The sequence below is a fragment of the Erithacus rubecula genome, assembly GCF_903797595.1.
Source record: "Erithacus rubecula genome assembly, chromosome: 1".
In the NCBI taxonomy this organism is placed as follows: domain Eukaryota; kingdom Metazoa; phylum Chordata; class Aves; order Passeriformes; family Muscicapidae; genus Erithacus; species Erithacus rubecula.
In genome coordinates, this window is record NC_136658.1 from 107,385,595 (window position 1) to 107,529,331 (window position 143,737).

Genomic DNA, 143,737 nt, shown 5'->3' on the forward strand with positions numbered 1-143,737 from the left:
ATAGGCTGGGCTCCCATTGTGTTTCCTGGCTGCTCTTTGCATTCAAAACTGGGGTATCAGGTCACAGAATATTCTGAGTTGGGAGGGACTCATGAGGATCAACAAGTCCAAATCATAAGTGAATGGCCAATATGGGGATCAAAGCCACGTGAAGCTCATCAGACCTAACCCAGGTGGGAGTGCAGAGCTGGGGTCAGTGACTTGCCATTGCCCCCACCCCAATTACAGCCCTCATGTGTGACTCCCCTGACACAGGACTTCATACCTTTAGTGTCTGAAACATGTAAACTGTATGTGGAGTTTCCCACATTTCTTTTTCCCAAATGTAAATATATTTTCTTAATAGATACTCTATTGGAATCTGGAAGGTGATTCTTACTGAGATTTGTGTCTGTGGTTGAGCTGGTGGGGGAAAGGGAGAAAATTTTGCTGTAAGAGAGTAAAAAAGGCAATCTACTTTTTCACCAACTCCTGACCAAATCTAGAAAGTTTTCTTTAATCCAAAAGGTGCTCATGATTTCTCAGTAGTTTCCTTGTTAGCAAATGGCTCGCTTCCTGGATGAGTTTTGTTGTACTGAATTTATTTGTTTAAAGAATACAGACCATGAAAGAAACATAGGAAGCTGAGGACACTTTACCATTAAAGAAATGCCACCTAACTGAAAGGGAAGAAGTTTTCAGTCAGGCTAAAGTTTACTATGCTTTAATTAATGTAATCAAATGTAACTCAAGCAGCAGAAATAGCAGGGACAAAAGGACAAACTAGCCTGGCCCATGGGGGAAGGACTCAGCTCCTTTGTTGCTGCTGTTGAAGTCCTTGGGAGCTATCTCAAGCCAAAAACCTTGAAGGTTTTTTTGCAGGCTGACTACTAACAAAATGTAAAGAGGAACCTGGATCATTCCTGATAATGTCAAGCTAAAACCAACAAGTGGTTTAATCAGCAAAAATAAAAAAGTTATCCTTTCAGGACTACATAATAAATCATAAAAATATTATTCCTTTAATAAAGTCTCAACACTTTCTTAATTTATCTGTCACCACTTGTTTTTCTTTTCATGGCTAGGCCTCACAGAGTCATCTGGAAAGATTAGACATGATTTGTACACAAAGAAATAAGAAATTATTGGCCATGGGGACCACTAAACAGTCCCTAGACAGTCCTTCCCTCCTAACATCTCTCCTCCACAAATCCATATTCTGGCAGGTGAAAACACCTCCGCTGAGGAGCCAAAACCACTCTGAGCTTCTAGAAAGGCAGGAGAAAGAGAAATCTTCAGTCCCAGAGGGGATCCTAGGAGGAGGATGATGCTCCATGCTCCAGGAAAAGAAGGGAGCTGTGTCTTCTCTCCAGTCCCACCTTCAGGGTAGCAGGAGGGCTTTCTTCCTTTATTCTATATCAATAACCAGCTTGACCTTGAGTAGAGAAGCAGGAGAAAAAAAACCATGGAAATATGCAGGTCTTCCAGCCCCACATCCTATCTTAATCTGTATTTGTCCATGTGAGGAAGTGGGGGCAGGGAAGGGTCTTGGGAAGAAAGGTGTTTTCCAGGCTGTTGTAGAAACATGTGATCATTTAAACTGCAAATATCAGGTGCTCACAAATGCACTCAGTGAATGGTAATTACATTTCTTTGGTTGAAACTTGGAGGGAGGCTAAAAAATTTGCATCCAGGAGAGACTTTATAAAGCATAGATGGTGTGTGTACAACATGCTGGAAATTTAGGCTCTTTACTTTTTATGAGATTTGCAATACTTGCTGGTTTTGGCCACTGAAATGAGAGGAGCCTGCTCTGCTATTGTCAGTACTTCTGCTTCCTCTTTGTTCCAAACTGGAAAGGTGTGTGGAGGAGAAAAAAGAGAGATTAAAGGTGAAAGAACACAGGGCAGGATGAGAGAGGATCATTAAAGTTTTGGGTGTAGTTTCAGGTTGTTTTTTATTTTATCTGAACCAGTTGTCCCACCCCTAATTACAACAGTATTAACACATTCCTGGGTGTGGTCACTAGAAATTCTTAAGTGGGCAAAAATTTTCAGCTCAGTAATATGCTTAAGGTGTGTATCAGCAGACCACTTGAAATGGTCTGGTGTGGTCCTGCTGGTTTCTTCACCAGCTTCTGACCCCGAGTTTGTTGTAGCTTTGGCACAGAAATGGTCACCTCATTGCTTTTTACTGAACCCAAGCTTTAGTCAGCACCTCAGCCACAGCTCAGATGCTCAGATAAAGCTCTGCAGCTCCAACACAATCCTACAGAAGGAGCAAAGGGATCAGAGCAGCTCCCACTGCATTTTCACTGAGGGTCTGCAGGGTTTGTTTTATTTCAACTTGCACTGCTGGTGGTGTTTTCCATCTTCTCCTCCTTGGTGGGTTTTTCTCCAGCCAGGTAAAAATGGCATTTCACAGAGCAGGTGGGGCAGTGAGATTCTCTGGCTCACCAGGGGCTTTTATCTTGTGTCTTGGGACCTGTTGTAAATCACAGTGCATGTGAGACAGCAGTCACAGTACAGTGATGCACAAAGCCTATTCTGGGCAATTTGGGAGCTTGTTAGGCACCAGCAGACAAACCTGACTCCAAAACACAGAGATTCTGACTCCATGAAGAGCAGGAACGTTTGGGAAACTTTCCCACCTGCTGCATTTCAAAATTCCTGTTGTTACCAACTGTATGGATATTTAAAACTTACTGTAAAAATAAAGACATTTAGTGGAACTGGACTGAAAGTCAAGAACAACTGATGCATCGTCCAACAGCACAAGCTACATTGTTGGTTCTTACTAGCTCAAAAAATTCTGATTCTGCATTTGTTCTGCTGAGTATCCCAAACTTAGATTGGATATTATAAAATTTTTGCCATGAAAAGGGTTCTCAAGCATTGGAAAGGGTTGCCCAAGGTGGTGGTGGAGTCACCATCTCTTAAGTTATTTAAAAGATATGTAGGTGTGGAACTTGGTCTAGTGGTGGCCTTGGCAGTGCTGGGTTAAGGGTTGTATTCAATGATCTTAAAGGTCTTTTTCAATCTAAATAATTCTATCATTTTATGATTCTGCATCTCAGTGCTGTGTGGGAAGCCTCTGGGGGAACTCCAGCTTCGTCAGAGGTGTAGCTGTGTCAACACAAAGTGACTATTAGGGCCAACCCTCAGCACTGAACCAGGCATTTGCACCCTCAAAGTGAAGCCTGCATGTTCAGGTCTGAGCTGAGCTCATGCAGTTTGAGTAAAAACCCAAACAGCTTTGCAGCTGAAAGCCTGGACGCTGAGCAGGGTGGAGAGCAGGCTTGAACTGGGGCTTAATTCCATGTTCAGAGGGGCAGGGATGAAATCCCACCCTCGTGACAGAGGGGATGGGAGCCCTCATCTTCCATTAAGTGGAGGTTTTAAGTTGTCATGCAAAGTGAAATGTCAGCAGGAGAAACTGAGCTGTGCCCTACTTGCTCTCTTTGCTCCTGGCTGTCATCTCATATGTTCAGGACAGTCATCTAAAGGACACAAGGTGCAGGGTCAAACTCCTTTGCATGGAGAAAGGGAAAATATCAGATCTCCTGCACCCCAGATAAATGATGTGACTGCTGGGCTTTCATAAGGAACACATCAGCTCCTCAAGCATCCCAGGAAACAAGTTCTTCACTTCCTTCTTGCCATGAAATAAAAATATTTTACCTGGGGCAGATGCAATATTGATGTCCAGCATCCTGGGATTCTTCTGGTTTACTGTGTTGCAGGAAAATTGAATACACAATGGGGTCTGAAGACTTTCCTCTACATTTTTTTTTTGATCATCATACTAAGGGAAAACTGTTTATTCACACTTTTGAAAGGTAAATAGGATGTCTTATGCTCTAGATGTTGAATAAATAATTCTGTAGAAATTCTAAAAAGAATAAGTGAAAGAATGTCATAGAATAAGTGAAACTTTTTGCTTTTTGATTACAAGCTCTTTTTATTAGTTAAATTCTGCAAGCTTGCAACTTATTTTTCAAAGTTATGCTTTCAATACTTGGTGCCAAACACCTGATAATTTAGGCCTGTGATTGAGACTGATGTCATTAAGCAGAGGTACTGGGCTCAAGGTTGCCCTGTGTGTTACACAGGCCTATAAAAAAAAGAATTCTGACAGGTGGGAGGGTTTCAGGCTGCCTAGAGGTGATACAATTTGCTGCTTTCAAAATGCTTTATAGTGATCCTTTTAGTCAAGAAAAGAATTTGCATGAGTTGCTCCTATGAAAGAGAAGGCACAGCAAAATAATAAAGAAACATGGACAGCTCATTGTGGTAAGCTCCTTGCTATTAAAATAAATAAAAAGGTTTGAGGTTTGTGGGACTCACACCTCACAGGATTATTTTGGCAAAAAGCTCACCAAGAACAGCACATTAGAAAACCAAGAGCTCTTTTTTGTTGTGGCAACAAGAACAACAGCAACACATGAATTCAAGCCCCAGATAAACTAGAAAGGTTATTTTTCTTTTAAAAGCCATCTTTGCCATAGATCAGAGAATCATTAAGGCTGGAAAGGACCTCTGAGATGTCAGTCAGCCCAGAGCACTGAGTGCCATGCACAGGGATGGGGATTCCAAACCTCCCTGGGCAGCCCCTTTCCAGGCTGGAAATTGCCAGGGTTGAATGATACAATGCTTGCCTGGCCAGTGAGAACTCTGTTCACCAGAAGTGTTCAAGCAAGGTGTACAAATAATATTATCAAATGGATGAAGGTCAGGATAGAGTAGATTATAGGGGGGAGGTCCTGGCTAAAACAGGTTCTGGGAAGTTTTGAGTCCAGACACTTGAAATCCTCTTAGTGGAACCAACCATCACCTGGCTTGGTAAGTTCAACAGGATCCTCCTGCTTTTGTGTCCTCCCAAGTGCACCCAAAATCTGCTTCCCAAAGCCCTGAGCTGGAATCCAGCCCCACATCCAGGCCTGCCCTCCAAAGGAGCCAGCACCATGAAGGGAGGGAAATGGCAGAACAGTTGCTGTCTAAAGCACAACACCACATTTCCCTTCGAGCAGCACAGAGGTTTCAGCTGCTCTGCTCTTCTTCCTGCCCTCTTGCTGCTGGCCTGCATTTCAATCTAGGGAAAGAAGTCCCTAGGGATGAGGACAGGAGAAGGGAGCATGCTCAAATGCTCTAGAAAATCAAAAGCTCTCTCTCCTCTCTGTCATCACCTATTTTCTACATCTTTTCCATGGGTTTTGTCCTGCCCTCACCCATTTCTGGGAGAGGATGCAGTGAAAGGAGTTCCCAAAGCTCTGGGGTTCTGCTATTCCTGTGAATCCTGCTCTCCCCCAGCGACATGTAAGTCAGAAAGCTCAGCCAGCCATTGCTTTCCTCCTCAAAGGTTATCCAGCAGCAGGGAGGGATTTCCTTAAATGACTGCTAGAAGTCTCAATTAGCAACTTCTGAAGCATGAAGAGCTTTTTTCCGTTCCTTTCTCAATGAGGGAGTTGTGTTACTGTCACCAAGGTCAGAGTCTCCATCCTTTCCCAGCAGGACCTGTGACTCTGCCCAGCCTCTTCCCAAGCCAAGGAGACAAAGGTCTGTCAACAGCACATTTTTTCAAGGAAAGCAAAAGGTGACCCTGAATTTTCTTGTTGTGTATGATTTCTTTTTAATCAAACCAATGTGATTCAGCCTCTTCCAGGGACTGGCCTTTCCCAGACATTTGGGGACACTGCAGGTGGGGTTTGCACCAGTTGCTCTGGGCTCCCATTATCACCAGGGAGGAGAAGCAGGATCTTCTGTGGTGTGAGTCATCTGATCTCTCTCAGACCTCTACATGAGGATGAGACAATCTGTGTCCCAGAAATACTCACTTCTCTTTCCAGAAGCAGCCAATTCAGCTGTAAGTGTCCACTTTAGGTGTTTGCTTCCTGTTTGTTCTCAAACACAGATGCTTTCAAAGAAAATAGGAATTTCCTTCTCTCTCTCTTTCCTTTCCCTTATTTAAAAATCATTTCTAATCTTCTGTTGCTTGGAAAATCTCTGGGTCACCTGTTGGATTCCAGCCCACAAAATTTCTGGGATTAACTCTCTGCCTTTTTCCCCTTCTTGGTTTGGATACCCCAAATCCAGGTGATTGGTTGCCATTGGTTGCATGGCATTCTTTGAAGAAACAGGTAATTGAGCCTTGCTACAATAGCTATGTTTCAGTTGGGAACAAGAAAATCTTGTTTGCCTTGAAGGATTTCTCCTCTTTGACACATTGAATATGCAATTGCATTCTGTTACAAATTGGGGCACTGTACAAAAATAAATTGTGACTGTTTGGCAGTCAGACTGCTCCTTCTCATCCCCATCTCTGTGGCAGACAGCTGGATCCTTGCTGGGAGCCCGGTGAGCTTTAGGACAGGGTTTCCACCTTGTGTTTATACATTATTTTGGCCATGATTTAGTGCTGACCCTAATCCAAAGGGGCTTCTCATGAGATAAACTTTAATCAGGGGCTACTCATGAGCTGGAGACTGGGCATGTTTTGGGAAGTGTTGAATGAAGAGCACCATGCAATTCCTCTTTTCCTCACTGTTCATTGCTGTCAGTGTTTCTACTCCCCATGGGTGCTGGGAAAGACACGTCCTTGCTCTCAGTCAGGAATGATATCACCTGCCCTTAGCAATGTTATTCCCTTTCCTGCTGAGCTTAGGCAATACTCTAACATGCCTAAACAGTCCATCCACAACAAGGAATGGCATCATCTTTCTTTCAAAACAAACCTGTGGTGGGTGGAATTAGCTATGCCAAATGTTGCTGGGCTGATTGATAAAGATCAGCCAAGAAACTTCTTCAGCTCTTCTGTCATTCACCTCTGGTCACCCCTGTTTTAGAGAGGGTAGGAGCTGGTTGTACTCTGCCTTCACTACTGAGGCAAAGGAGAACTGCTGGTGTTTTTATGTTTTTTTAGTCAAATGTTCATTTAAATGGATAACGAACCAGGGAAAAAAAAGGGGGCATTCCTACATTACCTGATGTGATTGTACCTAATCTGTCTATTCAGTCTACCTTTGTGTCTGCCTTTTATGCAAATCTATCTGCTCCTGTGAACAACAAAAACCACAGAATACCTACCTGTAGCCTGTCCTGTGCACATTCAGACATGGTATTTCCTTCCTAAGCTGAAAAAATGAGTAAAGGGAAGAGCATTCACTTTGTGTGAGTTTGCTGCCTGGTCTTGTATGTGTGACCAGCTTTTCAGAAATATGTGAAAAATTTCAAAGACACTGTCAGCTCATCATATCACTGCCTGGGTGGTATGTAACATCATGAATGAGTACACACCTGAGTTATGGGGTGTGGTTCCCCCTCTTTTTGTGGAAAACCCAGTCAAATTGTGAAGCTTCTCCTGTAAAGAGAAGGCCAGAAGGCTGAAGAGAGGAAACTGGACAAGAAGATGGTAAGTGGGATCTGTAAAGAGAGCAGAGTGCAGCAGGGGACTGCAGGGGAGATTAGAAACAGAAGAAAGAAGACAGGGATTAGGAGGATAGCTCATGGAGTGAGGCTGGTCTGACTCTGAGAAAGGATGGAGGAGGGGATGCCTGGGAAGGGAATGGAGATGGGATCACTGGGACAGAGCTGAGATTTTCCCTGAGGTTTTGAGAGAAAAGCCTGAGGGTGGATGAGGACCAAGCCTGCAGAGCACAGAGGTTACCCAAGGAAGCAGTGATTTGTACTGGTGCTGCAGGACCTTCAGTGGCACAAGGGTGGAAGTGATTACAGAAAGGCTGGCTTGTCTCATTCAAAACCCAGGAGCTGGAAGAGGACAGGATTCAACCATGGGGCAAAGGCTGGTGCCTGGCAGAGCAATTGAGAGCAGTGTTGTGCCTGGTGAATTGAGTGGGCATCACTGATCTTGTGAGACCTTAGATGGCAGAGAGAGTCCATGCAGGCAGCTCCAAGGCTGATGGATCTGCCTCAGGAAAGGATGGCTGGAATGGTGAAGATTTTGGCTCATCACAGGAGGCAACAGCCAAGAGCTAAGAGGGAGAGAAAGATGGAGCTGAAACAAAGATGTTTGCTGACCTCTCATTCTTCTTCCTAGCTCCAGGATGTCAAACCAGCAGAGAGTGTGAAGAAAAGCATGTAATGCCCTGAGAAAATAGCACTCCTGGACACAGCCAGCACAATCTCCTGGAAAATGCTGTCTAATTTCTTTTTTTTTAGTTGTGTATAGCTCAGTATCCAGGACATATGAAATAATGTAAGTGTATGTTTCAGTGTATCTAACACGTATGTCAAAGTACATATAAGTGCATTAATGCACTTCCTGAAAGAAGGAGTCTGAATGCCAAACATCTTTTGTCCAGGATCCTGTTTTATAACACAACTCTTTTGCAACCTATTCTGCCAAGCTCTTGTTAAGATGCTAAAAAGTGGCTGAAACCCAGAAGTAATCAGCTGCTCCTTTGGTTTGGCTACCAGTGGAAGAACTGGGTTTTACTTAGCAGACATGCTGTGGGGTTTGATTTATTCTGCTGAATTTGGTAGTTTCTGTCCTTAAGGTACTGAGCACTGGGAAGGCTCAGGCTCTGAGGGTTTCACACTCCCAGTCTGAGTGCCAAAAATGGAATATTCATTAATTTTCTCTCTTGCTGTTTTCCCACCTTTAAATGGACTTTTGTGAAGCTGGACAAACCCCCACTGCACATGCTTTGATACATTAATGATGGGGGGTTTGGGAAAAGCTGTGAAATAATCATTTTCTGACACACAAAGCCCAGTGTCAGTGGTACAGAGCAGGTCAGAGACCAAACTGCAGTGCACTGCCCACCTTGTGAGCTGAGTGAGTAAGACACTGTGGGGCAGGCAATTAGAGAGTGTTTCCCAACACAGACACACGAGGCTGATGAAGAAAGGCTGCACAGGTGGCCTTAATCACAGCATTTCCTAACTTTGGACTCCACACCTCCACAAACATTGTTTTTAGGGTTGTATTTTGTGCTGTAAGGAGCTAATTCTGAAGAACATAGGTCAGCTGTATGAGCAAGATTTCTCTGGTGTGAGGGCAGGCTTTGTACAAAAGACCACTCTGCAGATGTGCAGGCAGGGCTGGTTCAGGAGCTGATAACTTCCATAAAACACCTCACATCAGGGAGGTGAGCTAGGGAAAAAACTTGCTTTTAAAGAAGATGGAATCCCCTTCCTGTGGTCTTTTCAACTGTCAGAGTCCTGAGGGTCTGTCATTGTTTATGACAGCAGCTCAGCCCCACACAGCCACCTCATTTACTCCCCACAGTGGGGTGGGGGAAAGAATTGGAAGGGTAAAAGTGAAAAAACTGGATTGAGATAAAGTCATTATAACAGGTAAAGCAGAAGCTGTGCATTTCAAAAGAAGAAAAATGTGAAATTCATTCCCCACTTTCCACAGCAGGCAGGAGTTCAGCCACCCCCAGGACAGCAGGGTTTCATCACAGGTAACAAGCACTTGGGATGACAAATGAACCACTCCAAACGTCTCTTTCCTCCTTCTCCCCCCAGTTCTGTATGCTGAGCATGGCCCCATGAGGTGTGAACATCTCTGGGGTCCTGGCTGTGTCCCCTCTCCTCCCCTCGTGCACCCCCAGCCCCCCAAAGGGCAGAGAAGGCCCTGGCTCTGTGTGAGAGCTGCTCAGCAGCAGCTAAAACAGCCCTGTGCTATCAGCACTGCTTCCAGCACCAACCCAAAACAGCCCCACACCAGCCACTGCAGAGAAAATCAACTCTGCCCCAGCCCCAGCCAGCACAGAGCTCTGAATGATCCTTGACAGCCCTGACCAGTCTCACCAGGATCTTCCTCCACACCCTGGCCATGGGTTCTGGAGCCTCATTTCAGCCCCATTTGGGGCTTCTAGTCCCCTCCTGGCCTCAGTTTTAGGTGTGGCTCTCTCCAGCTCCTTGTCTCCTTCAGCTCTTGTGTGGATCCTGCCTCGTCCCCTCACTCTGCTGGGGGCTGTCCATGGACCTCCATGGTCTGTCTGCCATGTGTGGACCCTGCAGGATGGCACCTGTCACCAAGGGCATGGACAGTGTTGGGGTCACCTGTGCACCTGGTCCCTTCTCTGTATCCTGATGTCCTCCCCTGAAATGGGAAGTGGCACAAAACTCCTCCACTTTTTTGTTTTCATAGTGTCTTCAGCCTCAAGCTTGTCCTGGTACCCTCTGAGGGAATATTTTAATGAAGATTGGGATAGCTGGGATACCAGGAAAAGACCAAGGAACCCTTCCCTGGAGGTGTCCAAAGCCAGGCTGGACAGGGCTCTGATCAACCTGTTAATGGGAGGTGTCCCTACCCATGGCACAGGGTTGGAACAAGATGATCTTTAAGGTCCCTTCCAACCTAAAATATCCTATGATTCTCTGCTAGCTGGATTATGATCCAGCCCCTTGATTTGCCAAATCTCCTGGAGACTTTTCTGGTAGGGGGTGAAAATCTTCTCAAGGTTGCCCATCAGAGCCTGAGAGAGCTGCATGCACAGTTCCTGCCTGTTTGCCAGTGCTCACTGGGATGACACCAAGGTAACCCGGGGTGAGGGTTTCAGGTGACACTCAGAACAGCAGAGAAACATCCCCCACAAAACCTGGTGTGTGGGAGCACAGTGGTTTTGGAGAGGAAGCAGGAGGTTTGGGCTGAGAATCCAGCCTGCCCAAAATACAGAGATATTTTGATCCTGCTGAGTCAGAACAGATTCAGGTTCTTGGAGGTTTAGAAATGTAGATTAACCCGTTTCCCTCTCTACTAGAGGAATCTCTTCTCCTTTTCCATGTTAATCTGCAGGAGCAGAGTATCAGAAATTCCCCCTGGGATAGTCTCAAGTTGCTGTGATCTGAAAAAGAGCATTGGAACTCTTATAAGAGACCACCACACACCCTTGTGATGGGCAGCAGAAAGAGGGTTTGGATTGTTCTTAGAAAAAGATGGAACTCGGTGGAAATGGGCTCAGAAATTTGCAATTAAATTAAACCTTGGCAGAATAATTCCAAATGTGCTGCCACCTGACTGTGTCTTGCAGTGTCTCCCTGCTCTTGTCCCTTCTGCCTGCCCTGCATCTGCCCTGGCATGATCCTTCCATCAGTGCTCCTCCTCTAATCGAAACCTCCATCATGGCCATGGACCAGATGGCACCAATCCTTCTGGCACAGCCCCAGCACAGCCCCAGAACACGCCAGGTTGGATTAGCTGCCTGTATCTATTTAACTTTCACATTTTTGTGATAGTGCATCATGCAGATAATTGTTTTGTCCTTTTTTTCTGTCCAGTCCAGAGCAATAATATATGTCCAGTTTTTACATTTCTTTTTGGCTCATGTCTTTGGTCCTGTCAGTCCCTTTACCCTGTCACACACTGGACTGTGAGCCTTTGAGGGGAAAAAAATGAGTCTTTGTAAACCTCCTGGCAAGGTGACTCCCCTTGTCCTGACTGAGGACACCATAAAACAAACAAGGGGAAAATGAGCTCGACTTTCAAAAGTCCTTGGAGCCTGTTTTTACAGCAATTCATTAGTTTATGCCAGTGTAAGGTGACACTGTCAGTCAGCTCTGCTTGGTGCTAGTGGCAAATTACGTGATGGTTCCTTGCTCTTGTGATGAATCCTGAGTCTTGTGATGTTTGTTGCTTTCTAAATGCCTGGGTGTTTGCAGTCACATGACAATCTGAGGTGTCAATTTTTATGCTGTTTCTACGTGTCACAGTCCTAGGGAGATGGTTGAACCCCTCCCCAGTGAACCTGAAAACAAAGATTTCAGAAGACAAATAGACCTCACGGGAGGCTGAGGTTTCTTTGTTTGCCTATTTTTCAAAGCAAAATACTTAAGTCATTTTTCAATCCAGTGTCACAATTTGGGGAACTTTCAAGCATGGAGATTGGGAATATTTTATTTAGATTGCAGCTCTGTTTTCCTGTGTGCCCTCTTCATGCTTGCTTTCTATCCTGACATTTAGACCACAAGCATTTTTTCCTCAGGCACAGTGTGTACAGAAGTTGGATGGGAAACTGGCAAGCAATCAGAGCACTCCTCATCTTTTCTTATCCAAAGTTTTCTAGGGAAAGAAATGCTCCACACCAAGCTTTTGGACAGCTTTGGAAATACTGTCCTGAGGTTCTGATAAGGTTGCCCTCCTCCCAAGCAGCCTTGGATATCCTCACACTCCACTCCCTGCTCCAATTTCTAGCTCTCCCAAACATGGAAACTGGCAAATAATGGAAAAAAAAGGAGGCAGGGCTGCCCTTTCAGAAGGCATTTTATAATGTCACTGTGTTTCCCTGCTCAGGGCCGTGGGTGCTGGTGGTGTTTACAGGAAATGCCACGAGTGACTCGCGAAGCGAAAGCGCTCTGTGCTGTCGGGTCGGGGCTTGTCTGGCTGGAGAGTGGAGCTCTGAGGAACAGGGGATGGGCCAGCTGCCTCCCCCCCAGCCTGCCATTCCAGAGGCCAGGATAGGGAGCAGGGCCTGGGGACAAGGTTGTGCAATGCTCCTTCTAATATTGGCATAGAAAAGCAAGGGCAGCTTGCAGATTTATGGAGTGACCCTTCCATAAATTTGCCACCTTCCTGGAGGAAGCCATTCCTAGAGCATTCTTCTCATTATCCTCCTGTATATTCCCTGCAGGATGCAGCAGAGCACCAAAGCCTTTTCCATCTCCCCATGTCAGCCCAACAGGCTGCAACTTTTCTCTCCTGCAGGACTCCAAGTGCCTCCATCTATCCCACCAAATTCCCTCCCTCAGAGTAAATCCTCGAGTTTCTGCTGTCCACACCAGGCTCTGTGCTGCTGGAACTGCTTCTAGTTTAAAACAAGCAAGCAACAGCCTTCCCACCACTCTGCACCAGGGTCTGTAGCCTAAAGGAACCTGAACATTCCTGCAAAAATATGAGGAAGGTCCATTTGGTTCTCATTGAGCTCCACTGCAAAACTCTGAGGGTCTTTCATACACTGAGGCTCCTTCCTAGTGGCTGATATTTGTCCATGTGTGTGTTGCACAGGTCTGTGTGTGCCACACTTGGCTGCAGACCTGCCTGGCTTCCTGCAGCAGGGGTGCATTCATCCTACAAGCTCCTTTTGTACCCCCTGCCTGCTCCTCCCTGCTCCCAGGACATCACCAGCTGTCCTCAACAAAGCCCCTTTTACTCCCTGCTTCTCCCATCCCTCTTGGTTTCTGCTCATCTGGCAGCTTCATATGCACATCTCCTTCCCCTCTCTCTTCCTGCATTCTCTTCCCTCCCAATGTCAACATACTTTATCTACCCATCCATTTTTATACAGAGGGTGTTTACACCTTTGTCCTGTTTTCTCTGCCTTCTACCCCCTTTAGTTCTGCTTGGGGATTAAATAGGAAAGCTCAAATGCCTCAGCAGAAAAGGGAGATGTAGAGGTGAGAAAATTCCCCAAAATTATTAAAAGGGTGTCTTTTAATCTGCATGGCCTGGTACAGGAGAGTCCTTCCGTGAGCCCAAATCCTTCACACCACTGCTGCAAGGGCAGCATCCCTTCTCCCAGTCCAGAATCAGAGCTGGGTTTGGTTTTTCTGTGGATTGACACCTGGGCTGAGATGATCCCTTCAGGCACTGCCTGGAAAGAGCCACAAAATTGGAAAGACTCAAGTTCAGGAGTCATTTACAGAGCACAGGCAGCTCTCAGTGTGTGGCTGCTGAGCTCTCCAGGTAGTCCTGTTCATGCTCCCAGAAACTGTGCAGTGCTGATTTTCCAACTCCTGAGCATCTCAGCAGCTCTGCCTGCTCTGTTCCTCTGATTTTCCAATTTTTGACCACCTCAGAAGCTCTCCCTGTTCTGTTCCACCTGCCCTCGATTTTGTTGAAATGCTCCACTTGTTACTCAGAGTGTAAATCTGGGTTACCCAACACAGTTTTTTCCCTGTAAGTGCTGGTACAAAAATAGAGGGGAGCTGGGAAAGGTGTGTGGGAATGATGAGAGAGGTATAGGGCAGTATCTGTACAACTCCCTGTCTCATAGAGTAATTTCAGCTCAGTTAAGAGCTCTAACACTCTCTGTGAGCAGGGTGGGTGACACTGAACACAGCTGTGCCTCCAACACCACCTGAGGAGCCAGAGCTCTGTTTCCATCTCGTGTCCCAGCAGAAATGCAGGGTATCAGCTGAGCATGGTCCCCAGCCTGCATCATCTATCCATTGACAAACAGCAGTTTGAAAAAAATAAATAAATCCCACCCCAGGAGACCTCAAGGGAATCACTCTGGATTTCAGGAATGCTGTGGTGTTGTAGCTGCTTTCAGCCTCCACTCACTCTTCACATTGTCTTGTGCCTGCTGTGGTTCCCATGCCTGCTGTGCCTTTTTCCAGAACACCACAGGTTTGGCAAATTTGGGAAACTGGAGAAGGTGAGTACTGGAGCAGCAGGTGTGAGAAGGCAGCAGGAACCCCAATGTGTGCCTTATAGCAGGGTTGTTTATCTAGGGAACTCCTCCTCAGTGCAGGGTAATCTTGTTAAGCACTCAGAGCTTTTCCTTCCCTTTCCCTGCTGGAACCACCTGCACTGCCATGGACAGGGAGCAGCAGGACCTGCCTCTGTGGGCAACCATTTCCTGAGTGCTCCATTTGCAGTTTGTAGGCTCAGCTTCCCCCTGTGACCACCCCTGTGCTCCTTTTTCATAGATCTTTGTCTCTCTTTGGTCCACTCTCATTTTTGTCAGAGCTTGAAGAAGACATTCAGGGAGAGGGTGATGAGTAAGTCCAAGGATAAGAACTCTCTCCACATGGGATACAAAATGCACTGCAACTCTCATGTCTGATTTCTCTTCTTGAACTCCAGACCTACCCAGCTCATCCTCCCTCATCTGCTTGGCTGTCTCTGGCCAAATGAATTATTTTGCATTTGATTTTCCAGGCTGAGCTCTGTCCCTCTGAGCTGGCACAATGAACACTGACCTGTATCTCTTCCCACCAGCTCCTCGTCTGCACTCCCCTCTGAGTACTGAGACACCAAGAACAGGAACAGAACTCAGTGCCAGGGTCTGTAAGGAATGACCCTGCTGTGCAGCTGGCACAGCTGAGCTCAGAAACACATCAGGAAGGGGGTGCACCCCAGCCCGGGGGCAAGGTGACACTGGCTGTTCCTGGCATTTCTCCCTGATCTTTGCAGAAAGGAGAAGATAAAAATTAGCACACTTTGCACCTGTCCCAGCAGAATAGTTGATTTAATGCTCCCTCTTTTTCCCAGGGTGCAGCAGCCTGGGGAGATGGAGAAAAAATGGGGCATTTGTAGGGATGTGGAGGGACACGTAGGGAGATGGGGGGTGGTGGGTCTGGGGCAGGTGGGGAGCAGCATCCCATGAGCAAGAAATCCCTGGTGAAGAACACCAGATTTACCTGGGAAAAGAATCACAAAATGATTTGTGTTGGAAGTCACCTTAAAGATCAGCCAGTTCCAACCTCCCTGGCATGGGCAGGGAAACCTTTCACTGGAATGAGTACAGGAAAGGTGGCAGGGAGACAGCAGCAGCCCAGGTGCCTGCAGGGGTGTGCTGGGCTGGAAATGGCTCTGCCTGGCTTCCAGGGACAGGGCTGAGAGCCTTCTCAGCTGGGGCTGTTGGTTGGGCTGTCTCTGTGCAGTTAAAGCAATATCCTGGAAGTAAACTCAGCTTTCTCAAAAGAATGTGAGCAAATCTCTGTTTCATTTTCTTCTGTTATTTTAACTATAATCTTCCTCTGACTTGGTGTAATATCTGTGGCATGTATGACCAGTCAAATGCCTCAGGCCTCTTCCTGCTTTGCTGTAACACATGTACACAAAAACCGGTATGAGTTTTGTCTCCTTAAGTGTCTCACTTTGGCTTCATTAAAATAATTATACTAGGTTGTGCTTGTACTTTCATGAAAGATTGAGGTTTTTGGGTTTTTTTTTTCCCTGCCAAGAAACATATTTGTACCAAACTGGCAGTTTGATTAAATTCTCAAATATAATTTTTCAGTCCTTCTTGGCCATAAGTGTAACTATCTCAGATGTCTGGGTGCTTCCAGTTTCACTTTGTTGAGAGTTTCCTTATAGCTGGAAATATGTCCTGCATTTTTTCAATTGTTTTGATCACACTCTCTCCCAATGAGCACCTGCTCTTAATGAGCCCAAATACTTGAAATGCCTTTCATCTCATCCTAATTACTTCTTTACCTGGTTCCATTAGAAACTGTTTTCATCCAGATTCTCTTATTATCTCTTTATCTAGTTCTTGTGCTCCTTCTCTAGCCATGGAAGTGTAAGTCATCTATAAGATCATGGAATGGTTTGTCTTGGAAGGGACCTTCAGAAATCATTTCATTCAACTCCCTTTCACTCCTCAGCCTGGAGAAGGGGAGGCTGAGGGGAGACCTCAGTGCAGTCACAGTGAGGGGCAGAGGAGGGACAGGCACTGATCTCTGCTCTGTGGTGACAGTGACAGAAGTGAGGGAATGGCCTGAAGTTGTGTCAGGGCAGGTTTAGGTTGGATATTAGAAAAAGGATCCTCCCACAGAGGGTTGTTGGGCACTGAACAGGCTCCCCAGGGCAAGGGTCACAGCACCAGCCTGGGAGAGGTCAAGGACCATTTGGACAATGCCATATTTTTGGGTTGGAAGCCCAGCTCATCCAGAGATCTTCTCGAACATTCAAGGAGCAAAAGACATGAAGGTCATTCCAGCAGAATCCTGATGCAGAAAATCCTGCAGGCTCCCTCCACACCAGGAACTGCAGAGGAGGTGACAGACAGGCTCCTCTCCCTTTGGCAAAGGATGCTCAGTCTGCAGGGATTTCATGGTCTCTGAAAGAAAGAGCTTGATATTTCCCCATGACCTGCTGAAAGCAAAGCCACAGCAGCTATAAGGACAGTGCAGAGTGAAATGCAGTAACATTGGTGTGAGTAAAACATTCTCCTCTACTGCAGGAGGATCCTCGCTCAAGAGCAAAAAAACAAAGAGGCAAATGAATCAGCAACACAAAGTGGATTTTAGAAGAACTAAAACTTAATGGAAGGAGACAAAGTGCAGGGATATGAACCAAAGTTTGCAAGAATGATGTTCATTGAAATCCAGCAATCGCAGGACAAAGTCTGAGATACCTGCTGGAAAGGAGATATGATGAAATCAAATGTGATGGAAAAACTCCCGGAAATGTGAAAATTATGTGATCATCCTGAAAAGGTCTCAGATGACAAGAAGTGCAGGGAAATGGACCAAAACTGGTTAAAATAAGTCCTAAACACCTCTTGAAACCAAGGAGAAAAAGAAAAATTAGAGCCGGATGAGAAGTTGTTTAGAAAATGCAATGGTGAGAGAAATCAAGGGAAAATTCCGAAATTGAGTGAAAATCCTAAAAGTGAACAAGATGAAAAGAAGTGCAGGGAAATGGATCAAAACTTGCTAAAATAATTCCTAAAACCATCCTGAAATCACAATTGGAAGGAAAAATAGGAGCCTGATGACAGGTTGCATAGTAAGTGCAAAGGCTGAAAAATCATGGGAAAATTCAGCAACCGAAAGAAAACCCTAAAAGTGAACGGGTTGACAAGAAGTGCAGGGATATGGAACAAAACTTACCAGAATGATGCTCATTGAAATCAAGGGATTTCATTCCCTTTCGTGAAAGGAAGGATTTCCTTTCACGAAAGGGAATGCAATCCTGGTATACCAGGACAAAGTCTGAGAAACCCTCTGGAAAGAAGATGTGATGAAATCAAACACGATGCAAAAAATCCAGGAAATTTGGAAATGGGGTGACCGTGCTGCAAAATCCTCAGATGACAAGAAGTGCAGGGAAATGGACCAAAACTTGCTAAAATAACTCCTGAACACCTCCTGAAATCAAGGGCGAAATGAAAAATTAGTGGCTATTGGGTGGTTGCCAGAAAAATGCAATGGGGAGAGGAATCAAGAGAAAATTCCAAAATCAATTGAAAACCCTAGAAATGAATGGGATGACAAGAAGCGCAGGGAAATGGACCAAAACTTGCTAAAATAAGTCCTAAACACCTCCTGAAATCAAGGAGAAAAAGAAAAATTAGAACCTGATGAGAATTTGCTTAAAAAATGCAATGGCAAGAGAAATCAAGGGAAAATTCCGAAATCGAGTGAAAATCCTAAAAGTGAACAAGATGACAAGAAGTGCAGGGGAATAGACCAAAACTGGCCAAAATAAGACCTAAACACCTCCTGAAATCAAGGAAGAAATTAAAAATTAGGGTCTGATGAGAAGTTGTTTAGAAAATACAATGTTGAGTTAAATCAACGGAAAATTCCGGAACAAAGTGAAAATCCTAAAAGTGGACAAGATGACAAGAAGTGCAGGGAAATGGACCAAAACTTGCTAAAACTGCTCGTAAAAACATCTTAAAATCACAATTGGAAGGAAAAATTGGTGACTGTTGAGAGGTTGCACAGAAAGTGCAAAAGCTGAAAAATCATTGGAAAACTCCGAAACCGAAAGAAAACCCCAAAAAGTGAACAAGATGACAAGAAGTGCAGGGATATGGACCAAAGCTTGCCAGAATGATGCTCATTGAAATCACAGGATTTTATTCTCTTCCCTGAAAGGATAGATTTTCTTTCAGGAAAGGGAATGAATTCCTGCAATAGCAGGACAAAGTCTGAGAAACCCACTGGAATGGAGATATGATGAAACCAAAAGTGATGGAAACAATCCAGGAAATTTGGAAATGGGGTGACCATGCTGCAAAGGCCTCAGATGACAAGAAGTGCAGGGAAATGGTCCAAAACTTGCTAAAATAACTCCTAAACATTTCTTGAAATCAAGGGCCAAATGAAAAATTAGTTGCTGGTAGGAGGTTGCCATAAAATTTCAGTAGGGAGAGAAATCAAGGGAAAATTCCAAAACCTACTGAAAATCCTAAAAGTGATTGGGAGGACATGTAGTTCCAGGAAATTGACGAAAACCTGCCCAAATTGCTTTGAAGAATATCCTGAAATCAAGGATGAAAGGAAAGAAAAGAGGCTGTTGGGAGGTTACCAAAAAATTAAATGGGTGAAAAAATCATGGGAAAATACCAAAATGTTGTGTATACAATAAAATTGAATGGGATGGCAAGAAGTGCAGGGATATGGACCAAAGCTTGCCAGAATTATGCTCATTGAAACTGCAGAATTTCTGTCCCTTTCCTGAAAGGAAGGATTTCCTTTCAGAAAAGGCAATGAAATCCTAAAATTGCATGAGAAATTTTTTTCTTTCTTCCTGGCAGAAGACTCTGTCAGAGATCAAAATTTAACTTATCTCCTTTTGGTCTTTCCAGCAACAGAGAGATTTTGAAACCTCCCAGCTCTTCCATCATCTAAATCTTGAGGAATTTTCTTTCCTCCTTTGGTTTCACTGCCAGCCTCGTGGAGAGGAGCTGTTCAAAAAGGACATTAGGTGCATCCTCTAATGCCTGGACCAATTAAAACCACTCTTTAATGTCACCAGGAGCACCTCCACACACACAACAGGAAAATTCAAGGAGGAAAAGAGAAACAAGCACAGAATCTCCTGAGGGACCTGGCTAGGGACTGTACTGACGTACTTCAAGGTCATGAGCTTGACTTCAGATAAGGTTAGAAACTGATAAAAATTTCTACTGGTGGCTGCTCAGTGGCCTTTATGAAGTTAATGGATAGTCTTTTGTAGCCATTTGACTTAAAGAGATAACTGCTATATGCTTAGTAAAAAATATCCACAAATAAAGCCTTTTCAGTTGTTGATGAGCTGATGCATGTGGAAGTGAATAAGAAAACTCTCTGAAGTATATTGTAATACTTTATTAAATTATGATTTATTAGATTATGGTATTAAGACCTCTTCAATGCTGAAATCTCCTTGTTGTTGGAGTTGAATTGCAGAGCTTTAGGACAGAGTTGTTGGCAAAGGATCTTATGTCTGTTTGCAACTTATCAAAATGTTTGATTTTGCCAGTAAGGCATGGCTTTCATTACAGATAATTTTTAATGGGCTGTGAGATAGCAGAAGTGTCCAAATTCTGGCCATCTTCCATACAATACAACATCCTCACAACTTCCTAAGAACATCCTGTCTAGAAAGATGCAGCAGCTCTATGCTGTGTACCTTGAGAAGAGGAGAAGCCAGTGCTCCTGGTGCAGGACTGTCACAACTTGGATGAGTCCTATGGTGCAGAGCTCTGTTTCTGCTAAGTTCACCATATAAAAGGTGAAAGTAACATTAACATTAATTTTTGGCTTTCACTCACATTTTTAATTCTTTTAAAATACCTCCCAAACTTTTGTACTGCAGTAAATCTTTCATTTCTTTGGTTTCAGTCAGCTTTGGATAACAGAAGCTATTGGATAACATGCTGTTATTACCAGACCTGTCAAGCCTTCCATTTTTGTAAAGCAGGGTGAAAGAAGAGGCTAGAACTGCTGCCCTTTGTTTTGTTTGTGGTCCTATATATTCACCAACAAGGTGCTTAAAATCCATTTGTCCATGCCAGGGTCACAACTTGTCCTCAGCACGAGGCTCAAGTGCCACTTCCCTGCTCTCCAAGGTGTCCTTGTCAGCCCTCAGACAAGGATGTGAGAGCAGCACACCAAGAAGGGCTGGAGCACTCAGCACTGCAGCTGAAGAAGGAAATTACTGTCACCACCCCAAAGCAAACAGCCAAAATATGAAAGTCAGGGAACTCAGTCAAATTAGTTTGACACAAAGAGTGGTGCCAATCAGACACAATTCTTTGGGAGTTTTTGCCTTGGTGGTTTTAATATTTTTTTTCTTGTCTTTCATATCTTTTTGCTTGAAAACAGAAACTGTTTTGAAGGTCAGAGCTCTGAGAGGCAGAGGTAGTAGAGAAATCTCAAATAATTTCATAGTCATGCTCTGTTGCCCCCTCCTGCTGCTAAGAACTCCTGATGTAAAACATCCCCAAAGTAGCCACAAATCAAGCATCCAGTGGAGGTCCTGTGTTTCCCTCAGAGGTTTCATTTTCCAAGATTCCTGTCTGCATGCACTCACAATTGCATATTGGTTTCTGCATCCAGAAACTCTGACTTCCTCCTGTCTGCTCCTCCTGAGAGGAATGCTATGGTTTGATGTGGGGATGAGTGACACTTGTAACAGATGAGCTGCCAAAACATGGCAAAATCCTGGGAGTCTGCAGCACCAACAGTCACTTTGGTGTTTGCATGTCCCTGCTGGGGATGGCAGATATTTTGCATTTTGCCATCACCTTTCCTACATATACAACCCAAATGTGTTCAGGAGGGGCAAACTTCCAGTGATGTGATTTTCCAGTGTTGTGTTGTTGTGACAGGGAGAAGCTGGATTCAGTTCTCAGGCATCATAATACAACATTTATCTTGTCACAGGGCCATTTTCAGTCTTTGCTGCCTGCCTGCCTGGAGTGACCCCTTTCCTAAATGATTGCTTTTCCCCTGTACTGACAGGATAAATTCCTGCAATCCACATCATACCTGTCCCTGTGTTCATCTACTACTTACACTGAAAGTACTACACCATCATGCATAATTCATTCCCCTAAATTAAAATGTAAATTTATTCTCAGCATTTTAGGGTGATTAAAACACCATTGTAGGAATAGGTTGAAATTCTGCATTTGGAGGTCATTTTGCTAAAATAAACACAGGATGCTTTGTTTGCAGTCAGATTGATCACTAAGTGGGACAGAACTGAACTTCCAGGGGAGGGATGTCAGTCTGTGTGTGTCTCATATTCAAGAGGTGAATCCACTTTGCTATAAAGTGAACTGGCTTTCTCTAAAGAGGTTACCTGCCTGCATTTCAGGCTTGGCATAGACAAGAAGGAGTATTTGTAACTGTGTTTCTCCACACACAAAAATCCAGACTATTTTACTGGCCTCAAACTGATTCCCCAGGAGCCTTCAGAAGGATGTTTAGTGGACTGCTGTGCTTACTGTAAACAATTGATTTACCAGGGAGTCTTGCAGGTTGGGCTTCATTCCTTACAGACCTCGAAGCCTCAGATGCCATTTGTTGTCCATTAAATAAATGATTTAGTACATGGAAAAAAAAAAAATAAAGCATATTCCACAAGGATGGGGTAATGACAGAGTGCCCAGTTGGGGGCTTAGCTGTAATTCTTAGTGTTTTCCCCCCTCCTCCCTCGAAGCAATAAAATCCTTAAATTAAAAAAGAATGCAGAGAAGGTGGTCTTGGGGTTGTGGGCGAGGCAGACAGAGCCCTTCATTAAAGGAAACAGTCATGGGGAGAGAGAGAGAGACAATCCCCAGCTCCACCATACAAAGAGTCATAGGGATTAGGAGTGTTTCACCAGCAGGCTTTTGAATTTTTTCCCTGTAACAAAAACATGACCTCTCCCCTGCCTACGCCCTGTCTGTCTCTGTGTGTCTGTCTCTCCCGTGGACAGGCAGACAGAAGGGCATTTCAGCTCGTGGGGAGAGCTTGGGACTGAGCACAAATCTCTTGGATACGAGAGGAAAATGCTTTGCTTTGCCATTCCCCGAAGTCACATCATTCTGATGCTACACATGACTCTCTTGGAAAATCTGGGATTCATTACCCACCTTCTGCCCCGACCTTCTGGCTTTGGAAATACACAGGGAATTTCAAGATCAGCTCAGTTGGCTCTGGGGCAGCCAAATTGTGTGTGTGGCTCCTGGTGTCCCCAGACCTGGCCCAGCTTCACCATTCCCACCAGCCAAGCAGGGAAAGGACAGCCAGGGCAGGGATGCTGCTCCCTGCACCTCCCTGCTTGGCAGCACAGCAGCAGTTTTGGGGGACCCAGCTTGCAGCCATCCCCAGATCACAGTGGACTGGATGAAGCAGAGTCTGACATTTATTTTCTAGGCCATGTTTGGACAGATTCTCAGTTAAAAATAAGTTCCCTATCATTGCCCTGCCCCACAGGACAGGGGATTGACCAGAGGATCTCTGCAGTAGATGTCCAGAGCTCTGGAGAGGCACTGCCTCCTCCCTTGTCCTCTGCTGGTCTGGGGGCAGCCAGGAGGGGATGCAGGCAGGTTTTTGGCAGGCAGGGACACAAGGGACAGCGAGAGGAACAGCGTCAGCAGCGGGGCCCTTGCTCAGTGTCAGGGGCTGGTTCGAGTCTGTCGCCAGAGCTGCCTGACGTCAGCCCTGTCGCTGTAGGAAGTATCAAGTTAAACTGATAATTATCTACAGCACGTGTACGAATTACGAACCTTTTGATGTTCAGGCTCATGTGTTTCGAGTTAGCCAGCACATCTTAATCAGATTTTCTTTTCCTTTTAAACGAAGATTTGAAGCTTTCTTATCTCCCGTTCCCTTCTCCTCCTTTGAACTTTTGCTTTGCTGAGATTTTCACGGACGCAGCCTTTCCTCAGCCAGGTCTCAGCAGCTCCCATGCACAAAGCCAGCTCAGCAAGGTAACATGGCAAGTGTTGTTGGGTTTGCAGCAAGAGCTTTGATACAGCCTGAAAACAAGGAGCTCTTTGTCACTGCAATTCTTTCTGCAATATTAAAACCTGTCTTATCAATGACACTGTGTAGTGGAAGAGAGAGAGAGAAAGAGGAGAAAAACAGACTCTCAACAGAGACTCTGGTGAGTTCAATAAAAGTCTGCCTTTCTTGAGCATGAACAGTTTACTCACTGGTGCATCAAGCCTGCAGAAAGCAAACCCTAAAACTCATCAACTGCTTGCAAAATTCAGTGTCTTTGTCCTAACCACAGACACTTCACCAACACCCAACCCGCCACAAAGCATAATAGCTCATTCTCTCTATGGCCCTCCAAATTTTTCACAGATATTAGTCAACGTTTTTGTTTTATTATTACAGCTTTACTTTATTACTCTCCATTTTTTAATAAGGATAAATCACTCCTGCTGCTTTAGCCCAGTGACTTTTTTTAAAATTATTTATAACACAATCTGATTTCATAGCTGTGTTTATGGCTGAATTGAGAGAGAAGAAGGGTGTAAGAAGCTCATTTCAAAATCATGTCTGAAGTGTTTCTTTGTCACTTTTAATGGCCTGTATTCCCCTTGGGGGGGGGGGGGGGGGGGGGCATTCAGGTGTTGGCCAGTGTTAGCTGACCATGCTGTAGCTGGGTCTGGGACACAGAACTTTCCCACTGCACCACTCTGCAACCCCCCTGGGCTCATCCATCTGCCATTCCTATTGTGCCTGTAGACATTTGTTGCTCCTGCAGGAGACTGGATGGGATCCCCAAGCCACTGAGCTCAGGTCTCTGCTACAGTCATGACCATCTACCACCCCTTCCACAAACTCAGTGAGCTCCAAAGTTAGGGGTTTGCTTCCTGCCTCTGCCAGGAGGGACATGCCTGCCAGGAGGGTGGTGCCTGTGATGCCAACCCCAGGGATGTGGTGACACCTTCCCCCTGCTCCAAGCCCCAGTCCAGACCCCACTCTCTGGGATGAGGAGTGGCTACAGGCTGGATCCTGTCTGGTGCCTGCCCTGAGCTCCCTGTGGCCACCACGAGCCATCCACATGGCCTGGGAGAGGGCTGGGCAGAGCCCTGACATCAGGAATGGTGGCTGAGCACATGCAGTGGCTTGGCAGGATTATCTCACAGCCAGGCCAAAGTGATTTCCTTGGTGGATTACTCCCAAAGCCACAGTGAGAGGATGCCTTTTCAGGAGCCCCAGACAAAGCACTCATGGGGCTGTTTCTGCCCCTGTTTGCCCAGGAACAGCCAAGGAGCTGCCTCAAAGCCACATGCTCCTGGTGAGCCTTGGTGCCCACCTGCCCATTGCCAGGGGGAAGAGTTTTGCAGCTGAGCTTTCAGAGGATGGCTGTGTTTCACAGGGCTCCTGAACAGCGTTGTCAAGGGAGCTGACAACTTTTGGGTCAGTCCCAGAACAGCTTGCCAGGGAAGCCTATCAAGCCCCAGTAATCGGGTTTGATTTAAATCTTTCTCCTTCTCATCACCCTTTCTGGATTAAGTCATCTCCACCGAATGAGAGGCTGTTCTGGGAGAGGCACAGGCAGGCTCTTGCACAGGTGCTGGGGAGAGGAGAGGAAGGGAAAGATAAGCAAACCACCATCACTTTTGGGTTTTATCATCTCCATCCCAATTTTGCTGCTCCAGTGGAGTCACGAGATAACAATAATCTAGAAGCCAGCAGCTTTTGAGATCACTTACTCTCCTCTGGTCAGCTGTTTGCTGAATGCTTAGAGTTATTTCCTTGGGCACTCAGGATTTGTGCTGGCTGCAGTGGGCTTTGTGACACAGGAGAAAGAGGGCCTGTGAACCCTGACATATTGGGATTTTATGTACTCTTATGTACTCTTGCTTTCTCCCTCTGTTTCTCACACTGAAAAATGCAGCTCTTTACCTGGGGCTACAGGCTCTCACAGGCTTCCCTTGTGAGTGAGCAGCACCCTGCTTTGGAGCACAAAGCTCTCAGTGTGCTGCAAGGGCAGGACACGGGGGGAGCTGGCAGGGTTACCTGCTCCTGCTCTGCCCTTTCAGTGTGTCCCAGTGCTGTGACAGAGGGGAAAACGTCAGTGCTGTGCTGCCTTGCTGACAGCCAAGGTGGAGCAGGAGGGTGGCTGGGAAAGGTTATCCAGGCAAAGTGCTGTCCAAAATCAGCTGGAAAAGTCAACTAACACCACCTTGCAGTTGGTACCACTCAGAGAAGAGGGGGTTTGTGGCATCAAGGTGAAAGAAAGGGGAAGAAACTCCTGGAGGGGAAAAAAAAAAAAACCCAAGCAAAGAGGAGGCTTTGTGATGTGTAGAAGGGGAGGGTTTTTTCTCCCCAGCCCAGTGAGTGTGAGGTCGCTGTGCATGTGATCCTGCAGAGTAAGAAGGATCACCAAAGGGGTGACGCAGGAAAAGGAGGATTACTCTGCATGTGATGGCAGAAGGAGGATGGAGGAGTGTTCTTGCAAAGGGTGTATGGATGGGGATTACTCAGGGATTTTCTTGGGGATCTAGGTGTAACGAAGGAACTCCACCCTCCACCTTGCACTTGGGGTAAGTGAAGGGTCACCAGAAGCTGTCACAACTCCTAATGGCTTTCTGTCACCCTTTGGAGCTTTTGTTGCTTACCCAGTGAACCCAGCTGCAGGTAGGTGTCACTGGCTTTTGAAGAGCCAATGCCATTTCCAAATCTCTAGTCCAGAGGAAGAAAATGAGCCATCTTTGTGTAATACAAGTGTCTGTCTCCACTGGAACTGCTCAAACAGTTTGGACACTTCCTCCTGTGTAGTCAAAATACACTTTCTCACCCACACAGGACTTCATAAACAGAAGGGTGGGCAGTACACAGAGGCTGACACACCTCAGTGCAAGGGGTTCTAAAACTGCTGATTTAATGGGGAGATGATTCCCTTCATTTCAGTGGGAGCCCTTCACAGACCCAGAAGTGATGCCCTGTTGTGCCCATGCACTTTCAGGCCACTGTTTTCACTTTGTAACAAGTTGAAAAAAAAAAATCACAAATTCACATATTCACAGAAAAAATGGAATATGTTTTTTGGGACCATAGCCAGCAGGATCCCAGCTCTCATGGCAGGAGAGGATGGTGTGGCAAGTTCGCTATAAATGTGACTTAATAGCAGTAACAACTCTCCATCTGTGAGAGGAAGGCTAAAGTCTGGCTGCAAGTGAGCCTTTGGAAGTAGCAGCCTCTGTGAACAGTCCAGCAAAAATGGTTGAGTTTTGGCTCAGTTGTGAAGTTTTGACAGTGAATAATTGCTGTTATTTACATCACACCCACGCACAAACCATAAATGTTTGGCTCCCTGACCTCAACCATGACCACAGAGATCTGCAGTGGATTCTCTTCACGTCTTCCCTGTCACAACACTCCCTTCCCTGGCCTGGGCAAGGGGGAGAGGTGCTACAAGTGAGGCAGGGACAGGGATAGACTCAGCTCAAGGGGGGAAGTGAAGCTGGAGAGAAGCCAGACTGCAGAAAACACATGGGAAAACCAAGACTGGAGGAGTGGAAGAGGACAGAGAGGAGAACCAAAGGATAATTGCAGACAGGGAGTTCTGAGCTGTTTGCCAGAGCAGAGGTGAGATCAGCCTTTGTGCTGTAGGTGTAGACTGTCTGCTCTCTCCACATCCTTGCACAGAGGACACAGCACAATGCTCAGTGACAGAGCAAGAGACAGAAAATCAGCAAACACCAAAGGGGAGGGTCAAAGACCAGGAGGGGAAGAATGGGCAGAGAAGGCTAGGAGAAAAATTGGATGGCAAATGAAATAAAAACACTTTAACAGGAAAAATAGAAGTTATATTGTTTGTAAGGGTATAGCTTGTTTTCTCCAGGGCCTTCTCTTGTCCCCATTGCACACCTTTCACCTTCTGCACAGTCTTTCTCCTTCTCTGCACTCAACCCTTCCCCTCTCCTGGCCCCAGCCCTGTGCTCTGCTTGCCATTTCCTCATCCTCATCCAGTGTCCCCTCTGTCCTTGTCCACCCTGTGCCCCCCTCCTGCAGTCAGCACTTCCACCCACTCCAGCCCATCCCCCTGCCAGGAGCTACCCCTGGCTCCTTTCCCAAGGGCCAGCCCATGTCCCTGCTCTTCTGTTCCTTCTTATCCATCCCCCCTTCATCTCCTGCAGACTCCAAATCCTTTGTGCCATTGGGCTTCCAAGCTGAGGCACCTGTGAATGAGGGGATGTTTTCCCTGTTGCACAGAGAGGCAGAAACCCAGGTTTGCTGGTGCTCCCTGTTCTGTCTAGGGGTTCAGCATCCTTGTTCCCTCAGGTGTGCCTGTCCCTGCAGTGACAGTGGCTGAGGGAGATGCCATCATCCTGCTGCCAGCTCCACCACCTGCTGCAGCAGCACATGGCTCCCCCTTCAAGGCACTCATGCCAAGCCTCAGCCAAGCTCAAACCCATCTAGGTCTCTTCCCAAGCTCTCCATGCTGTGTCTGTGCTTGGCCCAGTGGGCAGGAGCTGGTTGCTCCCCCTTGCCTCTGTGAGAAGCCATAGAGCAAGGATGCAGGGCTCAACCCTACCTGGAGGCCACTCCAACCCAGCCATTCCTGCAGCCAAAGGTGGAAACAGCCACCTCCCAGTTAGCATGGAGCCCAGGGACCCTGCATCAGTTCTGGCAGAGCACTCACTCCACTTTTCCCTCAGGGCTCTGGTGGAAGGGTCACAGCACCCCGAGAATCCTCCCTGCAGTAGCACAGGGCACCCCAGGACGGGCTGGGAGCTCCACCACGTCAGGAGGAGAGGTGCTGGCAGGACAGATGACAGCAGGATTATCCCTCTGGCTGCCAGCAAGGGTGAAACTGGACAGCTGGGAAGCAATGAACCCTGACTGTGCTGCTGCTGCAGCAGCAAGAATGCTTATTTTTAAACTGAGCAGAAAGGAAAAGGACTGTCACCACATCTCCTGCAGATCAGCTGCCACCCAGGTCCAAGCTGTGTTTTGGGACCTTGGAAATGTCATTTTAATGTTTCCCAGTACTTATGCACCTGAGACTGAGCAGATCAGAATTTATTTTCCTTTTGCTCCTCTTTCACAGAGCAATTGCCCTGCACTGCTGCCTGTGTGAGAGTGAAGGTCAGGCACCACTTCCCCTGGAGCTGTCACACATAGCTGGGGTGGCACGATGGGAGCAAGGAAAGGAGCTTCAAAAGGCAGCCAGGAGGGAGATGTGTTTTTATTTCATTGCTCATGAAGAAAAACAAGAGCAGGTCCACGGATGGAACGTGGGGAGCAGGGAGCCCAGCAGGACTGAGCACCAGGGCTTGACACAGGGCTTGGCATGAGCTCCCTGTTGCTGTTGCTCTGCTGTGTAGCTGCTTTAGCTCCAGCCTGGGTATTATGTATTAGTGCTTCAGTTATAGCACAAACAAGCAGGCTGATCCAGCTAAGGTAAAGCAACTTTCGTTTGCAGCCCTGGATCAAACACCTGCCTCAGCCAATTTGCAAGAGCACCTGCCTGCCTGTGGCTTTCCTTCACTTCTGCCTGTGAATTAGGAGCAAAGGGAAGCCTCTTTAGCTGCTGGTACCACCAACACCAAAGAGAGAAGGAGAGGGATGCCTGAACTCCCACTGACCTCTTTTGTTTACCCTTAAAAAGAAACTCCTGCCCTTCAGGCTGTAAGTGGACTCTTATGTCAAGGAACCAAAACCCACAAGCCCTGCTCAAACAAATCTCAGGTGGCTGCTCCAATAAGACCTCTGTGTGAGGATGAGCTCCAACATTTGGCAAACAGTGATAGATAAACAGGTAAATCTGTTAGCAGTGAGGAGGGGAGGTAATTTGTTGTGGGGATTTGGGATTGCAGCCGCAGTGGCTAGAACAGACACTCTGAGGCATCCCTGCTTAATTAGAGACACAGCTGGGTTTTGTCAAGGCAGGTAGCTTCTCTGATCTCTGCTAATGGACTAAATTGCATTTGTGTAGACTGGATTTTGGTCTCCCTGGCTGCTGGGAATAAGAAGTAGATTGGGCCCTGCCATAAGCAGCTTTCTCTACCAGTAACTCATCCAAGGACTAGAGCTGTTGTATCCTGACAGCATCCCCTGGCTGCTGGGTGTGTATTTCCCATTACATCTTCCTTATTGATCACACTTAGCCAGAAGTTGCTCTGATCCCTTATCTCGATCCTACAGCCTGGGGTTGACCACACAACTCTGGGAAAACCAAGGAATACATTCTGGTTGAAGGTCTTTTTCCCAGCTGCCCAAGCATAAGCACTGGCACCTCCAAAGGAGCACCTGTGCCCTGTGAAAGGGAGAAAACCACAAGGCAAACAGGGCTGCTGGAGCATTGCTCTGTGCTGCATCCCACTGAGGTGTGTCCTGTGCTGTCACAAGCATTTCTGATGAAAAATTGAAGCAGCAGCTGAAGCTGCTGCAGTGAAAACACCTGCCTGCTGAGAAATGTTAAAGAGCCCAGATTTTCCTGGGAGGCATTTGGAGACAGGGTCATTTATTTTTTCCTGGCTTCCTGCCAGCTTATCATTCTTCTGTGAGACTGCTGCCTTTGAGGGGCTTTGTGCCCTCTGACTCTGCAGCTCTCCAGATGGCCAGAGGAAAACATTAAAACTAGGGAGGTTTCAGAAACTTGCCTCCTCTGGTCTGAGAGGAGCTGACAAAAGTCAGCTGCTGAGCCAGGAGCTGAACTTCAGCTCTCTTGCTTCCTTCAGCTACTGTTCTGTGTGATGTTATTGGACTTGTTGCTCCCAGAAGCATCGCTTTTAGGATCAGCTCCAGAATGACTGTGGAATAAAGGCAGCTTACAATCCAGGCGTAATTCCTAAGGTTTGTAACCCTCTCAGAGCAGTTGAATAACGAGTGCAAGAAGCAGAATCCATCTGGAGCAAATCCTTCAGCCTCTGGCACACAGTGTTTTGACACTCCCCTGTGAGCTGAAAGCCTGTCCAAAGCTACTTCACCTACCCAAAGCCTGGACATCCTGATGGGTGGGAAAGCTGTGCCTTCGTAGTGCAACTGGGGAAAATATTTCAGAAGAGGTGCAGACCCAGTTCTCAGCAAGTTTTTCAGTCCAAGGGCTTCATGGGATGTTCTCTTCAACTTCTGCCAGGCATTGTCCACAAAAACGCAGAAGAATCTCCTGTTCTGCATACACTGTCCAGGAAAATTGGAAAGGCTCAGTCTAAACCATGTCCAGGGGAAAACCATGCTAACAATCACTCAACAAGGATGAATGTCCTTGGCAGCTGTTAATTATTATCAGTCCTTTACTTCAGCAAAGTGTGTGAGAGGCTTTCAGATGTTGCATTCAGCAATCCCCGCACAAGCTGTTATTGATTTGGCACACGAACACGAGGGTGATAAGTTTGTGTTTGGAGTGAGCTGGAAGCACATGAATAAAACCCTACAGTCAGGAAAGTATGTGCTTTGTTCTGAAGGACGTGTTGCTTTTTGCTTATCCAGTTTAACCATTCTTTGCTGTCAAGGTCTCTTTCCTACTTTTGGGAGAAGATTGATTGATGGAGAAGTAGTTTACTTTTGACGTATTTTGCAGAGAAACTAGAATTAGTGGTTACTGAATGCTGGTAAAGCATTTATGGATTTAGATTCAGTCCTTTCATAGCCATTTTCTGAGAGCCCTTGACAAAGTTTGGCCCTCTATGTTTTTCTTTTAGTTCCCAGGCTCCTCAGTGGTGGGAAACAGAAACACAGAAATGCACCAGGCTGGTGGATCCCTAACAGGACCAAAAGCAGGGATCCTACAGCTGCTATCCTGAAGATCTTTGGCACTATGGCCTCTCAGTTTGCCAGCACAGCAGAAAGTTGAGCCACCCTCATTTACACAATAGCCTAAACCAACCTTGTGATTTGCCTTTTAATTTGCAGTTTGCTTCCCGCTCTCTCCTGCTCCTTTCCCTCCTCCTTTTGTGCTCCTCGTTCTCACTGCAGTCAGAGGTGGGTTAGCACAATGCAAGTGTGATTCAGGTTTCAATAGCTGCCACCATCTGTGATGAATCAGAAGATGCAGCAGGCAGGGATGGCTCGAAGGGAGCTGGTTTTCCCTTTAGAGATTTTAGACAGGAGGAACTCACAGCCTGCTTCAGCTCACAGCTGAGGTGCCTGCACATTTTGGGGACAAACTCCCTGAGCAGAAGCTGGACAGAAGCAGATACCTCCAGATGTGGTTCAAAGCTGCTCCACACTGATAGTTAAGGCGGAAAGATATGAAACCTGCTCATCCTCCTCCCTGGCATGGGCTTGGTCCATCACATACACATCAACCAAAGCAAATATCTGTGCTAACATGGATATCCCCAGGTGCTGACTGCTGCTGGTATCCCCACAACCAGGATGGTCCCTAGTCTGATTTTGGCTTGGATCCACTCCCCAGAAATTCTCCCAGGTGGTTTGGGAGTTGTTGGGAGCCAGTGAATGTTTCCATGAAGCATTTTGCAGAGGCCATGCCCAGCTGCAAGGTGAGCCAGCCTGGCTGTGGCTGCTCCCTGGGGAAGGGTCTCAGGGAAGTTTGGTGTCCAAGCACAGACACAGACCATTTTTCTGGGGTTTCTCCTCACTTTCTTCCTCTCCTGGGCCAGAAGAGCCCTGCATGAGCCCAGCAGATGGCACTCCACCATGAATTTACACCAAAAAGCCCCTCATAAATAACCTGTCCCATCTCTGGGGGACCAGCCTGGTGGGACAGAGCTGCCTGCTTACCCACTCCCCACAGGAGCTGGCTGCTGCTGTCCTGGCAAAGCCATGACAAGTCTGGGCATAAATTTGAGGACTTTGAATTAAATTCCTTTCTTTATATACTTATCCATATATATGCACACCTACCAACCTTCCTGCCTACCTTTGTTTAGTTGTCTTTTTTTGAGCTAATTCTCTCAGACAGCTCTCTGTTTTTGTTGGCTTTTCCCCCACCTCCAGCAGCAATAGATGCCTGCAAGGACAGAGTTTCATCCCCCTCTGGCACCAGACAGAGCCCAAAATTCAACTGTTGTCACCTCTCGTGGGTGGCTGAGCTCCTTGCTGAGCTGGGGCATTGCTTTTTCTGCCATAAGCAAATTGAAATTGGGCTTGGAAAGTGGAAAGTTCCTGCTTGGCACAAAGTGCAGCTCCCAGGGTCAGTGTCTGCACGCAGGCTACTGGCCTGAAACTGGAGTGGGCTCAGGGCAGATAATGTGGCATTTCAGGAGTGCTGAGCCAACAACCACAGCTTCCTACCAAGCATTTTAGCTCTCCCTAAGTGGCTTTGGATTTCCTCTGTCTCCTTTTTTCCCTCTGACATTTCAAAAATGCTCAGACTGCTCAGAATTTGTGCTGCAGCTTTGAAACAGTCGCCTCCATGATGCTGGTTTCTCTCTTAAGGGCACGAGGTGCCCCATCCCTGGAAGGGTTCAAGGCCAGGTTGGATGGCAATGCTTGCCCTGACCTTTGCTGGGTTGTCCATTTATTCCCATCTCCAGTCACAGGCAGCAAAACTGTTCCCTGAACAACCTGGACTGGCAGCTGCACGTGTCTAATATTGGAGGGAAAAGAGCAGAAAGGAAGAACAAAAATGAAGGGGAGGCAACCTAGCTCTTTGCTGGAAGAGCTGCCACAAGCATTGGGACCTCTCCTTTGCTCTCTGAAGGTCAGTCAGTTCCTGAGAGCCATGAATATTTCTCAGAAGGTGAAATCCCTTCTTTCCCCTCTCTCCAGCTCTGGTGCTGCTGTTTGTCCTCTGGTTTGCCAGCTCATGTGGTCTTTCCTCCTCAGTCCCAGCTGGGAGTTCAGCTCTCCTCCCCTTAACAAGCAGAGTTTTGGCCTCTGGCTGCTTCCTTGGCCCTTTCCATCACAGACTTTGCTTCTGCCACTTTTGCAAGAGCAAGACTTCTCTAGTGGGTGCAGCTTCCACCCTGACAAAACCCTTCTGTGGAAACACAAAGACTTTCATCTGCAGGACTGTAATTTCAGTGCCTTTATTGTAAGTTACATTTCTGCTTAAAGTTAGAAAAAGGAGCCACAGCTCTTGATTCAGACAGTGGCAGAAGACTGACTCGTGTGTCTATAGATTTTTTTTCCCTATAGAGTATGAAGGAAAAGGGTCATCCAACACCTAAAGTATCCAAAACCTGAAAGAAAATAAAAAAAGGAAATTGCAGGTATACAAATCTTTTGTTCTTCCATTTCCACCAGCTGATTTACAAAGCTAATGCAAAGCTGCACTTCCATCCCAGGCTGTGATGCCAGCACTGGGTACTGCTGTGATAAGCAGTTCCCAATTTAACCAAAAGGGAGGACACAATAGTGCAGAGACAAAGCAACAAAATGTACAGTTTTTTTTTCTTGAGCATTTCATTCCTGCAATTCCTCTCATAGGCTTCTTTTATATATTTTTTTTCAACTCTCCTCTTTAACTTTCACCTCAGAGCTGGAGGAGGGCTGGCTCAGCCCAGAGCTGCTGTGTGCCCACAAAACCAACAGCCTGGCTTGGAACCACATTTTTGCTAAAAACCCCTGCAATTTCTAGGTCTTCCCCTTGCATACCATCCTCCAGCATCACCCCTGGAGGTGCGCCCACAGAATCCCTTTGTGTTTGCAGAGCCCTGGGGCTCTGCTGGGGCAGGTGTCTGGATTTCCAGGGAGTGGGGAAGGCGATAAGCGCCGTGTTTATCTCCCCAGCAAGAACAGCGTGTCCTTGACCCAGGAGGTGCTGGGCACGCCAGCTGGGCTGGGAATGCTGTCCCAAATCCTCCAGCAGCAGCAGCACAAGTGGGGATTCAGCCCCCAAGCTGGCAGACACCCATCTGGGTCAGTGTTTGGGGGGATGCCACCTCGTGTCCCTTGTTGGATCCCATAACTGGGGTTTGGAGCTTTCTGTGCTTTCTGGCAATTACCCCCAGGAGAACACTGCTTTGGACCTGAGGCCTTGGAGAAGCTTCCAAATTTGGGTGATGGAGCTAAAATCACGGGTGTGTAGTTAAATTGAAGTGTGTGATTTCACAGGGTGAAGGGTTTTGAATTAGGAGGCTTTAGAGTATAGTAATAGGTATGGGACAAGATAGAGGAATTTGGGTGGTGTCTCTTTTGGTGTTCTTCCTTCTTCTTCATGGTTCCAGGTCATAGTTTTTGGTTAGGCAGTTAATACTGCACTGAGAGTCATGGAAATTCAATTACTGGGTTAAAAGTATAAATACTATAGATATTAATTCTCTATTGGACTGTTTAGCTTTAAGAGACCTTGTAGCAGCTGGATTCACCTTCATTTTCCTCACTTTTAGTTGGTAGCTAGAAGTATTGCAGAACTTTCTGAACTTTAGATAAGATTTAATAAACAACCAAGTCCAAACATGAGAAAATCCATTTCCTTCATGTATTTTTAAACTCTGGCTCTGAGTGAAGGCAGAAGAGACTGAGACAAAGCACTAATTAAGTGGTGCAAAACTCCACCACTGTTACAGTCCCTGACACCTGGGTGTCTCAGAGGGGACATGGAGGTACGGGAGAGGGTGGGCAGTGAGCAGTGCTGGGCTGCTGGAGGGAAACTGAGGCAGGCACTGTGTGTGGCTTTCCATTTTCCTCTAATTCCCCCCCCCCCTTTTTGTCCGTTTTCTAAAAAAAAAAAGAAAATAAAAGTTCTTTAATTGTGTGAGTTATCCAATTGTGAACAATAAGCTTAAGGCATCAAGGTTGTAACTATATTTGTTCTGGGTAAGTTTCTTCTTGCCTTGGGCTCCCTGGTACGTTCAGCTAAAGGAGCAGAGTTAATTGGAGGCGTCTGGCTCAAATACTGGGAGTTACTTGAAACCTGCAATTTTGGACAGATTAAAGAAATCTGTGAAAGCACTCAAATGAACCACAGATCCTGCAGCATAGCCATAGTACAACTTCTATTAGCTTGCAGCAGACCACAGACATGGAAAAATGCTTTCAGTGAATGAGGAAATGTTGGGGAAAAAGCTGAACATTTGTGATTTACAAAATACCCACGGCAATGTGCTAAGCTGTCAGCCATAGCACAGTCTTGCCTTCCTTACTAAAGCAGCTGGGCTGTGGTTTACAGCATCTATGGGAAGATTTTGCAGGATAAGGAATTATCTTTAATATATTTCATATTTTTAGGAAAATCTTAGCCAAGAAATGTCCTTTCCTTTGTCTCTAACTCTTCATACCAGCCCTCTCACCTCTCTTCTGTCCCAAGCCCATCTGTGCATTCCCCTGGGGCTTGTGATGAAGTTAAAATGGTTGCATTCATTTCCAGATGTTGCTGGAGGAGCACCAGCATATTTGCTTTTGACCACTCACCCCTCCATTGCCACCACATCCTTCTGTGTTAGACAGGCAGGCACCTCCAGTAACTGGGTCTCTGAGAGGAGCCACAAGTGCCAAGAGCTGTGAAAAGGAGGGGCTGGGAGGCAGCTGGGCTTCCACTGGGCTTGTGCCACACTGCCTGGACTCAGTCCCAAAATCCAGAGTGGGAAGGGCATTCCCTGACCAGCAGAGACCCAGCAAATGTGATGGGCATCTGTCAGTGATGGGGGAAAGGAGAATAAATACAGTGTGCTTAAACCAGCTGTCACTTTGCAGGGAGCAGCTGGCAAGCTGGTGTGTGATTAGGATTGATCCAGACCCCATGTGGGAATGAGATCTTCCAGGGAGGAGACAAATGCCTGGGCTCTGTGGGCTAACAGGCCACAGGCTCAGAAGAGACCATCCTCCTTTTGTCCCACATCCCTCTGAGTTTTGTGTGTGCTGCTTTTTGTGGTTGGGGGTTAGAGGACAAAAGAGAGCTTTTTAAACACAGGGTTTGCTCAACGTGTTCATTTCAAGTTCTAGGGATGCTGAGTTGGCCAGACTGTGCTGAAATCAAGAAGCCAAGCTAGATTTGGTTGTGTATCAAAGTTTATCAGTAAAATAAGGATGGATGTCCTGAAAATGGAAAGCTCATCTCAATTCCATTGCTGGGAAGGATTGTCCTGGGACAGATTTTACTTCCAGATCCCAAATGGAAAGAACCAACACAGAAAAGGAAAACAACCAGGCAAGGCAGAGCAGTATTACTTTTAATACCTTTTCTTAATGGAAGGAAGGAAGGAAGGAAGGAAGGAAGGAAGGAAGGAAGGAAGGAAGGAAGGAAGGAAGGAAGGAAGGAAGGAAGGAAGTAGGAAGGAAGGAAGGAAGGAAGGAAGGAAGGAAGGAAGGAAGGAAGGAAGGAAGGAAGGAAGGAGGAAGGAAGAAGGAGGAAGGAAGGAAGGAAGGAAGGAAGGAAGGAAGGAAGGAAGGAAGGAAGGAAGGAAGGAAGGAAGGAAGGAAGGAAGGAAGGAAGGAAGGAAGGAAGGAAGGAAGGAAGGAAGAAGGAAGGAAGGAAGGAGGAAGGAAGGAAGGAAGGAAGGAAGGAAGGAAGGAAAGGAAGGAAGGAAGGATAAGGAAGGAGGAAGGAAGGAAGGAAGGAAGGAAGGAAGGAAGGAGGAAGGAAGGAAGGAAGGAAGGAAGGAAGGAAGGAAGGAAGGAAGGAAGGAAGGAAGGAAGGAAGGAAGGAAGGAAGGAAGGAAGGAAGGAAGGAAGGAAGGAAGGAAGGAAGGAAGGAAGGAAGGAAGGAAGGAAGGAAGGAAGGAAGGAAGGAAGGAAGGAAGGAAGGAAGGAAGGAAGGGAAAGAGAGAGAAAGAAAATGAAAATATTGCTATTGTCCCTCCACAAGAGCCTCTAAGCTGTGGTAGTTCCAATCAGAATTTCTCTGATGCTGAAGTAAGTCTTCTTTTATTCTCATACTTTTGTCTATTGCCCTTTAGGAAATCTCAGTCAGCTGTGCCATTTTGCCTTTTATCCCATAACTCTGCTGCTCTGACATTCAGGTTATGGACCAGGAACACACACTGGCATCAGTGACAGCCATTGTTTTCCTTACAATTCTTGGGTCACGAATCAGTAGGAGAAAATTGGCATTCAATTCATGAGAACTCTTGCAAAATCCCAAATGCTGCAGAGCAAATGCCCCAGCTCTCTTCTGGCTTCTTGGTGCTGTGAGAATTTTGCTGGGAGACAATGAACTACCTAAATTTATTTTATTTTATTATTTTATTTTATAATTTCTTTCATTCTTCTTTATTTTATTCTATTTATTTTATTCTGTCTTTGTTTGGATATTCTGTGGCAACAGGGTCAACGTGAGGGTGAAAAGTAGTGGAGGGGGAGGAGGAATGGGGAGTCAATAAAGAAAACAAAACAGGGGAGTCATGAGCAGAGGAAAAGGCAGAAATAGGTGATTCAAAAGGGATGTCAGTGGCAGCAGAAGTTTGAGAGAGGGAAATGGAGCTCCACAATCCCAATCCACAGAAGGAAGCAAAGTAAATTCTTAACCCCAGCACAGGGGTGAAGGGCATGCAGCCATTTGTACCACAGGTGGCTAAATAATAAATAAGTCCAACTGCATATACTGTGCTCATTGTTAACAAAGGCTTGAAATCCTCTGCTCTAAGACCATGCAGCCCTTTGAGACCATCCAGCCAAAACCCATTTTTTCTGTTGTATTAATAGAAGTAGCTCAGGAAGCCCTCAGCCCAGCATGGTTTCAACACTTTATACAGCAGGGGGTCTTAATGGGATCTCTTCCATCCAGGGTGCCATTAGTTCCCTTCCCCATCTCTCCACTCCCCCCTTTCTAATAAAATACTAGTCTAAACACACACTGGGTGTTAAGAGCAGTGCTTTCTGCACTGGCTGGGTGTGAAGTAGCTCTGACTCCTCTTAGATTTTAGCTTTAAACATTTGTGACTGTGTAAAAGAAAAGAAAAGGGAAAAAAAAAAGGAAAAAAAACAGAAAAACCCAACAAAACCCTTCTAAGTAAGTCTGAGTGACCCAGGTGCTGCTTTTCTTACTTCTGCATCACCACTTCTGTTTCTGTGCCCCCTGTGTCACTCAGTCTCATGTCAGGGACACTGGGTACCTGTTGACAGTTCACATCACAGGCTCCTGCTGGGTGGGACTGCAGCTGGTCGGGCTCTGGGGTGTGTGGGAAGCCTTTCAGATGGCCCCAGCTGTGGGATGCTGCTCCTTATGGCATGGCTGGCAGATGGGAAACATCTGTGTCCATTGTGCATTTTAAAAATTGCTCCTCAGCACCCCTGCACAGGGCTGGATGGATGGGGACTTGAATCATGTTTTGGGGCATGAAGGACCTTGAGAGAAATAGTCACTGGAAGCAGCACCAAGTGATTCAGTATCACTTTGAGGCCAGTTGGCACAGATGGCCAGGATAGTTCCCATCAGAAAAATACTGATTTTTTTTAGGAAGTTCCAAGAGACAATTTTTCAAATGGGTCTGTAGTCACAGAAAAAAAAGAATACTTGGTAAAAGGATTTCTGCTGGTGGCATTCTGGGTTTTTTGTTGTTTTTTGGGGCGGTTTTTTTGGGTTTAGTTTTTTGGGTTTTTTTTTTTTTTTTTTTTGTTTGGTTTTTGGCGAGATTTTTTTTTTGTTTTGGTTTTTTTGTTTTTTGGTTTTTTTTGGTCTTTTGGGTTTTTTTGTTGCTGTTGTTGTTTTTGTTGGAGGTTTTTTGGTGGTTTTTTTTTTTTTTAATTCTTCGGCCTGGATGTTGACTGGCCCCTTATTCCAGCTGTCCTGCTCTGACCATTTACAAGCTAACCTGGCACAGCAGCCTTGTGGGCTTTCTCCCCTTTCTCCTCTTTTCTTTCTGCATAGACACAGCCAAGCAGCTCACAGGTTCTGTTCAGGGAACCTTGTTTGCTTGACAAAACTTGCTGTTGGTTTATTTTCTGGTAACCTGAGTGCCACAAGGATCCCCTGTTCTTGCGCTGTGATAAAAATCACCAATTTGATAAAAGCAAAATCCCTCTCCTTTCCCTGCTGCCCCCTGGTTTCCTATTGAACCATTTGGAGCCAGATTTGGGGAGAGACTGGAGACAGTTTCCCAAGTGGAGCCCTTGGAAGCAGTTTGTTTGCACACATCTGTGGGAGCAGCAAACCATCATGTCCCACTTCATCTGCCGCGTCCCACTGCGCTGCTGGGCTGATCCGCTCAGCATCTCCCTCTCCTGCAGCTGTGGGCAGGAGATGATAAATTAGATGTATTAAAGCAAATAGTCCCCATCCCCTCAGGTCTGTGCCATTCCAGCTGTCTGGAATCATGCTTTTTTACCCAGCCAGAGCATTGTGACAAATGAGGAGAGTCCCTCGGTGACCGCGGTTGGTGTCGGCGGGGACTTTGAAAGCAGAGCCTGGTTCTGGGAAGTGAAGGCAGCTTCAGGCAGAACAAATACAAATGCTGCCATCCTACCGACCTCTTCCCTTTGTCTCTGCTTCATTCCTCTCAGTTTGTGTTTTTGTGGGCAAACCCAGCAATGCATAGCTCGCTCGTTACTGTCACACACTCGGGTCACCCCAGGGAGTCACGATGCAGATTTTCCATTAGCGTCAAACATACATGGATTTATGAACTCCCATAACCTGGAGCTGATGAGAGCAGATTAGGGAGCAACTGTTTTTAGATAGCTTGCATACCTAAGAAATCAGCTAATATAAAGCTGCCTGCTGAAAGGTCACTTATTTCCCAAAGAGCGTGAGAGAATATTGTGGTGACCCCTTTTTGTTATATTGTCACTTTGTTATATACATGTGCATACACACTGAAGATTTGGTGTTCATTTCTCTCTCTCTCCTCACACTCAGATAATTCCCTGTGCTTTATGAAGTGCCTCCTGTACAGGGACTTCTGATTGGGTATGAGACCTTTGGGACCCAAGACTAAAGACACAAGGGTCTAGTTTTAAAGGAGAAAGCTGTGCCAGAGCTCACCAGGATAACAGAAGGACCAGGTCAGCAAGATGAAGAATCTGCACCCTGCAGTTGCAGCACAGCCCTTTAGGAAAGACCTGACTGCACAAAATGAGAGCTGTGAGAGAGAAGCTGCACTTCCCAAGTATTCCAGGTCTCTGGAATAGCAGAGGTCTCAGGTCTCATTCAGGGTGTTGTTGTGCCGTCCTATACCACGCCTGCTACACTGAAAAGACTGTCCCTTGTTTGTGTGTTCCACTGTAGATTCAGTCCCACATCAGAATTATTCACCTGACCCTCTTTATTGCAAGAAAAACATGTAGGATTTCAGGGGAAGGGAAGATGCATTTTCCCTCAGCTTCTACATGCCTCTGCCTTCCCCAAGGCAGACAGGAGACTCACCTGGGCTCCTGGTGCCTCAAGAGATTGTCTGGTCCCAACGCTACTGAAGGCAGCCCTGTGTGCATTGTATCTGCCAGGAACCAGACACGTGGATTTCTCTGCAAGGAAAATGGCTGTAAGATTCCTGTGCCACTTGTCAGCAGCACTCACAGCCACCCCAGAACTCCCCTGTGCCACCTGAGGGTCCTGGCAGGGCAAAGGCACAGGCAGCTGCTCATTGAGAGCAGATTCCACCAAGAGATCCAGAACAGCCTTGTGCACTTTGCATTTCTCAGTCAGGGTGACAGTCCTTGCCCAAACATTTCCTGAGGAGAAAGCATTCAGGCCACTGATGACAGCACCAAGAATTCAGAATATTTGAGACTTTATGGGTGAACCAAGCTGAAATGTTGATGCAGCTCACCATACCCTCAAGCAGAACTGAAGTAGACTGCGTGAACAGAGCTAAAAAAATGAACATTTCACTCCATGTTCCTGCAAGGAATGTCTAGCATAGATGTGCATGGGTGTCCTGCAGGTGTTCACAGGTCAGGGACTAATCCCAGTCTCCCCCATTCCTGAGTCAAGAAGATGACCCAACTTCCTTCTTCTCAGGAAACTGAAGAAACAGGGATGCTCAGGTGAATTTCTCAATCCTAATGGCTGGTGGTGCCTAAAGAACATCAGCTACAAATGCCTTTTCAATCCAGCTGAGAGAGAGGAAAGCAGACTGCCCCACTGCTCCACCAGGGTTTGTTCCTGTCTGCTGCACTTGTGGGAACATTCCAAAGTGACTTGGAGATGGAAACTGAGTTTGGGGGACTCCTGCCTTCTGGCCCATCCATCACAGCAACTCTCATCTGCCCCAGGCCAGAGCAGACACTCCTGGTGACTGGAGCTGAGTGAAACCACAAAGGCAGAGGGAATCCTGTCTCCCTTGGAGCAGAAGGAACAATTCAGAGGCATGATGATTCCCCAGCAGATGGTTTGTCCACAGAAACCAACGCTAACCTAATGAGCTGTGCTCTGCACGCCTCCCAGAGGGAAACAGCTGCAAGATAAAGAGTTCAGAACTGACCACTGTAGCTCAGGATCTGAGCTGCTTAAAAACCTAACACTGCCTAGGAGGCAGAAAGAACAGCCCAGAGCCATGGGTGTCTTCATATTCTCTGCTGGAAGCATTTTAGGAGGGAAAAGACAGGAAGAATAAGGTGTGCTGTGATGCAGCTTATTTAGGAAGTTTGGAAAACACAGTTGTGACTGTGGCTTGAACAGCTAAACTGGATAAACTCTCAGTCCTTTCCTGGTGTAGTTAAGGACTTTGCAATCCTACTCTGGATGAATGTGCTTTTTTATGTTTTGTTTTGGGGTATTTTTTTTTGAGGTTTTTGCTGTTTGATTTGGCTTTGTGTGCGTGAAATGTGGTGGAATGGATTACAGATGTGTGCAAAGATCTGTAAATAGCAGTTTCTTGCTTACAGCTGTGAGTGTATACTGTTTATGATGCTAAATGCATTCACTATTTCATCCAGAATCAGCAATTGCAAAATATTTTAGAACAGATTATTTTTAAAAAGTGAGGGGGAAAAAAAAAATCAAACAAGGTCAGTGTTTTCTTTTTAAGATTTATGACTAAATAGTTGAGCATAAGCCAAGGTCTGTTGGCAGTCTTGCACTCTTTAAAAATAATATCCCTGATTCAAATAATAATAACGTAAAAAACCTACTTTTAAGACCTTACTTTTGTACAATTTTATACCATCACAACCTTTCTATCTTACCTACACACAGTCATGAGCACAAAAAAAATCTAGGAAATTGTTTTTACTCAGAAAAAAAAAAAAAAAAGCCACCCAACAAGAGGGGTTACTGCTGGAAAAAGAAAGTGCTCAGAGGAAAAGTAGAGTTGAGTTGATTAAACAAGTGATTCTCCTTTAAGAAAAGAAAGAATCCATGATATTTTAAGGAAATTCCTAGTAATGAATACATGTATTTGGCAATGAATACATGTATTTGGCTTCAGTCATTTGTTTTAATCTTTGACTGTTTCTGTAAGATATTAATGACAGGAGTTTGAACTCACTTGTCCCACTATGTCATGCCTGCTTACTCACTGTAAAAAAAACACAATTCAAAAATGACCTGAAATCAAATATTTAAATGAGAATTTTAAAATGTCTCATCATATTGTACCCTTCAGTGCAGTATGAATGTCTTCCAAATATTCTGGGGTCTGTATTTTTAAGAGGTCCTGAGTGCTTGGGGAGCATCCTGTCCCAGGATTGTGCTGTAGCTCTCCTGCTTGTGTTTAAAGCAGGACCTTCATCCCAGAGCCCATCCATGGGGCTCACATTCCCAGGAAATGGGCAGATCAGGGCTCTTGTGCAGAGCCCACGTCCACAGTGACAGATTTTGCTCAGCCCCAGCTCCAGGTCTCTTATCTCACAGGGACTTTACCCAAGTGAGGCAGGACTCTGCCCATTCCTTGGGATGTGGCCAGAGTTTCCCAACGACTTCTGGCACTGAAGATGAGCATTAATTACCTTTCACTGCCTGGAATTTTGGCTCCTTCATCTTGCCCATCTAGGCACAAATACAATTGTTAACAAACTCATAAAGATCCAAATCACACACATCAAGCTCATACAGCACTCTGTGAAAATACCACGAGCCCACAGCACCCATTGCATCAGGTTTGAGCTGGGCTTTGCTGCCAGAGCCCTGTGAGAAGGCTGCCAGCTTTATCCCAATCCAGCAGAGCTTGGTGACCCTTTATTTCCACAAGCCTTATCTCCTCTGCCTCAATTGCATACAAATAACTCCACTCATCCGAGCCCACCACTCAAAATCTGCCACACAGAGCATGGAAACCACCTTGGCCTCGTGGTTTTGGTAAATGAAGGCTTGTACAGAGCAAATAAAGCAGAGACTGGGCAAATGTGGGGAGTTCTGGCTGCCTCTGCTGGGCTGGAAAATGTCCAGGGATAGGGAGAATGCCCAAGACCTGCACCCACAGCAAGGGGCTGAGCACTGCAGCAGAAGGGTGGATTTTGGAGGTTTTTGGAGGTTGATGGTACCCACTCAGTTTTTACCTTGAACCAGCTAAACCTGTCTGCTTTACCTATCAGGGTCAGCAAGCCCACAGCATTGTTTTGGCACCAGGCAGAGGATCCCTGTACAAAAGCCCCCATAAGTGACCCCAGCACCAGGGAATTAAGGCCAAGAGCTCCCACAGCAGTGTCTCCAGGCCTCCAGCTCTCCATCATGTCTGTGCAATGGGACTGAACACAAATTTTACATTTAAACATCCCCATATCTGGTCTGGATGGGTCATTTGTCAGGGGCATGCCCAGACACCCCATAGGGCTCCAAGCCCCACCAAACCAAGAGTGCTGCTCCTCAGGGCCACCTGCAGATCTTTTCATCCTGGAAATACACCCCTCTCACTTCATCTGCAGATAGATATTTTCCATGTCCTGAGTCTCCTGATAGTTTAACCCTTTCTGTGCCTCAGCCTGCTGTCATAAACTTATAGAATGGCTTGGGTTGAAAGGGACTTTAAAGATCATCTTATTCCAATTCCCCTTCCACCCACCAGGTTACTCAAAGGATCTGATCATCCATTCTTGGCCTTGAATTCTTCCAGGGATGGGGCACCCACAGCTTCTCTGGGCAACCTGAGCCACCACCTCTTTGCTCTCTTCCTAACACCTAATTTAAACCTCTCCCTTTTGAATTTAAAACAGCTGTGCAAGGAAAAGGTGCAGGTGAACCAAACTGCAGGGGTTTGGCTTGGCAACTTGCTGAAGCTGTGACAGCAACATGGTTTGCACAGTAAGAGTTAAAAAAAAACCCAAAACACACAAGCCCTCACGGTCCTGCCCCTGTGCTGTGCAGGTCAGATGCTGCTTCTTGGAGGGCAAGGAAAAATCCACCTACCTCTCCCTCCCTGCCAGCAGTGCTTGCTGGTGCCCTGTGCATGCACAAGATCCTTTTCCCTTCTCCATCTGGGCTTTCACCACTTTGGTAGCCTGCTGCACTCCACAGCTGCTTCCTTTGTTTCTCCCCAACCCAGCCCCAGTTTTGCATACAGATGAATATGTGTTACATCTTGTGCTGGATGAGCAGTTCCCAGAGAAAGCCAAGGCACCACAGAGCCTGATCTCCATCATGTCCATCCCTGCCACATCCACAGTGGGCTCTGGGGCTGCCATGTGCTTCAGTCTTACTGACTTCCCTCACCACCACCAATTATCCTTTCCATGTGGGCACCTTCTGCTGTCACTGTGCAAAGCTGTGCTGCTGCAGCTCCTCGCTCTTATCTACTGGTGCCTGAGAAGCAGCAGGGATAATGGAGGGGCAGATTATCAAAAGAAGGGCTGCAGGGCAGCCTGCACCAGCCAGCTCCAAGCAGGCACCCAGCATGGCTACAGCAGGTGTGCTCAGGTGCCGCCTTCAGCAGGTATTTTATAAACAGAGTTCACCATCACATGTGCACTAAATCCCCATTACAAAGCAGATAATTATGTGTACCAAACAGAGCCCTGCAGAGCGCAGCTGGCCAGGGAAGGCTTTTCTTACCACATCTAACAGAAACCCTTCTTTTTTTTTTTTTCCTTTTAGGGAGAGGAAAAGCGTCTTCTGAAACTCCACTGAGCAGCTTCTGGCACCAGGTGTAAGGCACATCTCAGCCACAGCAGCTGTGCAGAAGGGGTTTGTGGTGAGCTCACAATCCTTGGGAAGCAGCAGCCCCTTGAGATGTGGTCTGCTGCTGCTGAAATGCAGAGTTCCTGGAATTGTACATGATGAACAGAGGCACCAAAAGACACCCCAGCAAGAGCCAGGGCTCTCAGGGCACTTGGCTTTCCACCCAAGCACGAGATCCCAGCTCAGGTGGCAGCAGCCAGCTCAGCTGTGTGGTGGTTCTGTTTCATTTTCTGATTCCAGGAGCTGTCAGCTCTCAGTGCTGCAGAGCTGCACCCTCATATTGGTGGTGCTGGAAGTGTCCCCACCTGGATTCCCTTTCACCTGCCCAGGGCACCCCTTGGTTAGCACAGGTCACTGGTGCCCCACTTGGTGTGGGATTTTTGCTGGTGAGAGCTGTTGTGTGGTCCAGGTGCTGAGAAATGGAACAGAAAAGGTGGAAATTGAGATGATAGGTATCAAAAATACATGAGCAAAGAAAAAATTTCATCTATTTAGCAAGTGTCTGTCTTCCTGCAGTTGTGGTTTCCACAGAACTTAATTAGCTGAAGGTTGAGCTCAATATTGTCTTAAGTCACAGCCACTGAATGACTGGCCTGTGGTTTTTCTGTCCTGTGATAAAATCATTGTGAAAGTTCATGCTGGTAATGAAGAGTCCTGCTTCTCTTTTTCTAGAGTTTCTTCCTCCTTCCTGTGTTTTTCTTTGGACTGATGAGTAGGAAAGTCTGGGGATCTGAAACTGGGTGTCTCTGCATCAGTTCTTTCTGTGCTACCCAGACGTGTTCACACAGGTATATTTAATGTGTGTGCAACACCTAATGTCTGTACCAGGCTGCAGTTAGAGGGACTTGAAACAGCTCCACAGAGATTGTGAATCAAGATTTAGTATTAAGAGGTCCTGAGTAGAGTGGTTATCTTGCCACATTTTGGCATCATGTTGGGCCAAAGACAAATGTGCTCTCAGCACAGGCATAAGTAATGGGAGACCTTTCAGTCTTGTTCAGACTGCAAATCAGCTTAGGACCTGGAGTTGTTGAGCTGCTGCAGCCTTTTTCTACCTGAGAACCATTGTGACAATGTCTTTGATACAGACACAGGTAACTGATTCAAGAATGTGCATGAGGGTATTTGAGAGAGCTGCCCACATCCACTTCTGATGGTTTGTTTGTGCCTAATTGCACTGCAAATCCCTCATTGTGAGAGAAGTGGTTGATTTTCAGATTACTGGAGCGTGCCTGCTATCAGCTGAAGTTGGAGTGCACGAGCAGCACTCTTGCTATGAGCAGGCTGAGGTCCAGCTTCAGCCAGACTCTCTCAGCCCATCCACCAAGTGCCAGGGCTGGAGGTGACCTGGCTGCTTAAACACCAGTGGAGAAAACAGACACAGTGGAGGAAGAGAGGTGAAATTGCCTTTCTGGGGGTGTCCATGCCCTCCTGTGCTGCTGGCACCAATTCAAGGTGTGGCATGCAGCCCTAAGGTGGGGCAGCACCTCTCCAGCTCCATCCATTTAATTTATCTGGATTCCTTGTCCCCTTTTCTCTTGCTTTTATTTCCCTGGCAAACTACCTAACATTTTTGTGTCTGGCTGATTGTGAAATCAGAGTAACAATGCTGTGTACGTAAAAGAAACACTGGACATCTTAACCTTTGTAGGGACATGAACTCAGTGTCCTTATTCCCACTGAAATGTGCTGAACTGGGAGCACTTTCAGCAGGGAAACAGGAGAATGAGACCTCAGCCGTGGACACTGAACCCTCCAGCTGTGTGAAAGATTAAAGCAACAGTCTTAATCACTGCTGCAGTGGCTTGTTTCTTATCCTAAAACATAGTACAAAACCTCCCAAGCATGTCTGTGAGCACACTGAGATTTATACCCACATTAATAATCACAAATTCGGCTTGTTCTTGCAACTGATAAAATAATTAGCAGCAGTCACGTAAAAGGAGAGAGAAATATGCTAATTCATGCTGGCTTTCAAATGAAAAGCAGAAAAAAAAAGCCTAACCCACAAAGAGGGTGAAGGCTGTTGTGTTTAGCTCCCTCCCAGCCCCATTTGGAGGTGGGCAGTGGAGGAGAAGCCAGATCTCCCTCCTGCCTTTCATACCCAACACGTGGCCATCCAGGGTTATTAGCTGGAAATGCAAAACCTAACACAACAGAACACTAAAAAACAGTCCAAAAAGCATTTGCACACGGATCAGGCACCCCTGGAGATTTGGAAAAAGCCGTGCTGGAGCTTTCTTCTTGGCAGCACAGCCAGGCCTCATGATCCCTATTAGGCTGCAGCTAGGGGACAGAACATTTAAATGCTCATCAGTGGGGAAGGAGACAGCATTTTGTTGATTACATAGCTGGAACAGAAAAGCCTCCAGATTTTTTTTTTTTTTTAATTATTATTTTTATTTCTAACCACTCATCTGGTAACTTGGAGAAGGCATGAAGGCTGCCTTTCCTCCTGACCTGTACAATGTCCTGTTTATTGTTCAGGGGCAATTCTCAGCAGCTTCCCTGCCTGTGATTGCCACCAGCCTGCTGGCAATCCCTGCAGCACCACAGTCCCTCCTGCTGGAAGAGGAGAAGCTCTGTCCACCTTCCCAGCCACGTGCTGCTTTCCTCTCCCTCGTGCCAGCAATAGCACTCACACAGCCCTTGGAGCTGAGACAGAAAACCAGCCCAGCAACCTGCTTGGAAAAGCAATCCTCATCATCCCCAGAACACATTGGTTTTCAATGAGATCAGGTGCCTGAAGGCAAGGCTGCATTTTTCTGCAGCATTTCAGACTTTAATCAGCACAAACTCTTCTGAGTTGTTTTTTTTTCTGTGTGCTTTAGAGATGGTGGAACTCCCCCTTTTTCACAAAACACAAGGAAGAGGTGACAGCACAAAGAGAGGCTCCAGGCTGTGTCCTCATGGGCAATCACAGACCTGAGACACAGCATGGATGGTCAAGCAATACATTATTTAGGCACATGGCCTTCAACCCACTCAAAGGGCTTCTAAGCACAAATCTGACCCCCCAAAATCATGCCATGAATCCCAAACTCACAATTCATTAAATTTTAAAAAGCAGGTATTTCTGATTGGTTTTATTTGCCTTCAGATATCACAGCATCAGTATTTTTTCAAGTTTTTTCTCTGCCATCATGCTTTCTTTCCCAACCTTTTTTTTTTTTTTTTTTTTTTTTTTTTTTTTTTTTTTTTTAAGTAGAGAAAATTGAGATCCAGCTTTAAAAAAAATCCTTTTAAAACCCCCTTTAAAAAGTGTAATTTGGAGAAATCCACCAGCTATGATGAGACCTGTGCTTGCATTGCTGGCTTGGCTGTGGGTCTCTGGGATGGCTGGACAGGTCTTGGAAGGACAGGACTGGTCTGACAACTCCCAACCTTATTTTTTTTTTTTTTTTTTTTTAAGAATGTGGATGATCACACATAGCTTGTATAACTGATGAAGAAGGGTGCTTAAAAACTTGTGAGCTTGAGTGTGTGTGCCAGAAGTGTTGGGTTTTATGGGAGATTAGACACTGCTTGACACAGCAGGTCCTCTTGCCAGATCCCTGGCACACAGACAATTAAATGAGCCAAATAACCACATCTATCTCAGCATGCCCATGCATGTGCAAACAATTACTCTGTGGGACTGTTATTGAAGAAAATTAAATTTTAAGTCTGTACCAGTCCAGGAAATCTTAAGGGAGACTAATTTTCTAGGAACCATCTAGTGAGTACAGGCTGGGTAACCCTGGAAAGGTTTATAAATCTGGTCTTAAAGTCCATAATCCTGTTTCTCAGCTACTGTACTTATTTTAAAAACCCAGAACTTCTGAGAAATTTAGGAATTCAAAGCCCCAGGGACTCATGTAAGCCCTTTAGACTTGCAAGAATTTGGGCATTTGTTTCCAGTCAAGGCTGGATTTGGTTGCATAGAGCTTCATCACTAGTTAAATTCTGAGCTGAAATAACACTGATTTCTTGCTCTGCCCTAGCATCAAGTTCACTTTTTACCATTCTACATGAAATTTGCTCATCTGCTCTTGAGGAGATAAAGACTGACAAAACCTTGCAAATAAAACCAAACAGCCTTTTGGCCTCTAAAAGAAACTGATGTTGGGCTTTGCCTGGCTGCTGCCTGGAGTTTTGATAAAGGCAGTGGGATTGAGTGAGCCCTGCTGTGGTCAGATGTGTGGTGTCTGTAGAAGTGGGATTGCCCTGGAGTATCTGGGAGAGCTCCTGAGTGGAGCTGGTGCAAATTTGGGCACCTCAGTGGGAACTGGCACACGAAGAGGAGAGGCAGGGAGGGAGAACTGAGGATTCTGGAGATGCCTTCACAGCCCTGGCAGTCTGACAAAGCCATCAAAAGGACATTTGCTGCCAGCTGCAGAATCACTGCTCAAAAATGCTTGGAGAAAACACGAGTGTCTGCAGGAGAGAGAGGAATGAACACAAATGTGCTCGTGCCTTTAGTCAGGTGTTGTGACTGCACAGGGATTGGGCAGGAGGAGGATGAGGAGGCTCAAGGATGATGATGAGGATGATGAAATGGGGGCAGCACCAAAACTGGAATTTGAGCTCCTTAGTGTCAGCTCTCCTGCTCAGACCACAGGGTGACTTTCAACAAGCCCTTCTGGGCTGGGAGGTCTCCACTTCTCCATTTCCTGATAACAAAACCAAGCTCTCTGCAGATCTTTTGAGATCTGCTGCTGCAAAGAACTGTACAAGTACAAGGTACCTTTCTTCCTTTGTATGATAAATGCTCCTTTAAAGTCCCCTCAGGCTGCTCAGATGATTCCCACTCCTAATGGGGACAGCTGGCTGATTGATGTAAGAGGCCATCCATCAGGATGACCCACTGAAAGGTTTCTACTGTGGCTCCAGTTGTAGCTGCCAAAAGAAGCACTCCAGAAGTGCCTTTGAAATATTGTGTTTTTAAGTGGATAAGGAGGGATTGGAATGTCCTCATCCAGCCTTTATTATTTGGCTGCTTTTGAATGATCTTTTTCAAAAAGAGGTTGGGCAGCTATGGGGAAAGAAAAAAAAAAAGAGAATACAGGGCTTAATGCTCCTTTATGCATTTTATAGATTTAATATAAAAATAGTTATAGCAAAAACACAAATCCCATGGTCTGCCTTCCTATTTGCACAGTCTATAATGAGTTGATATTTGAATAAGCCCTGGAAAATTGTATTTAATAACTCCTCAGGGGCCCTAGAGTGGGAAAACATATTATTGCTGCCTGATTTGGAAGTTATTGTTTTTTAAGGACATTTTCAGAGTTGCACACCTCTTTGAGGTTGCAATTCTGCATCTTCTGAGCAACTGAGGTATAAATTCCTGCTCGTGATCCCTGTCTGACTGTGTGCACTGCCCCATATTTTGAAGCTGCTGTAGACTGTCAAGCACAGGGAACTGCTCCTGAAGTTTCACTTCACATTTGTTTTCAGAGATGAAAAAATGGAGTTGAAATTCACTGATGTCTAATTTCTGCTCACATCTCTGAATGCCCTGTAAGGGTAAGAGGGGATGCACCAGGAGAAATCCACACTGGACTAAACAGCATGAGACCTTCAGGGGTGGTTAAAGTTCATGCTGGTGAAGAAACAGAGGTTTCTGCAGTTTGCCAGGGCTTTTTACTCACCTTGCTTCAGTAGGGAATTTGTTGGAAGAATCTCTGCTTTGCCTAACAGCCTGTTCAAATGTTGAACATTAATTTTTAAAAGCCAGCCTGTAACCTTCCTGGGGTTACCAAGGGGACTAGGTGACACCTCCTGTCATACTGATGGGTGGCACCTGGCTCTGGGGTTTCTTTGTGCCCTGGAAAGCTGAGCCCAACTTAAGTCTAGTGCCAGTTTTTTAACCTGTTTCCAAAGTGAAGAAAGGGTTCTACTGAGCAGTGTGGCTCCATCCCCCCTTTAACTCACCATCCAGGTTCAATCTAACCTGGCAGAAATGCAAGGCATCCCTCAGAGGAATGATGCTCAGGAGGGTGTGTGGCTGTGTGGACCAGAGATGTCCCCAGAGTGGTGCCACAGGCAGTGTGAAGCAAAGGTGGCAATGCTGTGTTTGTGCCATTTGGCATCCAGATCTCACTGATCTGTACATGCATTTGTTACTCAGAAAAAGCCTTTTTCTAGGTACACACAGAGATTTAGGTGGGGGATAGGGATAAGGATGAACTATGATTATTTTGGCAGAAGGTGTGAGACTATATTACAAAATTCATAGGAGGACAGGCTTTATTAGCTCCATTGCCTAATATAGAATCTGAATTTTGGAAATACATCCCTCAGCTTCAACAGAAGTTCCTCAGGACTGAGGTATTTTGAAGAACATGCTGCTTATTGTAAGATACAAAATGTAGTTTTAAAGATCATATTTCAGTTATCCACACATGAAAAAAAAATGTACAAAGGCCCTAAGTGTAGGAAGAAGGAACCCACTTTTACAAAGCAATAACTTCCATGAAGAAAAAAATGGCTTTAAGCTCAGCTATAAGATTCTCCTCTTGCCTGTCTGTGGGGGAGTTATTGAAATGCCAGTTGTGGGGTTGATCCCTCTGACAGAGACAGGAGCTGCATATGGATTTTGGGAGGCATATTAGCCCTGCATGACAAAGCACACGAGGCTGAGTGTGACAGAGCTCCTGTCAATTAACAAAGAGTCACAGAGCCTGGATGTGGAGCATGGACACACTGTGATGGGCTGGAGCAGGCAGTCACAGCCCTGACTAACACAGACGTGTGTCTGTAGGAGGGGAGTGTTGCTGCTCTGGGGTGACAAGGAGCTCTGTGTGTGTGCAAACATTCATTATGTGCATTCTGCAGGATTGAAATGTCATCAGCTCTCCCTCCTGGATGGTAATCCCAGGGTGGCAGTTCTGGGATGGCAAGCACAAAGATCTGCAGATGAGCTTATGCACAGGCCTTGCTTCTTCCAAGTTTATGTGCTTAAATAAAAATGAAGCAGAGAGCTGACACACTCATTTCAGCATTTGTGGTTAATATCTGAGTGGCACAGTGTTCCTAAAATGCTCTCTCTTCTCTGTGCTTTTGCAGAAGTCCTGAAAGAAATCACTCCAATATTCATCTCTACCTAGTCACATTTTAGACTTCTTTTAAACATCCCTTTCCCTGTGTCTGCATGGGAAATGGATGGCAATGACTACTCCTATCCCCTTTCCAGGGAGAAACATCCCAAAATGCCAAGCTGTGACTTTTCTAATTGCCTCCCACGCCAGCCTTCCCACTTCCCAAAGTGAGGCAGGAGCTGGCTGGATGCAGGGTGGTTTTTGCTCCTCTTTCCTTCCCTCTGAGCCCCCAGCCCAGGCAGGGGGATGCTCAGCTTTGCCTGTCAGGGTCTGATGTGACCAGGCGAGGATTTGGGCTCCCTGGATGGCAAACCAAGCCAGACTCTGAGGGATCCCTGATGGGGGCTGCCCTTCCCTGCCCAGGAGCCCCCACAGGGAGCAGGAGCCCACAGTGTGCAAGCTCAGCTTCAGAAAATGGAGAAATGCTTTTGAGGAAACGCTGGCTTGGCACCCTCAGCCTTTTTGGCCCAGTGCCTGGAATAGGGAAGAAGCTGTGAAACTGTCCTGTGGAGGAGAGGAAGCTGCTCTGAAAACCAAGATGCCTTTGTGGATCTCTGGATCAGGGGAAAAACATCTCTTCCTCTTTTCAGGGGCTTCTAGAGGCAGTTTTGCTCCAGGACAGAAACACATTTGTAGATCCCAATATCCAACAGAGGTATGAAATTGAAATGGCTCATTCTTCCCCTCCTCCCTGAGATTTCAGAAGTGTCTCTCCTTGCAGGGGTTGTGCTTTTGTATATAATTATTTCTTTTTCTGTATATTGATCCTTTTCTCCTTCCCCTGAATGCACTGTAATTATATTTCCCTTTGGCTAGCGTGAGCAGTGAACTGTCACTGCTGCACAATGGCTCGACTGTATCAAACCAGCAAAGAAAGAGCCCCTGTTTTGGGGGGAGGGCTAACAATTGCAGGTTCTGATTCATACCTGTGGAACTGCTGCTCTGTAATCAGGCAGTGATTAGTCACCTCCAGCCAATTACCAAGCTCAGCTTCCCAAAGCAATTTGCCTGTCGGGAAATTTATAAACCCCGGTTAACTCTGCAGGGAAAGCATCACTGGGTTGGGAGCAGGCAGAGAGCAAGGGCATCCTCCTGGGTGCCATCCTGGGCACACAGGGAGGTTCAGGTTACCTTAAACCAGGTGGGCAAGAGCAGCCCCCCTTGGCAGAGCAGTGTCAGCTCTGCAGGCTGTGCCACTTTTATGCACCATCTTCTATGGGAGGAGTGAGTTTTCTGAGATCAGTGACAAACAGCAATGATGAGCCCTCTCTGTGTGCTGGGATCTTCCCCAAGAGGTTTTGCATGGTAGTTGGGCACAGATCTGCATGAGGGATACCTCACTGCCCTGAAAACTCCCTGTCCTCTGCAGTGGGACCACCCTCCCTTTCTCCAGGTGGGCTTTCTGCAGGGTTCAGCACCTCAGAGAAACCCCAAACACCACGGCTGTGGGGAAAGCTGCTGCCTGCTGGGAGGGTATTCTTGCCCAAGTGGAAATGAGCTGTGTTTGCTGCAAGCACTTTTACACTGGTGTAACTGTGAAGGAGCAGCAGCTGCTGTTTTAACCAGCTAGTGTGGAGTGCCAGAGTATTTCTGGATAGAAGAACCAGCAGTGTCTTCTTTCCTGCCAAGTGGTTTGAAGAGCAGTGCAAAAGCAGCTGCTGAAGTTGGTGTTTAGAAAACAGCAGGGCCAGAAGGTGGAGAGGACCCTGGAAGGGGCACAGGGTGATCTGGGCTGTCCTTGTGCTCTTGGGAGGTCTGGAGCAGGGAATTCCCAGGTGAGATGGGGATGGGGATGGGACTGCACAAAGCAGGTGCAAAGGGAAACTAAGTCCCTGATATGGGGAACAGTCTCCTCTCTAAACAGGATGGGTGAAGCCCCTGGAGCTGGCTCCCTGCCCTCATTCCACTGGAGCATGCCTTGGGTAAAATTGCACTTTTTGGCCCTAAACACTTCCTTATTTTTCTTGCAGGTCCTTCTCTTGCTGCTGTGTCTAGAGAGCCTGGGTTCTTGGGGCAGATTCCTTGCATCCCCTTGGTTTCCAAACTTCTGCCTGGTGCCAGCTGAGCCTGACAGTCTGAACCCAAATCTGAAGCACACTAGGAAAACATGAGACATGTCAGACAACCTACTGCAAGTCCACCAGACAAAGAGCTGGGAAGAAGATAGGGGCCCTCATAAAAGAAAGCTTTAGCTGTGTCTGGCTCTCCTTTGTTAATCTTATCGACATACAATGGCATTCACAATTTCCACCTGGTATTTTCCCCTTTGCAACAGAAAATAAAAACTAAAGTAGTTTATTTTCTTATGCCTTATATCTTCTAGCCACCTCTGTCCCTGAGGCCCCCAGCCCCAAGGTGCTGTTTCACTACAGTAGTTTTTGCTCCATACTAATCCACTAAACCTGAATTTCCTATATTTCCATACCACACAGAGAAGGCTAAGTTTAGCTCTTGTACATTTTAGGTATCTATCAAGATAAAACTTGGACTGCAAGGAGTCTCTGGCATGCTCAGCCATGCTGAATGTGTACAGTGACACAAGCATTTCCTCTCTTTACTCTGCCTCTGAATAAATCACTTCAGAATTATTAATTTCACATCAAGTTTCCCTGTGCATGCTCCAGGGACTTGCTAGAGCTCAGTGAATGCTTGGAAATGAGCCTTGTGACTTCATGGCTCTCAACCATGACCTACAATGTTCTCAATGTTCTCTCTTCCTTCATCAGCCCTGGTTTTGGCCACTTCAAGTACAGTGTTAAAAACTGGTTGTGTTAAATGCCAGTTTAAATACCCACAAAATGATGTCTTCACCCTGCTACCCAGGGCTTCTGTTGAGCAGAGATGAGAATTGTTTTTTGTGGAGAATAAACATGTTGGAAACTGTCATTTAAAGAATCTCTTGTGAATTTATTTTTGCCCCAAAACAGGCTAGCGTTCAAGGGGTTAAAAAGAGTGACATAATTCAACAAGTGAAATGTCCTATTTTGGATGCAGTGAAGCATTTTGCAATAACTCCAAATGATTTTTTGTTTTTATTTTTTTGCATGTGACTGAAAAAGCAAATGTAGTTTGACCTCAATTCTTCATTTTCCCTCTTCTTTACTAGAGTAACTAGACTTAAAAGTAATTATTTGCTTCTTACCCCTCTCACTGCCATTCATTGGAATATTTTACCTTTCTTTACATGGACTGTTTCTTCTTTAGGTTGCTTAATGGCCTCCCTGGCAGGCTGAAATCTCTGTAAATACTGTATGTGTCTTCTCCTGCTTCCTCCTACTGTTTTCTAACTGTGACACTGCACAGTATTACTGAATACAGCCCATTGAAAGAATCACTACTTACAGCAAATAGTAAACAAGAAAAATCTCTGTTAACCCTCACAGGAGAGTTTTCTCAGATCTTTAGCATGTGCTGATGCTGACTTAACCTGCTCATTTCCTCCTGTGAGGAGGTGGGAGACCCAACCTATACTGGAATGCCTGGGAGCTGAGGGAAAATCTCTCTTCCCAGCTTTTCCAGGTGTTCCCATGTCTTGGTAATATTTTTTGAGACGTTCTGTGTTTAAGATTAGATATTAGGGGGAAAAAATCACTTAAAGAGTGATTGTAGGCACTGGAATAAGTTGTTGGAGCACTATCCCTGGAAGAGCTCAAGAGGCATCTGGATGTGGAACTTGGGGATGTGGTTTAGGGTTGGTGATGGTGGTGCTGTGCTCATGGTGGGGCTGGATGATCTTGAAGGTGTCTCCCAACTTCCTCTGTTGTTTCTCTGTGATTCTGTGACTCAAGGACTGCCCTGATCCAGGTGCAGCAACTTGCACTTGGCCTTGTTGAACCTCATGAGGTTCTTGTGGTTTCACTTCCCACACTTGCTCAGCTCCTTCTGCATGGCCCCATCCTTCCATAGTGTCACTTGCCCTGCTCAGCTTCCCACCCCCTATAAATGTGCTGAGGCAGAGCTGGATCCTGTGGCCGTTACAGGCCCAGGGAGAATCTTAAAGGATTTTTCTTGTCTGCCATTCTCAGGCCCAGCTGAATTTTTCCCAAGCTAGAGCCTGTTTCTGTATGGAAAATATGAGAGAAAGAAACACTACAAAAAATAAACACCTGCTGGATCAGTGAGAAGCTTGGGACAAGAGGTGTCAACTTCTCTCAGCAAAGAATTTTCTTTATTTTGTTTCTCACAAAGTGCCTTATTTCAGGCCATGGTTTCCTTCCATGAATTGCTCTTCCTTGCTCTTCCTTGCTGCATGCCAGAAAGTGCCATGTTACTGTGTCCTTTTGCCGCTCTGTAGCCCCATTTCCAGTAACAGGATCCAGTGTCTGTGTGGCTGGGGAAGCCATGCAAGGGCCCCAGGCCAAGGCAGAGCCCGAGGGACACCCTCATCCCCCAGTGCAGCTGCACATGGAGCCACTGCCCACAACTCCTTGGCTGCGTCCATGTGGCCAGTGGCTCGTGCCCCCAGCAGCCCAGCCTCCAAAGCCAGAGCTCTGCAGGGTGAGGCTGGGGCTGCCCTGTGGCAGCGTGGCCAAAGCCTCACAGGGGCCTGGGCACAGCAGGGGCTGAAAGTGCCCAAGTCCATGTCTGCTGCAGGGCCAGAGCTGTGCCAGTTCCAGCCATGGCGGCTGTTGGAGGGATGCCGGGTGTGGCCCTTTGTGACACAGGCCCGTGCTGCCAGGGCCGCTGTGATGCAGGACATGGAGGCCTTTGTGACATGGCAGAGCCCTGCCCTGACACAGGGGTATCCAAGGGTACCTAAGGGGTCTCTAAGGGGCACAGAGCCCTGGGGTGAGCCGCTGTCTCACGCTGTCTCTCTTCCAGAGAACCTGTGTGCCACAGCATGATGGAGACGCTGATGGAGCAGCAGAACTTCAACTCTCCCTGTGCCATGGACATGGAGGAGCTGAACCCCAACTCTCCCTCTGCTCTGGAGCAGCCGGGCCTGTGCATGAGGCCCCAGGTGACGGCCAGCCCTGGAGGGAGAGGGGACAGAGGGAGCTGGCATGGGGCTGGAGGCAGCAGCCTGGGGACCAGGGCCGGGCTGGCAGCTGTGCCAAGGCAGTCGCCTCCTTCCCCCACAGCCGGGGCACAGAGCCAGGGCCCTGCCCCACACAGCCCCTGCTGCCCTCCCAGCCCCTTGTGTCCCCCCAGCCCCTGCCCTGGGTGGCTGGAAGCCCTCGGGGAGCAGGGGGCAGTAGGGGGGACACACCTGCCAGAGCCACAGACTGTGGAGTGGGACTTGGTCAGGGAGGAGAGAGAGTGGGAGCCCTGCTTGGGCCAGGAAGTGCCCCAGTGGGGAAAGGAGAGTGTCCAGGAGCTGTCCCAATGGGAAGGTGAGAAATGCCAAGATGTGTCCCAAGGGGAATTTGAGAAAGACCAAGAGCTGTCCCATGGGGAAGATGTGAAATGCCAGGAGCCTTCCCTAAAGCAAGATGTGAATGGCCAAGAGCTGTACAAACAGGACAACAAATGTGAACAAAATCTGTCAGAAGGTGAATTAGACCGCGAGATGTACCACTGGCAATCTGAGAAAGTGCAAGAGCTATGCAAGTGGCTGGACATGGAAATGCAAGAGCTGTTCCACAAGGAGAACAACAGCAACCAAATATTTCCCCAATGGGAAGGCTCCATTGTCCAAGAGCTGTCTAGAGGAGAAGTGCAGCCATATTCAAAGGTGTCCCACGAGGCAGGTGGCAGCGATGAAAAGGAGTCACAGGAGGACTGGGCATGCATCAGGACCGAAGAGAGAAGTGACAGTGAGGAAGAGGAGCCACAAGAGGACTGGGAATGCATCGCCATCCACACCATCTGGGTGAACCCCAAGTACCCAGAGCTCCTGCAGGGGCCTGATGCTGCTCCCCAGGACTCGGCCAAGGCAGCAGCTTGTGCAGCCTTGGCCGAGCAGGTGCAGGCAGCAGGGGCACAGAGGCAGGGCCCTGCCCCACAGAGCCCCTGCTGCCCCCCAGGCCCCTCAGCTCCCCAGGCAGGAGCCCAGGCCCCCAGGGAGCAGCCGGCTCCCCCCAAGAAACGCCCGTCCCGCTTCAGGCGGGCGCTGCGGGCGCTGCGGGGGCTCTTCTGCTGCCCCTGCCTGAGGCCACAGCCGGACAATTAGTGCCCGCTGCCAGCGCTGGCCCGGAGCCTGCCCCGTGTCACACGGGCTGCCTTTGGGCTCCAGCTGCCAGCGACAGCAGCTCCTGCTCGGCACAATGGCCTGCCTGAGGCTTGGGGCTGCACAGGCACCAGGGATTGCAGAGCCAAGGGCAGGGGCACAAAGCCTGGGCACAAGGAGCTCCTGCTCTCAGGGGACACCCAGGATGCAGAAGTGACAGCCACAAGGACATTTGGCACAACTTCCCTGGAGAGGACAAAGCTCATGAAGCCAGCTCAGCAGCTGTGCTGAAATCGGCTCCAGCTGGGGAGAAGGTACTTGTGGCACAGGGAGATGGCAACTGCTGGCCCAGTGACCCCAGATACCCAGCGAGAAAAAAGAACATCTACAAAGGAAAAGAAGGACTGAACACAGAGAAAGATTAGTTAGCATAAGAAGCAAAGGACTCATATCCAATCGAAAAATAGATTAAGATATTCACCTTAGCTAATTATAAATTACACTTAATAATATAATAGTAGGATAATGATATTCACTAATAATAACAGAAAATACTACATTACTCTTTAAGAAATACTGAAACGAATAAGAATATTACAACATACAAATTAATTATTCCACATTATTTAGTATTTTTTCCTCTATACATAATATTTATTCATAATATATTTTAAATATGATATATCATGCATATGATATAGAACACTACATATTGCATATATATGAATGTTGTATCTATATACATAGATATGATACAATAAAAATACAAAAAATATTTGAAAGGGATGTAATGTGTGAAATTATTAAAAGAACTGTATCAATGGTAGCCAATGAAAAGTAATGCCTCTAATTGCTAAAACATATAAATAGTGAAAAGATTTTATACTCGCTCTGCTGCCTTTGTCGATTTTCCATTCAGTTCAGAACTGTAAATAAAGGAAATAGCTGAACTCTGTGTTGGGATTGGTTTCTTGGGACAGCAGCTATGCCATGCACACATTGTTAAGAGCTGCTGCTTTTCCAGCCATGCTCAGCCGTGCCTGGCCCATCTCTGGAGCCAGACGGGCGCAGCCAAAGCAGCAGAGATCTGAAACTCGGCTGCTCGCTCACTGTGGCCAAAACACTCCCACATCAGCCACCAGAGCCTCTCTGGGAACAAACAACAAATCCCAGAGGACACCTCTCCGAGCCGGCTCCCCGAGTCCCTGCAGCGAGAGTTGTCGTCCAGGTGTGTGGGGAACCTGCTGGGGCTGTTTGGAGCAGCTGTGTGCTGTTCCCAGTGCACACCTGGCAAGCTGGATTCCCCACAGGGACAAGGGCAGCTGATTTGGAGGTGTCCCTTGGTTCCTTAAAGAATCATTTTTAGTGTTGACCTCCTGGCTGGGTGGCCAAGAGCAGCCTCCCACAGTGACACCTTGTCCCTTGCTTTGTCCCTCAGTCCTTCCCCAGAGGCTTTCAGGGGCCTCACCAACTGCAGCTCTGGACATTGCAGCCCCTCCAGGACATGCAAAGCTCAGGGCCGTGCCCTGCACACTGCCAGGGCTTCCCTGCACACTGCCAGGGCTTCCCTGCACACTGCCACGCTGCAGTGCTGCTTCAGCTCTCTGACACGGGGCCTTGCCTGTTTGGACACTCTCCATGGTGTCCTGCTTGCACACCCCACTTGTGCTCACACTCCTGCTCTGCACACACCCCCTGCTTGCACTCTCACTCTTGTGCCCAGCACACCCACCCCACGTGCACATCCCTGCATGTCCCCAGCCCTGTGCCCGGCCATCTGGCTGCATGTGGCACTTTGGCATGGGCTTTAGGGTGCTGATGGTGGTGCTGGGATGATGATGGAACTGGATGGTCTTGCTGGTCTCTTCCAATCCTGATGATTCTGTGACTCAAGGATTGCCCTGACCCAGGTGCAGCACCCTTCACTTGTCTTGTTGAACCTCATGAGGATCTTGTGGTTTCACTTCCCACACTTGCTCAGGTCCTGCTGCATGGCCCCATCCTTCCATAGTGTCACTTGCCCTGCTCAGCTTCCCACCCCCTATAAATGTGCTGAGGCAGAGCTGGATCCTCTGTCTGTGTCACTGGGGAAGCCATGCAAGAGCCCTGAGGGACACCCCCATCCCTCATTCCTGTCCTGCAGCTGGGCATGGAGCTGTCATTGGAAGTGCAGGAAAAGCAGAAACTCTCCAACAACACCTTTGAACCAACAGAGAATCAGGCATCACTTTATTCTGGCCAGGATGTGCAATGGAATCATCTCATTCACACATGGCCCATGTGCAGTGAAAAATCATTCCTTCACATATGGTTCTTTAGCAGAGTTTTCACATATTTATACATGAAAACCCAGAAGTAATTCTTGTTCTGAATCACACAATTCTTAGTATTCAGTCTCCTGTTGGTTATTGATCCCTTTGCCTTGGATGCTAATTTGATGTTCATTCTTTGACTCTCTCATCAATCTTTTCCCAGACCAGGTGTCTCCAACCACATCAGGGGTTCAGGTTTGCTAATGTCCACTTATGTCCCCTGTACCTTCTGGCTGTTTCCAACTTGTAGATGTTAAACTTTCAGAATCTTGGAATCTTCTTTTGTTGAATGAAGCCTATCAGGCCTCACCCAGTGAAACTCAAACCCTTGGTGAGAAAAGTCTTTTGAAGAAAAACTTCAGTTCCCTCCCTACCTTGGCAAAGGTGAATAAGGCAGTGACAAAAGTGACTTAAAAAATTGAAAAGTTGTTTCCAACAGAGCCACTGACCACAACCCTCTGTGTGCATCAATCTGGCCAATTGCTCATGCCCCAAGTAGGGCATGGGGAGATAGCAACCACTGACCCCCAGCCCACAGAAACACAGAGAAAAAAAAGGAAACTCTTCAAAAGAAGAGAAAGACTGAGCACAGAAAAATACTAGTTAGCACAAGAAGCAAGGGAATCTTATATCAAATAGAAGAAAATATTACTATATTCATATTAGTTAATTGTAAATTACAATTAATAATGTTAGCTAATAATAACTGAAACTCCTACATTAATATTTAATAAATAGCAAAACATAATACTAATATAACATACAAACTTAAAAGATTATATTATTTAATATTTATAATGTCTATATATAATAAATATTGAGAAATAATATATTTGAAGTATTGTGAGGCATCATATATTACATATACGATATAGAACATTACAAATTACATATAAATGTAACATCTAAATATTTAGATATTATATTATAAAATATAAAAATATTTTTAATAAGAAATAATATGTGAAATTAGTAAGAGAGCTATACAACTCCTGGCTGGGTGGCCAAGATCAGCCTCCCACAGTGACACCTTGTCCCTTGCTTTGTCCCTCAGTCCTTCCCCAGAGGCTTTCAGGGGCCTCACCAATTGCAGCTCTGGACATTGCAGCCCCTCCAGGACATGCAAAGCTCAGGGCAGTGCCCTGCACACTGCCAGGGCTTCCCTGCACACCCCACACTCATCCTGCTTGCACAAGTTCCTGTCGTGCCCCACAAGCACTGCCCACTGTCACACACAGCATGCCCTGTGCCCACCATGGGGATGGACGTGTGTCTTGGGTTGCAGCACAGGATGTGACCAGCAATGTGTATTCTGTCACCATCTGCTGAAGCTGGGTGGGGCAGTGACCCTTATCTCTGTGGCACATATTCTCTGCTAATGGGCCATCTTTAAACCAGCTGGGGCAATCATCTTTATCTTTCCACAGCTCATCCTCCCTCCAAGAAGATATCATCTGCTGCTGGGCCATTGAGTCCCACTGTGTGACTGATAAAATTACATCATCCCACTGGGAGATGCTTCACCCAGGGGGAGGAGCCAAAGCTTTCCTACCCAGATAAAAACTGAGATTTGGACAACCAAAGCAGCCTTTTCTACTGGATTTCAGAGGAAAACGGGACTTTTTCACATCATCACTGGACCTTCAGAGGAAACTGCACCTTCTCCAGGAGCACTGCTCCAGCTGAGCCACATCTGCCCCTGCAGGAGGATGCAGCCACCATTGAATGGGACTGCTGCCAACACCCTGACTGACTGACTGACTGTGTCAGCTTGGATTCTGACTCTGGCAGGGTTTGGGATTGTTCTTTGTAATACTGCATTCCTATTTTAATTTTCCTAGTAAAGAACTGTTATTCCTAATTCCCCTATCTTTGCCTGAGAGCCCCTTAATTTCAAAATCATAATAATTTGGAGGGAGGGTGTTTGCAATCTCCATTTCAAATAGAATCTCCTGCCTTTATTGGTAGATACCTGTCTTCTAAACCAGGACAATGTGATGCTTGGGAACACAATTTCAGGGTCATGATGGTAATGCTGGGGTGACAGTGGTACTGGATGATCTTGCAGGTCTCCTCTAACCTTGAAGATTCCAGGATTCTGTGATTCCTAGCTTCCTCTTGTCTTTGAATAAAAATTATAGTGTCTAACTGAAGGAGAGAGATTGTCATGATTGATTAATATTTCAAAAGGGCCTCATAAATCAATAATCTCTCCACTGTAGTATAATTCACCACCAATGCTCTATTCTCCTGGTTGGCCTTTGAATCCCCTCACAGGCTCTCAATTTGCAACAGAGACTTAATTAAACAAACAAAAAAGGAAACCAAGAAGAAAACATTAAATGACCGGGAAGTCGAGTGGAAAACTTTAGTACCCATTTCCTGCCCCATCAAACAGCATTTTATTGATAAAATCAATACTGGTATTTTTATTTGTTGTTGTTTAATTGATACTTTGTTGATATCATATAAATATATGTAGGTTTGTATTTTTGTATAAATATGTAGGTTTGCATTTCTTCAATAATACTTACAGCTACAATATTTAGTTGTATTAATAGTGTATATGAAAGTATAATACAAGTCCTTTCTGCATGTCCACAACAATGAGAGACAACAGGCACAAAACACACAAGGGAGAACTCCAGTGAGCTTTACCTGAGAATGGTTCTGCACAGCGAGAGGCTGCCCAAAAAGCTGGGAAATCTCCATCCTTGGAGGCAGCCCCAAAAAAAGAACACAATTCCCTGAGCAACCCAACAGAACTGAGAAATTGTCCTTGCTCTGAGCTGGGGATGGGACCAGATGGCCTTCAGAGATCCCTTCCAGTTTAAGTTAGTCTTTGCTACTTAGCTCAAAACAAACAATTCTTGGCATTAGCTGTTCTGCCTTGGCTTTTCCCTATCACCCAGCCCCAGAGGCAATGTACTGCCCCATGGGCTGCAGGGCAGCTTGGAAGAGCTCTCATTCCTGGAGAAGAACAAGGGCAGCAAGCTCAGGGAGATTTGGCAGGGTGCTTGAGGCTTTAATGATCTAATTGAAAGGAAGGTGAATTTTCTCTGACTTGACCCTGATTTAAATCCTCCCCTCTCATGCTCTGAAGTTTACAACCTCTTCTTTTACTTCCAGCAGAGTTCCACCTCCTTTAGAGCCAGAGCTGGAGTGACTCATCCTGGAGGGCACTGCTCTTCCTGGTCCTTGCCTGAGCTGTGGCCCTGCTGTGAGAAATTTGCCATAAGAGAAAGCTGGAAACAAACTTAACCTCATTTTGGGCTGCCCACTGCCATCTAGGAGCAGCGAGAACTGGGAATCCATTTTTATTTATTCTCTTTAAAGTGGAATGTTCTGCCTGCCCATGGCAGCATAGGGTGCAACAGAAGATGCTGCTTTTGTGCAAGAAGTGCTGCAAGGATTAAAGTGCTCCTGGGTACAAGGTGTGAGGATGAGTCAGGAGATCCTGGCATCAAATGGGAGCTGTTCAAAGTGGCATCTTCCTTTTTTGGTGAGCCTCTCACAGGCCTCTCATTTAAACAACACAAAACCATAACAAAAGGCTGAACAGCTCTGATGTGTGAACTGAGGCTGCAAAGCAGAGCTCCCTAAGGGTTTCTTTCTGCCCCAGCTGGATAAAATACTGCTGTCTGTATTTTGGAGGATGGAGATGGTGCACGTGGCTCCTACCCTGGAGATTTGCTGCTCCCACCAGCCAGGAGTGCTGCCAGCTCTGGCCCAGAGCTGCCTGTCAAGGCAGACATTTCTTGCTTGTTGAAAAGAGACAGAGGACAGTTGGATTACAAGTAAAATGTGTTATCTCCTTTTGGAAGGACAAGGCTGGCCAATCTTGGTAGGCTGACCAATCCACCAGGCCACCAATTTCTCTAGGCTTTGAGAAGGTGCCATGCCAAGTTCTCAGGTCTGTGTTAGTTCAGAGATTCCCAGAAGGTTTGGGTTGGAAGGGACCTTAGAGATCCCCCAGTTCCAGTCCTCTGCCATGGGAAGGACATCTTCCACTTGTTCAAAGCCTCATCCAGCCTGGCCTTGAGCACCTCCAGGGATGGGGCATCCACAGCTTGCAGAAAGTGTGTGTAGCAACTGGGAAGAAGATCTGCCCTTGAATTAGAGGTCTGCTCCACACTGCACAGGCTTGAAGCCTGGCCTGGAGCCCTTCAAACTTTTAATTTTAATTACTTTTGGTATTAGCCTAGCACCTCTACACCCTGCCCTACACTATCCCCCTCAGACTCTACAGAACAGTGCTCTTTTAGCATCACTTCACTACATGCAGTTCTATCTGTGGCTTAAACCCAGTCTCTTTAATTAACTGACAACTTTAATCCACATGTTACACTCTGCTTATCTGGAAACTGACTTTTATTTCTGATAAGCCATGATCTAATTGCTCCCTGTCCTCATCCTCTGCAGAAGAGCAGAGTCGATGTGCTGCTTCCCCCAGGCAGCTGCCCAACCTGCAAAAAGTCTCCTGCTCTTGTTATTCCCCAGCACCTAAACCTGGCATTGGATGCAGCAGAGATGGCAAGGGAGTCCTTGCAGCCCCTCTCCTCCATTCCTCTCTCTCTCTTTCCTACCTGGACCATGCTCAGCTGGCAAGGAACTGAGGCAGCATCACAAGCTGCCAGGGCACCCATTCCTGGGCCTTAGAAGCAAAAAGTTTTGCAGTAAGGAGCAAAGTTCTTGGTGCCACTGAACTCAACATACAAGAAACTGATGTGAGTCTGGCTAGTATATTTCTGGTTTATTTGCCATCTACTTTTTTTAACTTTTAGGGAACTTTCAGGTCCCAGAATGCAAGTCAGTATGTGCAATTAGCAAATGCTTCTCAGGCATTTGCTTCTCTCCAGATAGAAAGGGTTTCCAAAAAGATGTCAGATACTTTTTAAGCTGTTTTTCTAGAGTTTTAAAAGATAATTTATACATTGAATTTGGATGTATGTTTAACTGTTGTTAGGTCCTGCCAGTTTCAACTTGTCAAGCCAGATCTCTGCTGTTGTCCTGGATATCTGGCAAATTATTTTGATTCAAAGATGTGGATCCAGTCACAGATATCTTCCCTTTCATTCCCTTCTTGTGGAGAGACAAATGAGAGGGAGGCTTTGCAAGGAGATGCTGAAAAAATGCTGGCTCCAAATGAGATGAGTTTGTGTCGTTTGGTACCACAGGCATGGACAGAGATGTGAAAGGAACAGGAATTAACTCACGAGGAAAATGTGGGAATTGGGAGGATGCTTGGTGTCACCCATTGCTATTTTGGAGGCTGGGCTTCCAGTATTTCTATATGTCACAAGGAGGATCAGGGAGAGCTGCACTGTGCTTCTCTGGTGCCTCAGCAGTTCTCTCCATCCCACCAGGCTGCCTGCCCTCAGCAGGCAGGGATTTGGCTGCTTGCTGGCATTAATTGCAGGGGAGAAACTCTTAGCAAGGCTCTGAGCCCTTTGTACCACTTCAGTATGACAAAACACATGTCACTGCTGCAGCAGACATGGAGATTGGGTCCTGTAGTGCTCCCTCCTTGCCAAGCAGATTCCCATCAGCTGCTGCTGATGGCATTGGAAGTGACAGGCACTGATTGTCCCCCAGCAGGGAGGGACAGGGCTGCACGGGGACATGGAACTCAGAGGGACTCCTCACACAAGGAGCTGCTCCAGACACAAGTGTTTTCCAGGGATTCCAGTGAAAAACACCCTGCACAGCCTCGTGCTTTCTGCAGTTTAACCCTGGATTCTTTGCCATCCATCAATTCAGTCCCTTGGTTCTGCAATGTCGGCAGCACAGGGATCCCAAAATTCTCCAAAGTCATTTCCATTCTGCTTTCCCTGACACAGAGACCTCATTATCCTGGATTGCCTGAGTCCATCTGCCCTTTCCTCAGGGATTTTATTCCTGTGGGGTACAGATATTTTTACAAATGACAGAAGCAGTGCTGTGGGAACTGGGGGAAGAAGCACGTTCTTCCTGCCTTGGCAGGGGTGTCCTTGCAGACAGTGCACACATGAGCTGGTCAGAAAGCTGTGTAACAACAGCACAGCAGCTAAAGCACAAACAGAGACAAGAAAACTGAGGATGTTGGTGGGGTGAGCCCACCTGTGCCTGCCAAACACCCCAAAAAGCAGAGAAAACCTTTGGCACTCACATAACTGTGGCAGGGATTGAGCTGCTTCTCCCACTTTCTCAGGCAAAGAAAGAGACTTCTGTTGGAGAAGCTGGTTTATGGTTTTTATTTATGTCTTAGTAACCTTTAAGTCATGGTTTAATCACATTTGATCAACAAAACATGGCTGGAAAATGGAAAGTCAGATGTTTAAAATTTTGAAAGTACCCAACAATGCTCTGAGGTTTTTAAGCTCTGAAATTGTTTTTCCCCTCTGGATTGTTTTAGCAGAGAAATTCTGCACTTCTTCAGTTCAAATTTGAAAAAAATTTCATTTGACCTGAAACGCCCTTTTTTTTTTTTTTTTCTTTTTCACTGAGTGATCCATTCATTCTGAAAACAAAATACATGACAACACCCAGGCAGAGCACCATGATCAACTAGTGCTGTGTCTGATCTGCTCTCCAGCCACCCCTCCCCTCCAGGTTTAGCAAAGTGAGGCACTACACGTGAACATGTTTTTATCCTCCTTCCCAACCTCCAGCTTGGGAAATGAAGTCCCTGGTAAATGACATCCTAATGAGATCAGCAGTGAACCCCTGAGGCAGCAGTTGTCACACCCTGTTTGTGGCTCTTGGGGCTGTTTTGTGTTTCTTGGACCTCCTTGTGTTTTGCCCCAAGATGAGTTTCTGGGTGAGTTTTGCCCCAAGGGTCTGAGAGAGCCCAGGGCACAGCAGGGCAGAAAAGAAAGGCACAGTTGTGAGCAGACATCAAACTCAGAGAGAATAAAGGAGGTATTTTCACCCCTTTTTGTGGCTGGCCTTGGCTTTTTGCTGCCTGGCACTTGCTGTTTTCGTCCAGGTCCATGGGGCATTGACTGGCTGCTGGAATTCAATGGAATTAACTGGCTTGCACAGGCAGCAAGGAGAGAAAAAAAACCCTGATTTATCATCAGCTTCAAAGCCATCATTTAGTTGCATGAAATACCCATAAATGGAAGCAACAGCAGACCAGGACTTGATGAGAAAACCACTTGCAACCCCTGCTCAATACTGAGCTGGTGCAAACTCCCTGCTGGAGCTCCAGCACACCAGGAGCTCCACCTCAGGGCTGGTGAGGAGGCAGGGAATTTGTACCTCTCAAGCCTTCTCCAGCCACACTCAGGCCTAATGGACCTCTTCTACCAATCATCTCTCTTTTCCTGGGTTTCTCCATCTCTCTAGCTTCTCTTCCAGGACAGTCTGTAATTTTTTTTTTTTTTTTTTTGTCTTTTTAAAATCTTATTTTAAACTTATAAGCAGAGGAAATAACAGGAAGTATTTTTAATGAGATGTTAGGATATTAATTATTGTATAAGACCTTAGAAACACTCCAGTCCAAGGTATCTGACATGTTAGGCCTGCAAATAGAAGATCAACAGGTAGATCAGGTTGTTTCACCTCAAATATAACTAATTTCCTGGCCCAGAAATGAAAACATGAAAAACTGAGAGGAAGCCTTGAATAATTTGGTAGTGCAGAAAGAGGCAGCCAAGACAGACAATTGTGGAAGAAAACACATCTCCTTTTCTGAAAAGGACGTCTTAAAAAAACAATTTTTGAGGCATTTCTGCCTGAGACAGACGTTTGGCTCCTAGAGCTGGAATTTGGGCCAGAAGTAATCAGGGACGGCAGCAGAGGCAGCATACATAAAAAGGGAGCCTGCATGTGGGCTCTTATCACTTGGAAGCTAATAGATGATGAAGGCAGCTTAATCCATGCAAATATAGAATAATGACAACCTTGACTTCATGCGTCACAAAAATAGTGGGAATAGGGGGGGAAAAAAGAGAGAGAGAGAGAGAGAGAGAAGTGAAAAAGCAATAGCATTTGAACCAATGTGCGTCATTAATGGATGGGGCCAGAGAGAGAGAGAGAAATAATCAATCCCAAGGCAGAGTGGAATGATGGCTGCTGCTCGTGTGCACAGGGAAGGGAAAGGAGAGGACGTCAGAGGAAACGCCTGGCCAGGCACGAAGTGATGCTGATCTGCTTGGTGCCAACCTGGTGAAATGGTTTGAAATCAAAACCAGTGAGAGACTCCAAGTCAGAAGTAAAATTTAATAGGGGATAAAAGGGAAAAATAAAACAGATGCAATAGGATAAAAGAAAAACCACTGACAGAGTCAGAATACAGCCTGACACCTGCTAGTTAGGGTGGTGGCAGCAGTCCAGATGAAGTGGTCTTGTTGAAGTAGTGATGCTGTAGAAAGGTCTGGTAACTCTTGCCTTCTGGAAACCAGTGAGTAAGGGCTGCCCTGGTGTTCAAAAATCTCAGTTTTTATCTAGGTAAGAAAGGCTTGGTTCCTCCCCCTGGGTGGAGCATCTCCCAATGGGATGATGTAATTTTATCATCCATACAGTGGGACTCAATGGCCCAGCAGCAGATGATATCTCCTGGAGGCAGGATGGATTGTGGAAAAGATAAAGATGATTGCCCCAGCTGGTTTAAAGATGGCCCATTAGCAAATAATATGCACCACAGAGATAAGGGTCACTGCCCCACCCAGCTTCAACAGATGGTGACAGAATACACATTGCTGGCCACATCCTGTACTGCAACCCAAGACACACGTCCATCCTCATGGTGGGCACAGGGAATGCTGTGTGTGACAGTGGGCAGTGCTTGTGGGGCACGACAGGAACTTGTACAAGCAGGATGAGTGTGGGGTGTGCAGGGAAGCCCTGGCAGTGTGCAGGGAAGCCCTGGCAGTGTGCAGGACACTGCCCTGAGCTTTGCATGTCCTGGAGGGGCTGCAATGTCCAGAGCTGCAATTGGGGAGGCCCCTGAAAGCCTCTGGGGAAGGACTGAGGGACAAACCCTCAGGATGAGGAAGGATGGGCCATGGGAAAGATAAAGAACACTGCCCCACCTGGATTTTAACAGATGGCCCATTAGCAGAGAATATCACCCCCAGAGATAAGGATCACTGCCCACCTGGTTTCAGGACATGGTGTGGAACACAGACTTTTGGGCACATGTCTTCATTGTAACCTAGGACACCTGATTTCTCAAGCTGGGTGCTGGCAGTGCTGCCTTCAGCCTGGCATGCTCCTGCCAAGCCAACCCACTGGCACAGAGTAGGTTTCCCAGGAGGGTAGAAGCTCACCCTTCCCCTCGGTGGTGGAGCAAAGGCTTGTGACCATCTGGTAAAAAAGCAGTGGCTGAAGGTCTGCCATGGTAATGGTGAGATTAATTAATAACCATTGGAATAACTGAAGAGGGGTTGTTATGGGTTTAGTCATCACTAGGAAATTTTAATTAATGGGATATTTTCTTTCCCAGGGATAAGGTGATGCCTGTGAAGCAGAACCTCCTGGGTGAGACTGGACCACGTGGCTGGGAGGTTCCCAATACCACAGGGAGGATGTGACAGGGTGTGAGCCCACAGGAGATGCATGACCACACAGCTAGATGCAAAGCAGCCCATCCAGTTTCCCCCAGAAGGAGGATATGTGTGTGTGGGTCTTTGTTTGAAGTGTAAAAGCTACAATTGCTCATGGAGAGGACTTTCAGAACAATCTGTAGGCATCTCATCCTTAACCCACTCTTTGCCCTCTTAATTCCTAGCAATCCACTCCTCCACTTATTACTGGGGAGGGGGACAGATAGATGAGATCCATGGCATTTTCTTGTATGTAATCTCAGCTATTTTTACAATAAATACTTTGTGTTAGGTCAGATTTATTTTTGGTAACCTCCCTGTTGCATTTTTTACCATTTTCTATTAAACTCTATGTCTTGCATTGTTCCTCCCTTCAAAATTAGTCAAATCCCTGTCATACTCCTGAGGTTAAGCTAACAGATCAATTATTGTCTGGATTAGCTTCCCCATCCCTGCAGCCTCAGCTGTTTTCCAGCCTTGTGGCTCCTGTTTTCCTGTGCAGACTGGTCTGAAAGCCTGGCTGCCAGGCAGCTAATGTCAAGTGCCTGCTTTTCTAATATTTGGGATGGAGCTCACTGGCCATCTGGATCCATGGATTTCCTCTGCCTCCTCCTCAGATGTCAGTGCCCCTCCATGTTGATGATCCCATTAAATTTCTTGCCTTTGCCACATGTGCCATCACATCGCTCTGGTTCTGGTCCATATTGTTGTCACACTCTTTACCTGCCAAAATCTTGAGGAAAATCTTGAGGTACCAAAGCCTTCTCCTTGGGATCTCAGTCAGAGGCCTCCTAAAATTGAGCTTGGCTTTGTCACTTTAGCTACTCACAGTTCATCTGGTCATTCAGAGTTACTGAAGCTCTGTGTGGTTGTGGAGAAAGACGTTTCACAAGGATATGGAGTGACAGGACAAGGGGGAATGGTTTCAAACTGGAACAGAATAGGTTTGGACTGGATATTAGGAAGAAATTCTTTACCATGAGGGTGGTGAAGCACTGAAAAGATTGTCCAGAGGAGCTGTGGCTGCCCCATCCCTGCGAGTGTCCAGGACCAGGTTGGTGAATCTTGGAGCAACCTGGTCTAGTGGAAAGTGTCCCTGCTTAAGGGGGAGAAGTTGGAACTGAAGGATCTTTGAGGTCCCTTCCAACCTAAACCATTCTGTGATTCTATGATTTATGCTGAACAAATATGTGCTGTTAATAACCATATTTTAATGACCCTTTCACCCAGTTTTCCTGAAGCTGCAGTAAGATTCCCTATGCTGTGCAGTCACACTGGCATTCTTTCTACAGATGAGTGCAAAGGGGTTTTTTCTACTTTTTTTGGTTCTCTAATAAAATGCCATGCTTTAAGGAAGGATTGTATATTTTCAGTTTAGTTATTACATTTCTTTATTCCTTTGCAAAAACTTAACCCTTTTTTTTCATAGGTACAATGTATAGATATAATACAGTATTTGGTTCATCTGGGACACTTTTAAAAGTTAAGGTCCTTGCAACTTGTTATTTAATATATTAGTTTGAGCCAGTTCCCTTCTTTGGTAGCTCAATTCCCGATGAAGCTTCAGCCATTTTCATCTGATATCTGATCAGATCTGATATCAAATCCGATCATTTGATCTGATATCTGATCAGATATTTGTCATGCAAATACTTCTCCAAAGCTTCTCTGCAGTGTCCTTAGCCTTTAAATACCCCAGCCAGCTCATTTACAGACCAGTAGTTCAACAACAACCCTCTGCCAAGCTTCATGCTTCCTGCATGCCTGAAACGATCTTGTTTGCTTTAATATCTTCAGCACTTGCCTGTTCTGGATCCTTCTCAGCTGACATGTTTTGTTTTTTTTATATCACCTTTGTCTTGATGCTGCCTGCACTTCTTTCCATTGGTGTTACTCACTGCAGGTCACTGCTTTCTGAAGGGAGAATTTTTGGGGTCAGACATGCTTTTAACCCTTCCTGAGCTTCAGGAGGTGTTGGTTATTAGGGGTGGCATGTACCAAAAGCTGAGCTGTGACAGGGCCTGGCAGTGCCCAGAGTGCAACAGGGAGCCCTGCCTGTCCCTTGGCATCCAGAGAAATTCCTGACCTCACCCTCTGCCTGGCAGGGTAAGGAGCAGGGAACAGCAGTTTCTTTAATAACTTCCAGGCCTTTCTACTGAATCTCAATAATCAGAAAGCTGGGGAGGAAACAGAAACCAGAGCATTACCTGAAGCCTTTAATGTTGGTCATTCCCTCTGGACTCAGCTAATTAGGAGAGATTGCATCACCTGTCCCATTCTACAGACTTCAAAGGCATTGCACAATGATAAAATCTGCAGTGCAAACAAGCTGCACTCCCTGCTCAGGACTTGCACAGCCAAATTGTTCTCCTGCACTGGTCCCTGGCAGTCTCTGAGCCCCCAGCTCAGCTGAGCTGAGAGAGGGCAGTCACCCATGGCACACAGACCTTGCTCTGGGCTCTGTGTCACACTCTTGTGTTGCCATCCTTTTTGGGAAGCTGTCCCTGAGGACACAGTAATGTCACCAGAGAGGTGTTTTAGTGGGAAAGGTGCTTCAAGAAGACAGACAGGCTGCAAAGCCTTCTCACTCACCTCTGTGGGGGCTCTGGAAATGGGGAGTCACATTTGCTGTACTGATTCTCTTTAGGAAAAACATGTTCAGGGAAGTGCTGAAAATCTGAGATTATTTCCACTGAGTCCTAGGCAAGTAAATAGCACTGTAAAAAGAGTCTGTCAAAGCTCTGCACCACTCAGTTTGAACTCTAAATGCTGTCATCTCACAAAATAAACACCTGAGCACATTTCTCTGAAAAGGGCTTGCTTTGCCTTGACTCAGTGCTGAAGTAGGGATCTACAGCCTGTCTGCACAGCCTGTGCCAGTGCTCACCACCCTCACAGGGAAGAATTTATTCCCAAATTTAATCTAACCCTACACTCTTTCAATTTGAAGCCATTCCCTCTTGTCCTGTCACTCCAGGCCCTTGTAAATAGGCTCTCTCAATCTTTCTCATCAGCTCCATCACATGCTGGAAGGCTGCAATTAGGCCACCCCAAAGGCTTCTCTTTTCCAGGCTGGACAGTCCCAATTCTCTCCACATGGGAGAGGTCAGAAAGCTGTGGTAACAACAGCACAGCAGCTAAAGCACAAACAGAGGAAAGCTGAGGATGTTGGCAGGGTGAGCCCACCTGTGCCTGCCAGACACCCCAAAAAACAAAGAAAAACTCTTTGGATCCATCCTGGTGATCATCTTGGCCTCTCATGAGGAGAGGAGAGGAGAGGAGAGGAGAGGAGAGGAAGGAGAGGAGAGGAGAGGAGAGGAGAGGAGAGGAGAGGAGAGGAGAGGGAGAGGAGAGGAGAGGGAGAGGAGAGGAGAGAGGAGAGGAGAGGAGAGGAAGAGATGAGAGGAGAGGAGAGGAGAGGAGAGGAGAGGGAGAGGAGAGAGGAGAGGAGAGGGAGAGGAGAGAGGAGAAGGGAGAGAGGGAGGGAGAGAGAAGATGGGGAGAGGAGAGGGAGGAGAGGAGGGAGAGGAGAGGAGGAGAGGAGGGGGAGAGGAGAGTAGGAGAGGAGGGAGAGGAGGAGGAGAGGGAGTGAGAGGATAGGGAGAGAGGAAGAGGAGAGGAGAGGAGGAGAGGAGAGGAGAGGAGAGGAGAGGAGAGGAGAGGAGAGGAGAGGAGGAGAGGAGAGGAGAGGAGGAGAGGAGAGGAGAGGAGAGGGGGAGGGAGGAGAGGAGAGGAGAGGAGAGGAGAGGAGAGGAGAGGAGAGGAGAGGAGAGGAGAGGAGAGGAGAGGAGAGGAGAGGAGAGGAGAGGAGAGGGAGAGGAGAGGAGAGGAGAGGAGAGGAGAGGAGAGGAGAGGATAGGGAGAGGAGGAGAGGAGAGGAGAGGAGGAGGAGAGGAGAGGAGAGGAGAGGAGAGGAGAGGAGAGGAGAGGAGAGGAGAGGAGAGGAGAGGAGAGGAGAGGAGAGGAGAAATCCCTCCTCTGCTCCCAGCCAGGGCTTTGGCTCTCAAAATACAGTCTCTCAATACCCCACCCAAGTTTTCACTTACATCAAAGCTCAACCAGAGCATTTGGAAATGGTTATTCAGCTGGGGTTATTCAACCCCACCATGAAGGATTTTTGATTCCCATGTTGGGACACTAGGCTCAGTGTGCTGTCTGTCACCTGTCTGCTCCTCTGAGGGAAAAGCTAAAACCTGAGGGAGACACAGACAGAGAGAGGTAAATCCTATTAGAGTTTCACAGGTCTAATCTGCCAAAGCAGAACAGGAACAATTTTTAATTTTATAAGCATCCACTTTTAACCTTATTCAGGAATAGTGCTCTTTTCCACAATCAAATATTAGTTTAAACTGGTCTTAAGATTAACACCTTATTACACAAAGCTTCTTAGAAACAGAAGTGGAATAAATAATCTCACACAAAAGAGTGGCAGACTGAAAGGCCCTGCAAATGCATGGCTAATTCAAAGTCAACGAGATTTCAGGTGTAAGGTACATGCATTTACAAAGCTATTATTCTCCTTCCTCAGAAAATGCTCTTAGTTACAATTTTAATCCAGCCAAGGTGTCTGCTGGAGGTGGGGGTCTTTCCCTGGAAGGAGAGATAGAGAAGTTTCCCCTGATTTCAGACAGCATTAGGCTAGAGATTCCTACTGCAAACCGTGGTGTGACAGGATTTCACCCTAATATTACACCATTCACATTGAGTATTTACCCTCTATTTTTTCCCCAGGCTTCTGATAGTAATTTTCTTTTCTGAAAGGTAATTAAACTGAAACAAAGAGCTGAATCCCTCTGTAAGCTCTACAAGAGATTAGACCACTTCTGTGTATCACTCTAGAGATAATAAGAGCTCTGGGAGCTTTTCAGGGAGTAACTCATTGGACATAATGAGCTTCTTACTGGGGCACCTGCCACCAGTGCTGCTCAAGAGTGTCTGTTCCCAAAGGTCTCTTAAAATTTAACTGTGATTTATTTTTTTTTCCTAGTCAACTGATGGCTTTATCCCTCAGAGGCATCACTGGAAATGGCTCTCTGAGATTCAAACATGTTTCATTCTGAGGTGGGAGAGTGAGCTTTGACTGTGGGTCAGACTCCAGTGGTCCAAGCATAGCAAGAAGAGTGCTCTTCCTCCTCAGCTGTCCTGAAATGATGGCTCTGGAAACACAAGAGGCCCTGCTGTGTGTTATAAGGGGTGCAGAGAGACCAGCCAGCAGAACCAGCTCCAGCACAGGGCTCGTGCAGGAGTGCTGTGAAAAGGGCAGTGATGTGCTCGTGCACCTGCAGGCAGAGGTGAAGAGGACCCAGAGCACGTAGAGGGAGCAGAAAGGAACTGCTGTAGGTTGTCTGCAGGGAAGCAGACACCAGGTGAGTCAGCATTCCACCCTTCACAAAGGTGCTGATTTCATTTGCTTTTCTGATGGCACTGCAGGGCTTACAAAACTGCAGGCTTATTTCAGGCTCCCTAAGCAGCTCTTCCCCACCTCCAGGATGTGCTTGTGTATACCCACAGCATGGCAAAAAGCTCTAGGCAGCACAGATACAGATGGGTTACATCTGCACTGGGGTCTACACCAACCCCAGGACCTGTGGGTGTGGTGAGTGGGGCTAAGCCAAGGCTCTGAGGGGTGTCCAGGTGGGAAGGTGCAGCAGCAAAGTCTTTGGAGGTGCCTGGGACAGCCCAGGGGGACTCTGCAATCTCACACGGCTGCCTGCAGAGACATATCTGGGACTTGGCAGTGGTTTGGATGCTGTGTCCAGCCTGGGGAGGACAGGCAGCACAGCAGTGATGGTTCTGGTGCAGGCATCCTCTGATGAAATCCTCTTCTTGAGGGGATGCTTGTCCTTGGCAGCAGGGTTTGGGTCTTGGGTTGATGTTAGCCTTGCTCTCCTCCTCTTTGTCCCTTCCCATCCATGTCAGGGCTGTCCATTGGGAATGATGCTGCCATTCCTCCCTCTGCAGAGCTGTGAATTCCCACTCAGTCACCTCAAGACCTGTACATTTGTCCTGCCTCCTGCTCCCCAAAGCTGGGTCAGCTCAGTCCAGGGTTCTCCACTTTCTGGCCTGGTACCTGTGCACAGCTCAGCCCAGCTGCTCAGGGTGTGGAGATGGGAACAGACAGAGAACAGAGCTAAAACAGAGACCAGGCTGCTTGGGCAGACCCTGAAGGCACCAGGCTTCCCTTCACCCTGGGGATAACCAAGCTCCACAGCTCTCAAAACTTGGTAAGCCTGACACTTCCCACAGCACATCACTGCCCATGGTATCACCTCTGCCTCAGTCCAGAGAAAAGAACTCCACTGTGGCCCTGCAAACAGGCTGGCCATTTCTGTATGTGGCCACTTAGACAAATTGCCCAGGAGCAGCAGAGTCTCCTTGAAGGTTTAAAGACTGCAGTTACCATTCCTGGGCTGACCTCATGCTGGCAATATCCTCGTTTTCAGGGCAGAATGGGGGTGGACTAGATGATGTCCATGGTTCCGATTCTGTGACTCTTTATTGCTACTGAGTTTATTTTATCCTCTCCAGTATGCTTCAGACAGAAATGTTGTAGCCCAAAGGAAAGATTTAGCAGGGAAAATGATTGCTTTTGACAATACTCAGCGTGGCCTCTTGCTGAAAAGAAGACGGGCGGGCAGTAGCTCTTGCTTTTTAAGATGACAGATGGGAACACTAACATCAGTGCCTTTGGTTTGCTTCATTTTGCAGAGAAGTCATTTGAAGCTGCAAGCACCTCTCACACAGCCCAGAAATATGGCAGCCATAAATCCAGATATGCCTTCTGTGGCTCTTTGAATTGTGCACCTCTCTGCAGGGGCATCCAGCAAAGGGAAGGTTTGTGTGGAGATCACAGGAGCACCCTGGCTGCCCTGAGATACTCAGGAGCCAGTGCACACACCTCTCTGCAAGAATCAAATTTCATGATGGAAACTTTTCACTTGTTGCTGCTTTTAAACAATCCCCAGCTGGGCCTGCTCTCCCTTTCTCCCCATCTGTTTCATATCTGTAGTGAAGAAATTTAAAAATCCCCTGTTGGAGGGAGGGGAGGAAGGCTCCTACCTTCCTGCTCACTCACCAACCCAGCACAGTAAAAACCCTTGGCTTTGTCTTCACCTTCATCACTGGATGGGTTTTTTTTTTTCCCAAATTTCACACGTAAACTCATTAACATCACTTTTCCATCTGACCCACTTAGGGCTCTGCGTCACTGGCGATGTTTCAGCACTGAGCAATCTCCCTCCACCTTCCTGCTTGCATCCTTGGGGGGAGGGAGCTGTGCATGTGGGTCTGCCGAGCAGCCCTGCCTCTCCATGGGTCTGTAGTTATACATTTGACATCTGAAGGGGCTCAGACGTGCAGGGGCTGTCAAGATCAAGCTGTGACACCTTCGTGTGGCACCTGATGGGGCCCTTTCCCCTCTGGATGCTGATGTGGCGCGTTCTGCAGCGCCTGCTCTGCGCACTCAAACAAAGCTGCTTTTTTTAGACTGACAACCTATAATGCTGCTGGTTCTGTGGAGAAGTGATAAAGGTAACATTTCACATCGCCAGGCAGAAACTGCCTCTCTTAGGATAACTTGGCAGGGGAAAAAAATAAAATAAAATAAAATAAATTTAAAAAAAGAGGAGGGGAATGAGCACAAAGCAGAGCGCGCAATTGTGAGCAGCGATGACGTCTGTCGTCACATAATCTCTCCTGAGCCATGTTGTGAGCAGGATTGGGTGACACTGCCAGAGGAAAAGTAAGAACCAGACACCAAAGGGATGCTACCCCATTGCCCTCCAAACAGGAATGCTGCTCTGCAAGTCACACGTGAAAGGAAAGATATTTCTAAAACGCTACGTAAATGGTGATCGTGAACACCACGCAGTTTTCTGTGGCAGAAATGGTGCCAGTGAGGGGACCATGGCTGGAGAGGGCCCCCAGAGCTGTGCTGGTTTTCCTGGCTCCCAGAACTGCTCAGCTTGTCCCAAGGAGAAGGCAGCATGCAAGGAAGAGAGGCTTGGCTCTGGCTGCCAGCTTGGCAAACCTACCCTGGGCTCCAGCAGGCAGGCTGGGATGGTTCCATCTCCTGCTTTATCACCTCTAATGGAAGAGCAGCTGGCCACTTTAAACCCTCTGGCTGGGGATTTGCAAAGCAGAGCATTCAGTGGGGATGTCAGATGCACACTCACCACTCCAGCCCAAAGTGCCCCAGTGCTCCCTCCTGCTCTGTGAGGGGACACACAGCTGGCAGGGCACACTGCAAGCCAAATCAGAAAACTGATAGCACTTTCTTATGCCATCTTTTTTTTGTTTGGGAGAATTTTTTGGGTTTGTTTGTTTGTGGTTTTTTTTGTTTGTTTGTGTGGGTTTTTGTTGGGGTTTTTTTGTGTGTGGATTTTTGGGGTTGTTGTTGTTTTTGTCTGGTTGGCTTGACTTCTTGGCCTTTCATAACACAGCTCTATTGAATGTGGTCCTGGTGCAAACTGGAGGTGGAGTGTTGCAGTGAGGATGGGCTGCACCCTGGAGACTGTTTGCATGAGGATTAACAGGGATTTCTGTAGAATGTGTAGTGAAAGCACTGTGGTGATCAGACCAATGCCAGGCAGGGCCTGTCAGCTTCACCTCCCCTTGCCTCTGTGCCAAACCAAGCTGCAGGGGCTTCACAAATCCTCCCCAGTGCCAGACTGCTCTGGGGCTCATTGCTGAACCAGGACTGTGTCCAGAGAGGACTCTTGGATACCTGTCTAAACCTGCTGATGTGCCCCCAAGGAGGGCTGGAGACAAAATTCAAGGTTAAATGTTGAACTGGGAAATTCTCTTACATGCCTCAATTCGCAGTGAGCTCTTCCCCAGCTGCTTCCCCTGCAGGCTCCAGGCAGATCCTTCAGCCCTACACTTGCCTCTCATGGCCTGGAGCATCTCCACTGGGAGGCTTTTGGGAATTCCACATGAAATTACTTCACTTTCTCCAAGAGGAACCCTCCTGGCATGCTGGTTTGAAGGCAGATTGGGATTTTCCCCATGGTTTCCTACCTTATTCCAACCCCACCAGTGGTGCCTCTCCCTGCACACCTGGGCTCACCTTCCCTGCTGGACTATGCCAGGTTCCACATGTCCTTTCCAAAGCTGTATCATTTTGCTTGGAGTTAAAAAAAAAAAAAACGAACTTTGGTGCAGAAACTTCCTCCCAGCCAGTGGGCACAGGAAAACCATTTACACAAAGCTGCTTTTTGCAGGTGGTCCTGCCCGTTCACTCAACCAGGTTTATTCCCATAAGTAACCCTCTTGCAGAACAAAGGGCAACAGAAAAAAGGTCCTAAACTCAGGCTCCTCTACATTATAAAATCACCTGGGAGATTTGTTCCTTGCTGTAACAAAAGCTGTGCTGTGCCCTGACAGAGAAGAGTCTGAAGGATCTGAAAGTTCACTGCTCAGGGGTGAGGGAAAAGGGTCAGTGCTTGCTTTGCCTCAGTGTTTTGGGTCTGAGCTTGTGTTTTTTTAATAGAATATTTTAGCAAATGGATTTTTCTCCCTGGATGCTGGTCATCCTCTTGCCTCCTGGCTGTTATGCCCTTTCTTTGATGCTCCTTTGGGACCCTTCAATGCTGCAGGCCACAGGAGCAGCACTGACCAGGTTTTAGGCTCAGCTGCAGGAGTGAAGCTGCAGAGGGAAGCTGCAGGCTATTGATCCAGCAGGATCTGAATGAACATGAGATTTGATCTGTAATTATATAGCCAAAGAGGCTCTGCAGAGCAGGCAGAGTCAGCATCTTGGATTGGATATGATGTGCTTTTTTCCTGGCACTGTAAATCAGCTGCTAACACACCTTTACATCTCCTCTTGCACTGCTCCCTGTCAGAGATCTCTGCCTTCAGCCGTGGGCAGAGGAGCAGCACTAAGCACAGAGAATTAAAATCTTGCTGCATCTCCTCCAGTGCCCTTCTCACATGCTGCTCTTGGCTTGCCTCCTGGCTGGGTTTCACCAGGCTGTAAAAGTTAACTATGTGCTGCAGTTGTACTTTATGAGGCTACAATTTAATTTAGAAGCTAATTTATGCAAGTTATGCATCTCTCCCTCTCTTCCATTAGAAGGCAGCTGTTGGATCCTCCCTGTGTGCAGGGGAACTGTGGCTGTGGATAATTGAAGGGCTGGGAACTCACCACCAGCCTCCAAACAGAAAAGGCAGTAACAGGAGGTTTAGACAAATCCCTTCTGTGAAGAAGAGATTTAGAAACTCTGCCCAGGTGTGCAGAGCAATGCTAGGAAAGGCAAAACCCACCTAAAATTGACATTTGCAAGAGTTGTCAAACACAACATGAGGAGTCTTTAGCCCAATATTATGAATAAAAGGCTGAATAAGGAAAACTGGGGCACATGCAATAGCATCAGGTGATTCAGTGACAGCAGAGACAGTAAGAAAGAGGCATTCATGGCCTTATTTGCCTCAGTCTTGACCAACAAGGTCTCCCAGACCTCTTAGGGACAAGTTGAAGGGAGAAGGGAACAATCAGCAGTGATTGAGGATTGGGTCAGGGTTTGTTTGAGGGAACATCCTGCATGTGGGACCCACCCAAGGGTCCCAAGGGAGGTGGCTGTTGTCCTCACAGGGATGCTCTCATAATGCTTGAAAGGTTGTGGGGATCAGGGGATACCCCTGCAGCTGCAGAAAAGCAAACATGATGCTCTTTTCCATAAAAGAGCCCAAGGACAATCTGGGACACTGCAGCCCAGTCAGTCTCAGGTCAGTCCCTAGGAAAATCATGGAATGAGTTCCCTTGGAGCATGTTTATGGACACAGGAGGGAGAAGAGGGCAGCTGGGAACAGCCAGCATGGACTGAAGAAGGGTAAATCATGTTGGACCTGCCTGACTGCCCACTGTGTTAAAAATCCAGAGGGAGCTGTGAATGAGGAGTCAGCTCCTCAGGCCAAATGTTCCTGGGGGTGCTGAACTGCAAAATATCTGGTGCAGGAGGTGTCCTGTCATTCTGCATTTTACAGCAGAACCCAAATAAATGACACTGCAAAACATTTGGCTTTCTGTTTTGGTGTCAAACCAGAGAAGGGAAACAAACTTGGCAGAAATCAGCCTGATCACATCCTAGGACTGGTGCACCTCAGTCCTTAGGAATTTTCTTAATCCTTCTGGAGAAAATGATGCTTTCCAACCACTGCTGCTCTTCTTTCCTTGCCCCTTGCTGATGCTGGTGAATGAGGGGGTCTGGCAGTGCAGTGTCAGTGACCAGTCATTTTATGAAGACTGGCCATACCTCAGTCCATAAATGTACATTTCCAAGGATTTTACAATCTCCAAGGAGCAGTTGCACTTTCTGATTTGTCCAGGAGGCTTAACAGAGTGAGAAATAACCACTTTGCCAAAAAATCTAGGGCAGCATCTCACCTTGCTGGGGATGAGTGCTCACCTGGTTGTGGACACATGGGACTGCAGCTCTTGGACACTCTAGAAAAGCCTGAGGGCTGGGATTTCAGAGGAGATACAGCCCTACTGACTTTCAGGCCAAATTTCCCATGAAAAAAAATTTGCTCTAAAAATAAAAAGTTCAGACATGCAAAACCAAATAATCATCATCATAATAATGAGGTGGTTTCCCCAGATAATTACATATTTCAAGATCAGACGTTCTGTATTGGCACACAAAATATGCTCCCTGCAGGTTTTCCAAAGCTCAGTTTTCTTTCAGGAAACAGCACTTTTTTTTGTGGATTGTTGCTCCTGGTTTCCTACAAAGGTAAATGCTTGTTTGTATACAGCTGCAGCCCTTTTTTCCTGGCCATTAATAACTGTATGCTAACAGACTACAGAAAGTCTTAAGTGGTAGAGTATGAATATTATGCTGTAAATTGGAGTAAGGCAGTTGCATTTATTAGTATACATTATTTGCATAGTGTCTGCAGAGGGTTCTGTACCCTGGTGGTGAATATGTATGTGAATAAATCAGTGAGCATTAATTGCTGAGGCTTAGCCTGGATTCAACTGGAGCATTCCTGTTAAATTTCTGAAGCAAAGATTGAGTCCAGGAAGACTACTGAGGTTTGGTCACAGTGAAAAATTGTTGAAGCCTGTGTGTTTTGTCACTGAGTTTTAGCCTAAACTGAGGTTAATAAGCAGTTTTGACATATTTCAAAGGTCTTCCTGGCTTAAAAGCTTCCCTGCATGTCTGTAGGAGCAGGATCAGGGCAAAAAGCTGTAGGCAGGAAAGCCGATCTGTTAAGGTGGTGTATATATCTAACATTTGGCTATTGCTATTGCTGTCTTTGGCACATTTGCAGAAAGGCAGCTGTTAGGAATTTTTTTCCTCTTCGCTCTGAGCTTTCTCAGTAGAATATCCTAATATCCCAAATGAATCTTGAAAAGAAATGGGGATTTTTTCCCCTTTACATTGCATTCTCCATGGATGTGATGTGAGAACTTTGTTTCCCTGGAGCAACCCCCTGAATCTGCTCTCCCAAACATGCAGATTTACCAAAACCCACAGCTGCAGCAGATATTCCTCACCAACAGTGAGGCAGCTCCCAGTCTGCCAGTGGCACAGCACCAGTGATGGATTCAGTGTCTCTATTCCATATTCCACTGCCCACAGCCTGAAGGATGACTGACATTGGCTAATTAAACAATGCAGATGTAAATGCTAAGCATCACCTGGGGGGGAATGGCAACTCAGAGGGATCCTTCTAAAGTTTCCTATGTCTTGATGGTAATTTCCCTTTTTGTATTGTCCATGAAGTTCCTTTCACAGAGATTTTTTTTGTCTGTGTGTCCTAGGTTACAATGTAAAGATGTGCCCAGAAGTGTGCATTCTATCACCATCTGCTGAAACCAGGTGGGGCAGTGATCCTTATCTCTGTGGGAGATATCCTCTGCTAATGGGCCATCTGTTAAAACCAGCTGGGGCAATCATCTTTAGCTTTGCCACAACACATCCTTCCTCCAGGAGATATCTCCTGTTAATGGCCATTGAGTCCCAGTGCATGACTGATAAAATTACATAATCCCATTGGGAGATGCACCAACCAGGGGGAGGAGCCAAGTCTTTCCTACCTAGATAAAAACTGAGATTTGGAACAACCCTTAACCACTGGTTTCCAAAGGATGAGAACTACCAGACTTTTCTACAGGATCATTGCTTCAACAAGATCACTTCATCTGGACTGCTGCCACCGTGCTAACTAGGGGACTGTCAGGATGTCTTCTGACTCTGTCAGTGGTTTTTCTTTTCTACTATTGCATGTATTTTATTTTTCTCTTTTTTTCCTATTAAATTGTATTTCTGACTTGGAGTGTCAGAAAATACACTGACTATATTTTCAGTCAGTGAAAAATACAATTTTCCATTGTATGAAACTGGTTTTGCTTTCAAAACCATTACACTGTGTTACCTTCCATCTCTTGATTGGAAACGCTTTTACCATCCCTCACTGCACACAGGAGCAAAGTTGCTTCTTAGACACCAATGTGCAAAAACCATGGTCTGCCCCTCTCCTCTGTGCAGGGGAGGCACTGGAGATGAGGAAAGCATCCCTAGCCCTCCAACAATGCAAAAAGGCAGGGGTATCTCTGGGGTCTCATTCCCCTCCCAAAGTTGGGTATCACAGAGTGTCACTCTGCCTCTGGTGACAGCACCGAGGCAGGGCTGAAGGGTGAACTCATGGGTGAGGGCAGCACTTGTCCCCTCTTCCCAGCTTTGGGGAGGTTACCCACAACCTCTTTGCTCTATGGATTCTCCCAACCATTTTTTTTTCAATTTTTTTTAGTAATTTCTAACGCCCGTTGCCCTTGTGCTGTTGTCACACGGAGCAAGAGGCTTTGTGAGGATCTGAGCGTGTCTGTGGCATTAAGCAGTGACTCATGACCTGCAGCCTGTCCTGAGCCACACTCCAGCATGGAATGCTTGACACTGTGTTTGTGTGCACATGTGGGGCACAGAGAAAGGCTCCTGTCCTGTTGCATTGCCCTGACATTTGGCCACTGCTGACTGGTGACAGAAAAAGCAGTTTGCAGAAGTCGAGCCTCATCAGGAGAGGTGATGGCATTGCATGGAGAAATGGCTGGGTTCACCTGTGAGTAGCAGACCCTTAGAGAGAGAAAGGGAAGATGGCTGTGGCTGGGGGAGGCAGCACATTATGTCTTTGCCATCAAAGCTGGGGCTGGGAATCTGAGACCACTGCAGCAGCCACTGGAAAACCCTCTGCCTGCTGCCACATGAAATCCCTGACCTCTGGGGCCTGAAGATGTGTGACAATCCTCTGGATTCACGTGCCACATGTGACAGCAGAAGGGCTGCATTTTCCAGGTGCATGCCTTTAGCATTTTGTGTCTGAGTGAACAAATTAATTACCTAACAAATTTATTGATGCATTAATATGCTTAGGCTAATGCTCCTGTTTTGCCTGGGACTCCTGTTCTATCTCAGGATTTAGGGATCCCTGGGATTCCCTTGGGCAGGGTGAGAGGAGGAGAATGGCCATGCCCAGAGCAGGAGCAGTGCTCAGCCCACCTGGGGCAGTGGTGTGAGCCAGGACAAGACAATGCCAAGATTTGGCAGTGCCAAGCCCTGGCAGGGGTGTGAGCCAGGACAAGGACAATGCCAAAGTCTGGCAGTACCAAGCTGTGTCCTTGGGCTCCCCAGTGCTCACCTTGGTCCTGAGTATGCTCAACACCAGGCTGCCAAGGGTTTATTGCTCCCCTCTGTGTTTGTCTCCCCCTGGGAAATCAGATATGAAAAACGAGGTTCACTTTCATGGTAAAATTTAAAAAGTTTAATAAGAGACAAACAATAAAGCAAAAAGTTATAACCTTTTGGTGCTTGGCATTCAGCCAAGAGCACACCTGATGTTTTGGAGACACCCCTTAAATTCATCAGCCCATTGCATATTCACAGACCCATCATACATTTTCAAACTTTTCTATAAACTATTTTCCATATTCCAAGGACTGTTTTGCATGGCTACTCCTTGAGTCCACCTTTTTAGAGCATGCGTGTTTCTCAGCTGTGGTTTTAATTTATTTTTCTTATCAGTCTTAGTTTGGGCTGCTGGCTTCAATTTCTGCAGATGTTCAGTGTTGGTAACTGGTATATCAGTAGCAGGTGTCTTCACTGGGTGTTACCCAACCAAGCAGGCAGTTCACTGACTACAAAGACATTTATCAGCTTATGTTACTCCTAAAGAAAACTATCTCTTAAAAACCGTTTCAACAGCACACATATAGTATCCACCCTAATATCTGTGAAAAGCCAATACCATAATATGTATTTATAACATGAAACAAGGCAGGAGGAGCATGGGCAGTGGAAAGGACACTCACTCCTGTACGTGCCCAGCACACAGCACTGGGATCAGGCTTTCACTGGGATCAGGACTCACCAGCTCAGTGGTGACAGCTGACAAGGGGTGATTAGCCAGGTTTGTGGAGGCTGTGCTCTCCAGGACCTGGAGACAGCCAAGCAGGGCCCCTTTTAGGCTGTGCTGTTTGTTATTCAGCCCCCTCCAGGAGGATTAGAGCATGAGGAAAAAAATTTTTTTTTGGCATGTGATAAGATTTTGGTCCTGAATTTCATGCTGAGCTTGAGCTCACTAATCTTCCCCTCGGAGCAGGGTAGATGGCTCCTCATATGGCTGGAACAGAATTTTAACCCCTCACCTGGATCTGGCTGTGCAGAATGCACTGGCAGCATCCCTCTCATCATTCCAGAGGATCCCTGAGCATCCTGGCAAGTGCCACCGAGCAAATCCCAGGGTGGAGGCGACTCCTGTTATAAATTACTTATTAAAATCGGGTAGGTCAATCAATAAGGCAATTTATGAGTTTGTTGATAAGGAACAGGCAAGCAGCACTGGGGACATGGGGAGTTTGTGCTCCAACAACACAGCTGTCTCAACATTGGTCACTGCCCCTTTTATAGGCAGTTTCTTGGTGGGCTGTGCCCATTTTGCTGGGGTACAAGTTCAAGCAAGCCCAAACTTGTTGGTTAGGACTCAAGCAGCAGTGGCCACAAGCCCTCACCAGGTGTAAACAAGGCTCAAACATGTTTGGGTTACACTCCTAGCAAGCAGGTAACAGCAGTGACAAGCCTGCTCATGTCCACACAAGGCTGCATTTTCCTTATACAATAATATATATTATATATATATATATATATATATATATATATATACACACAATAATATATATAATATATATAATTGGATACAATTAATAATTATAGTGACAAAATAATAAAAAATACATAAAAGCAAAAGCCCAACAATTTACAGCAAAGTGACTTAAACAAACAATGAAATCATTAGATTTTCCTGTGTCTCTTGTCCATGCTTTACCTCAAATTCAGTATTCTTGTTTATATTGGTCCCATGGTGTATTTCCATAACGAAAATGTGTATTTTCATAAGGAATCACTGTGTAACACCTCACAACCCCTCAGTGTCCCTGGGTAACCCATCCCTCTGCTGCTGACATCAGCACAAAGCAGCTCAGGAGGCAGCATGAAAGGATCAGGGAGCAAAGCTGAAAATTGAATTAGTGCTCATTAGAAGGGCGGCTGGAAACGCCACGGAGCAGCCACGTGTGAAACTCCAGAGTGTCACACACAGGGGACAGCCAGGAAATGTCCCTCAGCCTGAACACAGCGGGAGAGACAAATCCACCCTTCCTCCTCCTCCTTCTTCTTCTCCTCCTCCTCGAAGGACACAGGTGGTGGAAACACTCCTGTAGGACAGAGAAAGGAGCTGGTGGCTTTGGAGACCTGAGATGTCCCAAACAGGGGACCCTGGTGTCACAGAGGTGGCAGCTGTCTGTGTCCCCCCCTGCACAGCCCTTGCTGGCAGCTCTGTCAGCAGGTTTATTACCACCAAGCCCGTGTCATTGCATTACTAAGCAAAGTCCTCCTTAGACAGGAGACCAAAAGGGAGTCCCAGCCCAGTGTCAAGGCTGTATTTGGGGAAAATTTACATGGATGCTCATGTTTCAAGCTCCAGCTGGGGGATGTTGCAGGTCCCAGTGTGAACAGGATTGAGCTGTAGGTGGATTGAAGCAATCAGCATGTTGCAGCAGGTCCCCAAAAGTCCTTTTGTGTCTGCATCTGTGATGTGCTGCAATGTCATGGGGCACTACAGCTAAGGAAGGGTCATCAGGGGCTGGGCTGGTTTATCTTACACTTTCAGGTTTGATTTATGTTCCCTTCAGCCCCTGATGGATAGAAACGTCCTCCATAACAAGGCCAGTGCCAAGGGAGCTCTTTGCAGCTCCACATTTACAGAAAAGTGCTTGGCTACTGTTAATCTTCCTAATAACATGGGTCTGCCTCTAGATGTAAGTGCTAGTTATTAATTCAAGGAGTTTCTTTCACGTTCAAAGGACATAAAGATGCCTTTCATTGCTGTGTACCTGCCCATCCTCCTTGCAGACAGATTGCTTGGTGAGACAAAAAGACTCAGTTTCACCACATCCCCTTTGTCAGAAATGCTGGCTGTCCCAAATACAGCATCCTAATATTAAATATTTCACAGGGCTGCGTGGGAATGTGCTGCCACAAACGCTGTTCAGTGCTTAATGCTTTTGAGACTGAATAGTCAGAATGTGGGAGTGTGTGTCAGAAGAGGAAAACTGCTTGAGGCCAGGACCTGGTCACGCTCAGTCTTCCTGAGAATGCTGCTCCCTGGGACAGGGATGTCCCTTCCAACCTGACCCATTCTGTAATTCCATGATTCTGTGCCCTAACCTGTGCAGCTTCTCAAGGTTCCTCAGGCAGCATTTAGTTCAGCACATGGAATTCTCAAACTATATACACATTCAAAATGTCCCAGTTTTGAGATTTTCCAGCATATACTGGCAGAGTGCTGCTAATTCCAAGTTCTCCTCTCAGGGTACACACTTCCAGGCTGTGTTTCTGCTGGACTTTGCTGGCTGAACCAAAGAAGACAAAGACAATATCATTGCAATTGGATGCAAAGGACTCCTGCCTGTGTTTGACAAATGAGAAACCCTAACCACCTTGAGTCACTGAAAGTATTCATTCTGTTTCTAGTAAATGCTTTGCAGTTCTTTGATTCTTTATCTTTCTCTTCTTTGTCCTTTTTATCACTGTTGTGGGATTTTTAATGTCCCAACAGTAAGTGGTTTTCTTTAAAATGTCATAAGGTGCTTGGATTTTTCCTTGGGCTGGAATATTTGTCCAATGGAGCAGAAATCTGCTGTAGGTTCCTTTCAGCCCAGGACTGCAGGGTTTCAGGACCTATAAATGATTTGAAAAACATGGACCAGTTTTATCTGTCTGACTCAGCTCCACATCCCTCCAACAAGAACACCGTGGCTAACAGGAACCTCTTGAGCTCAATTATACAGATATTGACATTTATTCCTCTATGACGCTCATAGCTAGAGATAAGTGATTTTTTTTCTCCTTTTTCCAGCATTACCTCAGCACTCATGGTATCCATGGGGAAACACTAGCACGTGGCATTTAGCACTGAGTACCTCTTAAACTTTGCTCTACTGACTGCCACATTCTGGCTCTGCTCAAACAAACACGTCTCTGCTGCACCTGTGTCTGACATGAGTGAGTTTCCCAAGAAAACCCAAACAGTCAGTCAATTATTTCTCTTTATAGTCAGATTTAGTGCCTGATCTGGAGTTGAACAGTCGACAGAATCACACTGTAAGAACCAACTCATTCTGAACTGGTCTTGCTGTAGCAAAAATCCTCCCACTGCACAAATTTTTAAAGTATCTGCCCCCTGCTCCATTGCCACCCTTTGGCTTGATGGGATGAGGAGGAAAGAGGAGAGGGCATCACATTGCCCCCATTAACAGTGTGGCAGGGCAGGATTCTGACCCACCACAAGCAGGGATCTGTAGGAACATCCCTGCTGTCAAGAACAGCCTTTTTTCAGTGTTTCCCAAAGACCAGGAGGGAAGACTTGGCAGGCAGCAAGGCAGGAGGGTCAGAGGAGGAATTTTGTGACTGGAGATCCAGGCTAGTGACATTAGCCCATTCCCCTGCTTTTGTATCCCCTGGATACAGGTTACCCAGAGAAGTTGTGGATTCCCCATCATCTAGTGGAAGGTGTCCCTGCTCATGGCAGGGGAGTTGGACTTGAATTTGGAAGGTCCTTTCCAACCCAAACCATTCCATGGGATGAAGGGCACGCTTGGACAACTAAGGAGATGTTGGAGCTGAGTGAACAAAAACATTTTGAGAAGCCCCTGGTGAAGAAAATTGCTCACACCTTCCCCCTTCTAGAGTCCTTCTACAAAGATAACATTGCACAGCCATTAATAAATAAATAGATAAATAAGAAAAATAAAGGGGGCGGGGGGGGGGGGTGGGATTTAAATAAAATAAGTTGAAGTCTCCTGCCTTGTAATTCAGGGATCCCTGCACCATCTGTGAGCAGCTCTAGGGTGCCTCAGTGGGAGCACAGAGGTAGCTCAGTCACGCAAAAACCATGACTGCAAAGCATTTGACTAATAAACTGAAACCCCAGGGGGAAAAAAAAAAAAATCTTTGTCCCTGCTTTTTCCTGGATGAACTAGAAAAGTGTGTCTGTCTTTTCAAGAGGCAGCACTGCTGCAGACTCCACTGTGCCCATACAGGCTGCAACCCACTCCTTTGTCACTCCTTTCAGCTTCCCACAAATCCCATCTCCTGCCCATGCCACGCTTTTCTTTTATCAATATATTGCCGGGCTTTATCAGCAAAGCTTTTATTGCAGCTCTCCCTGTGGTGAATAAAGGCTGAAAAGACCATCCCTGAGTGTCTGTGGGAAGGGATCTTGCATAATCGGGGAGCTGCTGGTGCAGGGCTCCGCTGACGTAACCGGCTGGGAAAATTACTGAGGCGCCTGCTGAGGGACAGGAGTGAGCAACTCCCATCAGCACAGCTTCTGAAGGAGCTGCAGCTCAGGAAAAGGGCTAAAACAGACCTGAAGGGAAGCTGATTTTTGAACAGCAAAAGCCCTTTTATTTGTTTTCATAAAGAGCGTTCTGTGCGGATTGCGTGTGAACTCTTTGTGCGCCTCTGTAGGAATTGGAGGGATAAACAAACCTGGAAGCGACTGCTAGCACTTGACATCCTTTTGCTGACATTTATCAGCCCCTGGCAGGATCCCCACGAGGTTCCCAAGGGCAGCTGAGGCCTGGCCAGACCACAGGCTGTCCTGCCTCAGTCCTGTGCTAGATCAGCAGAGCTGCTCCTCAGAGCTCTGTCCTGCTCCAAAAAGGAGAAAAGTTCTGTAGCCAAGAGCTTGAATAAGGAGCCATCAGGCACAGGTCCCTTGCCTGCAGCTGGCTGCATGATTCTGGGGATGCTGAGTGCTGCCTCAGGCTGGAAGCCACGAGAACTCAAGCATGAGGAGAACTGGAGCAAAGCCCCAGTGAAATCCCTGGGAGCACATCTAGGGCCAGGGATGCAGGGTTTGACCCTTGGTGTAAGCCAGCAACCATCCCATTCACCTGCTTAGGCTTGGAGGAGGGAAAAGTTATTTTTCCAGCCTTGCCCTGTGTCCTTCACACCTGGTGGGGGGCAGGAGGTCCCTCCAGTTCTTCTTTTGGGGCAGGCAGGGGGAGCTGAGCAGAGGGGGAGTCCTTGGCTGTGAGCTCCTCCAGCACCAAGTTCCAAAGCAGCACTGTCCCCACTCTGTGCCACCCACAGAACCAGAAGCAAGGCACAGCTCATCCCCTGGTCCTCATGGGGCTGTGCCAAGGTCTGCACCCCCTTGCCATGACCTCAGCCCCATTCCTGACCCTCTCCTTGTGCCGCTTCTGGGCTGCAGATGTGCCACCGGGCTTCCCTGTCCGAGCCCCTACAACTGAAAAAACCCATCTGGACTCAGATAAAGAGGAAATCAGGCTGTGTCTTATCCTCTGCCAAGCTGGAAGCCAATTACAGATACAGAGCAGCAGCCTCCTGCCTCGGTTCCCTCTGGAAAGGCACGAGGGGCTGGCTGTAAGGAAAGCAGCAGATCTGTGCTGGAGCTGATCACTGTCAGAAGGGTGCTGGTCTTGCTGTCCCTGGTGGGGACACAGGAGCTGCATTGGTCACCAGTGGCTGGACACCAGCACCAAGAGGCACCCAGATGTCTGAGGTGGGACACACGTGCTAAAAGTGACCTCACTGACTCAGCCAGAGCATCACCTGTGCCAGGCGTGAACTGCACTCATAACTGGGATGTGGTCATCTCTGGACATCTCTGGACATCTCTGGCAATGAGATCTCAGGCTGGACAGCCAGCCTGGAGACATTTCACCATGTTTTCCCAGCTGCTTAGGAGGCACAAAGCTTTTGCACAAACATTACCTGTTGTATAGTGTAACCTCCCACCAAAACCCGTGCACAATCCATGTTACTATCACCATATGCACAGAAGCTGTGTTTATAGACTGCTGGCTGCTGTAAATGTATCCCTGTAGGCTTTAAATCCATGCCTGCTTGTCTGATGATTGGTTTAACCAGTGCTAATTCCCTGAAAATGAATGGAGCTACTCATCAAATGTTTCTCCTGATGAAATGTGCATTTTTCCCTCAGGCAAAATAAAGAGGTGCCCTGGGAGGGTGAGGAAAGCCCTGGGAAGCAATGATGGCTCAAGCCACAGCTGTGAGTCTGAGAGGAGTCCTGATGAGCCTGGGGATGGCTGTCACAAGCTCAGGGGATGAACAGGCTCTGGGAATCCCTGGCTCCTCTGTGTCCTGAGTGATGCTGGCTGCCAAACCCCAAGGGACACACAGAGATCTCCAGGTGAACCAAATCAAAAGCAAGCTGTGCACACCAGATCTGTGTCTGTGGAGAAGCACATCTTGCATCTCCTTTTTGCATCTCTGCCCTGCTCCCCTGTAAGCGTGCTCTGAGCAGGGGCACAGGGAGGATGCCCTGGGGGATAAAATCCCTGTCAAGCAGGTATGGATGGAGAGAGATGTGGCTGTGGTATGTGCCCTCAGTCCCACACAGCCATGCCAATCCAGAGGGATGTTCTGCCTGTTCAGAGCACATAATCATGTGCCAAATGCTGGGCTGGTTGGACTCCTGTCTGCCCACTCATAGTAGTTTGCTCCCATTGATGTATGTGTGTCTTGGGTTGCAGTACAGGATGTGACCAGCAATGTGTATTCTGTCACCATCTGCTGAAGCTGGGTGGGGCAGTGACCCTTATCTCCATGGCACATATTATCTGCTAATGGGCCATCTTTAAACCAGCTGGGGCAATCATCTTTATCTTTCCACAGCCCATCCTCCCTCCAGGAGATATCTCCTGTTCATGGCCAGTGAGCTCCAGTGCATGATTGATAAAATTACATCATCCCACTGGGAGATGCTCCAGCCAGAGGAGGAACCAAGTCTTTCCTACCCAAATAAAAACTGAGATTTGGAACACCAAAGCAGCCTTTTCCACTGGATTCCGGAGGAAAGCCAGACCTCTCCACATCATCCCTGGACCTTCAGAGGAAACTGCACCTTCTCCAGGAGCACTGCTCCAGCTGAGCCACATCTGCCACTGCAGGAGGATGCAGCCACCATTGAATGGGACTGCTGCCACCACCCTGACTGACTGACAGGTGTCAGCTTGGATTCTGACTCTGGCAGTGTTTGGGATTGTTCTTTGTAATACTGCATTTCTATTTTAATTTTCCTAGTAAAGAACTGTTATTCCTAACTCCCATATCTTTGCCTGAGAGTCCCTTAATTTCAAAATCATAATAATTTGAAGGGAGGGGGTTTACATTGTCCATTTTAAAGAGAAGCTCCTGCCTTTACTGGCAGACACCTGTCCTTCAAACCAGGACAATGTGCAGCAAACATCTCTCAGGTAGATCAAGTCACAGAGCAATGCTGATTAAAAAGTCTCTTTTCTGGTGTTGCATGGAAGCCAACAACACCAGCTTGGGCTGTGCAAGAGGCTCTGAAGGTGTATTCACAGGAAGGTTGTGTCTGTTGCCATGTGGTGGCTGAGTTAAAGTTTAATTGCTGAGGGAAGGAACTCCCTGGGGTGAAACTGAAGCAGGCACGACTGAAAGCTGGAAGTCAAAGTAATTGTCCTCCCCCTCTTTATAACTAAATGATCTTTTCTGCTCAGTTTCAACTCACCTGCTGCCAGGAGCGTGCAGAATCACAAAGAGTTGGAGAGTTGGTGCTTTGCAGGAGTGTCAGCCAGTCCTCAGGGTACCTAAATCTGCCCAGAGGTACATGGTTAGGCAGTGGCTGATTGCACTTTGTTATATTGACTAGGAAAAGGCTCAGAATTAGTGGTGGGGGAAGTGCTGCTCTGCTACAGTCCTTCTGCATGACCTTGTGCTGCTCATGGGGCTCCCTGTGTCTCATTTTCTGGAGCAGCACCACCCATCACCCAGATTTGCTGTGAGCTAACCTGGTAATTACTGGTAAGGTGCTTTAAGAAGCTGTGCTAGTGTTCTGGAAAGAAACCACTCTTGAAATTATTTCAAAGCTGAGCACCTCAGGCAGGCTGGAAATTGTTCAGGACAAGAAAAATGGACTTTCACAATGTGTGGGGGCCTTTAGGGCTGGGGATTTGAGCTGGCTCAACAGTGAAGAAAGGATTTATTCAGTGAGGGAACACAGGTGTGCTGAAAAAGCTCTGTGACTGCTTCCTTCAAAGCAGGTTTAAAAAGGCTGCCATTTATTTACTGTCTGTGATGTCACCTCAGGGGTGTTCCCATGCAGCCCTCAATTCCCATCCATGTCCAGGGTCTGGTCCATCCAGGTGGCTGATCTATTATCTACTCTGCAAAGGAAATATATGTTAGAAGATATAACCCACAAGAGCAAAAAATTTTACCACTGTGTTTCTTTTTTTTTTTTTTTTTTTTTTTTTTTCCTAAGTAAAATCAGATTCCTTTTGAGGGCAATGCAATGAGAACCCAAAAGATGATTTTTTTTAAGAGCTCACACTCATCTTTTTCTCAGTCAAGTGGCCTGGGGGCATTTTTTGTGAAGGAAAAAGGAGCCTGAAGCACAATCTTTATGACCCCCCCATTCACCCATCCCTGCCAGCACCCACCTCTTTTGCTGCAGTTTGTGCACCACACTTGGTGGGGTTGATTTGTCCCAGGCTGCAGGTGACACTTTAGTGACTTATCCAGCTCACAGCTTGAAAAACCTGATCTCTCAGCATAACAAGAGAGAGCAAGTAGCTCTAAGTAACTCCCAAAGATGTTCAGGAAGACCAAAACAGATTAAATGGATGGCACAGAGTTATTTCCCAGCAATATTAATCATCTATTGCTTTTCTCTGTTTCCCTGCCTTCTCTGCACTTAGATAAACAATACACACTACCATATAAAAAGTTTCAGGGAGGAGAAAAAAGGCAGATTTTTAACCTTGCTTAAAGTTTTAAAATCACCTCTGTTGTGCCAAATGAAGGAGTTTTGAGTGCTGGGAAAAAAATAAACATAATATTTCAAAAACATCTTGAACTGTAAGAAGATTACACCCATAAAAATGCCAGCCTGAGCTTATAAAACTTTAACAGTGGTAATATTAAAAATGCAGAGGGGACCAACAGAGAGCAAAAGGGAGGGCAGTAAAGAAAAGAAGAACCTGGCAGGAAGAAATACACAAAAATATGTGGCTTAGCTCAGGTTCTTTATGCATCAGCCCAGCATGAACTAAATATTTTGTCACCCCAGCACATGCTTTTTGTCAGCAGCAGAGACTGGCAACAGCAGGGGGAGAAGGAAAATAGGAGCAGGTGCCTGGGATTTATGAGATAAAGAGAACATGGAGTCTAGGGCCAAGGATATCTCCAACCTGGTGTGCAGGAAGGACCTGCAAGGTGCCAGGCAATTTGTACTGCCAAGGCTGAGAGCTGCTGATGGAGCAGGATGGAAAGGGATGGGAGAAGACCTGACATGGCAGCTGGGAACAGGGAAGGAGAAGGGATTGGGGGTTGCAGTGGGAATAGCCAAGCAGCAGTGTCCTCTGCAGGAGAAGGTGTTGGACCAGCTCTGCAGGGAGGATGGAGAAACACAGGATAAATGGAATAAAGGAAGGGAGAGGTTTCCCAGCTGCAGCCTGTGCATGACTTGCTGGAGTCAGGACACAGGGGACACCAGGTCTGCCTGGCTCCTTGTTGCCAAGCAGGAATGTGCTCATTAAGATGAGCTGCCCTGAAAGAGATTCAGTCTGGGTCAAGAATCAGCCAATGGGTGGAAAACAGGCCATGCTGAAAGGGGAATTGAAATTTGGCAGTGAGCTCCTGGTGGAATTCGTAGAGGAGCTATCTTGGATGTTATCTTAATCCTCATTTTCTTTAAATGACCCTAGCAGAGAAGGCAGGAATGACGTGAGGCTGGGAGTCACTGCTGGTGCTGATAAGGGCTGGAATACTGCAGGAGGAGCTGGGTGCCCTTAAGGGTGAGACTGAGACAAATGGGATGTAATTTAGCAGCAAAAAATGCACCACCGAGTGCTTGGACACTACAAACAAGGATTTCTGCTACATGCTGGCAGCTTATCCACAAAGGAGCAGAGACAGATCACTCAGGCATGAGATGGCTGTGAGCCAGGGAAGGGGGAATGCAAACAGAGTCAGCCTTTCCAGAAGGGCCTGGAGAGAGCAGTGCCAGGGGATGAGGGCTCACTGAGACCGTGGCACTGTGCCTGAGCTGCTGGGGACATCTCCTGGTGCCAGCCCTGGCCCTGTGCCCTGAGATGGACCCTGGCAGCTCCTGTGGCTCCAGGGCTCTGGGGGGATGTGGCCACTCTGCACAACCACTTCTCCTCTTCCACCAAAAAGAGAGGTGAGTGATTAAAGCTGGAGGATAACGCTGGCCATTGAGCAAATGCCTCTAAACCATTCCTGGCTATGTTTAGACAAGGTATGACAGCATTAATGACTGCTGGAGGGATTAAATCCTGCAAAGGCTTTCCTGAAGCAATCCTAGGAGCAAAGTGCTGCCTAAATTTAAGCTGCAGCTTTGCAAGTCTATGAAAGCAGTTGCATAACATGACTATGGGTGACAGAGGAAGAGGAGACACAGCAACCCAGGAGATCCTGTCCAGTCCCATGATTTCAAACTTGTTATCTGCAAGCAGAGCTGCAGAAATCAATAGAACAGGGGCATCCAGTAGACACTGGTATGAAATCTGCAGATGAATCATGGCCACTGCTTTGGGGCAAATAAACAATGTATGGCTTATTTCAGATTTGTCTTTAGAAAGCCCCACTCATGATCTGAGAATTTAGAATAAGTAAAGGAAGCCAAGACAGACAAAGCATCCAAGTGCCTCCTTTGAAGGGCAATGGTGATTTCTGCTGTGCTGCTTAAGAGGCAATACCAGGACAGACACAGCTCTTAAACTGTGCCAGCTCTTCTAGAAAGGACTAGAAAGCCCCAAAGCAGCCTGTCCTTTCAATCCAACTCATTAGTTACAGAAGCAGGCAGCACATGAAGCCACAGTAAGAATCCACCTAGATACCAGCTTCTTCTGCAGAACCATAAATGTTTCTATCACACCCTTTTTAATCAAAATGACCCAAATTCACAACCAGAAGGACAGTGTCCAGCCATCCCTGCATCTGCATGGGTTTGGAGGGCCAAGGCAAGGCCAGCAGGGTGGTGACCTGTCAGGATCAGTGCTGCCTGCAGGGTCTGGGCAGGTCCACAGCAAGGGCAGCATCTCCAGAGCTTTGGTGCATCTTTGCCATGCCCAGGATTGGGCTGTGGGGCATACTGGGCTCAAGGTAAATCAGAGGGCACTTTCTGAGGCTATGTTGGATGCCACTGGTGTGTCTGGCATGGCAGAAGGGGAAATGTGTCCAGAAAACGAAAACAGCCACCTGAATAGAGGGTTGGTGTGCCAAGAGTGTCATAAAGAGGTTGGTGTAGAGGCACAGGGTACCCACAGCAATGGGACTGACATCCCTGGAGGATGCTGGTGACAGCTCTAGCAGGTGTCTGCACCAAGAGGGGGCACAGCATCCTTCAGCCTCACCTGTGACACAGCCACACCTGTGACAGTGTCTCCAGGGTGGCTCAGGCCAAGAAGGACACAGCCCTTCACCTTCATGCACTGTTAGGACAGCTCCCTCAGCTCCCTCCTGCCCATCACCTTCCCAAGGGTCTTCTGATGGCCAAGGTGACCTGTACAGCAGATCAGGAAGCATTACACAAGGGGATGTTGGGAACTTGCAGAGGGGAAATTCTGGTACTTGTGATTGCACTGAAAATAGCAATTGACTTCAGACTGGCTCTCAGAGAGCTTTATCTGTCCTTCCACAAACATGTGATTTTTGGTTTTGTTCTGACAGTGACAACCAGGACCATCAGAAAGAAGAGTAAAGGGAGAGTAATTACAGGAATTAAATGCAAGAGAGGATCAACTCTTGTCTGGGGACTGTGTTTCTCTCCCACCTCAGGTACTCTGGAGTTAACAGCAGATTGGGAGCACTTGCACCTGCTTAAATTCCTCACTGGTTCTTCCCTTTTCCTACCAAGTCTCATGCCTTGAGGGGTGCTTGATGAGAAGACAGCCCAGTGCTGTAAGATGTACCCACCCTGGAAATCATTTTGACTCCTGCAGAGGTCAGGTTAGGCTGGAATGTAGGAAAAATAAGCAGGAGAATTTCACAGACCCTCTGTGTAGCATGAAACCTGGAATGCAGGTGCCAAAGGATCATCTGCTGGACATCACAGCACTCCAGAGCTGGGAAGGTACAATGACCTTCCGTGAAAAGTTGCAGACTAATCACACTGTCTTTGACCCTTTTGGAGGAAATTGAGTTTTTTCCCTCAAGAGGGGAAGGTTTGAGGATTTGAAAATCTAACAGCCAGCTCACTCTGGCCTCCAGATTGCTTTTAAAGCAGCAGTCCTGTGAGAATCCTCCTTTTAAGTTCACCTCCTGCCCTCTCCAGTGCAGGGCAGCCTCCTCTGGCTCCTTGCAGACCAAGCTGGCAGCCTGAAGTAAGACTCCCTTCAGTGGTTTATCCTCTGCCAAACAAAAGAAAATGAGTGCCCTTGATCCCAGCCCAGGAAATGAGAGCAGTTCTGAATGAGCCCCACGTCTCCAAGCCCTGCAGGAAGCAGCACCTCCCTTTTGGGAGCTGCCTCCTCTCCTCCCCTGGCACAAGGATTTGCCTGGGGTGGGCTGGGGATGGGTCAGGGTCTGCTCTGCTGAGTTGGGCAGGGGTGGAGCACTGCTCTGTGTATCCAGAGGGAAGGGATGTGGGTTTTGGAGCCAGCCTCTTGTTCACACCACAGGCTGGAAAAGACCTTTGAGGTGATCAAATTCAACTGTTTACCCAGCACTGCCAAGGTCACCACTAAACCATGTCCCTAAGTGCCACATCTACATTGTTTTTGTGCACTTCCAGGGCTGGTTATTCTATCACTTCCCTGTGATAGCACATCTGTGCTTTTAATGCTTTTAATGTCTTTTTGGTGAATACATTTTTCCTAATCTAAACCTTCTCAGGCTGTTTGCTTTCAACCTTTCACTTACTTGGGAGCTCCCACCTTGCCAAAACCTCCTTTCAGGGAGTTGTAGAGAGTGAGAAGGTCCCCCTTGAGCCTCCTTTTCTCCAGATTAAACACCCCCAGCTCCCTCAGCTGCTCCTCAGCAGACTTGTTCTCCTTACCCAGCTCCTTTTCCTTCTCTGGACACACTCCTGGAAACCCTGGAGTACATCAGACCCTTCCTGGGCCCCAAGCCCTCACCTTCTGACAGGATTAGGGTCACTTGGGTCATGAAACATTGGGAAAGAGTGACCTGGCAGAGGGTCTTTTGTCCTTTTCACATTCACTCCCTGCCCTCCCAGCCATGATTTTGACAAACACTGCTTTCTGCTCCTCCTGCCAGGGCCAAAATGTTAAACAGAGGTTTTTCTCTCCCACCCATGGAGAGTGCCTTCAACCCACAGGTGATTCTGGAGGGGCTTGGGTACCCACATGAGAGCATGGGCTCCTGACTCCTCTTCCACTTCACTTCACTTGGACCTGCACAACCTCCTGGAATAAGAGGGGAAAAAATCCTCTTTTTTTGTAGAAGATTTACATTTTTTATTTAAAAAAATGCAGCTGCCTCTCCGAATTGAGCTGGCCAATCAGGCTAAGGAAACACAGTTTGTTTGGCTGGTCAGAGGGGAATTCAGGAGGAGATGTGACTGTGGCTGGCACCCCCTGCCCCTGGGAAGAGCTGTGCCCAGTGGATCATCGGGGACACGATGGAACAGGCAGGGCTCAGACTGGGGATAAAGGCAGGCATTTACTCCTCTGGGATAATTAACACTTCAATAGCCTACCCAGGGACACGGTGCAGTGGCTTGCAGCCTTTAAAATCAGGACTGGCTGCCTTAGCAGTGATTTATTAGATCTCCAGAGAGAGTCCCAGGCGTGACGCACAAATCACGCTCCGTGTTATATCAGGGTCAGGCTGGCCGACCGTAATGGCTCCTTCTGGCCTTGAAATTTATGGCTGGTGTCAGAGGGGCAAATAACTCTGAGAGAGAGCTCCCAGGGCATGGCCACCTTCAAGAAGGGATGGCAGAAACGCTGCCCAGGTGGGCAGTCCTGCGCAGTGCCACCGATGCCAAGTAACACAACCCCCATCCTGCCCCAGGCTTCTCCTCCTAGGTGACCCAAAACCATCAGTAAAACCTGTTAGTTGTCAGAAGGAAAGGGCTGATTAATGTTCTTCAGGCAGGTTTTGTGTAGCAAGCAATGCTTATAAGAGAAAAGTCTTCTGCCAATCTGGTTTTAACACTGTCACAGCAAAAGGATCTCTGGGTCTGAGCAGATGTTCTGTGCCTTGACGTGGCAGGGTGAGACTGGAGGGGGAAGCTCAGGCTCCACTCTCCCCTCTCTGCCTGCCCCTCCATAACCCATCCCTGATGCAGATTTCCATTTCCTAACCGAGTCACTCTTCCTCTTGCACAGGGACTCCCAATTTTCCCTCTGCAGAATGACTGCAGCAAAGGCTCAGAAAGGGGGAGGGGAAATTTCTTCTCCAACCCAGGGGGTAAATCTTCAACAGGATCTGGTCAGTTTTAGCTGTGCATTTGTCACTGACACTAATGGGAGGCACACAGCTAAATAAGCGTACTGGAAATACCCTGGCCCCCAGCTTCCCAGTCTAAATAATAATCATATCATAAAAAAAAAAAAAACAAACCAGAAGGGAAGGAACAAAAAAGCTCTGTTCTCCCACCACAGGAGGCCAAGAGGAGATCTGTGGCAGAGGCAGAGATGTCACTCACTCCTCACCCATCACAGCACAGGGCAGCAGGGAATAAGCATCCGTGATGCTGGGGGAAGGCCAGCAGCTCTCTGGGCATATGTTACTGTAAATTTGAAATTAGAGCCACTGAGGGGATGCAAAATGACAAACCCAGCTGCCGACGGGGGTGCTGGCTGCCAGCAGAGTAAAGTGTCAATTATTTACCATTTGCTAAAGGACACTGCTCTCTGCAGTCATGCTGAGAGTGTGTGAAGAGCATCTCAATCTCCCTCCCCATTGCGTGGGCTGAAGGAGCAGCCCCAGAACTTCCCTCTGCTGGAGCAAGGCTGGGGGCTGGGACATCCCAGTGAGTCCTGGCCATGCAGGAATGGCTGGAGCCTGTGCTGGGATCCACCCCACAGCAGGGCTGTGAAACCTGGGGTCAGGGCAGGGATGGACACACAGGTGGCATCACCTCACAGCCCTGTTTATAAAAGTGTGGTTTCTCCTGTGGGAGGTGAGAGCAGGAGTGTGCCCACCACAGCACCCAGGGGATGGGATCACATCCTGGGATGGGATCCAGGCCAGGAGCTGTGTTTGGGACAGCTCTGCTTCACTGCTCCTGTTGCAGTGGGTTGGGGGCTTGAAAAACAACAGGGGAGAATGGGAATTTTACAAACTGAGTGTGTCTGTGTGTTTGTGCAAATAAAGCAGATGGTGAGGGCGTTTGCATTAGCACTCATGCCAAAAGTCCCTAGATTGTATCATCTTTCTTAGCCAATTTTGGGCTGGGAGCATCACTTTAAAAAATCACTGTTCTTCCTGCTGTTGGCAAATGTGGGCTCCCCTGGAAATCTTTATTCATCAAAACATTCCTCCAGTCTGACCAAAACCTTCTATATTTGGGGCCCTGACAAGTCAAGGCACTTCACAAGTGCTGGTGGCTGCTTAATCACAGGACTCTCATGAGGTTCAGTCATCCTAAATAAGTCACCAAGGCCATGAGTCATGTCACAGGTGGGCTCCACAGTGATTCAAGGATGACATGCTCCCTCCTGATTTATTTCATGATATCATTACCCCAAAGAAAACTCATTTGAAAGAAGTATTTCCAAGCCTAGCACTCCACCTCTTCCACTTGAGCTTGAAGTCACTCAGTGTCCCCTAGGACAGCTGGCCAGAGGAGACAGAGATGCTGCTCCACCCCCTGGGCTTGAAGGGAAAGGTTTAGGAAAAGGTTTTACTTTTTCCTCCCAGGGCTGGGCAAGGTTTTTCCCTGCATTTATCCTCTGGGGACTTCCAGCATTCAGGCACAACACAAGTGCTGCTTTTTTGATGATAAGCCAAAAGGGAGGTGCAGCACTATCTGCTGAAACACCCTGGCTGCAGCACTAACACCCCCTGTCCTGTGTCACCTCAAGGACAGCCACATGTGATTGATGTTTGGCTGCAGGCAGCTGCTTCAGAGCTCTCTGCATGCTCTGTGCACAGAGCCTGAGGGCCAGGAGGTGTTTTATGGCCAAACTTCACATACCTGTGTGTATTTATTTAAGGGAATAAATGCCTCGTGCTCACCATGGCCATGGCACCCTGCTCACCATGTGCACCATGTTTTTTAAGAGCTACATCTGAGTTAAGGAAGTGAAGACATGAGCTTTCTGCACGCCCCAGTGAAGCAAAAATGCCCAGCTGTTCATTTTCTGCTCATGGGGACACAGTTTCTCCCTCATTTATCAGGCTGAGAGCAAAGAGAAAGTTTCTGCCTGCAGTCTGTTATCAGAGATATTAGTGATAACTCCTGCATCAGCATTTCAGGTGAAAGGTGGGGAATGTAACACCCCAGCAAAACTATCTGGAAATTTGAAAATCAAAGATTATTGATCTGGAGACAGCCTTTTTTGCTGTAAAATCAATGGGCATTGAAAGAACCCCATTTTAAGCCATTTGTGTCTGTGTCTGGATGTGTGCATATGCATATGCAAAAGGACAAGGCTCATAAGAGAAACAGCAGGGATAAATGAAACTCCTGGGTGTCTGCACCATGATCTGTGGGAATTTTGTCACTGTCTTCAGCATGGCTTTACCCTGTGTTGCAGCAGCAGCTGTGACCTGGGAACTCTGCACTGCTGAGAGGGGAAATCTCAGGACAAGGACTGGGCACTCACTTCTGGCCTTGGGAGGACCAAAAATGTCAGAGGCTGCTGCAGAGGATAATTCATTTTACAGCACTTGTATGACAGCTGCTGTCTCACAGTGAGCCCTGCACATCTGGAGCCCAGGATGACTAAATCAACTGGCTTTGCAGGAGGTAGGATTGGAAAAATTGCTCCATTAAAAAAAAATTAAAACAGTAAAACTTCCCTGCAGTTCGTTTTCACTGCACTGCAGGAGACCTCCAGAGAAACACAGGGAGATGCTCTTCTCAAAAGCAGGAGCGAGGAGCATTCATCCTCCTCAGGAGCAGTGCAGGGAGGAGCTGCACAAGGCTCAGTGGAAATCAAAACCATGCAGAGGACTGTGTTCAGTGGGAACATCTGTCCTGGTTTGAAGGACAGGTGTCTGCCAATAAAGGCAGAAACTTCTCTTTGAAATGGACAATGTAAACCCCCTCCCTCCAAATTATTATGATTTTGAAATTAAGGGGCTCTCAGGCAAAGATAGGGGAAATAGAAAGAACAGTTCTTTACTAGGAAAATTAAAATAGAAATACAGTATTACAAAGAACAATCCCAAAAACACTGCCAGAGTCAGAATCCAAGCTGACACCTGTCAGTCAGTCAGGGTGGTGGCAGCAGTCCCATTCAATGGTGGCTGCATCCTCCTGCAGTGGCAGATGTGGTTCAGCTGGAGCAGTGCTCCTGGAGAAGGTGCAGTTTCCTCTGAAGGTCCAGGGATGATGTGGAGAGGTCTTGCTTTCCTCTGAAATCCAATGGAAAGGATGTACTTTGGCATCAAAAATCTCAGTTTTTCTCTGCGTAGGAAAGCCTTGGTTCCTCTCCCTGGGTGGAGCATCTCCCAGTGGGATGATGTAATTTTATCAGTCACACAGTGGGACTCAATGGCCCAGCAGCAGATGATATTTTCCAGGAGGGAGGATGGGTTGTGGGGAAGATAAATATGATTGCCCCAGCTGGTTTAAAGATGGCCCATTAGCAGATAATATGTGTCAGGAGATAAGGGTCACTGCCCCACCCAGCTTCAGCAGATGGTGATAGAATACATATTTTCTGGCCACATCAACCCAACACAACATCCAACACCAAAGCTGAAAGCTGTGGGTGAAAGCTGCTGGTGAAAGTTGCTGTTACCCCAAACTTCTCAAGCAGAACAGGGAAGCTCCTGGAGGGTTGATCAAGGTGAGGCCAAGGACCTTGTTGGTTTTCACAAGAGCTTTCTTTGCTCGTGGAATCCCTTTGGGAGCTGGGGAGGAAGCTCATGGGGTGGCCCTTGGCAATGTCTTTGCATGAAGGGAGGTGATCAGCCTGTCATAGCTCCAGGCACTGCTTTTGGAGCTCGTGGCACTGCTGGCACAAAGGTGGAATGGCTGCACCAAAGTTTCAGGAAGCTCCAGCCAATTTGCTGCTCCCCTCCCCACTTTAGCCAGCCAAGGACAACGAGGTGTCTGTACTCAGGCCATAGACACAGTTTTCTTGGCTATCCCATGAGTTCTGGGGGGATTTGATTCAACTTGTTTCAGTAGCAATCTCTTCCCTGTCTTATCTCTTTATTTAGTAGATGGCAATGCTCCTTTCACACAATAAGCAGAGTGCAGTGTGCCCCCCTCCTCTGTCCCCTCACTCCCCTCCTGCCCCCTGGCCAAACCCACACCTTGGCACTGCTCAGAGTGGGCACCAGCACCCAAACAGCCTCAGGGGAAATACCAAAGGTGAACTGTTTGCCTCCTTGACTGAGAAATACACAGGCAACCTCACAACATTTGACTTTCCCCTGCTTTGCATTGACTTTCTCATTGTGACAACAGGTAACAAATCACTGTCTGTGCTGTCACTGAGGTGGCTCTTCTGACAACAGACTCCAATTCTCCTGGTCCCCTCCTCCCTTTCTCCTCACAGATTAATTCTCACCAAAATGGAGAATTATCTTCAGATGATGCTGGCAGGGGCAAGGCTGACAGGAAGACAAATCAGACGGTGGGCATGAGCCATAAATTTGTTATTTCAGCCTGGCTTCTGGGAAATTATATATAGCATTAAAAGATGCTGGGGTGTGTGTGTTAATGATGGAGTGTCAAGAGCACAGTGTCACATTTGCCACTCTGTATCAGAGTAACACATTGGCACCCTGGGGAGGTGAGACCCAGCAGGTAAGGGGTGCTCTTCATCAAAAAACAGCATCAGATGGCTGGAGCAGAGACAGGGACAAGAAAGGGGAAATCACAGGTGAATTAAACTCATCTAAGTTGCACATAGCTCTAGGTAATTGCTTCAGGAAAAAATAATTACATGTATGGTAATAGAGGAGGGTTGGCTGAAAGTCATCCAAAGGATCAAGCTGAGCTCTGTGTTTCACAGAAGCACCTTACTTCAAATGTTTTAGGCCCTGTCCAAAATGACAATTTCCATTAGAGGAAGTAGAAGCAGTTAATGGGGTCACTTGTCAGGGAACTTAGCAGGGAACGTTGCTGCTCTTCCCCTGAGCTGAGCTCACTCTGATTCTCCACCACTGCTCTGGTGAGACCCCACCTGCACTGCTGTGTCCAGGTCTGGTGTTCCCAGCATAAGAAGGATGTGGAATTGTTGGAACAAGTCCAGAGGAGGCCACAACCTTGATAAGAGGACTGGAGCACCTCCCTTTGGAGACAGGCTGGGAAAGTTGTGGCTGTTGAGCTGGAGAAGAGAAGGTTGTGTGGGAGCTCAGAGAACCTTCCAGAGTCTGAAGGGGCTGCAGGAGAAGGACTCTGTCAGGAACTGCAGAGACAGGACAAGGAGTGATGGGCACAAACTGGAAGAGAAAAAAGATTTTATCTTAGATATCAGTAAGAAATTCTTCACTGTGATCATGGTGAGGCCCTGGCACAGATTTCCCAGAGCAGCTCTGGATGCCCCATCCCTGGAGGTGTTCAAAGCCAGTTTTGGGCAGCCTGGGATAGTGGGAGGTGTTCCTGCCCATTGCAGGGGAGTGGGATGAGATGATCTCTAAGGTTCATTCCAACCCTTTACATTCTGTTATTCTGTGGTTCTCTGGTGCTTACAGGACAAGACTGAAAGACCTCAGCATCTGATAATTTTTCTGCACCTTCACACTGAATACAAAGGAAAAAAAAGGATCTTCTGAAGTGAATTACTTCAGATAATCAGAAAAACCCATGGGCTAGAGTTAGTTTTGAAGACTGAGGAGGTTTTGGAACATTTTCCAAAATGCAAGAGAAGCAGCAAGAGCCTCTCCCTTCTCTTTCCCCCAGCATCTCTGGGCTGCAATGAGGTAAATTTATATATGGGCTTATGGGACTTGGCTGTGTGCCACAGCAGGGGCACAAATTCAGTGACCCAGGAGTTCCCTTCCCCTCTGTGCTTTGTATGAGCCTCTGACACCAAAACAGTGATGGCTTGTAAAAATGCTTCTGTTAATCCATTCATAAATTCTGCTTAGTGTCTACAATGCAGGGTCTTAAAAGCTTTGCAGTGCTGGGGTTTTCAGAAGGATGCTGTGTCCTGGGCTCAGACAGGAGGCAGCCAAACCTGCAAGAGCCAAAGGTCATTGGGTTTTGCAGAGCTTCAGCATTCCTAAATTGACTGCCAGGGAAAAGCTTCCTTGATTCATGGAGATTTTTACAAACTGAAATGGCACTGATGAGTGGTTATATTTTGCCTAAGAACTGGGTTTGCTCTCTCTATAAGGAATAACCAGGTACTAGAGGGTGCCAGAGTGGTATAGAGAGGAAAGAGAAACAAGAAAAATGACACTTTTTTACAAGACAATATAAATGGGGAAGATGGAAATTAGACACTTTGCCATTTCTTAAAATGCCTTTGAAACAAAAGAGCACCAAGAAAACTGGAGGTCAATGCTACCAAGCCAAAAAGGGCCTCTTAGAAAAGACATTCAGATCCACTGGTGTCATAAGCTAAGCAAGGTAATTTTACATATTAATAGAATGAGTATTTGTCACATGTATTACACATACAAAATGTATTTAAATAAAAAACATACATGTGCATGTAATTAATCATATTTTGCTAAGGAGACTATGTTAGAGAATTTTATTTTGTCAGGAAAGCCAGGCAGGAATTAAAATCCAGAAAAACCAACAATGCTTTTAAGTGTGAGTTTTCATATGAAAGACAATAAACTCCAAACACAACTTTTTTTTTTATCTTTACTTAAAGGTAGAGCCTTTTTTTTTTTTTGTCTTTGTAGTGGCCTTTGCATGTGTGCCCTTCCCTGCCAGACTAATCTGTCTGCTGCCTTTCTGCAAAGATAATACATATTCTTGATCCCTCTTTTTGAAAAGCCCTTAGGAAAACATGACTCAAAGGGAGAAATAAAAAGCTGCAGCAAAGGACTCAATTTCTAGGTAATTTCTTCTAAACCCTGCTTTCAGTTTATTACCCTGACAAAGAGTCTCTCAGCTGCAAAGCAGAGCCCGACCTCCCGCAGGGGATATACCGAGGATTATCTACCCTGAAATGAAAGTCTGTTGACCTAGGGAAAACATTTCACTAAATAACAGCAGTTGTGAATTGAAGGGACCTGTGGGGCATTAGACACGGTGTAAAAGCAATTTGAGCAGAGTAAAGAAAATAAGTGGAAAGGGTTTTGGGTAGGAGGGATAGGTGAGGCATGCAAATGAATGCGTTTGTGGGGTGGGTGAATGGAAACACACTCAATTCTCCCTCTGAAACGGCAACTGCAGAGGGATTCCAGTCCAGACAGAGTCCCACAGCTTCCAAAGGCTCCACCCAGCCAGAGATGGCCCCACCACTTTCTGCTGTCCAGGATCTTGGGATGCTCCCTGTGCCTCCACCAGCATCTCCCCACCTGCAAGGTCCTGATGCACCCTCTGCATCTCAGACTCTCCATGGCTGTGCCATGGGAAAACCCTGCCTTGGCCAGGAGCCTGTTTTCAAGGAAATTAGATAGCCACCAATGCTTGAGCTATAGCAAAAAAAACCCTGTGTCTTAGGCTGTAATACAGGATGTGACCAGAAATGTGTATTCCATCACCATCCGTTGAAGTTGGGTGGGGTAGTGATCCTTATCTCCATGGGAGATATCCTCTGCTCATGGGCCAACTTTGAAACCAGCTGGGGCAATCATCTTTATCTTTTCCACAGCCCATCCTCCCTCCAGGAAGATATCTCCTGTTCATGGCCAGTGAGTCCCAGTGCATGACTGATAAAATTACATCATCCCACTGGGAGATGCTCCACCCAGGGGGAGGAGCCAAACATTTCCTATCTAGATAAAAATTGAGATTTTAGACACCAAGATACCTTCTTTACATTGGATTTCAGAGGAAAGCCAGACTTTTCCACATCCTCCCTGGACCTTCAGAGGAAACTGCACCTTCTCCAGGAGCACTGCTCCAGCTGAACCACATCTGCCACTGCAGGAGGATGCAGCCACCATTGAATGGGACTGCTGCCAACACCCTGACTGACAGGGTGTCAGCTTGGATTCTGACTCTGGCAGTGTTGGGATTGTTCTGTGTAATACTGTATTTCTATTTTAATTTTCCTAGTAAAGAACTGTTCTTCCTATTTCCCCTATCTTTGCCTGAGAGCTCCTTAATTTCAAAATGATAATAATTTGGAGGGAGGGGGTTTACATTGTCCATTTCAAAGAGAAGTTTCTGCCTTTATTGGCAGACACCTGTCCTTCAAACCAAAACAATCTAAATGAAGGGGAAAAAACCTATTAAATTTCTAATATTGAGCTTACCTTCCTAGCCCACAGCCCAGTAGAAACACAGATCTATTGGCAACTTTGACTAAAATGACTTTAATGTTAACAAACCAAAGATCTGGGATCTCTCAAAGATCTGATGTTCTCTCTTTGGTTTATTAACATTAAGAACATGAGAAAAATAATTGCTGGCATCCCACCTGGCCCTGAATCACAGGAATGAAACTATTTCTGCTGTTCTGGGGACAGTTCTGTAGATGCTCTTGCCCTTTAGTCCTGTGTTACAGTGATATCCTGCAGTTTGTATTAAACCCTACCCAGAGTAAATAGGTTGGTTTTTCCAGGGTAAAGGAGAGTTTCTGAAGGGTGGCATCACTGAGGGGAGAATGGCAGGGGATCTGCTAGGCTCAGTCTCCACGCTCATAAACTTTCTTCTTAAATCCTGCACAAAACAAAAGGTGATGTGAAATATGCTGCTGGACTGGGGAATATCTCTGTCAGGGAAATGTTTTCAGTTGTTGAATAACAATCTGAGGGAGTGATGGAATTGCTACAACCTAAGCCATACAAAATGAGGGTGGAAAAAAAAGACCTTGACTCTTTTATGGAGTTTCTATAAATCCAGGGCTCAGCTGTGCCAGGCAGTGTGAGTTACAGTAGTGGCAAAAGCTCTTGGAAGTGACCAGTGATGTTCACACTCCCCAGATTTTGGGGGAGCTTCCAAACCAGATTTTATTTTCCCAGATACAGCAGACCTGTGAGAAATAAACCCCTCCATGTGCTGGGTGGATACCACAGATTCAATAAATAATTGCTGACCCTTGATCACAGCTTTTATAAAAAAAAAAATATAATTTAAAAAAAAGCCATTTGATAAAGGGGTGAAGTTGTGGTGCTGTTACACCTCCCTGGCAAGGCTGGTGTAAGAGATGCTTTTATGCCCCAGCTGTCCAGATTAAGGACATATTATTGACCCCATGCAGCAGTTTGTACATCCACTGAATGCCCTGGGTTAGAAGGAATGGATATAAATATCGTATTTTGGGGTGGGGTGATGCAGTGGGACACCTGTCCAAGAGTCTGTGCCATGGCCAAGCCATGGAGAGTGGAGCAGTGGGAAAGTTTTGGGAATGGCAGGGATGGTGCAGAGCCCTGGGTGCTCCTCCAGCCCTGCTTGTTGCTGTCCTTGCTGCACATCCTCACATTCGGGACAGTTTCAATGACTCAGCCAGGGATGAGTTGGAAAAGGAATGTCATCATTTTGATCCAGTTAAAAATAATTTATCTGCTGCTTTCTCTCTATCCTGTCTCGTCATCCCCCCCCCCCCCCCCCCCCCCCGTTTTTTTTTTTTCTTTTTGTTTTTTCCTTTGTTTTATTGAACAGAACTATTAGCATACGTTTTGGAAGGTAAATCGTCCCCTGAGTTAAATTAGCACCTGATCAAATGCGTGCAAAGTGCTAATTGAGCTTTGCAAGCAAACCCGACAGAAAACAAGCTTTTGAGACTCCAGCAAGCAGGCATGAAAATTGAGGCCATCCCAAAGGAAGGGGAGCATTTCCAGACAGCTGCCTGCAGCATTGCTCAGCGACAGGAGTTCAGAACACCTCATCCCCAGCAAAGGGAGCATTCTAAAGTGAGCAGCTCTTTTGTCCCCCTGTCCACTGCCAGAGGACAAACCTGTTCTTGCAGGGAGAGGCAGATCCATAAGTCTGGTCCCAGGTGTCAGACATGGAATTCTCATGGTCTGTGTGCTCAGGGAGTGTTTCCTCCAGGGATGGTGCTGGTTGCTCCTTGCACATTCACCCTCCCATTCCTGGTGGATGGGGCAGGAGGGACCATTCCCTGGAAGGACACAGCCACTTCCCAGGCAGGAGCCCACTTGCATGCCCCAAAAATTACAGAGACACTGACAGGGCCCTCCAGCTCTTGGTTTCTAGCAGAACTACAGGTCTGCATTTATTTTAAAATTATATCAGATGGTTTGAGGTAACTGCTATGTTTTTTCTGGGAATAAAGGTGTCGAAGCTTTCAGTCCTTTGATGGAGCAGAAAACGCACCTGTAGGTTTAAGGACCATTGAGGACAGCAGAGATGCTCCAGGAAACAGAAGAGCTGAAGGTTGCTGCTCCCAGAGGGGTGGGACAGCCAGTGGGGCTGGCTGAGCCATTTGTTTGGGAAAGAGGAGCAGGGGATCCCCAAAAGTGGGTTTTGCTGATACAGCAGCTGCTGAAAAGTTGCTGTTTCCTTTCTCCCCCTTGGACTCCTAAAAAACTGAGGCTTTATCTTAAAGAGACAAAAAAAGAAAGCAAGAAATCTTGGGAATTTTCAATCAAATAACAATTTTTAGAATGGTGATTAGATGGCAAAGCCTCCTCATAGATAACTGTGGCTGCACAGAGGAGCTGCTCTTTGTGCCACCCTTACAGCAGCCAGTCAATATGACAGCACTGATACTTGTGCTTTTATTTTTAAAGTCATCCCTTCTCCTAATTTCATATAATTGCTTTGATAATTAACCAAAGACGACGACCTTACTACTTCTCCCCCCTCCAAGCAATCTCCACCTCTGTGCAGGGAGCATGCTAATTTGCCAGAAAGCTACACAGCATTTGCATGTTTTTTCCATCTAATTTGGTAGCCTTGGTGCTTAAAGCAGGTGTGATGCTAATAAGGCAACTTGAGCAATCAGCCCAGGTAGAGATTTGTGGATTGCACAAGGATTTGTCTGGAGTGTCTTTCCATGTCTGCTGCTCAGACTAAATATAGCTGGAAGGGGGGGAAGGAGGGAACCTGAGTGTGTGATGTGGGCTAGGAGGAAGGCTGTGGCATTTGCTTTTTCTGAAACCCTTTAAACGGAGGGTAGCAGTCCCTCAACTCAGCCTGAACATCTTGGTGTTCAGGGAATGACTGGATGTGGCACTCAGTGCCTTGGTCTGGTTCACAAGGGGGTGGTCAGCCAAAGGTTGGACTCTACCTCAGAGGTCTTTTCCACCCTCATTGATTCTGTAATTTTCCTCTATGCCATGCTCAGGAGTGATGTTTCCAGAGAAATGGAGATCCCTGTCCCTGTCTCCTCCTGCCTTTGGTGCTGAGCACAGCACACAGATCAAGAGGGCCCAGGGCAGAATAAGGTTGGGAATTTTGGCACCTGCAGTCGTTTCTTCTGGGCCCCACAGACATTGCTATTCACCTCCTCAAAACCCTGCTCTGCACCACAGAGGTCTTGCAGGAGATTCCAGCACGTGGAGTTCAGTCCTGCTCTGCTCTGTGTGAGTTTGTCTGAAAACTTCTTTTAGTTCTGGTTACAATACATTATATGCTTTTCATTACAGAGCATTCTAAAACATGACAACTAATCAACACTTTTGCTATTACTTATAGCCATACTTACTAACATTACTATATTTATGTTACCATAGGATTGTTTTTACTTGCAACATGGCATTTTTGTTGTCTGGGAAAAATTTTTTGTTTGGTAAAAACATTTTTTGTTTGAGGTGGATGTATTTTTTGCTTTAAGTCATAAGAGCCCCTTCCAACTCTCTTGCCCTTTGCTTTCTAGTTACTCAGTAAAACTTGCTCAGCAATTCTTTTATATTAAAACTAGCTATTATTTCTATACCTTCTTCAGATTCTACATTGAAAGATCTTTATACATACATATCTGTGAGACCTTCTTGTCAACTCCTTATCCTTCCCAGCACTCTGGCAGTCAGGGTGGGGAGGTGGAACCTTCAGGGGTCACCATAGAACGAGGTTATTCCTCAGCTTCCTCCACCTGGGAGCACCTGGGATCCCCTCCTTGTGCCCCCCTTCCCTCATTGCTCCCCTGTGCTCAGCCCCACAGGTGAGTGATCCATGCTGTGGGATGGACGTGGAGTCTCCCAGGGGAGGGATTGTGCAGCATCCCTGGCTGGGGCCCAGGGTCAGGACCTGCCACCCAGCCATTAGCAAGAGCATCCTTTGGGCAGGCAGGGCTGCCAGGGCTGTCTGGGCAAATTAAAATCACTCCAGTCTTTGCTGTCACAACAGCTCCTGCTTTGCCTTGTCTCTTTTCTACTTGGCTCCTGTTGGCACTGGAGTGCTTGAAGTAAGAGAGGCATTGCAGAAGTTTTCCAGAAGCATGACTGTGGATTGCTGTAGGTGGAAACTGCATTTCTCAAGACAAAAAAATTTATTTTCTCTGCCATCTCTATTACATTTGGTTTGTTGTTGTTTATTTAACATTTTTATGTTGAAAATGTTACTTATACTGTTACTATTACTATTGCTACTGCCATTGCTTTTTGTTATTACTCTTGCTATTACTATTACTCTTGCTAATGCCATTACTACTATTACTATTACTATTCCTACTATTACTATTAGTGTTGCTATTATTATTGCTATTACTATTACTATTATTATTACTATTACTATTACAATTTTATTCTAACTAAGCTGGGCTATGAGTTGAGAAAGCACTCAAGGATATCTCCTGTCTGCCTGTTGTCACCCCAGGAATTACAGATGGAGGACTCTGGGTTTGGGGAGGAAAGGGTCTATCTTAAGACACAGAAATGACTCTTGAAGATGGTGCTGTTGTGTGGTTTAGATATTCCTGGCCATTGATGGTGGTGGGGACACCTGGCTCAGTTGCCCAAATGATCTCTGTGATTCCAGCACTGATGAGGTGGATCCAGCCCTGGATGTGGATCCTAGCTTGCTCTGCAGTGTTTGCTGTCTGGATCTGCACATGGATTGTACCATGTATCAGCATTAGCAGAGAAAATGTGAGGAACTGGCTGCTTTCAGACACCCTCTGGGAAAAAAACCTCTTTTCTAAATCAGAAATTGCTCCTACCCTGTATAAAGGTGTGGAGCAGGGGGTCACTCTCACTCGTCTCCCTGTTCTCTTTTGGGCCACAGCAACAATCCCAAATCAGCCAGGAAGGGACCTTTACCCAAGGAGCTCCTGGCTGTGTGGAGAGCTGGAATAACTGGGTATTTCATGGACAACTCCTTCCCTTCCTGCTGGCCCTGGGGTGTGCTGGACCAGGGTGTCAGGGCCACCACATCCCACACTGCCAGCCCTGCAGACTCTCCCACTGCTCCCAGGACTGTTCCAAGGCTAAATCCTCCCTGACTTAAATTTCCTCTCGCTGCAAACATTTCCTTGAATTAATAGTTTCTCAACAATAGATAATCAAAACACTTGCCTGTATTTTAATGTAAAATAAAGCAGGTGAGGGTCAAAAGCAGATAGAAAACAGACTGATTAATGAAAGAGGGTGCTGGGAAGGTTTTTTTTTCTCTTTCAACAGATGGAAAAACAATTAATTTTTGGTCTGATTCTATTGTTTTGATTTATTCTTCACGGGAATCCTTAGAAAGGCTTCCAGCAAGCTGTGGCCCCAGTCAAAAGTGCAGCTGGGGAGGTGGCCACAGCCAGCACAGTGCAGGAGGGCCAGCAGGGATGTCTGGGGAGGAGGAGAGAGGATGGGATGTGCCAGACAGTTGAAGCAAAGCAGGAACCTTCATTTGTTTCAAATACCTTCTCTAAACAAATCAGAGGATCATGAGCAGGAACACAATTAAAAGGAATTTCTCTCTCTCTCTCTCTCTCACTTCAAACCCTAAGGACTTTTACCTCTATCTACCCAAATGTCACCTGGAAAGTTTGTCTCAGCAAAGGGCAGGCAGGAACCTTGTCAGAGTGCTTGGCCCTGGCACTCTGCCCCACTCCAGCAGCACATCAGCACCAGCCTGGGGCTCCACAGCCACAGGCAGATGTGCACAGCAGAGTGTGGCTGGATACTGGCAGCTGCCAGCCTCCACCTGGAGTCATACACATGCTTAGGGTGGGCTGAAGTGTCCAGCATTTCACTTAGAACCCCCAGATGCACTTTTTTTGCCTGCCCTGATTTCGGTGGAGAATAGGCTGTTGGAATATTTCTGAGCACAGGTGCTTTTAAACTGGAAATATTTTTTTCCAGGTTGCCCCAGCCAGGTGCTGTCACCCAGCAGAGTGGGGGCAAGAGAAAACAGAGCAGGGGCTGCCTGGCTTCTCCAAAAATTGTCTGTCTGAAACTTCTGCCCTTCTCAGAGAAAAGGCAAGTCCTGTTTTGAGCCTGCCTAAACTCACTGACCTTCCCTGAGCTGGCCTTGCCCATGACCCTGAGCCAGAGGAATCTCTGGGCTCTCCCACGTGATATTTGTGCCCATGAACACCTGGATTCAGTGATCCATGTCAAACACAAAGCTTGGTTTGCTCAGCACTGACCCGTGGCTGTGTACTGCACCCTTGTGAAGAGGGAGGCAGCATTCAACAGGCAAAACCACCTGTGGATGATCTGGCAGAGCTCTGCAGGGCCAAACCTGGATGGCCAGAGATGGGAACACCCTGGTTCCCTGTGAAGGTGCAGTTCAAGAAGCAGCATCTGCTCCCAGCTCCCAGTGGCTTGTGACAGGAGCTGGGCTGTGCCCCAGAGTCAGGTCAGAGCTGTTTTTCTTCCCCAAAGAGCAAATGCTGGCTGGTGAGCTGTCACATTTCCAGTACCAGGAATTAGGGGCATTTTTAAATGTGAACACAATGTTATCTCATTATGTGTGCTCTCAGGGCACTGCAGTGTGAAGAAGGCAATGAAACATCTCTGCCCTCAGGGCAAGGTGATTTTCTATCTGGGACAAGGAAAGAGCTGTCCTGGGCCCAAGCCAGGCACTAGAGATTGCTGGCCAAGGGAGAAGATTTAGTCCTCCAAAGTCTCTCCAAAATCCCATTGGCAGAGCTGGGTTACGCCATGGAGAAGGAAACATCCTCATTTTCAGATGAGCTGCAGCACCCAAAGCTGCACAAAGCACAGGCAATGGGACTGGGACTCGGCACATCCTCACATTTCATCTGCCTCAGTCAGAAAGATCTGAACCTGCAGCCTGGCTTGGCCCAAGGTGCCTCCATATAATCCAGAGATTTCTTAAACTTGGCTTATACTCATGTGATTCTCACCTCAGGGTTACTGAACCTTTATAATCCTTTGTAAGGCACCTCAGGGTTAGTAACTAGACCTGAAACCTGGAGACTCCTGCAGAGGATGGCTCAAAACAGAAACAAAACCTCCAGCCTGTCCATTGGGACACTCTCACAAGAACCTAAGGCTGCCCTGTGGAAACTCAATAACTAAAATCCTGCCTATGCTAAAGCCCCAATGCAGATAAATCACTTGTGTTGCTTTAAAAAAAATAATTTTATACTTTTAAATTAAAATGCAGAGATATATCTTTCCCTATCAGTGAAAAGCATCATAACTGTCTATTTTAGCTGTCAGACTTGCTGCCAGAAAGGAAATGAGGGTATTATCCCTAATGAGTCTTCTCATAATGGTAATTTTCCAAAAGAGGTACCAATTCTAGGTTTGTGTCAACAGTCCCACATCTGCAAGACTTGGAATAAGCCTTCCAAGCCTGTTACAGTATGCAGGCTCACTCCTCCACAGTCAGTGTGGTAATATTTGTCAGAGCAGCAATTCCTGTTTTAATAGTAACACAGATCCTTCCCTGTGTGTACAAACACAGCTAAGTCCACGCTGTGCCTCTGGTCTCCTCTAAATCCATCCACATTTCTCTTTCCCACTAGTCTTGGGTTGATGTGACCAGAAATGTGTATTCTATCACCATCTGTAAAATCGGATGGGGCAGTGATTCCTCATCTCCATGGCACATATTACCTGCTAATGGGCCATCTTTAAGACAAGATATAGCAATCATCTTTATCTTTCCACAGCCCATCATCCCTCCAGGAAGATATCATCTGCTGCTGTTCAGCCCCACTGTATCACTGATAAAATTACATCATCCCACTGGGAGATGCTCCAGCCAGAGGGGAGGAACCAAACATTTCCTACCCAGATAAAAACTGAGATTTTAGACAGCAAGTTACCTTCTTTCCACTGGATTCCAGAGGAACACTGGACCTTTCCACATCATCCCTGGACATTCAGAGGAAACTGCACCTTCTCCAGGAGCACTGCTCCAGCTGAACCACATCTGCCACTGCAGGAGGATGCAGCCACCATTGAATGGGACTGCTGTCAACACCCTGACTGACTGACGAGTGTCAGCTTGGATTCTGACTCTGGCAGTGCTTTGGGATTGTTCTGTGTGATACTGTATTCCTATTTTAATTTTCCTAGTAAAGAACTGTTCTTCCTATTTCCCCTATCTTTGTCTGAGAGCCCCTTAATTTCAAAATGATAATAATTTGGAGGGAGGGGGTTTACATTGTCCATTTCAAAGAGAAGCTTCTGCCTTTGTTGGCAGACACCTGTCCTTCAAACCAGGACACCACTTATCTCTTGATTCTTTGCCACGCTCAGGCTTCCCCCAGGGATGGATTCTGCCTCATTTCTGGGAGGCTTCTCATTTTGAATCACTTGACCACTGTCTGCCAAAGCCATTTGAGGGAATTAAAGCAACATCTCCAGAGGTCTCGCTGGCCTCTGTGGGAAGTGCAAACTCACAATGCTGCTCCACATCTGCAAGAGAGCCAAAGCATCCACCTGGATCCTCCTGGATCTTGGCAGAATACAGCCCTGATCAAATATCCCTCTGGCTTCCAGGCTTTGAAGAACCCAGGCTAGTCTCCTTTCAAGCCTGTCTCCAGGAATGGCTGGGTTGTGTCAAAAGCCTTTGATCCTTGCACGTGGCAGGTGAGGTGATGTGCTGGTTTTGGCTGGGGCAGAGTTAATTTTCTCCACAGTGGCTGGTGTGGGGCTCCATTTGGCTTATCTGCCAGCTGGAGCTAAACCACAAAAAGTGAAAAATCCACAACAAAAGTCTGCAAACTGCTTCCATTTGTTTTTGGTAAGATTTTTGCTAAAACCATTTCCGTGCCTGGCCTTTGCACAAAAAGCCTGTGTTTAGCTGAATGCTCCATTGGTTCAGCTGGTCTAGGTTTGATCCTTTTCTCCATTTCTAAGGTGTATGTGTGTTAAAAAATTAATAAATTCTTGGGGAATACCCAGAAATTTGGAGGTCCTATATAATCTGATGTGGAGAAGGATGTCTGAAATATGGTAACACTGTAATGACAAAGGTGTGCAGCTGAACAGGGGCAGGATTTTAACAGACACTGAAGTAGAAATTCCACATTTGGAATTTACAATGAGCCTACATTCCACTGGCTTGTTTATCCCAGTGTGCAAAGACCCTGGGTCCAGGTCATCACTTTGAAAATGTTGAGCCAGCTTCAGACCAAAGAGGGAAGGCACCTTTCCTATGGGAATCCTGCTCTAAACTTCCAAGGAAAAATAGATTAAAGAAAAGAAGTGGAAGCCCAGAGTCAGGCTCTCCATGGGGATGGGTACCACAGACCAAGGGGCTGCACAGTGGCCCCAGGGCTCCAGATCCCCCCAGCCAACATTGAACTGGCATTCCTGGTGTGCACATGTTTGGGAAACGCTCTCAGGCACAACTGGGACTCTTGGGGCTGAACTGTGCAGGGCCAGGAGCTGAGCTGGTGTCCTGGTTTGAAGAACAGCTGTCTGCCAATAAAGGCAGAAGCTTCTCTTTGAAATGGAGAATGCAAACCCCCTCCCTCCAAATTATTATCATTTTGAAATTAAGGGACTCTCAGGCAAAGATATGGGAATTAGGAAGAACAGTTCTTTACTATGAAAATTAAAATAGAAATGCAATATTACAAAGAACAATCCCAAAGCACTGCCAGAGTCAGAATCCAAGCTGACACAGTCAGTCAGTCAGGGTGGTGGCACAGTCCCATTCAATGGTGGCTGCATCCTCCTGCAGTGGCAGATGTGGCTCAGCTGGAGCAGTGCTCCTGGAGAAAGTAAAGTTTCCTCTGAAGGTCCAGGGATGATGTGGAAAGGTCCAGTGTTCCTCTGGAATCCAGTGGAAAGAAGGTACCTTGGTGTCCAAAATCTCAGCTTTTATCTGGGTAGGAAATGCTTGGCTCCTCCCCCTGGGTGGGGCATCTCCTAATGGGATGATGTAATTTTATCAGTCACACACTGGGACTCAATGGCCCAACAGCAGATGATATCTTCCTGGAGGGAGGATGGGCTGTGGGAAAGATAAAGATGATTGCTATATCTTGTCTTAAAGATGGCCCATTAGCAGGTAATATGTGCCATGGAGATAAGGGTCACTGCCCCACCTGGTTTTAACAGATGTTGATAGAATACACATTTTTTGGCCACATCAACCCAACACAGCTGGGATGGTTCTTGTGGGTCCCTTCCAGCTCAGAGCAGTCTGTGATCAATGAAGCAGCAAATCTCTTGTGCTTCATCAGGAGTCTGTAAAATGAGTGAGCCAAAGCAGAAGGGTTTTAGGGATTCACAGATCTGTCAGACAAACCAAGGCCAAGTCTCAAGCAAACCTGGAGCAGTGCCTTTTACTTGGGAAGTTCAGGGTAACTTTAGACTCTGATGGAGCTTAGTACCACAGAGGCATTACAAGCAGAAATCCACCAGGATGCCTTAAGACCCTTCCAAGACTAGAGACTGTGCCCAAGCCCATTTCCAAGTCAAGACTTGTTTTTCTGCTGTAGGAAACAATGCTGCAATGTGAATAAAAATGCAATAAAGTTCAATGCCAGGACTGATAAGCGGAGAAGAGCAATTTATTTTTAAACAAAATGAAAGTCACTCCCTCATGCAGTCATAGTCACATAACCCTAAGCACTGAGGAGTTTGTATTCTGATCAATGATTCCTCATGCTGTCACAGAGGAGCAGGGACACTGGCTGCTCCTCACTGGGTCTCCTGAGTGACACTGTCCAGGTTCAGAGATGATGCTTTTCACTCCATCCTGCCACACCTCCCTGTGAGTCACCAGGATTTTGTCTCCTGAGTCCTTTGTCTCCTGATCTGGGTGTTCTGAGGAGCTGTCCCTAGCTGTGCTTCTCAAAGACCTGCCAGTCCAGGTGCCACCAACAGCTGCCATCCCTCCTTTGGGAGCTTCACATGCCAATATTCCTATTTATTCTCCTTTTGTACCAATCTTCACACTTCTGTCACAACTTCCACCACGTGGGCTCTGCATGGATCTGTGCCTGTGCACACCTCTCATCTGAGCTCCAGGATTCTACCAAGAGGGAGAGCCTGGCACTCACTCAATCCACAAGGGAGATTCTAGGGCACTCAGATGAGGAGCAAAGTCATCCAGCCGGTCTTCCTGAGCACCAAGTGGGTGGTTTGGGTAAGTTTATCCACTCAGATGCAGATTAATTCTCTCTCCTGAGCTCCCTGCCCAAGCACAGAGCCCATCCTGGCAGCACCTCCTTTCCTGCTGGAGATGGCTGAGGATGGGTTAGCTGGAGGTGCCCATGGAGCAGCTGCTCCTCTCACTGCCTGCCTGGCAGAAAAGGACAGCAAGCTCAGACTGAGATGTTCAACCCAGCCCTCCAAGTTTGGAAAGCTGGATCCTATCCTTGCAGCCTGGAGAAGAGTAATTAACAGGGGTGGGAAATGCATGGATGGTGGAGCTTGCCATTCACAACTGATCCCAAATCCTTCCTTACCTGCTCATTGCATGTGAGTTTGAGCTTCCCCACACTTCCTACAATCTTCCTAAAAGCATGAGCAAGCTGAAAGCAGGACTCTGAGGACTGCTCCCTGCACTTTCTTCTCCAAGCATCCCTCTCCTGTTGGGATGCTGGCAAGGCCCTTGAGCTGACCTGCACCTCCCCTATAGAGCTGCAGAGTTTGGGTCTTTTGATCTTTCATCCTATTGACCTGAGTTGGTTCAGGAAGTACTTTGCATTCTAGAGTGCACTGAGGGTTGGGAAGAAAATGTTCTGTGAGCTGTGCTGGGCAGGACAGGCTTTCAAGTTGCTGCCCATGAGGGAGGGCACTGGATGGGGTGAGGCAGGGCAGACATCCCCAGGTGCACTGGCCAAGGGCAGCTCAGCACCCTCCCCATTGACCTGTTCCACTGGTGTACAGACTTCTGGCTTTTGCCTGGGGCTTTGATTCTTAAAAAAGTGAGGGGAAACTCATTTAGCTGCTGTGGAAATTCTGTTGCCAAGCCAGATCCAGCTGCAAGCAAAATAAAAGTGCAGGCAGGGTCCAAGGGGAGCCCCGACACCAGCCAGCATGTTGGTGGCAGCTGGAAAATTTGTGGGATCTGAAGTGTTGCAGGAGACCTTGGTAACTCCATACATCTCTGATGCATGTCAGTGCATTGGTGAACTCAGTAACAGGTGTCCAAATGTTCCAGCTTGCTGGGAATAGGCTTTGTCACCCTCCCTCTCCTTGTAAAATCCTATTCTCAGCTTGCTGGCAATAAATAACTCCCTTGTCATGCTCTGTGGGCACAGCAAGGGCTCAAACAGGGGCATTCTTTGGAAGGGAGGGTTATTTTCAGCTGTGATTTTAGCTGGAATGGGGAAGCTCTGGGTGGAGTTCTGGCATTTTGCAAGGCTCAGCTGAACTTTGATGCCTGCTGGTCCCCACAGTGCTCCTGGTGTTGTGGTGTCACTGTGTCCATATGACCAAGGGTGAAGTGACAGTTTGATTAATGTCAGCAGGGCCCTGGAAATAAATGATCTTTAGGGTGCTTTACACCTCAAACCACTCTGTGAGTCTATGATTCTGTTACTGCTGTGGCATTCCCACTGCAGGTGTACAGCACAGAGACCAGCATCTTCCTCTGCACACCCCAGACGTGTCTGCTCACTGCAGGATCCCAGAAACATGGGGGCTTTGAGCTTTCTGTGCTTTCTGGCACTGACCCCCTGGAGAACACTGCTTTGGACCTGAGGCCTTGGAGAAGCTTCCAAATTTGAGTGATGGAGTTAAAGTTGAGTGTGTAGTTAAATACAAGTGTGTGCTTTCACATGGTGAAGGGTTTTAAGTTTGAGGTTTTAATAATACATTAATAGGTATGGGACAAGATGGAAGATTTTGGGTGGTGTCTCTTTCAGTGCTCATCTTGCTTCTTCTTCATGGTTTCAGGCAGTAGTTTCTGGTTGGGCAGTTAGTGCTGCACTGAGGACCATGAAAATTTAGTAACTGAGTTAAAAATATAAATAATATAGGTGTTAATTCTCTATTGGACAGTTTAGCTTTAAGAGACCTTGTAGCAGCTGGATCTTTCTCCATTTTGCTCACTTCTAGCAGGTGGCTGGAAGTGCTGCTGAACTTTCTGTACTTTAGATAAGATTTGATAAACAACCAAGCCCAAACACGAGCAAATCCATTTTCATCCTGTATTTTTTTAATCCTGGCTCTGAGTGAAGGCAGAAGAGACTGAAACAAACCATTAATTAAGTGGTGTGAAATCCCACCACCACTATTACACACTGCCTGCCATCCCAGCTCAGAACTGACTCTTGGAAAGCACTGCTGCCAAATTCACCTGGCTGAGCAGCTGCCCTGGGGCTGCAGCATCAGGAATTAATCCCACAGGTGAGCAAGAGAGAGCAGCTGGAAGCACTGGGAGCTGGCTGCAGAAGGGAGTGACACTGAGAGACAGCTGAAGTCAGTTTGGATGTGGGGCAGTGCCAGGGATGGTGGAGGGACAAAAAGGCAGTGGCCTTTAGAGGGAAGACTCTGGCCAGAAGAGAAATGGATTCAGAGGGAACCCAGTAAAAAAATTTCTGAGTTTCTCTGGAGTGGGGAAAATTGGTGCTTTGCTGTGGAGCACATAATTCATAACAAAATCCAAACAATCAGCAAAAGAAGTGGCTGTTGTTCCCTCTCTCCATCTCCCTGCAGGAGCACAGCCCTGGAGATGCCCCAGGAAGTGTCACTGTGTCCCCAGCCCAAAGCCAGGCCCTGGCCCCCCTTTGGGGTTTCCACCTGTGCACAACTTCATTTTCTCCCTCAAGGAGATCATCTTCATCTTCTGCACCACCTCATGCTGGGGATAGTCTGGGGCTTTCCCAAGGAGTCTTTGGCTTTCTAGCCACAGGAGATTTTTCTCCACACCAGGACATGTCTGAATTTTGTCCATCCTCTGTGAGCAGGTGCTGCCAAGGAGTTCTAACAAGAGGAGCAGCACCCACACTTTTTCCCAGGGCACCACCCACCAAAATACCCAAAATACCACAGAAGCCTCCTCCAGGCACAGATCCTGGCACACAGCCCTCACCTCTGAGTGCTCCCAGCTGATGTCAGTGCCAGTGTCCTGTGGCTGCTTATCACAGAATCCTAGCATGGGTTGGAAGGAAATTTAAAGCTCATCTCATTCCAGCCCCTGCCATGGGCAGGGACATCTCCCTCTACCCCAGGTGGCTCCAAGCCTCATCCAGCCTGGATTTGGACACTTCCAGGGATCCAGGGGCAGCCACAGCTGCTCTGGGCACCCTGTGCCAACCTCTCCACCCTCACAGGGAAGAATTTATTCTTAAGATCTGATCTAAACCTACTTTCTTTCAGTTTGAAGCCACTGCCCTTGGTCTTAGCTCTTGCAAATGTTCCTTCCTCATGCACCTCCCCTTCTGCCCCTCCTCTGCCTTGTTAAACCTTGTCACACTTAAACTTTGTTCCCCACTATCAAGGGGCTCAGTAATTCCCTGTCTGTCCCAGCCCTGCCTGTTCAGGGCTCCTGAAGCCACCTGAGCTCATGTAATCTCTCTGCCCAGAGCCACCCAAGCAGCTTTTCCACCCAGAGCATCCAGTCTTAAAGCAATCCCATGGCCTGGAACAGTTTTCTGCCAGGTTTCTGTATGTCCACAGTGCACTTTTAAACATTAAGAATTACAATAAATTTTCATGTTTATCTTATAACAAGAAATAATAACTGTGTCCTACCCACCTCTTTGCCTCTCTGTAATGGTCAGACTTCCATCTTGTCTTTCTTTAAAGTTTATCAGAGAAGTGAACCTATCAGACAAGAGGTCAAACCAGATTTCTGCTGCTGTTGCATGGTCTCCCATTCACTGGCAGACACATGAGTGCTGACAGCACCTGTGAACCCATGGAAGGGCTGCAGCACAGGCATCCAGCAGGAAAGTTTTGGTAGAAAATCTGGGAAATGTGGCTGCCACTGTTCTCCCCTGCAGATCAAGCCATAGCAGTGGAAGGGGTAATGGCAAACCCACCTCAACAACCACAGTCAAGGCTCATCTCTCTAAGTCCTCCCTGACTTGTAGATTGGCTTCAGAGCTCAAAAGCTCCTCTAACTTTTCCAGCTGTGCTAGTAGATATAATGAAAAATATTCCCTCTGTCTATGACCCTTTGACCTGGCTGTGTCCTGAGACATTGCAGCTGCAGTAAAATATGCCAGAGAGATCAGAGTCTGCTTCTGTTCCAAGGCAAGGAGACCATTTCACCTCAGAGGCCTGAGAAACGTGAGTTCATGTCTGATTTATTGGGAGATTTTATTCTGTGGTGCAAGCACGTGGGGAGAATCTCTTCTCTGACCCAAGTGATGTGGTGGTCAGAGAGAGGGATTTTTTTTGGCACAGTGACTGCTCACATCAGTGATTCCTGTCACATTACCCCTGATGCAAACCCCTCCTGCAAGGGCTGGCAGTAAAAAGCCTGAGAAAATGAAATCAAAAGGGCTGTGGGTATGAGTTTTTCATTCCATTTATGCTGTCTTACTCCAAAACATGCAGGTAAAATTCTGTCAGACTCTTCTGTCTTATTTTAATTACTTTTTTGGTTAATTGGTTGTTTCTCTTTAGTTTTTTGGGGAGGAGGTTGGGATTTTTAATCTCTTGGTTTAATTAATGCATTTTCAGCTGCTTGGTTAATGAGCCAAACATGGAAGTCACACAGTGAGGCAATCCCTGCAATTTGCTGGGCATAAATGTGAATTAAAAGCTTAAATGCCAGTTCAGTCCCCCTCAGTGGCTGACTCTGAGCATCAGCTGGTGGGAGGGAGAGCAGGACAGTCCAGCTGTACCACAGCTGAATTCTGCTACACTCCACTGGAGAATATTTACAAGTATTTCACATGCCACAGTGGCTCCTGCATTTCATCTTATCAAAGGAGAAAAATACATATATAGCCTCTAATCTGTGCTTTGTTTTGGATTTTTTAAAAGTTTGTGTTACTGCATAAAGGAGTTGATCTGTACACAATATTTTAGCTGGAGACTTTATCTCTGAGTTATCTGCCAGTCCCCCAGAAGAGGTGGAGTGTGGCTGGGCTGCTTTTTTTCCAAGGGAGTTGGAAATATTGTGATAGCAAACAACTCCAGCTCAGCCATTGACACTATTTCTTATTTGAACCCTTCCATGCATCCCAGTCTACACCTCTCTTACTCTGTGCTGCCTTTTTTATTAGGCTGAAATGATAGGGAGATAAAATGATAGGGCATTAGTAGGGAGAGAAAAGCCAGCCTGGCAGGCTTGCAAGTCAGCTAGAGAAACTACAGCCCAGCAAAAAATTGTGAACAATCACTCTCCTCTACAAAATCCCAGACTCTGCTGAACCACCCTGCCACTGCTAATTAAGATCATTGTATTCCATTTTCCCTGTGTTGATGTGGCAGGGTATTTGTTCTGCATGAAATTCAGGTGAGACTTTTGAGCTGACAGGTTGAAAATCAATGAGCAGCAGAAATCATCCCAGGGGAAGCCAAATTGCTGTGGGGGCTGAATGAAGCCTGTTGGGCTGCCTGGTTTCAGCCCTATGGACAGGGTCACAGATCCTGGTGTCATGAACCTCACAGGGGAAATAATGGCATATCCAGAGACTGAAACAAAGCTATGTATAGCTTTTCTTACCCCTATGGCCTGCTGAAGCACATAAATAAGTCAGGCTTTTTTGCATTACTGTTTTGTGGAGGGTTTGGAAGTAGTTCATAAATTACTGGAGAAGAAAGGTCAGGCTCTTAAAGAATGCTTTGGAAAATCAGCATCCTTGGGAGGGATTTGACACGCTTTGTTTATAGTGTGAGAGAGTTCAACATGCAAATCCTCCAGAAAGCCCGAGGAGCCTTCCAGCAAAACCAGCAGAGACAAGGCTAGACATTCCAAACAGCTCCCTTTAAGTAAAAACAAACAACAATAACAACAAAAACATAGCAGGAAATTAAACCCCAGACCTTCCTTAGTCAGCACGGAGAGCTCTGAAGCAGACTTTCAAAGGGCTTTACAGCTCAGCTCTGAGCTCTGCATTATCTCAATATCAACATCATCAGAGCCAAATGTTGCTCTGTGCAAGACTCAGCCGAGTGTCCTGGGCTCATCCAAGGGACAAGGGGGGAATAAAAGGGACCCTCAGTGACCTGCAAAACACTTTGGGGGTCCTATTCCCCTGGGCTCCCCCTTGTTTCCACTCTTGCAGGGTGATCCTGCACATCCCATCCTCCAGCATGGCTCAGTGAGGAGGAAAATGGCATAAAAAATAAAAGCCAGGCTTTGGCTCTGAGATTTCCCCAGCAGATGGGGAAAAAAAAGAGGAACAAAAGGCTGTTGGAATAATCAGTGTGGAAGGCAGGCAGCAATGCATTAAATGCTGCAGCGAGGGGCTGAGTGGGTGGCAAAGGGAGAGAGCGCGGACAGTGGCGCTGCTCCGCTCCCTCTGAGCACCTCGCCAAAGAAAAGAGAGGGAAGAAAACCGAAATAATTACTGGTGGGGATCGGGGAAGGGGGGGAAAGAGAGAGGAGAAAAGGAAAGCCCAGCATTCTCCGGAGGAAGGTGCAGGAGATGCTCGGTGCACCGAGTGTGACCTTTCCTTCCCCTGCGCGCCCCTCCGAGCCCGGGGGATGCTCGGTGCCACCGGCGAGCGGCTGCTGCCACCTCCCGGAGCCACAGCAGCCGCTCCCGCTGCTGCCGGGCGGCCAGGGCAGGAAAACACCGGGCGAGGACCGAGCAGCGAGACCAGAGACGGGCCTTTGGGATAGCGCAGGAATATTTGGATGAGTGTGTAAAAATCCGTGGGTGCGGCATCTCTGAGCACAGGCACCGAGGAAATAACAGCGTCCTTGTGCAAAGGGTGTGTTGGATAGCACAGGTTTTGTGTGCAGACCTTCACTGATGGCCTCAAGGCAGAGCAGATTCTGAATTAAGCAATTCTCCTTTCCCCCTAATCGGAGGGTAAATGACATGATCGGCCAGCTATGACATTTTTACAGAGAAAGCACCGCACGCAAATCATGGCAATTCCTTTCCTGCTGCCTGCCAGCTGAGCTGCAGTTTCCCCTGGGACACACCAGCCCACGGCAGGCAATGCCACACTGTCCATGAGCCCCTCCAGAACCCATCCTGGCACAGCCTCCCCACCTCTGGACCCTCACCCAGAGCGACCCCCAGCCATCCCCAGACTGCTCCAGCCAGACACCACAGCCCACCCTGGAGGCTGTGAGTGCTGCAGGACAGACAATTTTTTTTGTTTGTGTTTTTTTTCTCTCTCAGAGGAGAGAGAAAAGCACTCATGCATTGTGGTAGAACTCGGCAAGTCAGCTGGAGGATGAACTCTGAGGCACAAAGTCTCCTGAGCTTTGCTCTACCTACGTCACTCCATCATCTTGCCTCAGCCTCTCTGACTGGGATTTCATTTTTATTCCACTTGTGCTGCTGTCTCAGAAATGCCACGAACATCTGTGCCTGTCCCAAGCCCACACTGGTCATTAAAAGGGCCAGTTAATTGCAAGTGGAGCACCAGCCATGTGAGCAGGCTACAGCCCTGTTCTGTGGGTTCTGGATGCACCCTGACTGCATTTCCCCAGGAAAAGCCCCACAGCCAGAGCAGGAGCTGGGAAATAAGGATACAGCAGGCACCTGCTCCCCTCATGTGGGCTGGTGGCTTTCCAAGTCCTGACTGGAGGTCACACCAGAGGGACAAAGTCCAGGTTAGGCAGGGCAGAGCCCACGTCATTACAGTCTCCTCTGGCTGCATCTCCCAAATTGACATGCCCAACACTGCAGCAATAAACTGCAGAGATGTGCCCAATGTTCTTTTGAGAGAATACTGTAGGGGTTTTTTAATGTGTTTGGAGCCCTTTTTTTTTTTTTTTTTTTTTTTTTTCCAACAGAGGCAGCTACTTCTATTTCAGTTCCAGATATAGAGCCCAAATCCTGATGATGATGCCAAAGAGATGAGGGGTTACAGAGATTGCATGTAGAAGAATTTGCTTGGGGTGAAAAATGCTGATAAATTTTCAGGCTACTCCCAGTTTTAATGTAGCATTGGCTAAATTGTAAATCAATCAGAAAGCAAGTTGTGCAACTCTGGCTGGGTCCATGTGCCTGCTTGCCTTGTGCCCTGGGTCCCATCTCCCTGGGGAGATGTTGAAACCTGGTGAGAAGGGAGCCCTTGGGAGTGCCAGGGCACAGGAAAAGTGCCACCCCGTGGGGACAGGGCTTTGCCAGGCAATCCTCCCTGTCCCCAGGGCTGTCCTCCTGCCAGGAGCCAGGGGACAACATTCCAAAACTAAAGGCTCAGCATGGGGAGGGTGCAGCATGCCTTAACTGCCCACACCCTTGCAGAAAGGGCTGTGTGAGCTCTGGGTGCCTTCTCCAGAGCAGGGTGAGGAGAAGCCTCCTGATCCCCCTGCCAAGGAGGGTGACAAGCCTGGAGCTCTGGCCCCAGTGCTCAGGGACAGCTTGCTGGCTGGTGGGATGCTGCCAGTTCTTGCTCCTGGGTTTTTCTTGGAGGAAACAGGATCCTGGCAGGGCAGTGTCAGGGAGGGGAGGGGGCAGATGCAGCACCAGAAGCTGCTGCTGTCCCCCATGTCACTGCCACCCCCTCTGAGTCCCTGGGGCCCTGGGAAGGAGGGGAATTACTTGGAGGAGGCTGCATGTCCCTGGGCCACCATCTGCTGCATCCTCCTGAGATCCATCTCACAATTCCTCTGGAGGGGAAGCTAAAGTCATTTCTACTTTGCTGTAGGGAAGCAGGATTTTCAATTCTGGGTGGAAATGGAGGGCAGGTAATAAAAACACACTGCAAAAAGAATGAATAATCACCCTGAGCAGAAGCCCCTGGTTAAAGGCCACACTTCACAAGCTGCCCAAATACTTTGAAAGTTCCCTGTGGGCAAGATCCTTTGCTGCCTTTCCTTCCATCATAAAACTAATTCACAGAAAAAAACCTCCAAGAAATTTTGTTAATCCTTAAAGAGTGTTATTAACACCTTATTAACAGGTGAATTTGCAAAGAAAGAGCAAAAGCAATGAGATTTGCAAAGAGCTCCTCCCTGAAACCATCACAGTTTATGAACAACAAGAATTTATTTAAATGACCATTAATCTCTGTAAAGGGAAACAAGAATTTTTGCAGAGAAGAGAAGGAGGATCCTGGACAGATGTGACTGGGGAGACTTCTGGGTGAAAAAAAAGTGAAATATTTTGAGTGAAACACAGACATTAGTGGCAGTGCTCAAGGTGTTCTGCAAGTGGCTGAGCCTTTTGGGGTCAGAGGGGCTCTGGGTTTGGGGACAGGCTGGGGAGAACTCAGTGACACCTTCCCTGTCCTACACAAAACACCACCAGACATCCCAATGTCCTTGCACAGGGGCTGCTTATGGTTTTAATTAGCTTCTGGATTGCAAAAGGGCTTTAAAACCATCCCTTCTCAGAGCAGGGAGACATTAATGGCCTGGTGTCCCCAAAAGTGAGGGGCAGCATGGGTCCTGAGCTGCTGCCCCCTCTGCCTGGCTCTTGGCTTGTCTCAAACCTGCCCTGATTTCCTGTCATCATTTCTTACCAAAACTGTCACTTTCTGCCAGGCAGGCATAAAAAGAGGCCCACAAAAGGCTCAAGTGTCATTTCATGGCTCTGATAGACACACAGGCTGCCCAGGAACCTGCAGGTAACATCTGCACACAGATCACACTCAAAATATGTTTCCCTATTTTTACACCTCTGAGATGTTTGAATGGGGGTCAAATATCTGGGATTCGATTTTTTTCCTCCTGGCTTTGCTGGGTTTCTGTCAGGAAGGAGAGAGATGTCAGCACATGGCAGGGAGGCACCAAGGCTCTGGCAAAAGGATGTATGTGAAGGGAAAGCAGCAGGGGCTGGGGACCTGTTAGCACCAGGAAAAGAAACGAGGCAGTTTTGGATAAAAAGCCCTTTCCATGCCTGCAGCTCCAGCTCCCTCCTGGAATGGAATTGCCCTTTCCCAAAGTGCGCTCATTCACACCTTTCCCTCCTGAGATGCAAACACAACGGGCTGCAATTTGTGGTAGAAGGCTCTGACATTGCCCAGTAATTAATCTCAGTAAAAAATTGGTTTAAAAGAGTGTCAGACACTGAGGGGATTTATTGCTTTCTAATTACCAGGCACTAATCTCCCTCCTTTGCCTGCCTTCCCCTGCTTCTGCAGCATTTTCCCCCTCCTGCAGCCTCTTCCCACTCCCAGGCTCTGTCACAGGTGATGTGATGCTGGTCCCAGTAATGATCCCTCAGGGGATGCAGGCAGAGGACTGGGATGAGCCCTGGGGCACTCTCACTTTCTCTGGATAAGAGGCAATGTCTCTGCTCCTTAACTCCCAGCCCTCCCTGAGTTTTGGCCTACATATGGCAGAAGCAAGTGGCTTTTAAATTTAAATAGTCTCAGAGCTACTGTGTTTATGGCTCATATTAATATTTAAGCCCACGCCGTGAGAAAAAAGTAATAAAATAACCAACAAACAATTGTATTTATTTCCTCTGTTTTTCAAGGAGGAGGAGGTTGGTGGGCTCAGCTTTTTTGGCAGAGCAAAAGCTGTCTGAGGTGATTATACCTGTGTGGTAAATTATGTGGATGTGGGGGCCTTCCTGAGCATCCGGGATATATCCATCTGTGTGGAAAGCTATTTGAGTAGAGCAAGATTGCTGAAACCTTTAGTCTTGGGTGTTCATGTATACACAGACACTGGAGCTGTGGATTTCATGTGTGACAGCTGCAGGGAGAGCTCGTACCTCCACCCCACCACCCTGCCATCAAACAACTTTAACCATTAATTTCAGATTAAATCCATCACGGGGTTTGAACTGCTGTCTGTATTGACCCAATGATCTGAAGGAATGGTGTGGTGGCCAGGCTGCTGAATTTGTTCTTTCTCTGATCCTTTTGGCTTTGCTTGCATGAGGGATAACAGGACCACAAAAGAAAGGGAGAGTCCTCCTCACAAAATGCAGTTCCAGGGCTGGGAAGTGATCCTTTCCATCCTCCACCCTCCATCCTCTATCCTCACCATCCTCCAAGTGCTGCTGGGCACCAGGATGACCCCCTAAAGCTTTACAAAGGAACAAATGAGACCCCAAGGCCGGTTGCGTGTTTCCTATATCACTTTATTGACCGCCACTGACCACGTTCTCAGGTTGAGCGCCAGATACCAGTGGGAGAGGTGGAGCTACCCTAGAGTTACAGGGAGAGAGCAAGGGACAGGCTGGGGAGAGCTGGCTGGGGATGAGAAGCCTCTGCACAGCGGTGAGCCCCCCTCTCTCCCCCCCGAGGGCCGACAAAGACAGTGGAAAGACGTGCTTGTCCTCCTGCCAGTTGTCCTGAAGGGAAATGACAGGGCAGAGGTGTGAACAGAGACACTTAAACACTTTGCTGGAGAGGAAAAAAAAAAAAAAATACATGTTGCAACCCCCCGAAGGTGATATATTATTAATGAATTATTGTTATTGTTATTATTTCTCCTGCGGTTGCAAGGAACTCATGGCAGGCTCGTCACACGGACGCGGGGTCTGGAGTGTGGGGCTTGGCTCTGCTGCTGTGTGAGAGTAACCAGTTTAACTCTGAGTGGGGTACAGCAATTCTGCAGGGCTTTCCCCCTGTCCCAAGCCTTGCCCCAAGGCTTGGAGCACCAGGAGCCAGCGTTACTCGTGCACTCCTTCCTGCCTGATGGTGGGTATGGGCTACAGCACCGGACGAAGACCCTTTCAGCAAGCACAGCAGCACGGCAGCATTGCCACCCATGCCATCCCCACGAGGTTTAAGCTTCCAAGTCCACCAGCCGCTCACCCAGCCCCTCGTTCCACCCAAGGGAAAAGGAGGAAAACAAAAAAAAAATAAAAAAGAGGAAACAAAGTGGGGGAGGAACCAACAGAAGAAACCCCTCTAGATATTCACTGATATCTACGGCAAGGCTCTGGGAGCGAGAGCTGCGGGTGGTGGCCGGCGCGCTTAGGAGGAGGGCGCCGAGGTGGGCTTCTCCTCCCGGGACACGGGGATGGGCCTCTCACTGTGGCTGGCGTCCATGTTGGAGGGGACCTTGGGGCCCGAGAAGGTCAGCATGCCATCGTTGGACAGCGAGCAGGTGATGGCAGCCTGGTCCACGTTGGCGGGCAGGCGGTAGCGGCGGTGGAACTCGCGGGAGATGTAGCCGTGGTCATCCTGGGAGGCAGTGAGGAAAGGGGGGGGCAAGGTGTGTCAGAAACCCTTCCTTTGTGCTCTCAGAGACCCACAGTACCCTGGCTTATGGTGACTCTGCACCGCCAGGACTGCTGGGCACACTTCTGCTGGGTTCAATTTTACAGGTGTGTAGGGGCAGGTGTGCCCCGCCACACCTCTGAAGCTGCAAGAGCTGAGCAGCAGGGAGGGGGTTTGGCCACAGGTTTGATCCCAGTTTGGGATCTCATCTGGACCTCTGATTTCAAAGGATGCTTGGAGACAAAGTCTGGAGGCCTGGGAAGGTAAAAGCAAGGTGGACGTGTGCATCCATGTATTTATTTACTGGGCTGCAATGCTGTGTCAGCCAAAGTACACAATCCCGGCCCCCTTCTTTTTTTGGCCAAAAGAATGAGAAAGGCTTTTTTTTTTTTTTTTTTTTTTTTAAAGTTGGCCATGAGAATAATAACTATATTAAAAAATATATACTGTTTCCAGGCTAGAGCTTTGTCTGGCCAAAAATGTGTATGAGAAGAATTAAACCCCTGCTGGTATAATTCACTTTTCAACCCCCACAGATATTTCCATGACATCCATGTTAAAAGTTTCCAAGCCTGAGGCACTTGGTTGGTTTTCTTTTGTTTTGTTTTCTCTTGCTTTTCTCTCCCAGATTGGCATATGAAAACTCTGTTTTCACTAAGGATTCTGGCTTATGAAAACTCAGCCATGCTTCAGCAGCGCCAGATGATGTTCTGTGTCTGACCCAGTGTTATTAGTGAACAATGGACATCGTCATCTGACGGTTATGGAAGATGATGATTGAAAATAAACAAAAGAGGGGTGGATTAGCTTGTTATTGTCAGATATCAGGTGGGGGCTCTATGGGAACAGGCCATGCCAATAATGACAATTCATAATTAACTCCTTCTTCTGATAAATTCTTTTTTTTTTTCCTTCAGCTGAGAACTGTTGGAAAGAAGGAGAAAGGAGCTGGACTCCCCAGTTGCTCCACCATGACTGTCACTTCCACTTACCTGCCTTTCACTGTGCTTGCCATGGATTTCCACAAAGTCATCAATAATCTTCACACTCAAGTCTTCGGGAGAGAAGTGTTTTACATCCAGCATGATTGTGAACTTGTCCCGATCCGACCTCACCTGGAACGAGCATTGTCACACAGTGAGGGCCAAGCTCTGGAGGCAGCACCAACATCACCACAGACTGAAGGCTAAAAAAGGGATGGGCTGGTACTTTGTCCTTCTGTGACCCCCCCTCAGTGGGGGTCTTCCTCCCATTGAAGGGATCCAGGGACATTGTAGGGGTGTCAGGGTCACCAGGAGCCCGTGGTAGGTGTCTGCACCTTGGCTCCTGCTCTGGGGAGAGGTTTACTCCTTGCTGCTATTCTTGTGCCCTTTAGCACTCAGTGACCTGCCAGATGCACCAGGCATAGAGAGGGGATGGAAACCAGTGTAAGGTTCTCTGGTAGCATGTGTTTTGTCCTTTCAGTAATTTATGGTTTTGTTGTGGTTGTGGCTCGGGGAGGAAAGTAGTAACAGAGGGCTACAGAAAGCACCTGGACCTGAATTTTGGATCGTGGCCCCCACAGCTACACATTCTCCTACAGCTCCCTTCAGAGAATTGCTCCTTCAGTGAGGGATTGCTAAAATCACCAAGCTCCAAGGTGGAGGAGAAGGTGGAGGAAGCTCCCACTCGCCAGAGTCCTCTCCCATGGTGACCTGTCCTCACTGGCACTTACTCTGGGAGCAGCCTTGCTCTTCTTCACTACACAGGTTGGGCACAGAGAAAAAAAAAATCAGCCTTCTTGTGCTGGAAAAAACCCTCAAGAGGAGCCAAAATGTTTCCTGCTTCTCAAAGGGAAGCTCTGTCCCCAGTGAGGGTTTCCCTTTGTGCCCAAGGGGCGGGTGGGCTGTGCCTGGCAGTGGGTTTGGGGTCATCCTCGTCCCCTCACATGGGACTGCAGTGTGAGATGTGGGTGGAGAGGAGTGGCTGGAGGCATAAGGAGGGAGAGGAAGGAAAGGGAGAGGAAATCAAAGGGCCCTTACCTCTGAAATGCCTGACTCCAGCACGCTGCGGAAGAGGGACTGCCTGTAGTAGGGGCTGATAGTGGACGAGAACAAAGGCAGGAGGTCATACTCAAGGAGACCCTCTCCAAAAAACTGGTCGAACAAACGGCTTGGAATGAGGGGTCCCAGAGCACGCTTGAACCAGGGGTGTTGGATGGTAATGTCCATGCTGCTGCTGCTGCTGCTGCTGCTGAGAGCTGTGGCTGCAAGGGGAGAGCAGAAGGGGCAGCGCCGCTGCTGGGGAGACGGCGATGCCTTGGCTGGAGTGCTCGGTGCAGCCCCAGGGAAGCTCCCCCTATATATACCAGCCTGGCAGAATGAAGGCATTAGCAGGATTCCTCTGGAAAGACATGATCTCATGATGGAGGCAACGTGGTCAGCAGAAATGCGGAGACTGACCTGGAAATGACAGTCTGGTTGGAATCGGTGCCAGATGTCCTGGAGGGATGATGCCAGGCAGCAGGCTGCGAGGCACAGGGTGCCCAGGGGTGCTGGCATGTCCCCTGTGGAACCAAGCAGGCTGAGCAGGACACCCCTGTGGGCATCTCAAAGATGCTTGTGAAAGAGATCTGCTCCATGGGTCTTCGTAACCTGACCTTGGGTTTCATTAATTTGCTTCTTTTCTGCCCTTCCTTCAAGAAGAAACTCAGTATTTCTTCCCAATAAATGAAACAGCTCTTTTCCAAGCAAGGAAAAAGGCTCTGGTTCAGGTTGAAGAATGGGAAACATTTTTGTAACATGCTACAAAGTGCCTCTGCCACTCCAGAGGGGCCTGATGCCCCTGGCACTGGGATCATGGCAGGACAGGTAGGGAAACAGGACTAAAAAATGATGAAAAGCATCTTTTTGCCTAAAAAAACAAAAACTTTTAACAAAAAATACTTTGGCAAAAGAAAGAAAAATAAGCTTGGTCTCCGACCGTAACATCAGCCCCAAAGCTGCTCTTGAGAGTGCCCCTGTTTTGATTTAGGAGCGATGTGGGAGATCCATTTATCTCATGGTGTCACAGCACAGATCCTGCTTAACATGCATTTCTGGTTACAGCTGTTTTTCATTTCTGTTTCACTTAAAGCCTCCTTTAAGGGGTCATCTGGCACCCTGGGCTGCCGGGCGATGGGCACGGTGCCCGCCGCCGCAGGCTCTGCCAGAGAGCTGAGGTGGCTGGGCAGGCAGAGGGCAGCCAGGCTGCCCAGCTCCACAGCAGGGCTCACAGCCTGTGGCCACAGCTGAAACCCTGTTTCCATCACATCCAGAGATGCAGGGATTGCTTTCCAGGAGGCTCTGAGCAGCAGAAGCACCCGCGCTGGGAGTCTCGTGCTTCTCAGCACCTTTTGCGGTCTGCAGAGAATAAAAGAAAAAGAGGAGAGGGCACTTCCCAAAGGCACTTCAGATATGAGGGGCTGAATCACTCTCTCACATTGTGAGGGGCTAAAGAAACCAAGGGTGGCTGAGATGCTGTCCCTCTTCTTTGGGAGAAACCAGATCATTCCAGGCCAGAGGAGCTAAACTGAGGAAAGCACTGAGGCTTTTCTATCACTGAGTGATAATTCAGCTGAGAATTGCCTGGCATCCAGGCACCATGTGGTCTTGGAAAATACTTGGTCTTGGAGGAATTGTAGGAACCAGAAGATCCTGTTACAGAGGCTTTCCTTCATGAAAAGCAAAAACTTGAGCAGAAAAACACCCAAAACCACAGTAAAGACTGCTAAGAAGACAGACTAGAGCTTAGGTTCCACCTTATGTAGCTCCACTTAAAAAAGGCCCCAAGGTCCAGCCTTGGCTCTCAGGCAGGAAGGATTTTCTAATATCAGGTGTCAAAGAGAAATCAATCCCTCCTCAAGCCATAGAGGGGAAAAACCACAAGAGAAAGACCCAACCCCTCATTTATTCCCATTGTACCAAACCTGTCTTTTTGTTTGAGAAATTAAGGGAAAGCAAACGAGTCATAAAGCTCTACCAAGATTTTCCTTCAAGAACTATGTGAGATTTGTCCTGGCAGAGAAATAAAAAATTCCTCAGCCAGGCAGTTCCAGAGACCTGCTAACCTGTATTTAGCTAACAGGCAGCAGTGACCTGCTGCAGAATGCATCACCTGATGTGCAGGATAAGAGGAAAAATGAGGTCTGACAGACCATTTGGGCCCCAGGTGAGGGGGTGAGGAGTGTTGGGAACACCCTCTTTGTGTTTCCCAAATCAGGGTTATGCACACAAGGGCATCCTTCAGTCCTTACAAAACTTCCAAACCCTTGAGCTCTGCCCTCCACTGTGTTCTCCAGATTATTCCCTGGATTATTGAGGAGAAATGAGGGAGCCCAGGTTGCTCTAAACCAAATCCAGCCAGGCCTTGAACACTTCCAGGGATGGGGCAGCCACAGCTTCTCTGGGCACCCTGTGCCAATGGTAATGCACGTAACCAGAGCACTCAGTATGTTCAGTGAGATGGAATGAATTGGCTCTTTAGAGAAAAATGAGAAATATATCTTCAACTGAATTTTTTCTGAAATTATGTATATTATATTGTTCAAATACTTGAAAAGCAGCAGCCAACTTTTTGGTTTTATGTCTTTACTTTCTTCTGGACCCACATTTTCATGGCTTTCCCTAGAATTAATGATATCCATATGTCTTAAACCGACAATTTTGTCTTTTGTGGGCTAAAATATTTCATATGAAATGCATATTTCATTTACAGGGTTTTTTCTGATGCAGACTTCATACTGTCTCTGGGAAAAAAACAATCTCCTGAGATGCATTACATGTGACTTCCAATGGTCTAAAACTTGTGTGTCCTGTTCAAATGAGTTGTCCATGCTGCCTGTCCAGGCAGTGGAGGGACAGGTGCCTCCAGATCACATCATCATGTGAGTGGGTAGAAAAGATGAAATGAGACTCCTTTCAGCAGTGCCTGTATCTCAGGAGGCAATTCTAATTCTAATTCTAATTCTAATTCTAATTCTAATTCTAATTCTAATTCTAATTCTAATTCTAATTCTAATTCTAATCTGCACAAGCAAAACTGGTGAGAATAATCCCATCCAGTGGGAATTTGGTATGAGAAGAGAAAGTAATCATTTTGCACCAGTTCAGCAGACCAGACCTCACAAGACACACAACATTTGAGCACCATTATCACCTGCTGAGAAAAAGCAGTGAGATTTGTTGGTGGAAATTGAATGGAAGAAAATTGATGTATATGGTCATGAGCACATCCAAGAGCAATGCATCAAAGGCAATATTTTCCAAAGCTTCATTGTAAGTTTAGAGTCAAACTGAGAAAGTCCTCCAGAATGTTCTGCTGTCCAGCTTACCTTGGAAATAACCCCTTCCTAAACCATGAGTGTAATGGCCAGCACATGAATGAGACTTTTAGTAAAGGATATTGACCAGGACAAACTGAAGAAATCCCAGACCACGTTTCTGAGTAAAGCTGCCATCAGCAACCAAGCACAGCTGTGTTTAGCTGCTCTCAGTCTGTCTGCATGACTGACAAACTCCCACCTCCCCATTCCAGGTGAGCCCAGGGCTGTCTCTAATCCTCTTGCCAAGCTCTGTGCAAGCCCAGGGTGAACAGAAAAAGCGAATATTGAAGAGGAGCAGTCACTGGTGAGGTGTAGTGACTGGTCAGCAGTGACTGTGGAGGGTTTGTAGGAGATTCTGAAGTGCTGATGGAACAGGGAGGGGTTCCTGTTCCCAACTGGTTTGTTGCAGCCCCAGGAGAGCCAAGAAAGTCAAGCTCTGCTCTGATCTGCATTTCCTCTCAAGTCAAGTGTACCCTGCAAAAGATGCAACTTTTCAGATAGGTCTCATGGAAAACATGAATGCATCTCAGAGCTTTTTCTTTCAAATATACATATTGACCCTCAAAATACAACTATATTAATTTAAAAGGTCCTCTGTGTTTAGATATCAGCTGTTTAGTGATGATATAAGGGATTGAGCAATCTCTGACAATATTTAATAAAAAAATATTGCAGCATGCTAATCAGTCTGCTTCCACTTCATAGAAATCTATGAGTTACAAAAACAAGATCATGAGAGGGACACAAAGCTGCAGTAAATAATAATGTGATTTTTTTTTTTTTTTTTTTTTTTGCAAGTTTTCTTCCTGCCACTCTTGCTGAGGTGGAAAATACTACATAATGTGTGTAAGGATGCTGGTGAGTGGGGAAGAGAAACAAAAGACCATGTTTTTCTTAATCTTGCACAGACCAAGCTTTGGAAAGGATGCATGAAGTCAAGATGAAGTCATAGAAGTCAAATTGCAAGCAGTCAGGCAGAAAGGGCAGGGTCACTCATGGTTATCAGTTTTGGCTGCTAAGCACTTACAAAAAGCTTTCCCTAGAATGATCAGAGAGCATTTGTTTGTCTCTTCCTTTCTTTTTAAGGGAAGAGTCCTTTCTTTATAAGACTCATTTCTTGTTCCTCATGGCCAGGAGCTTCAAACTTTTCCACCACGGGCTGTCATGCTGGTGGAGGAGGGAGCAGGAGATTATAATATCATTTTCCTCCCCACCAGACAGCATGGAAAGCAGGAAAGCAGCGATTCTGATGAGTTCTGAATGCTGTTGACATCTTGCTAAAGTTTATAAGGGATGGGAGAAGGAAGCCCAAGTTATCAGGGCAGTTTGCACGATGCTCGTCTGGAGCTGGGGATGCAGGGCAAGGCAATGGGAGGTCTGGCATGAAAAATGGTAGGTGCTATTTTTTAAAAAATTAGATTAATTAGTGATTCTTACTAAAAGGCAAAGAACACTTGAAAACAAGTCTTGGGGAATAATTCACAGCAAAAAAAAAGAAACCAGTTAGTGGGAGGGTCACTACATGCTGAGCACCTTTGGAAAAACAAACATACAAAAATCCACCACCAAATGGGGCTTGCTTTGCTTTTGAAGAGAGACCATCATATCCCTAGAGAACCCTGCAAATTGCCATTTCTCTCACACAGCCCTGAGCTGCCCAGCTGGGAGCAGGTGAGCCCTTGCCCTCCAGACTCTTGGCTAAGCTTGTCCTGGTGCAAACCACAATTCTCCCTTCCCTCACCTCTGCAGCTCCTGCCTATGAATGGCCAACCCTGCACCCCGAGTTCTGTCCCAGGTGGTCCCCACTTACACTGACAAAATGCTTTTGTCTCACAGGGATTGTGGTTGCAAAGCTGCTGAACACCAGAGCCAAGTAAGGAACAAGTTGAGGGGACATTTTTAATTTTCTACTGACAAAGAAATCTTCACCTCACCGTTTTTAAGGCATAACCCTCTGTTTTACTGCTGCCCTTTGTGATTCTTTTTCTACTACAACATCTCCTTTTTGCCCATTTTAGAGTGATGGGGCAATTTTCATTTTACAGTTTACAGCAATCCACAGTCAGCTTTACAATTCAGCTGTACACTGGAAAAGTTAAACATCCACTCTACTTATCCTAAGACTGATATTTATTTTATCTAAAGAATTTATATAATATCAACAGTCTGCCTTGGTGCAGCCAAAGAGGCTTAAAAAATTACTAGCAATCCCTTTTTTCCACATCAGAGCTCACATCCTAAACACTGAACAAATCCCATCAGTGTTTAGGGCACATAATATCATTGTTGTCAAATCAATGGTGAATTTACGTGCTGCTAATCCTTGGCACTTAGTCAAACAAGCTCAGCAAGTTTTAGCAGCACAATGCATTTTATGTTTTCATCAATGGATTTGCATAGGGAATGAGGGATGCTCTTTGCTTCCCAGCCTGCAGCAGCTCCCAGAGAGTGGGAGGTGTGGAGTGAACATCTCACACACACAGAGCAGGAGAACGGGGACAGCAGCAGGTTTGGAAGTTTGCAGCTGCTAAGCAGTGATGCTTCTCCCCATCTGTAGATCTCAGGTGAGTATCATCCTGTAAAACGATTTGGCAGAGACAATTTCAGCAGTCCCCTGGTCTTTTATTTAAATAAAACCATCTCGCTTGCAACTCCACAGAGCTTGCAGCTGAGAGTTCCCCTGCTTTGCAACCAGATCTCATCTCCCTGAACTTTCCATGGCCCCTCGTCCTGCTGTATAAAATATTCCCTTGGCTCTGGAAATCAGACCCATTTTTATTTCCAGACCAGACAGAGAGCATAGGGTTGTTTTGTGACGTGATGTTTATTCATCTAAAGCAAATAATTATGGCAAATGATGCAACAGCTTGAGGAATTAAAATCTTGGCTATTTTTTTTGAGAAGAAAGGAGAAATTATGTCCATTCTTGGTTTAGTGTGAACCAAAAAAAAAAAAAAAAAAAAATTAATGAATGAATAAATAAATAAATAAAATATCTCTTCAGATAGAGACCTCTCCAAAAATAAATCACAAATTGCTATGACTTTGAATTCATAGAGTAATTTTCTCTTTCTTCCAGTGTTTTTGACTGTTTACATGTGGGTTATTTCTTCTTTCACGAGCATTCATGCATTGAGCAGATCATCCTACAGAGCCCATTGCAGGGTAATCATATAGAATTTTCTTCTCCAAAGGATTGGTACCCAGCTTTTGCACTGGGAAACTGTGGAATACAGAGAGGAGGAGGTAGCCAGGAAGAAGAGTGAGTAGCCAGAAAGAAAAGTGGATTTATCTGCTGGTGCAGGGGATGTGGTGCTGATGTAGTGGGGAAGCAGAGGCAGGAGGAGGAGGTCTGGAGAAAAGAAGACTGGAAGAGAAGATACCATGGAAAGACAGTGGTCTGATCAGGACAAGCAGCTCTGTAAAAGGCATTTGCAAGCCCTGTAGTGACTTGGTGATTGTACAGAGAACAACCCAGTCCTGGTTTGAGACTGCCTCTGTCTGAGCAGGGCTTGGAGGAGAAGCACTAAACACTGAATGCAGACATCAATGAATGAATCAATTAAGCCACCCAGGAAAACTCCAAAAATTTCCTGATTGCAGGAGATGCTGCAGTAGCTGTTTAGTGCTCAGGTGCAATGGGGCACTGGGAATTGAGCTGTTTGTCAGGGCAGATTGATTTGCAGACATGGTGGACAGGCAAGAAGGTGGTATCAGACTTGACAGGGACACTCATGAAGGGAGTTTGGACAGGCAAGGTTTGTTATTGATTCAGCCTAGAGAGTGGGAGGTATTGAGAGACCTGCTGGTACTACAGACACTGAAACCAACTCGATTCTCCACTGTGCACACAGGCTATGTGCATAATTAGGTTCTTTGAAGTTAAACTAGAAAACCTACAGTGATTGGACAGCACTCATAGAGAAGTTGCTCCCAGGAGAATGTCCATTCACAGGAGTGAATCTGAACCTGCAGCAGGTTTATAAGACCCTGTGCAGCACCACAGGATCTGCAAATCTCCCTGTGCTGAGGAGAAACACAAAATAATCACAGCTTTTATCTGGCTTGCAGAGACCCACTCTGTTCATCCAGCAGCCTAACTGAGAGCAAAAAAAAAGCCATCTCTTGATGGGATAATGATCCCTGTCCCTCACCCCTGGATGCCAGACGAGTCTGTTAGGGTGGCAGCTGTCTGGTGACTTGGAGAATTTATTTTTACAGCAGCTCAGTGATGGGAACCTCAGGGAAAAAAAAAAAAAAGAAAAAAAAAAAAAAAAAAAAAAAACCACCTCTTGGCAGAGAAAAGACCCTAATGAACCATTTGTCTAAGCTGCTGCCAAATCCTCTTGCTGGATTTGTGTGCACTCATGTGAGGATGAGCATTAGCAGGAGGCTGGTGGAGGTTAGCGGAGGAAGATTAGCGGGCGAGCTGAGCCCGGCTCTGTGCGTCACTGCGCCCAGGCCTGACCCCAGCAGGGCTCCTCAGCTGCTGCTCTGCATCCCCAGAGCACGGGGGAGAGCCACACTCTGCCAAAATCCCCCCTGACGTCTCTGGAAGAGCTTGTGAGGCAAGCAGAGCACACGGGCAGGGCTGGAGCGCTGGGCGAGGACAGGCGGGCTAAGGGATGATCAAAGTGGAGAACATCACATTCCCCAGACTGTAAGCACAGCAAAGTGCTGTGCTCAGGCACAGCAGAGGGGATCAGTGTGCTGCTGACGCTACACCCCTTGCCATGGCTCTGCTGTGTGTCATTAAGGTTAAATGATAACGATTGTCACAGCATCTGCAGTCTCAAACAACCCGTCTTTTCACTTTCCTTTCCCCCCCCCCTTTCCAGATGTTTAATGCATCTTGTCAAAAGGTCATAGCCAGGGGACCAAATATAGTGAGGGAAAACAAGCAAACAGAAAAATCCCTGCTGCAGCTGCTGAGTAAAAGAAATAAAAGAATTTGTATGTTAGTTCTGGGAAAAGTGGGGCAGTGGAGGGGAGTTGCAGCTGTGGGTGCAATAACAGGAGGGAAATTCAGAACAACCATTTTTAAATGCAAGGTCCCAAATCTAAACTCGCAGCATGCAAACATAAAAATATTTGAATAACATTTCTCACTCCCTAGGCTGACACAGTGACCTGTAGATCACACAGGGGCTTTTCAGTGACCCAGAGAGGGTGGTCTCAGTTATAAAGGTTTAAGTAATGCACTTTATTATCAGCTGTGGATGGAGAAGAATGGTTCTGGAGCCTTCTCACAGCTTTCAGGCAGATGAGCAAATCCTGCAGTCCCTTGCCCAAGGCTTGGTGTTCTTTCTCCACCTAGAGCACAACAGGAGGAATGTTCTGCAGCCACACAGAGATCTGACAGGTAACTCTCCTTCAGTGATAGCCACTGTTTTGCCACTGATTGAGTGTGTTCAACCTTCCTTTGTACCTCCAAAGTCTTGTCCTGCTCTCTCTCTGACTCTCTAGTTTTATTCACCAGGATATCTGTGTATTTCTATGCTGTGGAGCGATTAAAACCTGTCAGTGCTGTTCAGCCTTCATCTGGGTCTGTGTTGCTTTATAGACCTGTTCCAGCTGCCTGCTCTTCCCAATCCAGTTAAAAGCAGGCTCCATTCTCTGAAGGGCATGAAGATTTCACTGCTTTTATGTCCCTGTTATGCCCATCCTCTTCTTTGGAAGTTGGCTCCTGCCCCAGGGATGACCCAAGTATAAGAGGGATAAGAGGAGGGCAGACATTAAATCATCCCTATGGCAACAAAATGTGGTCCTGGGGGCTCCATCAGCTCTGCTCCTCTGGAGTGTGGGCAGGAGACATTCCTCACCTGCAAGGAGACATTCACACTTTGGTGCTGATTACCCTGGAAAGGGGAAAAGGGGATGCAGGCATGACCACCCTGGCTGTAGTACAGTGCCTACTCAAAAGATGTCAAAGAAAGCATCCACAGAGGGCAAAGGGAAGTTTCCCTATGGGAAAAGCATTCCTGAGAGTGTCACAGCTCACTCTGACACACAGCACCCTTCCTCCTGCCCTTCCAACCCACACCTTAGCCAGTCCCTGTGCACTGTGTCTCCTCTCATGCACCCCCTTCTTCTGGAATTTGGGAATTTGTGGGGTTCTTTTCTCTCTGAAGACATGAGTTTCAAGAGGAATGAGCCAGTCCTTCTGCCACTGTGCACTGCTGCATTGTGACACTTTATTTGCAAGGAATGGGTTACCTTGGCCTTCAAAGATCCACTTTGGTTGAAGAAATCAACAATCAGCCAAGAGAATACCTGCTGTGATCAATAAAACCTTAAAAAAAAAATAAATAAATAAATAAAAAGATTGGCATGTATCTTTAAGAAAATGAGGACAGCCTTCCCAAAAACTGCATCTGTCCCTCTGGGATTCTCAGAACCTGAGAATTCCAGGCCATGTGAGTAGAAGTGCAGCCCTTGTCAGGATGTGTGATAAAGGTCTTCACACCAAGCAGAAGGGATGTGTCCCTTCTCCAGTGAATGTTATTCCAAGGGTCTGGACATGGCTGCTCCATGGCTTACAGAGGTTGGCAAGGGCTTTTTATCCCCATAAACTGTAGCACAGGCAATTTTTCCAGTGTGCTCACAGCGTATCAGATGCAATGTGCAGCCTTTAGTTGAGATCACAATATGCTCTGCATCCATTTAACATCTATTCCCAGAGGTTGCCACACTGCAGAGTTGGCTTTTCCTTTACAAAGCACTCAGGCAAAATATGCTCCAGGGTCTGAAAATCTGCATGGCTCTGGAAGGGGTTCAGCGGGGTCCTTGTTACCACTCCCAGGCACATGTAAAAGGCTTTTCCAAAGCTCTGAAAAGCACCAACACCCAAACTGCCAAGATGACCCAAATTAGTCAGGA

The 143,737-nt window shown here is 47.0% G+C and overlaps 1 protein-coding gene across 1 annotated transcript; it reads right to left on the reverse strand.

Moving 5' to 3' along the window:
- Positions 1-131,271: 131,271 nt before the first annotated feature.
- Positions 131,272-133,744, reverse strand: CRYAA (crystallin alpha A; the record flags this gene model as incomplete). The annotated part of the gene is made up of 3 exons (XM_079318196.1): positions 133,539-133,744; positions 132,510-132,632; positions 131,272-131,481 (listed from the first exon to the last, which is right to left on the reverse strand). The coding sequence occupies exons 1-3, from the start codon at positions 133,725-133,727 to the stop codon at positions 131,272-131,274; spliced, it is 522 nt and encodes a 173-aa protein (XP_079174322.1). The 5' UTR covers positions 133,728-133,744.
- Positions 133,745-143,737: the final 9,993 nt, after the last annotated feature.